The sequence below is a fragment of the Petromyzon marinus genome, chromosome 1 (genome assembly GCF_048934315.1).
Source record: "Petromyzon marinus isolate PM22_M1 ecotype Great Lakes invasive population chromosome 1, UKy_Petmar_22M1.pri1.0, whole genome shotgun sequence".
NCBI lineage: Eukaryota > Metazoa > Chordata > Hyperoartia > Petromyzontiformes > Petromyzontidae > Petromyzon > Petromyzon marinus.
Genome location: NC_133667.1, coordinates 8,967,345 through 9,111,523, shown reverse-complemented (window position 1 = coordinate 9,111,523; position 144,179 = coordinate 8,967,345). Strand labels below are relative to the sequence as shown.

At 47.3% G+C, this 144,179-nt stretch overlaps 6 protein-coding genes and 2 long non-coding RNA genes across 13 annotated transcripts in view; 5 read left to right on the top strand and 3 right to left on the bottom strand.

The window, feature by feature from the left end:
- The window catches only part of LOC116944327 (P2X purinoceptor 3-like), a 45,653-nt gene extending 3,446 nt beyond the window's left edge, over window positions 1-42,207 (bottom strand). The window contains exons 1-10 of the mRNA XM_032957920.2: window positions 41,364-42,207; window positions 37,958-38,111; window positions 36,333-36,404; window positions 14,812-14,887; window positions 10,535-10,631; window positions 9,521-9,601; window positions 9,035-9,176; window positions 6,887-7,023; window positions 3,237-3,330; window positions 592-657 (exon numbers count right to left, since the gene is read on the bottom strand). Coding sequence (XP_032813811.1) covers window positions 592-657; window positions 3,237-3,330; window positions 6,887-7,023; window positions 9,035-9,176; window positions 9,521-9,601; window positions 10,535-10,631; window positions 14,812-14,887; window positions 36,333-36,404; window positions 37,958-38,111; window positions 41,364-41,509 — 1,065 coding nt within the window. The 5' untranslated portion in view covers window positions 41,510-42,207. The remainder of the gene's footprint in view (window positions 1-591; window positions 658-3,236; window positions 3,331-6,886; window positions 7,024-9,034; window positions 9,177-9,520; window positions 9,602-10,534; window positions 10,632-14,811; window positions 14,888-36,332; window positions 36,405-37,957; window positions 38,112-41,363) is intronic.
- Window positions 42,208-53,015: 10,808 nt separating this feature from the next.
- Window positions 53,016-61,909, top strand: LOC116944196 (uncharacterized). 2 transcript variants are annotated; one of them, XM_076061126.1, is made up of 6 exons: window positions 53,016-53,327; window positions 54,427-54,525; window positions 55,360-56,070; window positions 56,482-56,544; window positions 57,885-57,947; window positions 59,232-61,909. In XM_076061126.1, the coding sequence occupies exons 3-6, from the start codon at window positions 55,386-55,388 to the stop codon at window positions 59,774-59,776; spliced, it is 1,356 nt and encodes a 451-aa protein (XP_075917241.1). In that variant the 5' UTR covers window positions 53,016-53,327; window positions 54,427-54,525; window positions 55,360-55,385; the 3' UTR covers window positions 59,777-61,909. The 2 variants fall into 2 exon arrangements, with proteins under 2 accessions (XP_075917241.1, XP_032813633.2); XM_032957742.2 differs by lacking the exon at window positions 54,427-54,525.
- A 3,320-nt stretch (window positions 61,910-65,229) lies between these two features.
- VPS29 (VPS29 retromer complex component) lies at window positions 65,230-70,413 on the top strand. Its single transcript, XM_032957626.2, has 5 exons — window positions 65,230-65,371; window positions 67,125-67,316; window positions 68,013-68,126; window positions 68,906-69,027; window positions 69,587-70,413. Exons 1-5 carry the CDS (start codon window positions 65,369-65,371, stop codon window positions 69,702-69,704), a joined length of 549 nt encoding a protein of 182 aa, XP_032813517.1. The 5' UTR covers window positions 65,230-65,368; the 3' UTR covers window positions 69,705-70,413.
- A 775-nt stretch (window positions 70,414-71,188) lies between these two features.
- On the top strand, window positions 71,189-89,213 carry LOC116944003 (calcium release-activated calcium channel protein 1-like). 2 transcript variants are annotated; one of them, XM_076061004.1, is made up of 5 exons: window positions 71,189-71,509; window positions 73,226-73,369; window positions 76,081-76,273; window positions 77,269-77,384; window positions 79,529-89,213. In XM_076061004.1, exons 1-5 carry the CDS (start codon window positions 71,336-71,338, stop codon window positions 79,949-79,951), a joined length of 1,050 nt encoding a protein of 349 aa, XP_075917119.1. In that variant the 5' UTR covers window positions 71,189-71,335; the 3' UTR covers window positions 79,952-89,213. The 2 variants fall into 2 exon arrangements, with proteins under 2 accessions (XP_075917119.1, XP_032813393.1); XM_032957502.2 differs by having other exon boundaries at window positions 71,190-71,509; window positions 76,156-76,273.
- Window positions 89,157-114,696, bottom strand: LOC116943719 (tectonic-3). Of its 3 annotated transcripts, XM_076060779.1 has the most exons (13): window positions 114,475-114,693; window positions 111,338-111,452; window positions 110,145-110,248; window positions 107,805-107,938; window positions 104,483-104,588; window positions 102,991-103,106; window positions 100,352-100,465; window positions 97,960-98,088; window positions 96,614-96,695; window positions 95,540-95,639; window positions 94,268-94,442; window positions 92,908-93,048; window positions 89,157-90,042 (listed from the first exon to the last, which is right to left on the bottom strand). In XM_076060779.1, exons 1-13 carry the CDS (start codon window positions 114,635-114,637, stop codon window positions 89,920-89,922), a joined length of 1,602 nt encoding a protein of 533 aa, XP_075916894.1. In that variant the 5' UTR covers window positions 114,638-114,693; the 3' UTR covers window positions 89,157-89,919. The 3 variants fall into 3 exon arrangements, with proteins under 3 accessions (XP_075916894.1, XP_075916890.1, XP_075916920.1); XM_076060775.1 differs by lacking the exon at window positions 89,157-90,042 and having other exon boundaries at window positions 90,518-93,048; window positions 114,475-114,696; XM_076060805.1 differs by lacking the exons at window positions 89,157-90,042; window positions 114,475-114,693 and adding an exon at window positions 114,193-114,447 and having other exon boundaries at window positions 90,518-93,048.
- Window positions 102,170-102,620, bottom strand: LOC142913936 (uncharacterized). Its single transcript, XR_012934993.1, has 2 exons — window positions 102,481-102,620; window positions 102,170-102,318 (listed from the first exon to the last, which is right to left on the bottom strand). It is a non-coding gene; the product is annotated as an uncharacterized LOC142913936 (long non-coding RNA).
- LOC142913856 (uncharacterized) lies at window positions 104,551-111,046 on the top strand. Its single transcript, XR_012934977.1, has 2 exons — window positions 104,551-104,669; window positions 110,728-111,046. It is a non-coding gene; the product is annotated as an uncharacterized LOC142913856 (long non-coding RNA).
- A 372-nt stretch (window positions 114,697-115,068) lies between the features above and the next one.
- LOC142913333 (GTPase Era, mitochondrial-like) lies at window positions 115,069-131,420 on the top strand. 2 transcript variants are annotated; one of them, XM_076060940.1, is made up of 11 exons: window positions 115,069-115,147; window positions 115,692-115,859; window positions 117,541-117,668; window positions 118,668-118,745; window positions 120,873-120,919; window positions 121,786-121,847; window positions 122,675-122,793; window positions 124,468-124,731; window positions 125,118-125,267; window positions 127,856-127,936; window positions 128,692-131,420. In XM_076060940.1, exons 1-11 carry the CDS (start codon window positions 115,072-115,074, stop codon window positions 128,812-128,814), a joined length of 1,296 nt encoding a protein of 431 aa, XP_075917055.1. In that variant the 5' UTR covers window positions 115,069-115,071; the 3' UTR covers window positions 128,815-131,420. The 2 variants fall into 2 exon arrangements, with proteins under 2 accessions (XP_075917055.1, XP_075916992.1); XM_076060877.1 differs by lacking the exon at window positions 115,069-115,147 and adding an exon at window positions 115,158-115,338.
- Window positions 131,421-144,179: the final 12,759 nt, after the last annotated feature.

Here is a 144,179-nt window from a genome sequence, read left to right as displayed (position 1 = left end):
CTGTGGGGTCACCTCAAATCTGTCGTTTACAAAACTCGACCAAGAACCCTGAATGGATTGAGACGAAACATAATTTATGAACATTAAAAGTTTACACCTGTAATCTTGAAAAAAAAATCCTACATTTATTTCAAAAGAGAATGCATACATAAATATTAATGGGAGTCAGTTTGAACATTTGTTATCAGAAATTTGAATCATCCGATGTGATTTATGAGAATAAATGGATTGATTACCGTAGTATAACGTAGTCGAGCATGTTCTATTGATTCAAAATAGATTTTTGGGTGAGGCTGCGTAAATACTAATAACAGAATATTGTATTGTATATGAGTATTGTGTTATTGTGCAGTGTAGTTCAGTATTGTGATTCATCGCATTGTATCATCGTGACCTGCTTTACATACCAGCGCATTGGATTTCCTTATTTTGACATTCCCTGTAAACGTAGTGGAGTGCGTTAAGAGGCAATGTAATGCGTCGCAATGTATTAAAGCGAATTCTATGTTGGCACAATACTCTGCAACTGCATTGTAATGCGTTGCGTGTCGTTGCAGTGCATCATAGTGCATTGTGGGCGGCCCTGCTTACTACTCCCACTGAAGTGAGAGCTGCCACGAGGTTGATGATGGTTGGGATGAGGTCAAACCTCCCGGCCTGCACACATGCACACACGCACGGTGCATAAACCATCAAGCTGCAACGTGTACAAAACATAGTTGGCACGTGTCGTGAATGGCACTGCAAGATCCGACCGTGTCCGCCCAGTGCGCGCTGAGCTGCATTGGCTCCCGGTCAGGGGCGGAGCCATGATTTTGACTTTGGGGGGGGCTCACTTCAATATTCTGAGATATCTCAGTGTGTTTATGTTTTCCAATGGGAGCCACAAATTTATACAACAAATTTTTATTGGATTTGAACGCGGAGTTTATTAATAGGTCGGAGCCGCTGATGTGGCTAATAAGTTCGATAAGTTCGAAAGGCTGCCGCTTAAGCAGCCTGCAGGGCAGCACACAAGGTGGCAGCCTGCAGGGCAGCACAAGGTGGCAGCCTGCAGGGCAGCGCACAAGGTGGCAGCCTGCAGGGCAGCACACAAGGTGGCAGCCTGCAGGGCAGCACGAGGTGGCAGCCTGCAGGGCAGCACAAGGTGCCAGCCTGCAGGGCAGCACACAAGGTGGCAGCCTACAGGGCAGCACGAGGTGGCAGCCTGCAGGGCAGCACAAGGTGGCAGCCTGCAGGGCGGCACACAAGGTGGCAGCCAGCAGCATTTTTCAGCAGCCGGATATCCGGTTATCCCCAGCCACCGCCCTGTGGCTCTGCCCCTGCTTCCGGTTGCCTAACGAACACATTACAAGGTCGCTCTCATGGCACGCAAAGTGCTTGCCACAAATGATCCACAATAGCTTGCTGATCTCGTCCAGGAGCATAAGCCATCGGCACGCAAACTCCGGCCATTCCCCGCTGTGGCTTTTGGCCAGCCATTGAAACAAAAGAGGGTCACCGCAACACGGGGGCTTTCAGATGGGCTTCTGCGGCCGTCTGGAATGCTCTTTTGCATTCTGATGTTAGGAAGCCACTGAAGCGATGCACTTTTACATCTAGATTGAAAGACTAATTTCCTTAGAACTGCTTTCTGTGTTTAGTTTGTTGTCCCCCCCCCACCTCACCTACGGATTATCACGGTTGGCTATGTACCGTGCGAAAGAAGTTCAACATACATGCATGCAGAACTCGCTATCCTTACCACCACCAATTACTACCTCAACAACCTGTAACATTTTATAATCATAATCATATAATACAATAATATTTGTTTAGCCTTTGTCAATGGACTGCTGGATCAAGACGTCTTCCTTCACCACGCTGCTCAGTGCAGGTTGAGGCTGGGGTGTGGGGGTGGAGGGCAGCCCTTTAGATATAAGTTGCCGTGGTCGGGGAGAGAACTGAGTGTCGCCGGCTTCACAATGCAGCACGGTGAACCACTGCAGCCGCAGCACATTGCGTGCAACAGTTGAACGTTTATGCAATCACAGGTGAGCAGACTGACCGTGCAACACGAGGACCGTGCGATAATCACGGGAGACTAAAACCCCGGAATACAATCCACGACCTAAGAGGTGCTGTGACATTGGTAATTATGAGCCGATGAGAGGCACCAAGATAGAGAGGGCTTTAAACCAGGACCTGTATTCATGGCCATTGTGGACTCCCTAACAAGAGAGACACCCCATCCGTTGGACCGAGTTCGGGACCTCAGAAATGCAGTTTCATGCTGTGACGTTGACATTATGAACCTCCTCAGAGAGTCCTCCAGCCCCAGTGCTTGGACAGTGGTTATAGTGCTCAAATAAATGGCGATTGTGATCTTCCCGAGAGATAACCCTGCCCTTAGAATCGACATCTAGACCTTACGGGTGCTTGCTTATTGCTCTGACATGGCATTTATTAACCTTCTGAAAATCCAGGGCTCAAACTCTGATCCTTTAAGGCGCTGGCTAAGAGCTGTGACGTGCTATTATGCGTTCTCTTAAAAGAGGGAGACACACTTCGACCCATGACTCAAATCCAGGTCCATGTAGTTTCTGGCTTAGAGTTCCGACAATATCATTAAAAGGCTTAATGTTTCTTACCCACGCAAACAAAAACAATCAATCTTTGAATCAATACAAAGTAATTATTGCCCCCTACTGTGAAAACTTAGCAGGACCTTGCTGAAATGGAGTCATTAGACTAAATTAAGCTTTCCTGGGTAAACAAGTGTAATAAAGCATAATAATTGTTTTGTCGGTGAGGTTAGGGTTTGAACCCCAGTGCAAGTGATGATGAGGTCAGGGTTTGAACCCAGGCAGTGTGAGCTCTGATGAGATCAGGGTTTGAACCCAGGCAGTATGAGCTCCGATGAGGTTAGGGTTTGAACCCAGGCAGTGTGAGCTCCGATGAGGTCAGGGTTTTAACCCAGGCAGTGTGAGTTGTGATGAGGTCAGGGTTTGAACCCAGGCAGTATGAGTTGTGATGAGGTCAGGGTTTGAACCCAGACAGTGTGAGCTCCGATGAGGTCAGAGTTTGAACCCAGGCAGTGTGAGTTGTGATGAGGTCAGGGTTTGAACCCAGGCAGTGTGAGTTGTGATGAGGTCAGGGTTTGAACCCAGGCAGTGTGAGCTCTGATGAGGTCAGGGTTTGACCCCAGGCAGTGTGAGTTGTGATGAGGTCAGGGTGTTGCGACGAAGTGGCCTTACCTGGCCAGACACGAGGATGTCGATACGCACTCCGTACGCCTTGATGAGCGTGCGGTGCTCCGTGCCGTTGGGGAAGACGTAGTGCTTAGCGAACCTGGCGCGGAACGAGAGAGGGCAGCCCAAGCGTGGTTGCATCCCAATGGGCTTTTTGCACACAGCGTTGGTGTACGGTGCTTTTTCTGGAAGATTTTTGCAGTTTTTATCCTGGATTTTTCTGTTTGCGCGTAGTCACTTTAAGATGTTTTTCTTGTTCACGTTTTTGTTTTTTGTTTGGTGCGGTTGCACCCGATTCAAGAGCCAAATGGCTCACAGGGCTCTACCAAATAAATGAAACTGAAACTGTGTGCGTGTTTGTGCGTATTATTAACAGACTATACGGGGGAACTTTCTCTTTGTTTGTGCCTGTTACGACTGTTGGGGAAAGTGCTGTTAGCGAGCACCAATGAAGGCCGGCACGGCACAAGTGGGGGTGGGTGGAGGCACCACGCCCGGCCGCCGTTGTCTCTCTGCTGGCGACATTTACACACCGCACCAGGTACTCAATTGCGGCTGAGTCGACCTAGGGGAGGCACAGCACTTGTTCCAACAATCGTTACTGGTGGTGGCCGTAAGCGGGAATCGAACTCGTGTCGTCGGGTTCGTATAGCGCAGCGCGCTGACCGCTACACTGCCGCTGACATCAAACACACAGACGCACGTGCATATGCGGCACGAGCATTTACAAGACAAAGATCCCCCGTATAGCCTCAACAGACTGTAGGGGCAAGTGCTGTTAGCGAGTAGGCCCGGCACGGCACACGAGGGGGTGGGTGGCCAGCACTACGTTGGTGTGGGGTGTAGCGGTGAGCACGCTGCGCTACGAACCCGGCGACCAGAGTTTGATTCCGGCTCACGGCCAACACCGGTGACGATTATGGGAACCAGTCCTGGGCCTCCCCTAGGTCGACTCAGCCTCAATTGAGCACCTGGCGCGGTGTGTAAACGTCGCCACCGGGAATACAAAGGCGGCCGGGCGTGGTGCTGGCTACCCACATCCTCGTGTGCCGTGTCGGACTTCATAGGTGCTCGCTAACAGCACTTGCCCCTACAGTCTGTTAAGGCTATAGAGGAGATCTTTGTCTTTGTTTGTGCCTGTTATGGGGAGACAAAGGCGGTTGGGCCTGATGCTGGCCATCCACCCCCTCGTGTGCCGTGCCGGCCTTCATCGGTGCGACTCGCTAACAGCACTTGCCGCAAAAGTCCGTTGAGGCTATACGGGGGGTCTTTGTTTTTGCGTGTGCCCGTTACGAGGAGCGACGCTCACAACAACGACGACGACGAGCAGAGTGCCCGGCGGCTAAAACGAAAGCGGGCGAGCACGGGGTGTTTGCATCTGCCCCAAGTCATCTCAGGTCAGTCAAAAATAGCACGTGGCGGCACCCGGCGTCCGTCCCGCCAACCCCTTGCCACGCGAGCCTTCGACCTCACCGGCCGCCGCGACCTCGACCGCCGCCGTGACCTCACCAGCCACCATGACCTCATCAGCCACCATGACCTCACCAGCCGCCGTGACCTCACCCGCCGCCGTGGCCTCACCAGCCGCCGTGACCTCGCCCGTTGCCGTGACCTCACCCACCGCCGTGACCTCCCCCGCCGCCGTGACCTCGCCCGCCGCCGTGACCTCACCCGCTACCGTGACCTCCCCCGTCGCCGTGACCTCACTCGCCACCGTGACCCCACCAGCCGCCGCGACCTCACCCGCCACGCCACTTGAAGGGCGGATGGGGGGCTTGTTTTGTTTGTGCCGCCCTTTCGCCGTTGCATGCGCGGGTGTCCGCGAACCGCGAGGATTCCGTGTCCCCGCAGGTGTTTGGCTGATGTTGGTGTTGGTGTGACGCCACGGTGTTGATGATGTTGGTGTTGGTGTGACGCCACGGTGTTGATGATGTTGGTACTGACGTGGGTGTTGGTGTGACGCCGCGGTGTTGATGATGTTGGTACTGATGCTGGTGTTGGTGTGACGCCACGGTGTTGATGATGTTGGTACTGACGTGGGTGTTGGTGTGACGCCACGGTGTTGATGATGTTGGTACTGATGCTGGTGTTGGTGTGACGCCACGGTGTTGATGATGTTGGTACTGGTGTTGGTGTTGGTGTGACGCCACGGTGTTGATGTTGTTGGTACTGGTGTTGGTGTTGGTGTGACGCCACGGTGTTGATGATGTTGGTACTGATGCTGGTGTTGGTGTGACGCCACGGTGTTGATGATGTTGGTACTGATGCTGGTGTTGGTGTGACGCCACGGTGTTGATGATGTTGGTGTTGGTGTGACGCCACGGTGTTGATGATTGTTGGTACTGATGTTGGTGTTGGTGTGACGCCACGGTGTTGGTGATGTTGGTACTGATGTTGGTGTTGGTGTGACGCCACGGTGTTGGTGATGTTGGTACTGATGTTGGTGTGACGCCACGGTGTTGGTGATGTTGGTACTGATGTTGGTGTTGGTGTGACGCCACGGTGTTGGTGATGTTGGTACTGATGTTGGTGTTGGTGTGACGCCACGGTGTTGATGATTGTTGGTACTGATGCTGGTGTTGGTGTGACGCCACGGTGTTGATGATGTTGGTACTGATGTTGGTGTTGGTGTGACGCCACGGTGTTGATGATGTTGGTACTGACGTGGGTGTTGGTGTGACGCCACGGTGTTGATGATGTTGGTACTGGTGCTGGTGTGACGCCACGGTGTTGATGATGTTGGTACTGACGTGGGTGTTGGTGTGACGCCACGGTGTTGATGATGTTGGTACTGCTGTTGGTGTTGGTGTCAGCGGCGTTCCCGTTGGCATCCCCGCGTTGGCTTTGTCGTTCACGTTGCAAGTTGACAAACCGCCACTGTGTTGATGATGTTGGTGTTGGTATTGGTGTTGATGTTGGTGTTGATGTTGGTGTTGATGTTGGTGTTGATGTTGGTACTGATGTTGGTGTTGATGTTGGTACTGATGTTGGTGTTGATGATGTTGGTGTTGATGTTGGTGTTGGTGTTGATGTTGGTGTTGTACTGATGTTGGTACTGATGTTGATGTTGGTACTGATGTTGATGTTGGTACTGATGTTGGTGTTGATGTTGGTACTGATGTTGGTGTTGATGTTGGTACTGATGTTGGTGTTGATGTTGGTGTTGGTGTTGATGTTGGTGTTGATGTTGATGTTGGTACTGATCTTGGTGTTGATGTTGGTGTTGATGTTGGTACTGATGTTGGTGTTGATATTGGTGTTGATGTTGGTACTGATGTTGGTGTTGATGTTGGTACTGATGTTGGTGTTGATGTTCGTGTTGATGTTGGTACTGATGTTGGTACTGATGTTGGTGTTGATGTTGGTGTTGATGTTGGTACTGATGTTGGTGTTGATGTTGGTACTGATGTTGGTGTTGATGTTGGTGTTGATGTTGGTACTGATGTTGGTGTTGATGTTGGTATGGATATTGGTGCTGATGTTGGTGTTGATGTTGGTGCTGATGTTGGTGTTGATGTTGGTGTTGATGTTGATGTTGGTGTTGATGTTGATGTTGGTGTTGATTTTGGTGTTGATGTTGGTGCTGATGTTGGTGTTGATGCTGATGTTGGTACTGATGTTGGTGTTGATGTTGGTTGTCGGGGGTTTGACCTCACCGGAAGTTGTACCCTGAGCCCACGGGGTTCTCCTTGGACACCGTGTCGAGGCGTCGGAACGAGTAGAGCGGCTCGCAGAGCGAGGTGTTGAAGTCGAGGTCGCACCTCCAATCGATGAGGACGCCCAGCACTCCACCCTGCACAACGGGGCACAAAGATCCCCCCGTGTAGTCGAAACAGAACGTTGGGGCAAGTGTTGTTGGAGAGCACCGGCACGGCACACGAGGAGGTGGGTGGCCAGCACCATGCACGGCCACCTTCGGTGCCGTCCATAAATGACGTCACGCGATTTTTGACCCCCCCCCCCAGTCAAACGGCGTCACATCAAATATGACGTCACAAAGCTCTGCCCCCCCCCCCCAGAAAAAATATATATATACTGTAAAACATGCTTCAAATCGCTTTAAACTATTGTCATTGTAGTGCGTATTTAATGTGGCACTGCACTCTGATGTTGTAGGAGAAAACATTTATTAAAAAGTCTATTTAGTTAAGCAGAACGTGTTGTCTATATTTATTTTAAGTTGCGCATTTTGATGTGACGTCACATTTCTCACCCCCCCCCCCACACACATCGTCACAAATGTCTGACCCCCCCCCCCCCCCCCAGGTGCGTGACGTCATTTATGGACGGCCACTTTGTCTTCCAGTGACGATGTTTACACATCACACCAGGTACTCATCTGAGGCTGAGTCGACCTAGTGGAGGCCCAGGACCCGGTTCAGATCATCGTCAATGGTGCTGGCCGTGAGCGGGAATCGAACTCGGGTTTCCGGGTTTGTACTGCAGTGCGCTAATAACCACTGCACGACCCCCTCACCCACACCACAGCACACAACCCACGTGTATGCCGTACGCATCAACACAGCAGTACAATCATTGGACCTCCTTTGCCAGTACCAAAATATAATAATAGGGTTTCCCCCCTTTTTTTGTCTTTGAGCTGTTACGCCTTTTGGCGTCCACTGGTCGAGCACCAATTGGGTCGAGGCTCAAAAGAAAGCCGTCTCTGGTGTGGACCAATCAGTTTCAAGGACAATGCAAATATTATCAGAGTGTGTTATTTGTTTGCATTTTGACTGCAGGTATTGTGGCTAATGCAGACATGATTCCTCGTAAAAAGGTTTCAGTTTTGTTGCCAGAAAAAAAGAGGGAAACCCTATTATTACAGCAGTACAACTCCCACCTCCATGCCGGTGTCAGACTGCAACACTGAGGTGAGCAGTGCCATGGGGGGGGGGAGCCTGAGGCCTGATGATAATCAGCTGTTACCCTCAAAGCACACCTCTTAAACTCTTGACAATCACACCGATGAAGGTCCATGCCACAAAGCGGAGTTACCATTGATACTGGACTCTCGTCCTCTCGCAAAGTAAACCTCAACGCTGCAGGAACCTCTTCGTTGTCTCCCGCCCCCCCCCCCCCCCAGCACCTCCAATTAGTTGGCTACGTACGGCGCGAAGGAAGTTCATTATACATACCCGCAACATCTTCCCGACATGGCCTTTTGCTGCCTGCCGAGACCCCTCACCCATGCCTTCGTCACTTTTCCCAACTCAGCAACGGCAACTTTCTCGCATGTTGTGTTCAGCCCTGGTGCTCTGGCTGCCATTGGTGGTGTGTTTGAAATTGGTGGTGTGTTTGAAATTGGTGGGGTGTTTGAAATTGGTGGTGTGTTTGAAATTTGTGGTGTGTTTGAAATTGGTGGGGTGTTTGAAATTGGTGGGGTGTTTGAAATTGCTGGTGTGTTTGAAATTGGTGGGGTGTTTGAAATTGGGGGTGTGTTTGAAATTGGTGGGGTGTTTGAAATTGGTGGGGTGTTTGAAATTGGTGGTGTGTTTGAAATTGGTGGGGTGTTTGAAATTGGTTGGGTGTTTGAAATTGGTGGGGTGTTTGAAATTGGTGGTGTGTTTGAAATTGGTGGGGTGTTTGAAATTGGTGGGGTGTTTGAAATTGGTGGTGTGTTTGAAATTGGTGGGGTGTTTGAAATTGGTGGTGTGTTTGAAATTGGTGGTGTGTTTGAAACTGGTGGGGTGTTTGAAATTTGTGGTGGTGTTTGGTTCTGGTGGTGCGGCTGCCACTGGTATTGTGTTTACTTCTGGCGGTGTCTCTGACACCTGCCCTCGTGATAAGGTGGGCTTCCTCACATTGATCCCGATGCTTTTGAAGTCTTGCCCAGCACTCCTTAGGATGTCGCGCAGGGAAAAGATGGGGCACAGGTTGTTGTGCTTTGGGTGATGGTGGCACGACTTTAGGAAATTCTTGTCCATGTTCTCCGGCAGGTTCCCCCTGTAAGCACATCCACACAATCAACCACACAGTCACCAATCACAGACACACTCAACCAAGCGACCACACAGACACACAGCCAACTGCACAGTCAAACATGCAACCACAAGCACCACCAATTGCACACTCAACCAACCACGTAACCACACACCAAATCAACTTCATGATCAGCCATAGCTTTTATAAGCACCCACACACCCACACATCTGCTCAAGAATCCACTCAGTGAACCACAAAAACCACGACAAAATTGACGTTGAAAAAAATCAACTTTGACAACAACACATTTTCAGTGTGTGTGTGTGAGGGGTCTTCCCTCCCTGCCTGATCGCTCGTTTGCTCACTTTGAGACGTTGAACTTGGGGAAGCGGATGTTGTTCTTGATGAGAATGGTGAAGTTTTCTGCCGAACGCAGCAGACGCTTCCTGTAAAGAATCCAAGAATGGCCACACAATGCATCAGTGAAATAACGCGTATGCATGTGTCTGGACAAAGTTTCATCCGTGAGGTCCTCCGGCAGGCAAGACTACATTGGGTGGGTCATTTAGTCTGCCAGATAGAGGGGGCTAAACGGGCGTGGCACGGGCTGGAGAGGAGATGGAGTGATGTGGTAGAAGAGGACGTGGAGCTGAGTGGACTTGCCAATGACTGGTACCAGTGGTATCAAGATCGGCCTCTGTGGAGGAGGCTCGTGAAGGACGCTACTGGGCAGTTGGAGGCAGTCGCCCTCCAACAACAACGGAGGGCGGAGGAGCGACGCTCACAACAACGAGCGGAGCGCCGAGCGACTAAAAAACAGCAAGTTGTCAGAATAGGGGGTACAGCTGGTGCATCTACCAATCATCTCAGTCAGCCGACCCATGGCACCTGGGCCTGTCCCGAGACCTATCAGCGGGCCTTTGACCCTTCACATGGCCTCAAAATGCACCTGGCCTGGCAAAAGCGCCATGACAAATAGCAGGTATTGGCTTTCATGGATAAAATGGATTTGCTATTATTATTGTGTGTATATATACGTATGGGTGTGTGGGGAGCAGTAGTGCACTGTGCGACGAACCCGACGAACCCGAGTTCGATTCCCACTGACGACCGATAACAGTAAGCGTATATTTGAACCAGTCTTGGGCGTCCGCCAAAGGTTGACTCAGCCTTAAAAAATATATATATTACCTGGTTCGGTGTGTAAACATTAGCATTGGGGAGACAAAGGCGGTCGGGCGAGGTGTTGGTCACACACCTTTGCCGGCCTTCATATGATGTACTCACTAACAGCACCTGCCCCAACAGTCTCCTAAAGGCTCGTCTTTGGTTTGCGCGTGCGTGCAAGCTGCGTGCGACAGTGAAGCTCTCAATGTCACCCCGTGTTCTTTCCCTCCACCTCCACCGGGCACCAGGCATTCACTTCGCATGTCGACACGTTCTTGTCAAATGGCACACAGCGCCCAGTCTTCTCTCCTGCGGTGGACCCAAAGTTAAGAGGTGAAGAGGAGGTGGCGATTAGGGCATCCAGACTTGATAGAACACAGAGAGGACAACTTTCTTTTTTGTTTAACCAGGTAAGGCCCACTGAGCTGTATAGCTCTTTTCCGGAAGCGAGCTGACCACAAGTGAGAGCTCAACAAAAGTGGCTTGTCGCCTGGGATTTGTGTATCGCAGCCTAATACTCGACATGCGTGTTTCTAAATGAGAAAAATCCACACGACCATGTCGGACAACGTGCAAACTCCAAATATACAGACGTCAGGGTCGGGATCGAACCCAGGAACCTCCTCCTGTTATACCACGTGAGGTAGTAAACATTTCGTCAGCATCGCGCCCAAAGGAGGTGCAGGAGAAGGAACGAGGAGGTGAAAAGCGAGGGTTTTTTTAAATTATTTTAAAAAAAGGAAATGAGATTTAAAGCTTTCGTGACTGCAGCGATTCATAGTTTTGGTTATTTCGGTAAAGTCACGTAGAAGGGAAACAATAAAATATATATTTTATTTTATTGTTTCCCTTCTAACGTAGATTGTTATTAAACAATAAAATATATATTCTATTTTATTGTTTCCCTTCTAACGTGACTTTACCGAAAGAACCAAGAATATGAAGGCAATGAGGTTCAGACAGTGAGGAGGGAAAAAGAGGATGCAAAGTTGTAAGACGGGCGAAGGGGTGAAGAAGAGAAGATAGTGGGCAGGTCAATATTTAAAAACCGACATAGGAGGATTCATCCACAACTCTGGCGTGTAGCCTCATGAAGCCTGTTGTAATTACCGGTGAAACGTTGTACTTCAATTGTTAAAGTTGTGGGGTTTTACTCTCCAACACACCGTGCGTGCGTGCGTGTGCTGAACTCGTAACGAAGCGGCATGTTTTGTTTACGTAACAAACCTTACTCATTGGCTGTGTCGGGTGGTAGCAGGTTTAACGACACATTTATATTTATGCGATTTAACTCCCCCCCCCCACCCCCCCAAAAAAAGACCTCTGATGGATAATATTGATCGCTATAACTGACGTGATAACACCACGAGAACAGGGCTGCAGGGATCCTTAGCTTGGCACCGGAGCCAGTACAACCACGCGTAGGTCCATTGATAGAAATGTATTCTTATGCTAATGAGATGTGCATCAAAGCGTGCGCGAATGATAAGCAAATAATTTTTTTTCCGTTTAGGATTAAATAAGAGAACAAAACGTTTCGATTTAAAGCTTTCGTGAGCGCAGGGATTCATATTCTTGGTTCTTTCGGTAAAGTCACGTGGAAGGGAAATAATAAAATAATACAAACAAAAAAATTACATTCTCACGGCGTTTCGATTGCAACACAAGCAATCATCATCAGGTGTGATGATGGCGATGACGTTAAGAGAAAAAAACGCCATTAAAAAAAATTATTGCTGTGGTTTTCACACCTGATGATGAATTGCTTTGCGTTTCACTCGAAACGTCGTGAGAATTTAATTGTTTTATTTTTATTATTTTATTATTTCCCTTCTACGTGACTTTACCGAAAGAACCAAGAATACAAAACGTGTGTAAGAAATAAAATTAAAAAGGATACAAACGAGACGTTTAAGAAAAAACGAGACAAAAAAGAGTACTAAATATTTTAGAGAATGTGCCACTTCTTAATCCTGGCAATGTCTTGAGTCGCCGAGGAGGGCCATTCACAAAAAAATGTCTCGTGGATATGCATCGTGAGCTTGTGAATTTGTAATAAGCAGTGGTGCAGCGATTAGCAGGCTAAGTAAGCTATGGACCCGGCTACCCGAATTCGATTCCCGCTCATGGCCAACACCAGTGACACTTAAATATCTTTAAAAATCCTGGGCCTCCCCTAAGTCGACTGCGCCTCAAATGAGTACCTGGTGCGGTGTGTAAACATCGCCACTGGGGAGACAAAGGCAGCCGGGCGTGGTGCTGGCTACCCAGTCCCTCGTGTGCCGTGCTGGTCTTCGTAGAAGTTTGGTTTAACACCGCAATAGATTCGGTTGGAAGTTTCATATGAAGTTAAAATATTCGCAACCGCACAGCCTACGACTGTTACATGAAGCCCGACCAGTTGTGAACGCTCGCACGAACCTCACTCTTGCTGTGAATGTTGTGCACAAATTCACAATTGTCCATTGGTTTTAGAAGTGTAGCGATGATGATGATGCGGTTGTGAATGTCAGCTGAATATCGAAATTCCAACCAAGTCTACCGCAATATTGCAAACAGCACGCACCTGTTCCAACACGCGTACACGTGGGCCACACGCATTGCACACACGTGCTTTGTGCATGGCTTCGCATACGTTGCGATGAAGTTGTAAGTAGAATGCACACTGGGCAAGGGACCATTGTATGTACCGATGTTGAACTTCTTTCGCACCGTACGTCGCCGACCGTGCTCGTCGGAGGTGCGATGATGCGAACGGTGTGATGGCGACGTGATGTGGTGATTGTGACGTGTTATGCCCTGAAGATGAATGTGATGACGTGATGTGACGATATGGTGATGATGATGGCATGATGATGTGGTATGGATTAGTGGTTTCAGACCCTTACTGGGATATGATCTCCTTAACATAGTACTGTTGACACACACACACACACACGCACGCGCCAAGACAAAGATTAGACGATTCAGCGAGCACCTATGACAGTTGGCACGGCGAAACGAGAGTATGGTGTGAAAAGCGGCAAGCGCGGCCGTCTTTGTCTCCCTAGTTGTGATGTTCACACACCGCAGCAGGCGCACTACCCATTGAAGGCTAAATCGCTCAAAGTGATCTAAGCGTGGCTTCTTCCACTCCAGCGCTTATTCCTTTGTCAAGGGGTACCTCTGCGGATGTGTATACTTTAACTTAGCTATTTCAATGAGCCGTTTCAATGCTAAATTATATGCTAATTCCTTTGTCAAGGCACTTGGCCTTTTTCTTCTCACACAGCTTAAAGGTCGTGATCTAAGCGTGGCTTCTTCCACTCCAGCGCTAATTCCTTTGTCAAGGGGTACCTCTGCGGATGTGTATACTTTAACTTAGCTATTTCAATGAGCCATTTCAGTGCTAAATTATATGCTAATTCCTTTGTCAAGGCGCGTGGTCTTTTTCTTCTCACACAGCTTAAAGGTCGTGATCTAAGCGTGGCTTCTTCCACTCCAGCGCTGTCCTCCAGACAGTCTCGTCCCTTCACCTGATGAAGGCCGCTTGTGTTGTGACCGAAACGTCGTGATTTTTTGTTATTTTATTTTCACCTACGTGACTTTACCCAATAGAACCAAAGAGTATGGGCCCAATGTTTGTTCAGAGAATGAATCAAACTTCGGGCGTACGGTTTGGTAGCGCCGTGCGCTGGACTACTGCACCACTACTCCGTCACCACCACTCCCAACTCGGCACACACGAAGACAAAGATCCAACGTTGCGCCAACATAGGCTGTTGGGTTCAAGTGCTGTTCAGCGAAGCTGCTGGCGCGATGCAACGAGGGGGTTGGTGTGGCCAGAACCACGCACGGCCGCCTTTGTCTCCCCATGGCGGTGATGTTTGCACAGCGCGCTAGGCACTCATTTAAGGTTGAGTCGACCTAGGGGAGGCACAGGACAGTTTCAAGTATGCCCCCCGCTGTTATTGGCCGCCAGCAGAAATCGAACTCGGGTCGCCGGGTTCGCAGTGCTGCGCGCTGACCATCACAGCGCCTGCCCCACGGCTATAGCGAACACATCAACACAGCAAGACAACTTGATTTGGGGCTTTCGTGACTGCAGGAATTACTCTTTGGTTTTTTTCGGTAAAGTCACGTAGAAATAATAAATAATAATTAAAAAAATACGTAATATTACGTAAATTAAAAAAATACATAATATTATGTATTTTTTTCTTACATAATATTATGTCATTTTTTTATTATTTCTTATTTCTACGTGACTTTACCGAAAAAACAAACAGCAAGACAACTCCCACCTCCGTGCCGGTGTTAGACCGCCAACTTTGAGGTGTGCTGTGAGCAGTGTCATGGGGGGTGGGGGGTAGGGGAGAGGTTCTGAGACCGAGGATTATCGGCTTGTTACTCTCATTGCGCACCTCCTAAACCACTGCACCACCGCTCCCCACCCCCTCCCACACACACACACACGCATTCATATCCTGCAACACACGGCCTCTCGCACCGCTATAGAGGTGATCGTTGTGCCTGGGAAGGCAGCTCGTGTCGTTTGTGCACTTCGCGAATTTGTTATCTCCGTCCTGTGAAAACAAACACACACACACGGATTTGGAGACATTAGGGGCCGTCCATGAATGACGTCATGCACGAAATGTGTTTTGAAATAAATTTGTGAGGTTTTTTTCACGATTACGGGTTTAATCTTTGAACGCTCATCAATTGCGTTTCGTCTCAATGCAGTCAATATTCCTTTTTTTCATTTTGAAACGTCATTTGAAAAGGAATAAGAAAAATTAGATATCAGTCATTTACAATAGACACACAATATTAACTTTAAGAATAACCAATTGTAATGTCTTAATGCCAGTGTTACAATAAATATAACCCTCTGTGTCCTGACTTTTAGGCCACCCGGTAGAGAGGTGGAATGGCAGACAACCAGGGGAGGGACCACAACCTAGGATGAGCACCGTGGAGATGACATTGTAGCAGACACTCTCTCCCCACCAAAATGTAAGCGTCCCAGTCCATGTATCACACGTCCGTCACGCCTCCAATGTCCTCTCTTATTCCCACGGTCCCCTCTCGCATTCCCTCCCCATCCCCTCATCCCTGTCACCTCATCTCCAGCCACCAATCACGTCATCGTCACGTGTCGGACCCTGTCACCTCATCTCCAGCCACCAATCACACATCGTCACATCTTGGACCCTGTCACCTCATCTCCAGCCACCAATCACGTGTTCGTCACGTGACGGACCCTGTCACCTCATCTCCAGCCACCAATCACGTCATAGTCACGTGTCGGACCCTGTCACCTCATCTCCAGCCACCAATCACGTGAGCGTCACGTGACGGACCCTGTGACCTCATCTCCAGCCACTAATCACGTCATCGTCACGTGTCGGACCCTGTCACCTCATCTACAGCCACCAATCACGTCATCGTCACGTGTCGGACCCTGTCACCTCATCTCCAGCCACCAATCACACATCGTCACATCTTGGACCCTGTCACCTCATCTCCAGCCACCAATCACGTGATCGTCACGTGACGGACCCTGTGACCTCATCTCCAGCCACCAATCACGTCATAGTCACGTGTCGGACCCTGTAACCTCATCTCCAGCCACCAATCACGTGAGCGTCACGTGACAGACCCTGTAACCTCATCTCCAGCCACCAATCACGTGATCGTCACGTGACGGACCCTGTCACGTCATCTACAGTCACCAATCACGTCATCGTCACGCGTCGGACCCTGTCACCTCATCTCCAGCCACCAATCACGTCATCGTCACGTGTCGGGGTTACTCCAGGTCAAGTAGGGGCAGGGATTGCAGGTGGTGGGGAATGTTGATGTTGTGGAGACCGTCATGGAGGACACTATTATAGGAGGATGACCATCTGCAGGTGTTGTAGGCTGCTGTGGGGGCCTTGTTGTATGTATGTTGATCTTATTTCGCAGCGTACGTAGCCAACCGTGCTACTTGGAGGTGCAGAGGAAGGACAACAAACTACGCAAAACTAGTTATCAAGAAATTAGTTTTCAATCTATGTTTAACAGTGCATAGCTCCGGTGCCTTCCGACTATCGGAAGGAAGAGCATTCCAGATGTCCGCGGAAGGGCATCTCAAAGCGCGCGACGCAGTGACCGTGACCGTCTTTGTTCGATGGCTCGCCAAAAGCCGCTGCGAGGATCACCAGAGTTTGCGTGATGACAGCAGAGGGCAATGCAACAAAATATCTATCTGATCGTTGTACTGTATCTTTATGCTGCACAGTCTATGCATTCACCGACATGCACTGACGTGGTGTAGTATGATCCCCCCCGCCCCGGCTACGACCTGCATGCACGACCTTGGGGAGGCCCTCATATGGCAGTGAATTGACGGAAAGGTTTTGCATGTTTTTGTACATGTGTTGTGGTGTAAGAGACGACGCTGACGCAGTTCTTCAATAAGGGCGGATGCCAGGTTTATTAGGGGCTTACGCCTAGGAACTGAAATAGGGCTTACGCCCAACAGTGGATAGCCAGTATGATTATCCCCAGGGGGGAAGGGTGCTGGGAGGTCACTAGCGCCCACCCAGGCTATTCGGGCTCTTCCCTCAGCACCGACCGAGGGATCAGCCAACTTGGTCGGCCGGGTGAAGTAGCCACCCTAGCCTGGTGCTAATTCCCCCCTTACCCTGGGTCCTCACTCTCTACCTCTCTCGTTCCCGGCCCCTGACGACGACCCCGCTCACGTCACGGGCCCCTGCTTATATATATATATCACAGGGAAACATGACCTCATCCATTATCTCCCCCAGGGTGACATCACATCATCAATTATTCCTCGACACATGTACGCGACGTGTAAACTACATGTATACTCAAATTTCGATTTAAAGCTTTCGTGACTGCAAGGATTCATCTTCTTGGTTCTTTCGGTAAAGTCACGTAGAATGAGAATAAAACAATAAAACAAAACAAGACAATAAAATTCTCACGACGTTTCGGCCACAACACAAGTAGCCTTCTTCAGGTGAAGGAACAGAACTGTCGGGACGACAGCGCTTCAATGAACGCTGCTCAGATTCGCAGCTAGCTTAAGCTAGCTTAAAAGACGCTGCGAATTTTAGCAGCGTTCATTGAAGCGCTGTCGTCCCGACAGTTCTGTTCCTTTACCTGAAGAAGGCTACTTGTGTTGTGGCCGAAACGTCGTGAGAATTGTATTGTCTTGCTTTGTTTTATTGTTTTATTCTCATTCTACGTGACTTTACCGAAAGAACCAAGAAGATACATGTATACTCGCCGACACGGAACGGCTGCAGAGGGGAGGGGAGGGACTTCAGGGACAAACGCAAGTGGGAATTAAGGATATGGAAACTGAAATAAATGGAGGAAGCCGTGATGAGACAGAAGCAGCAAGAAGGGAAGCCAAGAGACACGCAGAGTGAGAGGGTTGCTGAGGTTAATGTAATCTATATCCATTATCTCAACAGTGCTTCCGCAAAAGCACGTGTCGATGTGGACATTCGTCAATAACGCACACTTAGATGGATTCCCAGCAAGCACACTCACCACACAAATACAAATCTCCCCTGTGGAGCCTTTAACAGACTTTGGGGCAAATGCTCTTAGCGAGCACCAATTAACGCTGGGACCGCACACGAGGGGGTGGGAGGCCAGCACCACGCCAAGTTGCCTTTGCCTCCGCAATGCTGATGGTTACACACCGCACCAGGTACTCATTTATGACTAAGTCGACCTAAGGAAGGCCTAGGACCACTTCAGATTATTTACTGATGTTGGCCAGGAGTGGGAATTGAATTCGATTCGCTGGGCTCTTAGTGCAGTGCGCTAACCACTGCACGACTGCTCACCACCACATTCACATCCCAACATAAACACAAACCGCACGCGTGTACAAAACTACAGGAAAAACGCTCATTAAATACTACGAAGACAGCTAAAGTATAGCCTTAACTCACTTTTTGGGGCAAGTGTATTCGCGGGCACATTATGAAGGCCTCCACAGCACATGAGGGGGGTGAGTGGTCATCAGCACCACGACCGGCCGCATTTGTCTCCATAATGGTGATGTTTACACCACACCAGGTGCTCATTTGATACTGATTCGACCTGGCGGAGGCCCAGAACTGGCTCAGAAAATGGTCACCGGTGTTGGTCGTGAGCGGGAATAGAACTTGAGTTCCCAAGTTCACAGCCCAGCGCACTAACCGCTTATGCCACCGCTCCCACACAATAAGCACCCCCACACACGCAAAAGTGTTGCCCATAAGTCAGCAGGACACATCGGATTATTTCATTTATGTTAACACTGGCATTCAATGTTTTGACTGTTTGTTATTTAAGTTAATATTTCATCTATTATCATTGTTATTTAATTTTTCGTCACCTCAAATCCATCATTTACAAAACTCGACCAAGAACCCTTGAATGAATTGAGACAAACATAATTGATGAATGTTCAGAGATTACACCTGTAATAAATAAATAAATAAAAGCCCTACATTAATTTCAAAAGCGAATTCATGTTAATGGCAGTCAGTTTGAACATGTGTTAAAATACATTATTTAATCCATAATAGAGGTTTTTTTGGGGGGTTAGATCACGTAAATATAAATGTGTCGTTAAACCCGCCACCGACCGACACAGCCAATTAGTAATGTTTGTCACGTAAAAAAAAATCGTGCTAATTCGTTACTGGTACAGCACACCGGTGTGCTGGAGAGTAAACCCACAACATTGACAATTCGAGCACGACGTTTGTTCGCCAGTAATTCCAACTGGCATCATCAGGCGACAGCCAGATTTGTGGAGAAATCTTCCTGTTTCTTTCTAATTATTATTATACAACCTTTGTTAAAACAAACATAATACACCCAGGTGTCCTGACTTTTGGACCACGCTGTATATGAACGTCACTCACATACACAAACAGACAGACATGACCACGCAGACATTGAAGACCACGTTTGAAAACTACAAGAACACAAATGCATCACGACCCACGTGAACACACACAATACACACCAACTACACAAGAAACCCAACACAATAATATCATCCATAATATAAAATTTGTTTGGCGGTTAGGTCGCGTAAATATATAAATGTGTCGTTAAAACCCGCCACCACCCGACACAGCCAACTGGTAAGGTTTGTCACGTAAACAGAACGTGGCCAATTCGTCACTAGTACAGCACGCTGGTGGAGTGTAGTGTATAGTGTAGTGTATAGCAGTGTAGTGTGTAGTAGTGTAGTGTATTGTGTAGTGTGTAGTAGTGTAGTGTATAGTGTAGTGTGTGGTAGTGTAGTGTATTGTGTATAGTAGTGTAGTGTATGGTGTAGTGTATAGTGTAGTGTGTAGTAGTGTAGTGTAGTAGTGTAGTGTATAGTGTAGTATACTAGTACAGCACACCGGTGTGTTGGAGAGCCAAGCCACAACATTTACAATCTGAGTTTGACGTTTCGCCGGTAATTACCACTAGCTTCACCAGGCGACAGCCAGATTTGTGGAGAAGTCCACCTCTTTTGTTCCTTACATAGAGGCGTAGATGTGGTGACCACGCTTCTGCGCGCTTGCACAAAGTGGGGGAGGGGATTAATGAGTAAACGTACATTATTTATACATTATTATACATGTACATTATGCGAGCCCTTTGATCGTCCCATTCCTGTGCATTGTGTGTATTAAATAGCCGTACGAACGGTAATCCCTATTGAAGTATGGTGCCCTGTACAGGCATGCATTTAAATAATGCATTATTTGATGATTCGCTTCCACGCAGCACTAAGGCGGTAGCTATCCCAACACTTACATTTTTTTCTTTCAATTTCGATAGATTTTCTAATTAGTCTTGGCCAGCAGTAGCTAGTTTGGCACAGAACTTCAACATTATCAAAATCAATTGAGTGTCCTTGTTGGCACATGTGTTCTGCTACTGCTGACAGTTGTATTTGGGATTATTTAATATTTCTCTGAAGTTCTTTTAGTCTCGTGCTGATCACTCGTCCTGTTTGCCCAACATAACATTTACCACGTGCTGTTAATCCTGTACACACCTTCTGTTGATAGCTTTGATAATACATATTTTGTACTGGATATTAATATCTGTATTTTACGCACCGTGCCAAATCTAACTCGGATGTTTTGTTTTTCCAAACATCTGGCTAGTTTAAATTTCGATTTAAAGCTTTCGTGACTGCAAGGATTCATCTTCTTTGGTTCTTTCGGTAAAGTCACGTAGAATGAGAATAAAATAATAAATTGATAAAATAAAATAACACAATAATATTCTCACGACGTTTCGGCCACAACACAAGCGGCCTTCATCAGGTGAAGGGACGAGACTGTCTGGAGGACAACGCTGGAGTGAAAAAGCCACGCTCAGATCACGACCTTTAGGCGCTTTGTTTCTTCTCACACAGCTTAAAGGTCGTGATCTGAGCGTGGCTTTTTCACTCCAGCGCTGTCCTCCAGACAGTCTCGTCCCTTCACCTGATGAAGGCCGCTTGTGTTGTGGCCGAAACGTCGTGAGAATATTATTGTGTTATTTTATTTTATCAATGTATTATTTTATTCTCATTCTATGTGACTTTACCGAAAGAACCAAAGAAGATCTGGCTAGTTTATCAGTTACTCCCGCAATGTACGGTATTTTTAATCGTTTTAATTACTTGGGCAGTTTCAATGCTCGTGTTATTTGATTTGGTTTTGGCATTCGTGAAGTGTATCTTTGCCGTGGTCTAGCCACACGGCAAAGATACACTTAATTCAACGTGTTAAAGAAGCGCTGCAAATAAATGGTTACAATGATGCACAAATTAACGGGGCATTGAATATGCCCAGTGTTTAAATTTCGATTTAAAGCTTTCGTGACTGCAAGGATTCATCTTCTTGGTTCTTTCGTTAAAGTCACCACGTGGAATGAGAATAAAACAATAAATCAAAATAAGACAATAAAATTCTCACGACGTTTCGGCCACAACACAAGTAGCCTTATTCAGGTGAAGGAACAGAACTGTCGGGACGACAATGCTTCAATGAACGCTGCTCAGATTCGCAGCGTCTTTTAAGCTAGCTTAAGCTAGCTGCGAATCTTAGCAGCGTTCACTGAAGCGCTGTCGTCCCGACAGTTCTGTTCCTTCACCTGAAGAAGGCTACTTGTGTTGTGGCCGAAACGTCGTGAGAATTTTATCGTCTTATTTTGTTTGATTGTTTTATTCTCATTCTACGTGGTGACTTCACCGAAAGAACCAAAAAGATATACCCAGTGTGTTTCGTCGATATCACATACTGCAGGGTGGCTGGTCTATATACTGCATAGCCATGTATGTCTTATCTATACCACGTCTCGAGCCGAGAGCACACCACTCCGCTCGTATGAACCCTGCCATTCACTTTCAATTCAAAGTTGTTTGAGAGAAAAAAAAACAACGTCGCTGTTGCCCCCTCTAATAACAGCTGTGATTTCACATCGTTTCATATCTAGAAAGAAGGACGCTCGTAAACGCGACAGCACACAGCACCTCAAATCGAGAGATCTGCACACAAGCGGTGGTTTGGGTGGGAGAGCGGATTTGGAGCGGGGACAGAGTTGCTTGGTCAGAATTTGTAGGAGCTAGGTGTCGTTGTTGTTGCTGTTTATGATTATGTGGGTGCGTAACACAGACAGTCGTCAGGTCACACGCAAATTGCCTCTCCACCCTCCGTCCAATGGGCCACAGAGCTTGGGCCTGAACTCAACTGTTGCTGTGGTTTTCACACCTGATGATGATTGCTTGTGTTGCAATCGAAACGTCGTGATAATTTTATTGTTTTATATTTTTATTATTTTATTGTTTCCCTTCTACGTGGTGACTTTACCGAAAGAACCAAGCATATGAATATCAACTCACTCCGTTGCGGCTGTAAGCCGTCGGCAGGCGCGATATGCGTTACGTGTAATGATATTACCCGAGGCGGAGGAGGGGGGGGGGGCGGATGCTGGTAAATCCGGACCATTACATTTTTACCCAATGCTCAGTGATGTAATCAGATTATCATTGCTCAGTGTCTACCGGTTGCATAATCGCTTTATAGATTAAAAAAAAATCTTTTTTTTACAGTTTTTAAATAGATTCTCACGTATGTATAAACAATGTAAGCGGGAAAGGACTGGTTAACAGCGGCCTGCCTCGGTTAAAATTTGAGCACAGCAGCAGGCAAAGCCAGCCAACGTTCACAGAACACGATACAAGGCCGACGTGCATCATATATATCGCTCGTATTTGTTTTACTTAACAGCATTTCTAACTCATAGACACTTCATTGAAGTTTTCACAAAATTAACCGGGCATTGTCTCGCTGTCCACGAAGTGCCAGTAATAATATTCTTCAATTCGTATGCTTGAAGTAATCTGGCAGAGCAACAACTACAATTTCACGTTCACGTTGTCAAGCGGAGTCGTGTATCGCTGTGATGTCTTCTTCGTATTTGTGGGTCGGGCATTGAGTCGTGATGTGTTATATGGTCTGTGCTGGATGACCACAGTCGCGCAATGTAGAGCTTTTACATTTTTCATTTGTGCATCTGCCATGGTTTGCGCGAGTGCGCAAATAATAATCGTCACCATTGTGGCTCACATCATGACGTGACCCACCGACTCCTGTGAGTCTCACCCCCACTCCCCCCCTCCCCACACCTCAGTTCCCTGCGCTTCTGCGTCTGTCCTTATCTCTCACCAGCCGTGTGCGTCACTTACTCTCAGCTCCCTCTGCTCAAGCGCCACCGTTGATTTCCGGAGACCTCGCTTCCCCGTTAATGAGCCATAATTACTATCCCAGCCCATCATCATCATCATCCATCTCATACTCTCCTCCCTCTTACTCTCAGTAGGGACGGGGTGGGAAGGGGGCGAGGTGATGGGGGGGTCGGGGGATAACAAGTAGCAAAATCACATTGCTTCGGCTCATCGCAAAACACACGGGCAAATGTCCCTAATTCCCGTCAAGGCTGGTGCGTGCGGCACATATGAAGGGTTGTTATTGGGGCCAATTCCACACACAGGCGTATTTATACCCCCCCCCCGACTGCAGATGTGCATGCATCGCACAGTGTATTTATGCTCCTGTTATGGAGCATGAACCATCACGGGTACTTGGGTCATCCTCACAGCAGCGGCTCTTGGCGAGCCCTCGAACAAAGACGGTGGTCACAGCATTGTGCACTTTCAGATGCGCTTCTGCGGCCGTCTGAAATGCTCTTCCTTCCGATATTGTGAAGCCACTGGAGCTATGTACTCTTCAATCATCTAGATCAAGGCCGTAATTATCTTAATATATATTCAAATATGCTCAAAATGTCCCCCCCCCCACCCCCAAATATATTGCTATAAAAAATTGCTACGCTATGTAAATAAAAACAACAATTTGCTAAACCTTGGCCATATTATCTGGACTTTTCTTCATATAAATCAACGCATAGATGTATGTTTATATGATTGTGGTTATGGTTGTACTTTATAAATCCCGAATCTCTGTCATTACATACAATGAAACAAGAAATGGTCAAAATGTAAAAACAGAGCAATGTAATACAATACACTATTAGACATTATTGTAAAAAAAAGTCCATACTATGTGTTAGTGATTTTTAAAAAAAATATTTTAGGCAGGAAATGAGTTTTCAAATTTAGATATTTTTCTGGATTGGGACCCCCAGACCCCCTGGAAGATTTGGTCCCCCCCCCCAATGTTGACTCCATGGCTGCGGCCTTGATCTACATTGAACATTTATTTCTTGAGAACTGCTTTTTGTGCTTAGTTTGTTGTCCTTCCCCTGCACCTCCAATTAGTAGGGTTGGCTACTTAGAGAGCGAAAGAAGTTCAACATACATACATACGTACACACATTCATTTAAAGACCAGCTCATTTTAAGGCTGACTGGCGGAGGCCCAAGACACGGTTAGATGGAGATTTCAGGCTTCAGGTTTATTTTCTTGAAGCCAGGTAAGAATTCAAGAGACCAGGGATGAGTATCATTCACGAGAGTGACCGGGCTCAGTCAGAGATTGTCAGTTATGGTCCGCATCATCGCCAGACGTCAACCTTTGAGTTGATCAGGATTGTTGCTTCCAATGAGCGACACGCTACGAAACCAACACTCTCCTCACACAGACTCTCATGTGCAGCCTTTCACAGGCCTTTTTTATGGGGGGCAAGCACTGTTAGCTTGCATCTATTAAGATCGGCAACGCGCGCGAGAGGGCGGTGCGCAATCAAACATGCACTGACCATCCTCGTGTCCCGCCGAGGCCGAATTCTACACACAGTACCAAGCACTCCCTTAAGACTGAGTTGCTATAGGTGAGGCCAGGGACCAGTCCACTGATGTTGGCCGTGAACAGGAATCGAATTCGTGATGTTGCGAGGTTTCATAGCACAGTGCTGATGATTACTGCTCCCAAAATGCACCCGCACATACAGACTGCCCATGCATTTCTCTCTCTGCGATTGTTAAACTAATGAAGCCACAGTCCGAAACATCTCCCTGCTCACATGAGCACCGGAGAATTTGCTCATCTCCAATCACAGCACCGGCTCAACGGTTCACATGTATGTTGAACTTCTTTCACACCGTACCTAGCCAACCGTGCTAATTGGAGGTGCAGTGGCAATTCCACGTTTCTATGGTGGGGAACAAGTACCTCCATGAGACAACCAATGTTGTTTTCCAGCAAGGTGGGACTCATATTATTGACCCTGAAGATACGACGACGGGATGTGTAAACACTGGCTGGAAGTTGAACTCGCAACCTTCCACGAGCGAGTGAGCGCTCTTTATACCCATTGCACGGATGAAAGGGAACGATCAGGCTCGCTAAACCCAGTCCTTCATTCCCATTAGCAAAGGTATCGAGATGTGAATATTATGAGCGACCGCGGTATTTGCTATAAACGAGTGACAAGGAAGCGATTGAACGACTGCGAAAGAGCAGCGGTCGAGCATAAATGAACGCAGGAGTTGATCAATAATAAGCGTCTGGAGATCAATTTACTTAAGGAGTCATATGACGTCATGTGCCCAGGCTGTTCGATAGACATTACGCGATGTCTGCGTAGCATTCCCGCACATGTGCGATTCACACGCACGTTATATAATCTGCAAACACCACAAGACTGATTTAGCGCCATATTATCGTGAATCTCTGGGAGAAATATTGGACGGGTAAAATCATTAACTCCGCCAGAAATCTGTTTCTGCCCGTCCGAAGCCAGGATAAAGGTGGAGAGGGTTGGTGTCTGGTGGTAACCGGACGTAAAAAAAAACCCTAAAGCCATTACATGAAAAGTCCTGGCAAACAAAAGGCCCTCAGTACCCCTCGCAGCCCTTAAGTGGGCAGAGGGTGCAAAGAATCTCGAGACCCAATGGACTCTACTGCTGCAGCGAGTGCAGACACGGACGGTGATAGTATGTTGTCTGCAGCAACATGTCAAGATGGAGAAACGGAATGGAAGGAGTAGAAGGTTGTTGCGGAGGAAGATGAGATTGGCCACGTAGAATTAGAGGCCGACCGAAACTGAATTTCTGGTTTCGGACGGAACCGAAACCAGACCGAAAGTTAAATATTGACTTTCGGCCGAAACCGAAACCGAATTTCGGTCGGCCTCGACGTAGAATATTGGAAAAAAATTTACAAGAAAAAGGTCAGGAATTAGTGGACTGCTTGAGGAGGAGAAAGTTGACATCGCATGCATCCAGAAAACAAAGGGCAGCAGAGCGAAATCGATTGGCTGCGCTTTCAAATTGCGACACCATGGGACAATAGCAAGGAGAAATGGGATTGGAGTTGCGCTGAGTGAGGAGATGAAGACGAAGGTGGTGGACGTCAGAAGAGTGAATGACTGATGATAGTCAGTTTGGACATTGGGTTTGTAAATGTGGTGCGTGCGTAGGTCCCGCAGATGAGCTGCAGTGGGCAAGAGAAGGATTCATATTGAGAGAGCTTGGACCAGGAGCTTCAGAGCTTACCGGTGGATGAAGCAGTGGTGATGGGCACAGACTTAAATGGAAGAGTGGAAAGAAGTATGGTGAGGGAAAAAAAGTATTTGATCCCCTGCTGATTTTGTACGTTTGCCCACTGACAAAGAAATGATCAGTCTATAATTTTAATGGTAGGTTTATTTGAACCGTGAGAGACAGAATAACAAATAAAAAAAACCAGAAAAACGCATGTCAAAAATGTTATAAATTGATTTGCATTTTAATGAGGGAAATAAGTATTTGACCCCCTCTCAATCAGAAAGATTTCTGGCTCCCAGGTGTCTTTTATACAAGTAACGAGCTGAGATTAGGAGCACACTCTTAAAGGGAGTGCTCCTAATCTCAGCTTGTTACCTGTATAAAAGACACCTGTCTGCAGAAGCAATCAATCAATCAGATACCAAACTCTCCACCATGGCCAAGACCAAAGAGCTCTCCAAGGATGTCAGGGACAAGATTGTAAACCTACACAAGGCTGGAATGGGCTACAAGACCATTGCCAAGCAGCTTGGTGAGAAGGTGACAACAGTTGGTGCGATTCTTCGCAAATGGAAGACACACAAAAGAACTGTCAATCCCCCTCGGCCTGGGGCTCCATGCAAGATCTCACCTCTTGGAGTTGTAATGATCATGAGAACGGTGATGAATCAGCACAGAACTACACGGGAGGATCTTGTAAATGATCTCAAGGCAGCTGGGACCATAGTAACCAAGAAAACAATTGGTAACACACTACGCTGTGAAGGACTGAAATCCTGCAGCGCCCGCAAGGTCCCCCTGCTCAAGAAAGCAAATATACATGCCCGTCTGAAGTTTGCCAATGAACATCTGAATGATTCAGAGGACAACTGGGTGAAAGTGTTGTGGTCAGATGAGACCAAAATGGAGCTCTTTGGCATCAACTCAACTCGCCGTGTTTGGAGGAGGAGGAATGCTGCCTATGACCCCAAGAACACCATCCCCACCGTCAAACATGGAGGTGGAAACATTATGCTTTGGGGGTGTTTTTCTGCTAAGGGGACATGACAATTTCACCGCATCAAAGGGACGATGGACGGGGCCATGTACCGTCAAATCTTGGGTGAGAACCTCCTTCCTTCAGCCAGGGCATTGAAAATGAGTCGTGGATGGGTATTCCAGCATGACAATGACCCAAAACACACGGCCAAGGCAACAAAGGAGTGGCTCAAGAAGAAGCACATTAAGGTCCTGGAGTGGCCTAGCCAGTCTCCAGACCTTTATCCCATAGAAAATCTGTGGGGGGAGCTGAAGGTTCGAGTTGCGAAACGTCAGCCTCGAAACCTTAATGACTTGGAGAAGATCTGCAAAGAGGAGTGGGACAAAACCCCTCCTGAGATGTGTGCAAACCTGGTGGCCAACTACAAGAAACGTCTGACTTCTGTGATTGCTAACAAGGGTTTTGCCACCAAGTACTAAGTCATGTTTTGCAGAGGGGTCAAATACTTATTTCCCTCATTAAAATGCAAATCAATTCATAACATTTTTGACATGCGTTTTTCTGGATTTTGTTGTTATTCTGTGTCTCACTGTTCAAATAAACCTACCATTAAAATTGTAGCCTGATCATTTCTTTGTCAGTGGGCAAACGTACAAAATCAGCAGGGGATCAAATACTTTTTTCCCTCACTGTAAGGACGGATATGAAAGGAACCATGGTGGATGTGGATATGGCAGGAGGAATGGGGGAGGGGAGAGGACATTCTTCAAATGGCCCAGGCAAATGATCTTGCAGTGGTGATTACCTACTTCCAGAAACAGGAGGGACATTTGATGACCAATCGGAGTGGAAACGTGAAGAGCCAGATAGATTTCATCCTGGTGAAGAGGAAGCACCTGAACGGAGTGAAGAATTGCAAAGTGGAGAGTGTGACTGGCCAATATAGAATCCTGGTGGCAGACTGTATCGTGAAAGGAGTTAGGAAGAGGAAGGTGAGACAAAGGGTGAAGTGGTGGCGACTAAATAACGAGAAAGAAAACGTCTACAGGCAAGCTATGGATAACTTAAAAAGCATATAAGGCGTAGGGGGAGTGTGAATGAAATATGGGAATTGGCGAGTGGAATACTGAAAGCAGCAGGTAGAGCAGTGGGAGTGAGCAACGGAAGACAGATGCAACAGAAGGATGCATGGTGGTGGAGTGATGAAGTGCAAAAGGCAACAAGAGAGAAAAAGGCCAAGTTTAAAAAGTGGCAGAACACGAGAGAGAGAGAGAATGACCATCTGGATGAATACCTGGCAGTGAGAAGAGAGGCAATGCGAGTGGTAGCAGTGTACATAAACAACGGCAGCGTTTGCACAACTCTATCAGAAGCTTGACGGGAAAAAAGGCGAAAAGATGGTATACCGTTTGGCAAGAGCCAGAGAGAGAGAGAGAAAGATCGGGACATTGGCCGTTGCTGAATGTGGAAAACCCAAGATGTGAAATGATTGAGGCACATCCACGAATTGAAGTAGTTGCAGAGACTGTAACCATAGAAGAGGTGACGGAGGATCTCGCGAGCATGAAACAACAAAGGGCAGTGAGGCCAGATGGGATTCCAATTGATGTGTTTAAATTAAGGGAAGAGAAGATTGATGAAATATATATGGGGCTGCGTTCGAAACGTCGTGATCTATTTTTATTTTATTTTTTATTTTATTTCTACATACGTGACTTTACCGAAAGAGCCAATGAGTAATTCCTGCAGTCACGAAAGCTTCAATGCTAGATATATGGGGCTGTTTGCGAAAATTTGGGTGGAGAGGAAAATGACGGATGCGTGGAGAGAGAGAGAGTACATTGGTTCCCATCTTTAAAGGAAAAGGTGATGTACAAGAGTGTGGGAACTACAGAGGAATAGCATTGATAAGCCACACCATGAAACTCTGGGAAAGGATCATAGAAAGGCGACTGATGAAGCTGGTGGATCTTCTTTGGTTCTTTCGGTAAAGTCACGTAGAATGAGAATAAAATAATAAATTGATAAAATAAAATAACACAATAATATTCTCACGACGTTTCGGCCACAGCACTCCAGCGCTGTCCTCCAGTCTCGTCCCTTCACCTGATGAAGGCCGCTTGTGTTGTGGCCGAAACGTCGTGAGAATATTATTGTGTTATCTTATTATTTTATTCTCATTCTACGTGACTTTACCGAAAGAACCAAAGAAGATGAATCCTTGCAGTCACGAAAGCTTTAAATCGAAATTTAAGCTGGTGGATATTTGCGACAGTCATTGGCGGAACCAGGATTTTCAGGTGGGGGGCAACCCCTCCAGCAATGCAAAATGATAGAGGAGTTGTTAGTGAGTAAGGAGTTGTTAGTAAGTAATGACTTGTCCCTTGCTTTTTATTGGACGCGTGTGCGCGGATGGCGCAGCCATCGATCGAGGGTCGATTTCGAACCGCGTTGTGTGATCGGCATCGCGCTCGCTGAAGGTGAATGCCTTCAGGGAAGTCGTGGACTCTGTATACGCAACTGCGCACAATTCTGTGAGTCGCTTATAACCGCTTTGCCGTCACTTATTGCCAATTATAGACTCAGACTATTGTCCTATCATCTCGTAGAGTCCCTGGCACTAATAATACGCTACACAGTGGCAGTGGGGGTCGCAAAATGCCGATTTATTACTAATAAACCCCAATGATACGATCGAAATGAGGGATTTGAAAACAAACGAAATTAGGGATTTCGAAAACAAATAAATGTAGTTGTTTTCATTTTTTAGTTTTCTTAAAACAAAAAATGAAAACAACTAAATGTATGTTTTCATTTTTTCATATTATTTAATTTGTACCTACGTGACTTTACCGAAAGAACCAAAGAGTATGGATCCTTGCAGTCACGAAAACTTCAAATCTAGAATAGAAAAATGATGTGGGTCAGACGATGCAAGTGATGTAAGTGGAAGAAAAGAGATCAAGAGGAAGGCAGAAGAAGAGGTGGGGGGGGGGGGGGGGCGATGAGATGCGGTCGGACACGGTGGCCCGAGGAGCGGAAAGAGAGATGGTGCAGGACAGGGCAGCATTGAGAAGGTTGGCAAGGTAGCGGACCCCCTCCACCCCACGTGAGTGCGACAAATGCGTGGAAGAAGAAGAAGATTCACAGTGTAAATAATTTCCAGGTTTGAACTCAGCATCTGCATGGCTCCGAAAAGCAGCCATTCATTTGATTCTCCTGAAGCCATCCATCTGGTCGACACTGATGCTCGTATAGTCTTTTGACAAGAAACCATTTAAGGGAATCGATTTTTGAAACACGGGGTCAAAGATGATCAATTCCCATTCGTCCATCAGTTGTTTATGGGAAGCGTCGTGGTGGTGGTACACACACAGGAAGACAGTCGCGTTTATTTTATACGAGCTGTACTACCCCCGGCTTCGCCCGGGACTTGGATCCACCACGCCCGGCCGCCTTTGTCTCCCCAGTGGCGATGTTGACACACCACAGCAGTTACTCGTTTGAGGCTGAGTCGACCTAGGGGAGGCCCAGGAGCGGTTAAAATAATCGTCACCGGTGGTTGCCGTGAGCGGAAATCGAACTCGGGTCGGTGGGTTCGTAGCACGGCGCGCTAACCACTACACTACAATGCGTTACGCTTCCACACACACACAGACACACACAGACACACACACAGATAGACACAGACACACACACAGACACACAGACACATACACAGCGCGCTAACCACTACACTACAATGCGTTACGCTTCCACATGCGCGAGTCACGTAACAGATTTGACGTCACAGCTCACTTGCCGTGCAAAAATAAATGCATTATTGAGCTCCCCCCCGCTCCCCCCCCCAAAAAAGTATATATTTTTTTATAATTGTTGCATGGTGTACAGTCTGGAAAGTACCCACATGGCAAATTTCCAGTTTGTTGCATGTCGGGAAGTACGCTAAACATTTTGAACAGACACACACATTCCCAACTTTTCCTTTTACATATATGGAGATGAGACATGCACTGAACACTATTATCGGCTCGTAAAGGACGCAGTTGGAGGCAGTTGCCCTCCAGCAACAACGGAGGGCAGTGGAGTGATGCTCGCAACAAGCGGCTAAAACCACAGCAAATTGGCACAATCGAGAGTAGCTTCGGTTTGGCTGCATAGCGGTGGCCTAATTGGGCGCAGCACGGGCCGGAAAGGAGATGGGCTCCTGCAGTAGAGAAGGATGTGGAGCTGAGTGGACTTGCTGATGACTAGTACCGGCAATGACTGGTTCCAGTGGCCCCATAACACCTGACTCAGAACCGTGATCTCCTGTAAGCAAGCGAGCCTTCCACATTTCGCGCGATAGCCTCAAGGCACACCTCGCCTGGCACAAGTGCTGTGGTGATGTAACCGCCACTTAGTGGCGAATGGCCACTCAGGAGTTGTTACGTAAACATTGCGTAATTGTATAATAGCGAGCAAGCGCGCCAGCGTTTACGTTTAAGAGGCTATACCCATGGATTCAATCCCTGATTTTTACAGAACACCCTCCACTTGAGCCACTCCCTAGCCTCCCCACCGCGTGAGAACACCCCCCCCTCCCCCCCCCACGTCTTGTGATGATGCCTTTCCTAGCCTGCATTCTACTTATACCTGCATTGCAACATAGGCAAAGTCATGTACACAGCACGCGTGTGCAATGCGTGTGGGCATGCACGCCTGTTGGGGCAAGTGCGCACCGTTTGCAACATTGTGGTCAGCTGACATTCGCAACCGCATCATCATCATCTCTACACGTGTGAAGCTGAATGAATGTGAGTTCTGTGCACAACCTTCCGCAGCAAGAGTGAGGGTTGCTGTGCAAGCGTTCACAACTGGCCAGGTTTACATGTGTATGTATGTTGAACCTCTTTCGCACCGTACGTAGCCAACCGCGCTAATCGGAGGTGTGGGACACAGTTGTGGGTTGTGCAAATATTAACTGAATATCGAACTCCCAAACAACTTCTAACTGCGGTTTGAGACAAAACCTCGATGAAGACCGGCACGGCACACGAGGGGGTGGGTGGCCAGCACCACGCCCGGATGCCTTTGTCTCCCCAGTGGCGATGTTTACACAACGGCACCAGGTACTCATTTGAGGCTGAGTCGTCCTACTCGGGGGGAGGGTGGCCCAGGAACCGGTTCGAAAATTCACCACTGTTGGTCGTGAGCTGGAATCGAACTTGGCGTGCCTGGGATCAGAGTGCAGTGCGCCAACCACTGTGCCACCGCTCCCACCTCACTATTGTCAATCCACTGCTGGATGGGAGCCTCGATTCCCCCCCTCCCACGCCATGCGGGTCTTGGATGTCGTGCTAGGTCACCTGACCATCCTTAACTACGCTGCTCAGTGCGAGATAGTGAAGGTGGGCAGCATAGACATGAAAGTATAGTACAGTACAACGGATTTTTTTTGCTGCACTACCTCCTGCTGGCAATACAGCCCCGCAGCCCGCCAAACATCACTTGGTTTATTCATGGGGCTCACCCACCCAGGTCAAAACTCTGCTTACCTTATGAGATCTGATGGCATTGGGAGCATTCATAGAAATGCCTGCATATATATGTAGTGTGTCGGGAGCGGTAATGTAGCAGTTGGCGTGCCGCGCCATAAACTCGGCGACCTCAGGTTGTATTTCCGCATACGGCCAACACCAGTGACGATTATATTATCTGAACCGGTCCTGGGCTTCCCCTAGGTCGATTCAGCCTAAAATTAGTATCTGCTGTGGTGTGTAAACGATGCCATGTGGCAGACAAAGACCGACGAGGGTGGTGCAGGCCCCCCACCCCCTTGCGTGCCGTCCCCTTCACAGGTGTCCGCTCAAAGCACTTGCCCCAAAAGTATGTTGAGGCTGCGCTCAAACGAATTGTTAAGCTGGAGTGTAAAAACGAACCGGTTGCGTTCTCAGTGAAAATGTGGTAGGTTGGGGGGGGGGGGAAGGCCAACTTTGGGGGGCAAGAGGCCTACTTTGGGGGGCAAGAGGCCTACTTTGGGGGGCAAGAGGCCTACTTTGGGGGGCAAGAGGCCTGCTTGGGGGTGCAAGAGGCCTTTTTTTGTCCAGGTGCTCCACACGTGGCTCGAGCGCAGTGTGTGGTCCCCGGACCACCCCGGACCACCCAGTGACACGGGGACCGCCCTCCAGTTGGTCCGCAGGGCTGTCACGCAAATGTAGGTTGATCCGGAGAGAATGACAATTCTAGATTTAAAGCTTTCGTGACTGCAAGGATCCATACTCTTTGGTTCTATTCGGTAAAGTCACGTAGGTAAAAAATAAAACAGCAAAAATCACGACGTTTCGGCCACAACACAAGCGGCCTTCATCAGCTGAAGGGATCAGGCTGTCTCGAGGACAGCGCTGGAGTGGAACATAGCCACGCTCAGACCGCGACCTTTAAGCTGTGTGTCAAGGCACCTTGTTCCACTCCAGCGCTGTCCTCGAGACAGCCTGATCCCTTCACCTGATGAAGGCCCCTTGTGTTGTGGCCAAAACGTCGTGATTTTTGCTGTTTTATTTTTTACCTACGTGACTTTACCGAATAGAACAAAAGAGTATGAGAATGACAATGTTTATGCCTTTGGTTTCGGACGTGTGTTAATATTTGATTCATATTTAATTTAAAAATGAAGTTAGGTAAACTAGCCTCATTAAACTACCATAACGCTAAGATCTAAATGCCCCCCCCCCCACCTCTAAATAAGACCTGATAGCTGCGGTTAAAAAAAAAGTTTTATTCTTCCGGTTAATACCATTTTCTATGACTGGTATTTAGATAGGGATGTGAATGCGTCATGTCACCAGGGATGGGGGGCTGGGTGTTCCGCGGAAATGTTTATATCAGCTCGGTGGTCCGCGGGCCAAACAAGTTTGAGAAATACCTGCTGTAGAGGACACCAATCACCTCCAACTGAGTATGGCTGATGGCATCACGTTTGTCAGCACCAGGACATTGGCGGCCTATTATTCCCTGAGTAGGTGCTCTTACCCTACTCGATATAAAGGGAAGAGTCGGGCACTGATCGTTGGTGTGCTGACGAAAAATAGTGCCTGCTGTTGGTTAAACGTGTCGATCAGTCCCATTGCTGTTGGAGAGAGAGAGAGGGCGATCCGATGGAACTGTTGATAATAAACCTGCCCAACAATGGTCACCGGCTCCCTCGTGATCGCTACACACGCATCAAATGTTAGGAAACCACTGATCCTCGCAGCGGCTTTTGGCTAGCCATCGAAAAACGACGGTGACTGCGTCGCATGCTTTGAGATGCGCTTCCGTGGCCACCTGGAACGCTCTTCCTTCCGATATTAGGAAGCCACTGGAGCTATGCACTGTTAAATCTTGTTGAAAACTAATACTGGTAGGAACCTCCTGGTTACTACACCAGCCCACAGGGGATTATTGTGTCCGTCCGTCCGTCGTGCATCCAAAAATGAGAGGGGTAGGGCTGGGTGGAGAGGGGAGGATGGGGAGGGGCTGGGTGGGGAGGGTGGGGAGGGGCTGGGTGGGGATGGGAGGGTGGGGCTAGGTGGGGAGGGTGGGGAGGGGCTGGATGGGGAGGGTGGGGAGGGGCTGGATGGGGAGGGGAGGGTGGGGAGGGGCTGGGTGGGGAGGGGCTGGGTGGGGCTGGGAGGGGAGGGTGGGGCTGGGTGGGGGGTGGGAGGGGTGGGGCTGGATGGGGAGGGGCTGGTCACCCCGTGGTGCCCTTATAAAACTCAACGTTTCACCTACTCACGCCGGCTTGTGCCCGCCCTCACAGTCGGGCATATTGTGCTGAATGCACCACGTGCCGCCGTTGACCCTGGCCATTGACCGAGCAACCCAACGTTCCTACCAGCTCCCTCCGCAGGAGAATGTATTTTCTATGGAACTGCCTTTTTTGTTTCGTGTGTTGTCCTTCCCCTCTCGCCTCCGATTATCACGATTGGCTACGTACGGTGCAAAATAAGTTAAACATTCATACATACATGCAAATCACATGTGCGGTGAGTTACGAATGATCCAAAATGTAGTGCGACTTGTACACAAGTCATGCGCACATTATGTATGTTGATTATACAATCAGGGGCGGAGCCACAGGGAGGGGCTGGGGGGGGCGTGGCAAACTGGCTGTCTGGCCTTAATGTTGTCCATCAGCATTTATTTAATCAATAAAACTCTCAACCAATGTATTGATTGTGGGTTTCATTAGCTGAGTAAAGCTCGTGAAACGATTCACTATTTTAACAAAATGTTTTACATTTTACCAGGGACGGCCCGCTGGCCAATGTAGCTCTTTTTCAGAAGCGACCTGGCCACAAATGATAGCTCAACGAAAGTGGCTCATCACGTGGACATTCATTAGCAACCAAATGCTCGAACCGCAAGTTGATTAATTCTAGATTTGAAGCTTTCGTGACTGCAAGGATCCATACTCTTTGGTTCTATTCGGTAAAGTACCTTATGACAGCACGGTCCCTTCACCTGATGAAGGCCACTTGTGTTGTGGCCGAAACGTCGTGATTTTTTTTTTTACCTACGTGACTTTACCGAATAGAACCAAGGAGTACGCACGTTCATTCTAAATATGGAGGGGAAAAACCGGAGGACACGGGAGAAAAAGCCACCTGAAGACGGGGAAAAAGAGAGACGTGCAAACTCCAAACATACAGCAGCAGCAGGCGTCAGGGTCGGGATCGAATTCATGACCTCCTGCATACCAGGCGAGGTAGTTAACATCTCCTAGCCACCGTGATTATGATCAGAGAGAGAGAGACACGCAAACTCGAAATATACAGCAGGCGCCAGGGTCAGGATCAAAGTCGCTGTGGTGTCAGAATACTGCTCGGTTCACGATAGGATCCCCTGTTCAATGCGAATAGCAAGACTGTGTATAAGTAAAGCAAACTCGTGAAGCACTGCATAGCATTGCACGTATGCCTCAAACCCAGAAGCTGAGACAAAGGTAGTGGCTCTGTGGCCCAACCATACCATTTTGAACCCACCGTAAACGCCTCACAGTGCTCACCTCAGGACAGTTGCCCGGGGTCTGTTCGGGGGTCACGTGCACGTTTGTGATGATGGCAAAGCTGCTGGAGCCCTGGGGTGGGAGCGGCGGAGAGAGTGGGAGAGCAGGACGCAAAGGCAGCGTGTGGATGTGTATTATAATAATAATAATAAACAACAGTTATAACAGTCTGGATGGGTTCCCGATTGAAGAAGGGGGACCGCACAGACGAACAACTACAGAGGCATCTCCATCCTCAAGTGTGCCAGGACAAGTCTTGGGAAGGATTATTCAACATCGCCTTGCCAGGCACACTGAGGAGAGGATTGCAGAGCGCCAATGCGCAGATGGGGCTTCGGCCAGTCATCTCAGTCAGTCAACCCATGGAACCTGGGTCTGTCCCGGGACCTCCTGCGAGTGGGCGTTCGACACTTCATGTGGCCTTAAAGTGCACCTAGCCTGGTACAAGCGCCGTGGTAACGTTACTGACACTTAGCGGAGCAAGGCGGTTGTTGTTGCACGTGTGTGTGTGTGGGGAGCGGTGGTGTAGCGGTTAGTGCACTGCGCTATGAACCCGGCGACCCGAGTTCGATTCCCGCTCACGGCCAACACCGGTGACAATTATCTGAACCGGTCTTGGGCCTCCCCTAGGTCGACTCGCCCTCAAACGAGCATCCGGCACGGTGTGTAAACATCGCCTTCCTGGATTACACCTGAAGGGTAATCCTGGATTTCCTCACCGAGATTACCTCACCTGGGTGGGGGTTTACCCCAGGTGAGCGGGTTCATCCCAGTTCACTGAGGGGTACAGTGGCCTCTGGCAAGTGGAGATATACCAGATGGGATTAGCCTAAGAGAGTAATGTTACCCTGATTGAGTCCAGACATCCTATGTGTGCGAGATTACCCAGCGGGACTTAAGGTTACCCTGAGAGTGTGAGGTTACCCTGAGAGTGTGAGGTTACCCAGGGAGTGTGAGGTTACCCTGAGAGTGTGAGGTTACCCAGGGAGTGTGAGGTTACCCAGAGGGACGTGAGGTTACCCTGAGAGTGTGAGGTTACCCAGAGGGACGTGAGGTTACCCTGAGAGTGTGAGATTACCCAGGGAGTGTGAGGTTACCCATAGTGTGAGGTTACCCAGGGAGTGTGAGATTATCTACGGGGTGTGGAGTTATCCAGGGGGTGTGAGGTTAGGGGCCGTCCATAAATGACGATGTTTTACCCCCCCCTCCCTCGTCACACGGCGTCACAAAAAGTCAGAGCCCCCCTCAAATATGACGTCACAAAGCTCTCCCCCCCCCTCCCCCCAAAACCAAATTTCCATCTGTAAAATAAAACATGCTTCAAATCGTTTTAAACTATTGTCATTGTAGCGCGTATTTAATGTGGCGCTGCACTCTGATGTTGTAGGAGAAAACATTTATATAAAAAATCTATTTAATTAAGTAGAACGTGTTGTCTATATTTATTTAATGTTGCGCAATTTGATGTGACGTCACATTTCTCAACCCCCCCCCCCCTCGTCACACATCGTCACAAATGTCTGACCCCCACGCCCCCCCCCCCCCCAGGTGCGTGACGTCATTTATGGACGACCCCCTTACCCAATGGTGTGCATGAGGTTACCCGGGGAAAGTGTGTGGATTACCTGAGCGGGAGAAACGCACTCGGCCACATCCCACACGCGGCGCGCCTCCGTGCCCACGGAGCCGACCGCCGCCACCCCCTTCACCTTCGTGATGATGGAGACCTCGCTCACAGTGTCAGTCGCCTGGTAGGCCTTCTGGTACACGAACACGTACCTGCAGAAGCGGTAACGCAGCGTTGTGCTGTTCGATCGTTGCAGCTCGCTACTCTTACGGAGGGGACGTCCGGGCAACAAGCAGAAACGTTTGCCAAGCTGCAGCGTGTACAACAACAATAATACTTTGCCACGGGCCGTTTCAGTTTCATTTATTTTGGTATCGAGCACCGTGAGCCATTCGGCAAAAACACATGAACAAGAAAAAGCATCTTAAAGTGACCACGCGTGACGGGTCCCCGACTTTTCCCGTCCAGTGCTCGCCAAACTGGACACCGAACGAATAAACGACGGGGCCACGTGAATCGCACACAAAGTCCGAGCCACGAAATCAAACGCAGCACCTCGCTGATCTCGTCAATGAGCATAAACCACCATCACGCAAACTCCGTGCCATCGTCGCGGCGGCGGCTTTTGGCAAACCGCATCGCGCGGCGCTTTCAGATGCGCTTCTGCGGCCGTCTGGAACGCTCTCGCCTTCCGATATTAGTGATGCCGCTCGAGGTACGCAACTTTGAAATTCGAGGTTGAAAACTTTTTTTTGTCAGAAATGATTTTTTGTGTTGAGTTTGTCGTCCTTCCCCTGCACGTCCGATTAGCACGGTGGGCTACGCACGGTGGCCTGAACGAAGTTCAACATACATGCGGTGGCATCTTTCACGAGCCTCCGTTATATCAGAGGGATTTGTGGTCGCGTCCTACTGCGGAGGCAGTTTCCATCTCCTCAGCAAACCGTGACCACCACCCATCGCTGCAGCGCCGCACTGTTTTCCCAATCACCGAGCGAAGGCCGTGGTAAACCTCGTCATTGTCGGACGTGGGATGTGGTACACGGTGGGAGTGGGCCTCCTCCTTTCACCCTCAGTCCCTCTTTCCTCAGTAGAGCCCCCCCACCCCCTTCCTTCACCTCAGCCAGTCGCTTGGTCGTTCTTGTCATTTTAGGTACCGACACACAAACATCCACAAAGCAGAATACACACAGAAACACATTCCTACGTGTAAACACGTGGCTACACACACACAACACGTAATTGCATACAGCGTACACTGATACACTTTTGTAGAAAACGTGTGCGTGACATTAACAGGGGCTGGCGTTTAGAAGTTCATGCTTAGACAGACGACTGTAGAGAGAGAGAGATGTTTAATGAAAGGCAGAATGGTGTTGTTCCCAAAGTTGTTTAATAAAAACGTAAATTTGAATAACTACTCACTGACCATTATTTACTTATAACGAGACTATCATGAGTTTTTTGGTTCTATTCGGTAAAGTCACCTAGGTAAAAAATAAAACAACAAAAAATCACGACGTTTCAGCCACAACACAAGTGGCCTTCATCAGGTGAAGGGACCGGACTGTCCAGAGGACAGCGTTGGAGTGGACAGTCCGGTCCCTTCACCTGATGAAGGCCACTTGTGTTGTGGCCGAAACGTCGTGATTTTTTGTTGTTTAATTTTTTTACCTACGTGACTTTACCGAATAGAACCAAAGAGTATGGATCCTTGCAGTCACGAAAGCTTCAAATCTAGGACTATCGTGAGTGTCATCACCTTAACGCTACTTAATTAGTAAGCTGCCAAGGAAGAAAGGAAAACACAACTACAACATGCTGTACAGCACGTTATAGATTGGAATCAAGTGCTGTCAGCTCGTTACAAGTAAAGGCTGCCCCAGCACACGAGATCGTGGTGGGACCAGCACCACGCTCAGCCGCTTTAGTCTCCCAAGTGCTCAAGTGAATACACCACAGCAGGCGCTAATTTAAAATTGAATTGACTTATAGGGAGGGGGAACATGATTGGGTCAGAAACCATTTGCCGCTGATGTTAGCTGGACTAGGAATGAAACTAGTGCGCTAACCACTCTGGCACAACTCCCTACTACATTAAGGATACACAATACAACAACAGCAGCAGCAGCCTCTATTCACACAAAGTGTTGTGCCAGGCTCGGTACATTTTGAGGCTACATGGAGACAATAACGGATTTCTCGGGTGGCAGGAGGCCACAGAACAAACCCATAGCTGCCACTGCTATTCAGTGGCCTAAGAGCAAATGTTACGCTCCGGTTGACCGCTGTAAAGTGTTATCTTGCGTTTTTATTTAGTGTGCTGATCTTAAAGGTGCATTGGAATGTTTTGATACTCCGACCGATGCTCCTGCTGTTGTGGAGTGACTCATGCAGCCATCTATGGCTGCAGGGTTTGGTGGTACGTGTTGTTTATGTCATTTATTGTGAAATTTCGGTCAAAGTCCCCTATGATCACTGTTACATTGCTTTTATGGCTTTATTTTTGGTGATTTTGAAAACTTTTTTTGGTTTGGCCATGTTTGTTTGTTGTAGTTCGGAGTTAATCTGATGGCTTTAATCTAAGTTTTATTGTGGTTGTTGTTGTTGTTGTTTGACTTGCATCCCACTGGGATTTTTGCACACAGCGTTGGTGTACGGTGCTTTTTTCTGGAAGATTTTTGCTGTTTTTTCCTAAATTTTTCTGTTTGCGCAGTCACACACAGTCACTTTAATATGTTTTTCTTGTTCATGTTTTTAGTTTTTAGTTTTTTGCGGTTGCATCCGATTCAAGAGCCGAATGGCTCACAGGGCGAAACCAAAACAAATGAAACTGAAAAAAAAACCTGAAAACTGAAAACTGAAATATAAGTTATGAGCTTCCAGACCGAAGTGGCTGGCATATAAACCACCCCACCTGCACAATGTGCCACCTCATGTTTCATCTGGCCTGGCATTCAGCTCAATATTGTGTCACCCACCGTCTGCTGTTAAATGCGATGACTGTGGCCAGCTGCCCAGTGTGGAGCCTTCCATGAGGCAATTGTACAGAGGGAAATATTTTGACACCACTAGCACCACTCATTGGCAAAACTCACTCAGGTCCTCCTGTGCCACATCGCTCATCGCCTGTCGAGTAAGTATGTGTGGCGTGTTAATTTAGCCATTGCATCGAGCCAAACAGCAGCTGCTTGGGAATTGCGATGGCTGGGCATGCGGGCTACACGATCCAGCCAAAGCATTCTTTACCCGCGCACTCATAATGCTCAAATCTCTGAAGATCTTTTAAATACAGTGAAACTGCTCTTGCCCATACCCCCTGTTGAGCGTTAAGCATTGTGTGAGTTTGCTGTTGTGTGGTACACCTCCGATTATCACGGTGGGCTACGTATGGTGCGAAAGAAGTTCAGCACCCATGCGTGCATTACGCGCGTTGTTTGTGGTGGCAGTGTTGGTACACTCACCCTATGAAATAGGCCAGGATGAGCGTCTGTCCGATGCGATAGGCGACGCCGAGGCCTCTGCTCTTCACCACCACACTCTTCGGCGTCTCGTAGTCGAGAAATCCAGAGCAGCAGCCGCCCCCCTCAGAATCCTCGAAACCCCCCATCCCGCACCGGAGTCAGAAAACCTGGAGCTCGGAACTTGGGAGCGTGAACCCTCGGCGCGGGACCCTGAAATATGCCGGGCGCTGAAATCTGCGGCCAATCCCAATACGGGCCTTGAATTCCAGATGCAAGCCAAATACCAGAATGAATACAATTAAAAAGATTCAAGCAAAAAAAGATGCAAAAAATTGGAACTCAGAACCTCAATCCAGACCCTGACAGACCACCGCCCAGAACCTGGTTGTAACTTTACCCTTGCAACCGAGAAAATTTTTTCCGACAGTACAAGTGACAGCAGAACTCAAAATGAACCAGACCCCAGATCGTAATCCAGATCACGACCTGGAGCCCAGAACGCAGAAGCTAACCCGGTCTTCAGTACAACGAAGGCACTGAGCGTGATATGGGACGCAGCAACAGCCTCAGAACCAGAACTCAAGAAAAGCCTCAACAAACTGAGGCTGGAATTGAGCCGTCAATCGTTTCGGTGTGAGTGGTGCGGTGTGTGAATGTTAGCAGACGCTGTTCATTAATAAGAGCTCTTCCCTTGTTTACCCCCCTCCCCTCCCCATCCCTTGCCTCCCAAGTGGGCACCAGGAGATGGAGGCGCCAGGGATGTGCGGAGAGTGAAGTGGGCCAACTCTGCAGGGAGTATCTCAGACACACACAACAACTTGTATTACTTCCTCCCACCTGCTGACATCGCATCTAACACACACCGCAAACACACACCTACCACACACACCTACCACACACACCTACCACACACACCTACCACAAACACCTATCACACACACCTACCACACACACTGACCACACACACACCTACCACACACACTGACCACACACACACCTACCACACACAGCTACCACACACAGCTACCACACACACCTACCACACACACCTACCACACACACACCTACCACACACACACATACCTACCACACACATACACACACCTACCACACACACCTACCACACACACCTACCACACACACACACACACCTACCATACACACCTACCACACACAGCTACCACACACACACACACCTACCACACACACACAACCTACCACACACACCTACCACACACACCTACCACACACACACACCTACCACACACACCTACCACACACACTGACCACACACACCTACCACACACACCTACCACACACACCTACCACACACACACCTACCACACACACCTACCACACACACACCTACCACACACACCTACCACACACACACCTACCACACACACACCTACCACACACACCTACCACACACACACCTACCACACACACCTACCACACACACACCTACCACACACACCTACCACACACACCTACCACACACACCCCTACCACACACACACCTACCACACACACACCTACCACACACACCTACCACACACACCTACCACACACACTGACCACACACACACCTACCACACACACCTACCACACACACACCTACCACACACACCTACCACACACACCTACCACACACACCTACCACACACACACCTACCACACACACCTACCACACACACACCTACCACACACACCTACCACACACACCCCTACCACACACACACCTACCACACACACACCTACCACACACACCTACCACACACACCTACCACACACATACCTACCACACACATACCACACACACTGACCACACACACACCTACCACACACACCTACCACACACCTACCACACACATACCTACCACACACACACACCTACCACACACACACCTACCACACACACACCTACCACACACCCCTACAACACACACACCTACCACACACACCTACCACACACACACCTACCACACACACCTACCACACACACCTACCACACACACCTACCTACCACACACACACCTACCTACCACACACATACCTACCATACACACCCACCACACACACACCTACCACACACACCGACTACACACACACACCTACCACACACACCTACCACACACACCTACCACACACACACCTACCACACACATACCTACCACACACACACCTACCACACACACCTACCACACACACACCTACCACACACACACAAACCTACCACACACATACCTACCATACACACCCACCACACACACACCTACCACACCCACCGACCACACATACACCTACCACACACACACCTACCACACACACACTTATCACACACACTGACCACACACACACCCACCACACACACCGACCACACACACACCTACCACACACCTACCACACACACACCTACCACACACACCTACCACACACACACTTACCACACACACACACCTACCACACACACCTACCACACACATACCTACCACACACACCTACCACACACACACCTACCACACAAACCTACCACACACACCTACCACACACACCTACCACACACATACCTACCACACACACCTACCACACACACACCTACCACACACACCTACCACACACACCTACCACACATACCTACCACACACAAACCTACCACACACACACATACCTACCACACACACACCTACCACACAAACTTCACATTTGTCGCTGTCATAGAAACGTGGATATTTCTGTCCCGAAGTCAGTCAATAGTGGAGAAGTCAAACCGACACGGCATTATGTAATGTTCAAATGTGGGACCTTTTTTGCCATTTTCAAATTATGAAAAAATAAGAATAGGTTTTAAACTTTCTGGCAATAAAACAGTTGGTGTTAAGATGTTCAAACACCAAATAGAAGCATTTTGCAAGGAATCAAATCTCCATTAACAACAAACATACTCTGATAACACATTCCTGCGGAGGGAGCTGGTAGGAACGTTGGGTTGCTCGGTCAATGGCCAGGGTCAACGGCGGCACCACGTGGTGTATTCCGCCAATATGCCCGACTGTGAGGGCGGGCACAAGCCGGCGTGAGTAGGTTAAACGTTGAGTTTTATAAGGGCACCACGGGGTGACCAGCCCCACCCCTCCCACCGCCCACCCAGCCCCACCCTCCTCACCCAGCCCCACCCTCCCCACCCAGCCCCTCCCCACCCTCCCCTCCCCACCCAGCCCCTCCCCACCCTCCCCTCTCCACCCAGCCCCACCCCTACCATTTTTGGATGCACGATGGACGGACGGGCACAATAATCCCCTGTGGGCTGGTGTAACCAGGAGGTTTCTACACAGTAATATTTGCATTGTCTTTGAAACTGATTGGCCTACACCAGAGAGAGCCTTCTTTAGTGCCTAGTCTCACCAGTCTCCTGCGTGGGAGCAGGAAAGTGTTATTACTAAGCAAGTGCATCGATCAGGGTCGATCGTTAGTATTAATTATAAATCAAATGAGCAACAATCGAAATGGTTAGTTGTGCTTCATTTGGAGTTTTTTATCCGATCATTTATTTTGTGAGTTTAGATTTAGGAAGCTCAATGTTCTTAAGTTAAACATAACTTATGCCTATATTTTTGCATAGAGATCTGCGGAAAATGGATATCTTTGGATTATCCGCAATCTTTTTTTTATTATCCGAGGCCATCCTCCCCGTCATTTGCGCGGATAATCGAGAGTTAACTGTCGTTCACAATTGATAAAGCAACGCTTTATGCTGGATATGAGGGCAAAATTCAGATTCCAGCCGCGAATAAGTCGCCGGAATTCGCTGTTTTATTTTAGCCCCCGGCGGTGAGCACTATTCATCTGTTTATAATACAGAATAACGCGTTGTGTTTCGAATGGGTGGTTTCTAAATGGCTTCTTTTGGGTTAGGTTGTGTAAAAATGTGTCGTGGGTAAATAATCGGAGAACTTCTTGCGAGGCAACACGCTATTTATTAACACTCTATTTTACAAGGTCCCTAACGCAAAAGGGGTAGCGGCCCCTTCACCCGATACCTGGGGAGGTATGGCCTCTGGACTACACGGACCCTAACACTGGGAACCCCGTTAATTCCCCTTCCTCCGGCTGGGGGCCCTAGGGGAGGCTATGCTGACCCGACCGTGCCCGGGTCTTTCGGGTCCTGACCAATGGCCTCGCTTGGGGTCCAGCTTCAGCCCAGGTTTTCAGTCTTCGGCTCGGAGGTGACTGAGCCGGACCCTTGAGAGGTACGGCTTATATACTGCTTCGTGGCTTGCTCCGCCCTAGCCACGCCCCCCTTGCAGAACTTTCTGGAAGGTGACGTCATCCCCCGGTCCCCCCGCCCCCCCTCCCGGGGTCCGGGGATTGTGTCCCAGCATCCGCTTCCCAGGGATTGTCGTTGGCCCCCTGGGCCATGGTCGTTGACAGTGGCGTGATGGCGCTTCCGCCCCCTGTTGACGAGAAGGGGGAGCTACTCGCTAACAGGATGGGGAGTGCCGATTAATGCCTCTACAAATGTGTCGTCTACCCTCCGACAGGGCCAATCAATAATAAACTAGCTTGTTAGCCCGTCCTAGGACGGAAGCTGTAATATTAAAGATGTCAAATTAACGTTTTATTGCGTGATTGTTAATTTTACTAGGAAATGTAGCACGTAAATAAAATTTTCTTAACTTATTAAATGAAATTGAGGCCTTTGGAAGATTTCTCGGTATACGATATTTTGTGTGAATCTCTTATCACTGTTCAGAAGGTTTCCCTGCAGTTGGCTATCCTTGATGGACGCTTTGATCCGCTGAGGATGTTTAGCTCTAGACAGGGCCACGTGCAACTGGCCATGGGAAAATACGTTTGTTTTTTTAGGTAAATACCCCCATTTTCAAAAGTCTGACCCTGTGAATTGTTGATCGTCATCGCATACGCAGGAATTATCGGAATTTGTTGTCGTTTCAGTTCGAAAGAGCGACATCACTTGGAGCTTAGTCGATTCTAGGGAGGAAGACGATTTCGCCTCGGTTGCAAAGGCGAACAACAACAATCTCTGTAGCTGTATAATTTGAAAAAGAAAAAAAAACCCCGTAGCTTCACTTTAGCACTGTTTTCAAATCACCTGAAGCTGTTAACTGACACATTTATTTCGATTTAAAGCTTTCGTGACTGCAAGGATTAATCTTCCTTGGTTCTTTCGGTAAAGTCACGTAGAATGAGAAGAAAATAATAAATTGATAAAATAAAATAACACAAAATTCTCACGACGTTTCGGCCACAACACAAGCGGCCTCCATCAGGTGAAGGGACGAGACTGTTTGGAGGACAGCGCTGGAGCGAACACAGCCAAGCTCAGACCGCGACCTTTAAGCTGTGTGAGAAGAAACAGAGCGCCTTGACAAAGGAATTAGCATAGAATTTAGCATTGAAATAGCTGAGTAATTAGCTTGTGACTGGTCACAGAAATGGCTATGTTAAAGTCAAAGCATACACATCCACAGAGGCACCCCTTGACAAAGCGCTGTCCTCCAGACAGTCTCGTCCCTTCACCTGATGAAGGCCGCATGTGTTGTGGCCGAAACGTCGTGAGAATTTTATTGTTTTATTTTATTATTTTATTCTCATTCTACGTGACTTTACCGAAAGAACCAAAGAAGATGACTCATTTATCTTCACCGATGGACGCTTGATAGCGAAGAGTGAAGAAAGCAGAGTGCTGATAACGCCTGCAGTAACTCAGCAAATAACGAAGACCAAAGAAGCATTAGAGTTACAAATAAATTGATGAGAATGTATTTCGTCTTGTCTAAACGTAATGGCAGGGAATAGTGAAAATAAAAAATGTCATCAAACGCTTCACTGCATTTCACTGTAGCACTGTATTAGTGGCAGTGAATGTTGCGCAAAAGGAAGTTCCATAGTTCATAGTTCAATTTATTTGGTATAGCCCTGTGAGCCATTCGGCTCTTGAATCGGGTGCAACCGCAACAAACAAAATACAAAAACATGAACAAGAAAAACATCTTAAAGTGATTATGTGACTGTGCAAACAGAAAATCCAGGAAAAAAAACATCAAAATATTCCTGAAATAGCACCGTACACCAACGCTGTGTGCAAAAAATCCCAGTGGGATGCAAGTCAAACAACAACAACAACCACAAGACAACTAAGATTAAGGACATCTGTCTAACTCCGTACTACAATAAACAAAAACATGGCCAAACCAAAAAAAGTTTTCGAAATCACCAAAATAAAAGCCATAAATACAATGTAACAGTGATCATAGGGACTGTGACCGAATTTTTAACAATAAACTACATACATAAATTATAACACCAAACCCGAGAGCCATATTTTAGGCCACTGAATAGCAGTGGCAGCGAGGGCTGTACAACTCCTCGAGAGCAGTTTTGAGTGAAGATCTCATAGGTAGTGATTCAAGTTGCAGTTTATTGGCAATAGCATTCCAGACCCTGGGGGCATCAATAGCAAAGGCCCTTCCTCCGGTTTTTGTACGGCAATAAGGAATGTGAAGCTGGTAAATGAGCGAAGACCTGAGGCCAAATTGTTCTTTGAAACAGAGGAGATCCAGTAGGTAGTCTGCGGATTTTTTTGTAAGTACATCGTGAATAAATAAGATCTGGTGCACAAGCCGTCGAACATTAAGAGATGTTAAGTTTGACCCAATGTAGAGATCACAGTGGTGAGTCCTATATGGGCAGTTCAATGCAAATCTTAAGGCCGAGTGATAGATGGAATCAAGCTTCTTCAGTACAGTACTTGGGGCTAATTTATACACGATGTCACAGTAGTCAAGTAGAGGCAGTATGGTAGCTTTTATCAATTCCAACGGAACATTGGGGGGAAGCAGTGCTTGTGTTGATACAGAAAACCTATTTTTATTTTTGTCTTTTTACCAATATAATCAATGTGATCTTCAAAATTCAGTTTTGAATCCAGAATGACCCCAAGATACTTATAGATCTTGACTTGCTCTATTTGATAATTATTCAAGGAATGTAATTGGAGAAAAATAACTTCCTGCTTTAGTCCCGGTGAGAAGCATAGCACCTTGGTTTTGGAGGTATTCAGGACTAGTTTAAGAGAAACTAGCTGACGTTGTAGTTTGTTGAAATCACCCTGGAGCTTAGCAATCACGTCATCCGGAGAGCGGCCAGCAGTAATCAGTATCGTGTCATTTGCAAAAATATTTACCCTGGAATGATCCAGGTCAGTGCCCAAGTCATTGACATAAAGAGAGAACAAGAGGGGGCCGAGGGTGGAACCCTGTGGAACCCCTTTTGTTATCTTAACACTGTTTGACCTCCAACCATCTGTGAATACAGCATTTGACCGCAGCACTGCATTCATAGCAGTGGTTGTTGCACGCAACTACGTCATCAAACACATGACGTAATGTCACAGGAACGCTGTATTTGTTACGGACGTTCAATTACTTGCAATTAACTTACTTATCTTCCGCTTTCTACTCGCCGGGGCTGAAAACAATTGGAATTCGATACAGTGTCTGCAAAGTAGCAGAGAAATGTTCATTGTAGCATAATTTGGAAGCGTAATGTCGACTTTGCCTTTCGCTTGAACGTGCCGAAGAAATAAATGAAGGCGGCAAACGCACGGCGATGCGGCGTAGAATTATTTATCGCCTTCACTTTCTATAAAGATTCGTAAAATCGAAAGCGAATTTGGGTTAAAAAAATGTTTTTTATCATAGCTGCTCTACCTTCTACGTTAGTCAAAATATCCAGGCACAAATTAATAATTATGAGGGGGGGGGGCATGTGGAGTGACGTCACGCGCGGGACACACACACACAGCCGTTATTGGCTCGTTATATTAGTTGCTGCGTTGATTTCCTTATCAGCTTTACTTTTCATAAAGGAAGGTCCAAATGAAAGCTTATTTGCGTAAACAAATTTTCGTTTCCGCTCCAACTTCTTCATGCGGAGTGGCGTCACCCGTTCATGATTATTAATGACGGGAGAAGGGGGGGGGGGTCCATGTGGAGGACCCCCACCTTGTTCATGAATATTAATGAGGGGGGGGGGCTGGTCGACGTGGAGTGACGTCACGCACGTGACACACATACATTCTCGGCTCGTTATATTCGTAAATGTCACGTGAATCAAACCTGCCAAATGTATGACTGCTTCGGCAGCACAGAGTAATCTCACAAACATTTACATGGGTTCGACGTTTCACCAGAGATTGCATCAAGCATCAACAGGTTGTTTCGAAACATGCAGCTCCGATCCCGACAGTGGTGGAAATGGGCCAGAACGCCGTGGTGAGATTGACAATTTTAACTCGATTGCGTTCCGGAAGGAATCACGATTTCTTATTTTTTTATTTGAATCGCAGATAGACCCTTATAACTAACAGAGAGACCCACAGATACGCACAGAGACCCACAGACACACAGAGACCCACAGATACGCACAGAGACCCACAGAGACGCATAGATACCCAGAGACCCGCAGGCGCTTACAGAGCCCCATAGAGTAGCACAGAGACCCACAGATACGCACAGAGACCCACAGACACCCACAGAGACGCATAGATACCCACAGATACGCACAGAGACCCACAGACACACAGAGACCCACCGACACCCACAAACATGCATAGATACCCACAAAAACACAGAGACCCGCAGGCGCCTACAGAGCCCCATAGAGGAGCACAGAGACCCACAGACACGCACAGAGACCCACAGTCACACAGAGACCCACAGAGACGCATAGATACCCACAGACGTGCACAGAGACCCACCGACGTGCACAGAGACCCACCGACACCCACAAACATGCATAGATACCCACAGAAACACAGAGACCCGCAGGCGCCTACAAAGCCCCATAGAGGAGCACAGAGACCCACAGACACGCACAAAGACCAACAGGAAATTTGGTCCCATTTGCAGCCCTGGATCTCGAGTGAAATCCATTTAAATGTTGCGAGATGACTCTGGCACGGACTGGTAGTGTGCTTCTGAAGCACATTTGGCACGTTTAATTCACGTAACACTTTTTATTAATTGTCTCCCTCGGATGGAATGGGGGCTTACGACACACATTTTAATTACACAACGACCTAACCCAGCAGAAACCAATTGTGAATCATATTCTTGGTTCTTTCGGTAAAGTCACCATGTAGAAGGGAAACAACAAAATAATAAAAATGTAAAACAATAAAATTATCACGACGTTTCAACTGCAACACAAGCAATCATCATCAGGTGTGAAAACCACAGCGAGAAAATGTTCTTGCTGTGGTTTTGATTGCACGAGAGAAATTCAACACTGCCACACACGAGATAAATTCAACACTGCCACACGCGAGAGAAATTCAACACTGCCACACACGAGAGAAATTCAACACTTCCACACGCGAGAGAAATTCAACACAGCCACATGCGAGATAAATTCAACACTGCCACACACGAGATAAATTCAACACTGCCACACGCGAGAGAAATTCAACACTGCCACACGCGAGAGAAAATCAACACTGTCACACACGAATAAATTCAACACTGCCACACACGAGAGAAATTCAACACTGCCACACGAGAGAAATTCAACACTGACACACGCGAGAGAAATTAAACACTGCCGCACGCGAGAGAAATTCAACACTGCCACACGCGAGATAAATTCAACACTGCCACACACGAGAGAAATTCAACACTGCCACACACGAGAGAAATTCAACACTGCCACACGAGAGAAATTCAACACTGACACACGCGAGAGAAATTCAACTCTGCCACACGCGAGAGAAATTCAACACTGCCACACGCGAGAGAAATTCGACACTGCCACACACGAGAGAAATTCAACACTGCCACACGCGAGAGAAATTCAACACTGCCACACGCGAGAGAAATTCAACACTGCCACACGCGAGAGAAATTCAACACTGCCACACGCGAGAGAAATTCAACACTGCCACACGCGAGAGAAATTCAACACTGCCACACGCGAGAGAAATTCAACACTGCCACACGCGAGAGAAATTCAACACTGCCACACGCGAGAGAAATTCAACACTGCCACACGCGAGAGAAATTCAACACTGCCACACGCGAGAGAAATTCAACACTGCCATCTCCTGACCAAATCGCAGCCGCACGCATACAACGCCTCGCAAGCCTCAGCTGGTCCATAAATCCCAGGATTAGCCAAAGCTACCCACCAATTCAATTACGCTTGGGAGTTCAAATCCTGGTTAGATTTGAACTTCTAACCTCAGCCCATCATCCCTTCGGTAGCGAGATGTTATGTTCCCTCGCCTGGTATACAGAAGGTCGCGGGTTCTATCCCGACCCTGACGATGCCTGCTGCTGTATATTTGGAGTCTGCAATGTCTCTCTCTCTCATCATCATCACTGTGGCTAGGAGATGTTAACTACCTCGCCTGGTATACAGGAGGGCGTGAGATCGATCCCGACCCTGACGATGCCTGCTGCTGTATATTTGGAGTCTGCAATGTCTCTCTCTCATCATCATCATTGTGGCTAGGAGATGTTAACTACCTCGCCTGGTATACAGGAGGGCGTGAGATCGATACCGACCCTGACGATGCCTGCTGTATAGTTGGAGTCTGCAATGTCTCTCTCTCTCTCCCCGTGAATTTTTGTCCGGGTCCTCCACATTTAGAATCAAACATCACGCCGTTTTAGAGTAATTTGGCCCCTATAAATGACATACTTGTCGACCCATACGGTTTACCCGTTTTTCTGTACGTGTACATGGAAATTGAGTTTTCAGGTCCATACAGGCATACAGCCGTTTCAAAACGGGCAAAAACAATATTTTTTTGTGACCGTCCATAAATGACGTCACGCACCTAGGGTGGGGGTCAGACATTTGTGACGATATGTGATGATGGGGGGGGGGGGTTGAGAAATGTGACGTCACATAAAAATGCGCAACTTTCAACAAATATAGACAGCACGTTTCTACTTAATTAAATATACTTTTTAAAATAAATATTTTCTCCTACAACATCAGAGTGCAGCGCCACGTTAAATACGCGCTACAAAGACGATAGTTTAAAGCGATTCGAAGCGCGTTTTATTTATTTTTGGGGTCGGTGGGTGGGGTGGGGTTGGGGGCAGAGCTTTGTGACGTCATATTTGAGGGGGTGGGGGGGGGTCAAAAACCGTCCAAAATCGCGTGACGTCATTTATGGACGGGCCCCCCTTCACGTGCGGACGAATGGCGGGAACACAGACTGGCGGCTGCGGTGGACCCGGAGCAGCGACTGCAGCCGGACACGCGCGAATCTCCACCGCGACGAAATCTGACGCCAACTTCGGGAGCCCCTCCACGCCCCTCCCCCCTCCCCGCCCCCTCCCCCGACGCCCCTCCCCCCTCCACGCCCCTCCCCCCTTCACGCCCCTCCCCCCCTCCACGCCCCTCTCCCCTCCCCTCCCCCTCCACGCCCCTCCCCCCTCCACGCCTCCCCTCCCCCCTCCACGCCTCCACTCCCCCCTCCCCCCTCCACGCCCCTCCCCCCTCCACGCCCCTCCACCCTCCACGCCCCTCCCCCCTTCCCGCCCCCCCTCCCGATTCCGAATCGGCCGCGCGAGACTTCCGCTTTGCTCCCTCCAACTCTCCCCCCCCCCTACTTGAGGCCAAGTCTTTTCCGCCCCTCCCCCCCCCACCCGCTCTTTGTTGTTTTTTTAAAACAAAAAACATTTTTGCCGTTCCCTCTCGGTTTTTTCCGTAATTTTTCAGCGTTGTTTTCGTAAACTTTACTTTTTATTTTATTTTTTTTCTATTTTTTTATTTTCTTTTTTCAACTCTCTTATTTTACTCTGTTGTTGCTGTTGTTGTTAATCTCTCCCCCCCTCCTCTCACTCTCGTCCTCCTCTTCTTCCACAGCTGCTGACTCTGAACATCCCAAACGAGCGGACGGTTGTGGATCGAGCGCCAAAAAAATAAGAGGTGCGTGCACTGCACAAAGCTCATCGGCTGCACGTGGCTGGCTTTGTGTCTGTGTGTGTGTGGGATTCCCGCTCACGGCCTAACGCACAGCGACGATTGGAGAGACAAAGGCGGCCGGGCGTGGTGCTTGCCCATCACTACCCCCACCCCTGTGTGTGTGTCGTCCCTTCATAGGAGCTATTCGCGAACATAACTTACTCCGGACCCATCTTGTTCAGGCTCTACGTGGGGGGGGGATCTCTCTCTCTCTTGTGTATTTTATTACATTTTTAAAAGACGCCGGGAAAGTGACCCAATAAGTTTCTGGCCCCCAGAGAGATTTCCGACCCTGACCGCCTGCTGCCATTTGTTGTTGTTTTTTTGTTTGTTTGTCTTCCACGCGCGCCTCCTTTGAGCACGTGTTTGGCTTACGTACGGCGCGAAAGAAGTTCAACGTTACACGTTGTACGTCGACCCCCCCCCCCCCCCCGACGATGCCTGGTGCTGCTGCTGCTGTATGAAGTCTTATGGGGGGGGGGGGGGGGTCTGTTTAAAGCTACGAGTCTCTGACTCTCTCTAAAGGTCTGTGTGTGTGAGAGTCTGCGCGTGGAGTTGGCGACGTCTTATCATCCGCCGTGGAGGGTTTTGCTTGCGAGTCCTCCAGGGTTTAGAAGCGGCTTCGAGTAATTTGACTCGCAATGAATGTCCACGGGCTGCTGTTAATTTTTCCACGTTACGATAAGGGGACGTCCATAAATGACGTCACGCGATTTTTGACCCCCCCTCCTCCTTCGTCACACGACGTCACAAAAAGTCAGACCCCCCCCCCTCAAATATGACGTCACAAAGCTCTGCCCCCCCCCCTCCCCAAAAAATATAAAACATTCTTCAAATCGCTTTAAACTATTGTCATTGTAGTGCGCGTTTAACGTGGCGCTGCACTCTGATGTTGTAGGAGAAAATATTTATTAATAAGTCTATTTAATTAAGTAGAGGGTATTCTTGGTTCTTTCGATAAAGTCACGTAGAACACACCTGATGATGATTGCTTGTGTTGCAGTCGAAACGTCGTGAGAATTTTGTTTTATATTTTTATTATTTTATTGTTTCCCCTTCTTAGGCGGTGGTGACTTTACCGAAAGAACCAAGAATATGAATCCCTGCAGTCACGAAAGCTTTGAATCAAAATTTAAGTAGAACGTGTTGTCTATATTTAAAGGTGCGCATTTTGATGTGACGTCACATTTCTCAAACCCCGCCCCCCCTCGTCACACCTCGTCACAAATGTCTGACCCCCACCCTAGGTGCGTGACGTCATTTAGAAACAATATAATTGTTATAACACTAATTTGATTCATTTTCATTATTAACTACTTTATTAAAATTTCCTAAGGTCAACCTTTTATTTATCCCATAAAGGAGCATTTTGCTTCTCCATGAGAGAATGGAGAAGCATACATTTTGTAAAAAAAAAATATTGTTATTAAACGTTTTGATTTTAATGATTCTACCAGGGCTTTTCATTATGTGGAATGAATATGTGATTGTTATAATTGTACTCTCCATTTTGCTTCGTTTCTACTACAAAGTTTCAAATATTTTTGATAGTTATAATCGGTTTTAATATTTTATAAGTATAAGATAATTTCAATATAATATTCTAAACATCTGCAAGTTTTAGTTAGACGTTGAATATATGATCAGAGTATTTTTTTGTTTGCATTCTGACCACAAGTATTGTGGTTAATGCAGTGACATGATTCCTTGTAAAAGGTTTCAGTTTGGTGTTTTAACGTCTCAACATCTGTTTTGTTGCCAGACAAAAGGGGAAAACCTCTACTCACTTTCTTAGCTCAATCGAACACCTTGGACAGCTAGCTACAACACACTACCATTCGAGTAACTGTCTCTCGCCCTCTATTGTATATCACATGAATGTGCATTCCGCAGGAACATCAACTTAACACGTGGCTAAAATTTTTAAAAAATGACCACCACCCTCATCGCGTAAAATTAAGCTCTTAAATCTTTTTAACAAAAATGTTCCGTTCAGTTTCCCGTAGGAACCGTGAAAAAGCAATGTCTTGTGCGGTGGCAACTGGCCCAACCCCAGTCATCGCCTCCATTACCCTGGAGCCCACTGGGGACTTCCCGGCATGGCTGGAGACGCAGGGCGTGAACGCAGAGGTGGCCCGGGCCATGGACTCCGAGCTGGGCATCCGGGACTACGGGGTCCTGCGCGCCTGCGTCGGGGACGGCCTCGTGCGGGCCGAGCTGCTGGCCGCGGCGCGCGACCGCCTGCCCTTCGGCTTCTACGCCGTGCTGCGGCGGTTCGTGGCGGAGCTGTACTGGCTGGACGAGTCGGGGGCACCCTCGCGGCTGCTGCAGGCCGAGGCTGGCGGTGGCGTTTGTGGTGCTAGTGGAAATAGCGGCGGTGGCAGTAGTCGGCGTCGTGGTGTTGACGATGAACTGAAGGACATATTCGCGAAGATGGTCAACGGCTTGAGTCGCGAACTGTCGCTCACGATGCAGAGGCTGCACCAGGTGGATGGTGGTGCCACTGGTGATGCTGGTAATGCTGGTGCCGAGGCAGGAGGCGATGTTGGTGGTGGTGTTGGACAAGGTGGAGATGGTGGACGTACAAGTGGAATATTGTGGGAGGCTGGGTCTTCACAGAGTTCGCCAACGCGGGACAGCGAGTACGCGAACAGCACAGCTGTGAGTGACATGCCTGGCGAGAACTTGTTGGCAGTCTCGTTCCACGGTGAGTTAAGTTAGTTGGTCCACTTTCCTTTGCAAGGCAGAGTTAAGGTTAGTCAGTCTTCTTTCGTATAGGCTGCTGCTGCACCGGTAGATGTGTGTTTTCTTTTTTGTTTCAATATTATTCCAGTTACACTATCTGAGATGATTGAATCCATTAGGATATATTTTTTGAGCCGTGCTTCAGTCTGTTTGGCACATTTTTCACAACTTGGCACTGCTGAGATCCCTTTAAGTGACCGTTTATTTGACACTATGGTAGGGCACTTTCCCACCACACCCTGCAAGAGAGATGTTAATCATATGATTTTTCAGAGCTGGAAGTTAGCCAAATTAAATGTAAATTCCCACATTTTAACTTTACATAAAATTATGTTTTCTGTATTTATGTGTGTGTGTGTTTGTGTCACGACAGATCCACCCGTTATAATACAAGATGAACACTCAATCAAGCTGGAACATGTAGATGTAAGACAAGGTAAGGTAACTGCAGCTAATACAAGTCCATGCGATGGCATTGTTTTGGGCTACAGTCGTAGTCTGCCAGCATTGCTGTGGCCAGAGCATTTGACTTGCTGCCGCGAGTTTGCGAGTTCATATCCTAGTTGTGGTCAATTCATCCTGATTGTAATCATGCCTGTGGGGTCGAAAAAATGGATACCGCGAAGAGATGCGCTTCACTGTTTGAGCGTGGAGAGATTTTTGTAATCGGGCCGATGTTACTGGGCCATGATGACAGTTGGTGCATATAAGATAATATCACGCCAATCGTTTTTGCCTCCCAATTCAATCTCGTATTATCTACCATGGGAGTGGAGAGCCGATGGCCCATCTGAACATTCTGACCTACTTTATTTCACCACGATCGCATGAGGCCTACCACTTTTACATGGCCTACAAATATATTTATCCATCATTGCGAAGATCTGCACACAGTCCCATCGATGAGCTACTCCGGAAGGCAAGGCTCCATTGGCTGCATCATGTAGCCCGCTTACCCAGCCACCGCATGCCCAAACAACTTTTTTTTGGCCGGATAAAGTGGGATAAATGGGGACGGCACAGGCTAGAAAAGAGATGGGCTGATAAGTTGCAAGAGAATATGGAGCTGAGTGGCCTTGCTAATGTCTGGTACCAGCGGTGTCAAAATCGGCCTCTGTGGAGGGCACAGGAGTGACGCTAATGACAATGAGTGGAGCGCCGGGCAGCTAAAATGGAGCAAGTTGGCACAGTGGGGAGCACAGGTGATGCATCAGCTAGTCATCTCAGTCAGTCAACCCATGACACCTGGATCTGTCCTGTGACCTGCCAGCAAACCTTCGACACGTCACGTGGCCTTAAAGTGCACATAGCCTGGCACAAGCGCCGTGGTGATGTACTTGTCTGAATGTGGTGTACTTGTCTGGATGTGGTGGTGGTGGCCACGCCATCTTCTCGAGCGCTGTTCCTGCTTGCCCAAAAGTAATTTGAGGGGTCTCTGTGCATCTGCTTGTGTGTGGAGTCGTGATACAGAGGTTTGCACACACCACTCCAATGCCGGTGGCCTGGGTTCAATTCCCGACAATGTGCATCAGTGGTGTGTGGTATTTAAATGTATTCTGGGCCTTCCTTGGTCATTTCAAACTTATACGAGTACCTGGTGCAGTGTTTGCCCATCACTACTGGGGAGGTAAAGGTGGCCTGGAATAGTGTGAAACCACACTTCGATCATGCGCTTTAATGACCTGAATAGGAGCTTGCTAATAGAACTTACTCCGACAATTTATAAGGCTGAAGAGGTGATCTTAGTATTTATGTGTGTGTTTGTGTCTACTGCAGATACACTCATTCCAATGCGAGATGAACCCTCAATTAAGCTGGAACCTGTAGATGTCAATCAAGGTAAGATAACTGCAGCTAACACTTGAGTCCATGCAGCGGCATTGTTTCGGGCTAAAGTCGTAGTCTGACGGCATTGCCGTGGCCAGAGCATATGACTTGCTGCCGGGAGTTTGCGAGTTCATATCCTAGTTGTGGTCAAATAATCCTGTTGTAATTATGCCTGTGGGGTCGATAAAATGAGATGTGTTTCACGCCGTTTGAGCATGGAGAGATTTTTGTAACAGGGCCGATCTTACTGGGCAGTGATGACAGTTGGTGCATATAAGATCATATCAACCCAATTGTCTTTGCCTCTCAATTCAATCTCATTATCTACAATGGGGGTGGGAAATCTATGGCCCACGTGCAACATCCTGACCCCCTACTTCATTTCACCACGATCACACGAGGCCTACCACTGTGACATGGCCTCCAAATGATATTTACCCTTAAAACTTTCGTGACTGCAGGAATTCATAGCCTTTGGTTCTTATGGTAATGTCACTACTACCATCACTTACATTAACATTATCTGCCCCGCCGATGCTGCTACACCTGAGCTACGCCCATGTTAAACCTTTACCTGGAAGCCCTTTAATTGGTGGAAACCCACCACCAATGCCGTCGTTGCCCATCACTTACATTAACATTAGCTGCCCCGCCCATGCTGCTGACACTTGGGCTACGCTCATTTTAAACCTTTATAAACAGTTTGCCTTTAGAGGCTAACCACCCTTTCCCGATGACGACCGCTTGTGTTGCGATCGAAACGTCGTGGTTTTTTTTAATTCACTTTATTACTATTTTTCTATCTACGTGACTTTACTGAAAGAACCATAGACCAAGAATATGATATTTACCCATTATTGCAAAGATCTTGGCCGCACTAATCGGGTACTAGAGGGGAATATTTATGAGCTGGCAACAGCAACGCTTGTTTTTTTATTTTAGCACACTCGCTTACGTCTGTTACAGCAAGGGTCTCTTCATACTCTGTTATTTCTCGTTTTGTAATTGAACGGTAACACATTTGTTAATGTGTGGCCAACCATTACATATCTGAAAGTCCTATTCAGCCCTCGGCAAGAAATGTGTTCTTCACCCTGGTCTATCACACAAATTGTAAATAATCGTAAATATTTGATTGAGAATCGTAAATTATTGATTCTCACGTGACATTTTGGTGCATGTATCTTGAACAAGATTGATATAATCGACGAGTAAATTAAATGCAGCATGCCTACGCACCACTACTCATCCCCTTTCTTATTCCCCCCCCACCCTCCCCCCCATCTTTCTCCACAGGTCCCTCCAACTGTTTGCCCGTCTTGGAGGCCGTGGACTGCCCCGATTTCTTCACCATCACTGCCACCGCCTCCTCCAACCACAGCAGCCTCAGGAAGCGGAAAACAAAGATGTTGGTGGGTGGCGCCAATGACCTCAGTGGCGGGGCGACAGCCAGCGACGCGCAAGGCAGTGGCACTGGCGGTGCCACTACGACCCGACGCTGTGGGAAAGCCCGTCCTCACAAGTGCCCATTGTGCCTGCGGCACTTCACATCGGTCCACTTGCTAATGGAGCACCTGCTGTCGCAGCACCATTGGCAGCGGCAAAAGCAGCAGCGGCAAAAGCGGCAGGGGCAGCGGCAGGGGCAGCGGCAGGGGCTTCAGCGGCACCACTGCACGGTGTGCGGTCGCACATTCCAGTCGTTGTTGGTAGCCACGCAGCACATGATGAAGCACCAGTGCGGCGAGAAGCTCTACCGCTGCTGCGCTTGCGGGCGTGGCTATCGGCAGATGGCAGGGCTGCGCTACCACAATGGTCGCTGCCCTGGGGTGGCGAAAACGTAACTGACGTATTGGCTGGGGAAAGTGGGTGTTGGGGTAGATGGGGATGGGCGAAGAGAGAGGAATGTTGGAGGGAAGAGAGGAAAGGGAGAGCAGAGATGTGTGGGAGAGGAGAGGAAGGTGTCTGTGTGGTGAGTTCTACGGAGAACGCACACTTTATTCTGGAGGCACCACGTTTATTATGCGGCCCCAACAGGGCTACTACTTTTACGTTGCAACGGGTTAACTCGACCCCAACCGGGTCACTTCGTAACCGGGTCAGGATGGTTACTTCTTTCTGACCCACGGAGCCTGAAAGAACAATCTAAGACCGAAGGAGCAAAGAGACGTCGCACGGTGAGTTAACTCCTAGAGACGGCCTCAATCGCTCCACCCCCATCCCTCTTACCCTGTCGAGTAGGGGGCGTAGCCTCGCTCTGCCTCCGGCCACGCCCCCTTTTCGATCTCTCCCGAAGGAACCAGAACCAGCGTCACGTGTCCCTCAAGGCCCCCTTTTCGGGCCCCCTTGCTACCCCATGCCGTTCACGTGCCCTGTCTCTCCCTTCAACGGGACCATGCCCTCTAGGGCCCGCTTCCCTGCCATACTTCCGCCGGTGCCAGAGAGGTACGAGACATATGCAGTTACCTGCTCGTGAAGCTAGATGGCGTACACGCCATAGAGACTCTATTTACATCTCTACATCTGGATAGGGGAGGGAGGAGGAAAGATGTGGGGAGAGGGGATGGGGTTTTATAGAGAGGACCAGGGGCTATGGTGAGATGGGAGGGAGCTGTGCATGTGTGTACGCCTTTGTGTGTGTGCTTATTTAGAGAGCGACGACCCGAGTTCGATTCCCACTGACAAATATCTGACACAGTCCTGGGCCTCCCCTAGACCGACTCGGCCTTAAGTGAGTACTGCTTAAAGTGTGTAACTATAACCAATGGGGAGACAAATGCAGCCAGGCATTGTGCTAGTCTTATCACCTTCTTGTGTGCCATGTTGACCTTCATAGGTGCTTGCCAACAGCACTTTCCCCAACAGCCTGCGTAGGTTGTACGGGGATCTCGGAAGTCGCTCACTACAAAGTATTTGGTCACAGGCACTTGTGTGGAAATGAACGCTTAACGTGCCGAGTGATGTTATCCGGTAGGGTGAGGGGGCGTGAGGTCAGCACGCAAGAACCTGGCACAACCTGGCTCAACGCTGTGGGGATGTGGGTGACGTCATCGCCCACGCACGAGCATTTGCCCATGCACCAGGAATCCAGCCAGGCAGCCATGCATCTAGCCAGCGACACTTTTTGTTCAAATATAATTTGATAAAGAATACAATTCACCAAGTCTGAAACTTAGACTGAAATAAAAATTAAATTAAAGATATGTTCCTGACCAAACCTTTCTCTATTTTTTTAAGTTGGAGTTGAGAAGTTTAAGAATCATTGCAGTACATACCTGAAGACATCCTGGTTGAACATTTGGTAATTAAATGGTGGGCAAGGGTCTTGAGGACACCACATGGGCCCTGGGTTCTCACACCTGAGCTTCCTGTGACTTACATAAAAAATCCATTGTGATAATTTTTTGTTCATCACTTCTTTTGGCAATTTTCTCGCTTCGAGAATTAAAAATATTGACTGTCACGTGGGGAATATTTTTCTCTGTACATGAAACCGATGGGGAAGTGCTGCCCCCTGACGTGGATAAGAGGTCACTTCAAGAGATTTTTTTGGAGTAAATACAGGCGGTTACCGCTTTTACGACAATGCATTCCTGGAAACCCGTTGTAAATCGGATCCTATTTTGAAAACGAATTTCTTAACTTTTTGTGTTTAGCACCAGTACAGTAGTTAAAAATGGGACACCTTAGCTCTGCACATTGCAAAGCCAGCAGTATGCGTACTATGGTTTAACTGAAGTCTGCTTTCAACTGCCCTAGGTTGACACACTCCCTTTAAGAGTGTGCTCCTAATCTCAGCTCGTTACCTGTATAAAAGACACCTGGGGGCCAGAAATCTTTCTCATTGAGAGGGGGTCAAATACTTATTTCCCTAATTAAAATGCAAATTAATTTATAACATTTTTGACATGCGTTTTTCTGGATTTTTTGTTGTTATTCTGTCTCTCACTGCTCAAATAAACCTACCATTAAAATTATAGACTGATCCTTTCTTTGTCAGTGGGCAAAAGTACAAAATCAGCGGGGGATCAGATACTTTTTTTCCCTCACTGTACGTGATGACAAAAATACCGGTCGATATTTTATTCAGACAGTACTAAAGGACGACATACCTAATCTAATGTATCTCCTTCAAAGTAGTCCGATCGAACGCAGTCATTCCAGTGGTCCTGCCATTTGTCTTATTGGTTCTATCGGTAAAGTCACGAAGAATGGGGATAAAATAATAAAAATAAAAATTGTCACGACGTTTCGGAGGCAACACAAGCTTCCATCTTCAGGTGGGACAGGATGGTTTTCAGGTCCCCAGTTGCATATTGGATGACAGTTTGGCACGTCCTAAAATAGCTTTCCTTTTAGGGTGCGTTTCAATGTAGGGAACAGGAAAAAGTAATTTGGTGTCAAATCTGGTGTCCCGGTACTTTCTGATCAACACTCGTACGTAAGTATTTCCCCATAGGTGCAATGTTATGCTTTCACAGTAGAAACATCAATAGCCGATGTGTTTTCCTTTTTATCAGCCATATTCAATAGGCTTCAATAGGGAGAAATACACAAACACTTGATAATAATAATAAAAGCTCCAGCCATGATATAAACGTCATAAATGTGGATCTTGTAAAGCGGACCTTCGAAAGTTGGAGACAGCCTGTACTGTAGTTATGCAATGTCCTCTTCCACGTACCTTTCCCTAACGTGGAGTGGTGCGTTGGTCAGAAGATTTGTTCATGGATGCTTCATTTCATGACTGCTGATCGCACAGCCGCAATACAAATTGGGGAAACAGATAAACATCGGCAAAACAAGACGAAGTGTCTCAGAAGGTTCATGTCAGTGCACTTAACACCTGAGAGTGGTGCATCAGGGATGTTATCAGTGGTGCCATTGCACAGCAATGGATACCTTCTGAGAGAGAGTCCTGGTCGGCAATGAAACTCAGACTATATTCTTGGTTCTTTCGGTAAAGTCGCGTAGAAGGGAAACAATAAAATATGAAAAATATATTTTTATTGTGACTTTATATAAAAAAATGAAATATATTTTTTAATATAAAATATATTTTTATTATTTATTTTATTGTTTCCCTTCTACGTGACTTTATATAAAAAAATTAAATATTTTTTTTATTATTTTATTGTTTCCCTTCTACGTGACTTTATATAAAAATATTAAATATATTTTTAAATATAAAAATATATATTTCTTATTATTTTATTGTTTCCCTTCTACGTGACTTTACCGAAAGAACCAAGAATATGAATCCCTGCAGTCACGAAAGCTTTAAAACTAAATTGAGACTCAGACTCTTAAGGAGTGCCGGTTCAGCGGCTTGACGAGGCTAGTATATGAGCCCTCGAAAAGAGACGCAACACCCCTTTCAGAAAGTCGTGGCCGTTTTGAACCTCGAATTGGATCGTACAGCACCCGTCCTCGCAGCCGTCTTCGATAACCTGGGGCCTGCTTGTTGGACACTCATCTGTGCACGGTGGAGCTGTGTTAAGTTGCGGAAGCAGAGGGCAATGCTGCAACCTTGTGCCACACGATGCTCCCACGTCAATGGTCTCCATATTCACCCATCCACTGACGTAGCTACATGTTGTCTTTCCACAGGGTGTGAGGAGGCCCTCATCCAGCAGTGTATTGACAAAGTGCCAATATAAGACATGAGCCTTATAACCTGACATGGCCATTGTGAACCACTGTAAGCCACGCTCATTGGAGACGTACATTATGTTCAGCTTGTTGACACAGTGAGGCCTCTGCATCTCATGGCGCTTTTTGAGGGAGGGTCCTGCCAAGTTTTCGCAGCAGGGAGCGATGATTGCTGTGTAGATCCTAGTTGAGTAATTTGCGGGTATTTTTTTTCATTATTTTGACCCTGACATGGCCATTGTGAACCTCAATTAGCCGCGCCCACCCATTTAAGAAAGAGCTGTGGCCAGCTGCATACAGCTAGTGAATTAATGGGAATGTCCCATTCACTAGTTTACATTACAAACTATGGGAAAATATCATTCCGTATTTCTGCGATATTACACCATTTTATATATATAAAAGGGAAATGTGTGATTATGCGTGTCTGTTCAAAATGTTTAGCGTACTTCCAGACATGCAACAAACTTGAAATTTGCCATGTGGGTACTTTCCAGACTGTACACTATGCAAACATTATAAAATACACTTTTGTTTTGGGGGGGGGGGGGCGGAGCTCAATAATGCATTTATTTTTTGCACGGCAAGTGAGCTGTGACGTCACATCTGTCATGTGACCCGTGTGCGGAAGCGTCATGCAGCGTGCCTGCTGATGTCACCCCCCCCACCAACCCTCCGCGAGTGAAGTGCCATACAAATGTGTTGCTGGTCTAAGGCGTTCTTCACGCTGCATTGCTTTATTATTTGAGTCGTTTACTGCCGTACGTACCCTGAAAGTTGTGTGTGTCTGCAGCAAGCGCGTGTATGTGTACTATGGAATTGGCACGCGTGTGTGTGTGGGTGGAGCGGTAGTGTAGTGGTTAGCGCTACGCTGCGCTACGAATCCGGCGACCCAAGTTCCATTCCCGCTCACGGCCACCACCGGTGACGATTATTTGAACCGGTCCTGGGCCTCCCCTAGGTCGACTCGGCCCCAAACGAGTGTGATGTGTGAACATCGCCACTGGGGAGACAAAGGCGGCCGGGCGTGGTGAATCCAAGTCCCGGGCGAAGCCGAGTAGTACAGCTAGTACCTAATAAATGAAACTGAAAGAACCAAGAATATGAATCACTGCAGTCACGAAAGCTTTAAATCAGAATGTGTTTTTATTCTCGTAAACTGCACGACCATTGACACTGCCCCCCCCACTCTCTCCGGGCAGGCCCCGCCCACCCTAAACAAGCCCCGCCCAACCCGGGTCCGAAACTGTCCACCCACCCCGTGCAAAGCTATTCGACACCTAGCCACGCCCATCCCGGACAAGCCCCCGCCCTACTCCGGTCCCAGCCCCGCCCACTTAGTGCAAATATATTCAACGCTGACCACGCCCGTCCTCGACAGGCCCCGCCCATCCAAACCCCGCCCACCTCGTGCGAATCTATTCGACGCTGACCACGCCCGTCCCAGATAAGCCCCCGCCCTCCCCCGTGCCGGTCCCGCCCACTTCATGCAAATCTTTTCGACACTGACCACGCCCATCCCGGACAGGCTCCGCCCAATCCCAACCCCGCGCCACCTTGTACAAATCTTTTCGACGCTGACCACGCCCGTCTCGGCTAAAGCCCCCCCCCCCGTGCCGGCCCCGCCCACTGCGTGCAAATCTATTCGACGCTGACCACGCCCATCCCTCAAAGGCTCCGCCCCACCCCCGTGCCGGCCCCGCCCTAGAGCCGTCTTCGCCCAATCGCCCGCGTCGTTGCTGCCGCTGAGCTGTCTCCTGCCCGCTCCTTCTTCCGCTGTCGCGATGGTAGGATTTTTGGGGGGGCTCTGGGGGTTTTGAGGGGGGCCACAGGGGACCCATGGGGCTCTCAGGAGTGCGGGGTGTTTGTTGGGTTGGCGGGCGGGCGGGCGGTGGCAGGGGGTGAGGTTTCGCTGGACGGGCCCTGTTTGGGGTAGAGGGAGGCGCAGCGTTAGGGGGGGGCTATGGGATGATGGGGTTAAGGGTCTCGTGATTGTGATGATGGTGGTGGTTCGTGATTGTGGTGATGACTCAAAAACTCGTGATTGCCGACACATCCCCTCGCGTCTGGAAGTGATGATTTTGATGGTGGTGATGAAAGAAATGATAGTGGAAGTGATGTTTATGATGATGATGATGACGTTGGTGGTGATGTTAAGGTTGGTGACCGATGACATTCTTGATGACGATGATGGAGGTGATGGTGGTTGGTGTTGATGAAAGTGGTGACGGTATTTTATGGTGATGGCGATGATGTTGTCGACGGTACTGATGATGTGCGTTGGGTCACGAGTTGAGCATGTGACCAGTGTGTGTGGGGAGCGGTGGCGGAGTGGTTAGCGCACTGCGCTAAGAAGCCGGGTCACCCCAGTTCAATTGCTGCTCACGGTTAACACCAGTGAGGATTTATGTGAACCGATCTTGGGAGCTCTGGAGAATTGCACACACGGTGGCTAGGAGATGTTAACTCCCTCGCCTGGTATACAGGAGGTCTTGGGTTCGATCCCGACCCTGACGCCTGCTGCTGTATATTTGGAGTTTGCATGTCTCTCTCTCTCATCATCATCAGGGTGGCTAGGAGATGTTAACTACCTCGCCTGGTATGCAGGAGGTCATGGGTTCGATCCCGACCCTGACGCCTGGTGTATATTTGGAGTTTGCACGTTCTCCCCGTGGTGGTCGCGTGGATTTTTCTCCGGGTCCTCCGGTTTTGCCCTCCACATTTAGAATCAACGTCACGCGTTTTAGATCAATTTGGTTGCTATACATTTCCACGTGATAAGCCACTTCGTTGAGCCATCATTTGTGGCAAGGTCGCTTCTTAACAAGAGCTATTTTTAGCTCAGTGGGCCTAACCTGGTAAAATAAAAAAAATTGTACAAATTTGACGAGCATTACCCTCGTATGCCAGAGTGGGTTGGAGATTGCTGCATTCCACTGTGTGGACGAGAGTTTACTTTTGTGATGGTGTTGATCATCCCGCTTCCGAGTCGTTCTATCTTTTGACACGAGTGAGCGAAGAGTGTGTGGCACATTACGAGTTGAAATTATCATTACTCCATTGGAACCTCCTTTGCCAGTAGCAAAATATGATCATTGGTTTTTTTTACCCTTTTATCTGGCAACAAAACTGACACCTTTTTTTTTAACAAGGAGTCATGTTTGCATTGACCACAATACCTGCGGTCGGAATGCAAACAAAAAACATAACTGATAATGTATTGGCACTGTCCTTGAAATTGATTGGTCCACACCCGAGACAGCTTTCCTTAGAGCCTAGTCTCACATGATGTTGGACCATCTTTTGCCAGATAAAAGGGTAAAAAACAATTATCATTACCACTTGACGTTTTCTCGAGAGGCCCCGCCGCTTCCACAGGCCGTTCTCTTGCAAAGGGTTGCACTGACCCCGCTAGAGATACCGGATGGATAACTCATCTCTTGATGTGACAATGAAAGCGTCATTGGGAATAAAACTATGGGGGTGGGGGGTGGCAGGGGAGGAAGATTAAAATTAAAATGACGTTGTCGACGTTGACAGTTGGTGTTGGTGCTCGGAGATCTTCACATCCCACACCGCAGCTCGGCTCTGCCGACCAAGTTCAAGAAGCTGCTGGTCCCGGGCAAAATCCAGCACATCCTGTGCACGGGGAACCTGTGCAGCAAGGAGTCGCTCGACTACCTGAAGACTCTCGCTGCTGATGTGCACGTGGTGCGGGGAGACCTCGACCAGGTGACGGATGGGCTAGCAGACAATGGCAACACACTGGGGCACACGAGAAATGTGTCCCACAATTCACACGTGTGGATTGAGAGTCGGGTGCTTGAGGGCACAAGTACATGGACTGGGGTGTATGAGAACATGGAGGGACACAAAGGCCAGAGTAGCTGAGGATATTGGGGCACTGGAAAAACAGGGGCACAGTGACATTGGGGCACAGAAACACTGGCACACAGAGGCACAGAGATAAGAGCATTGAGGACACGGAAACAAGAAGACATTGGTAGTGTCCTTGCATGTCTCTCTTATGCCGCTTATCTTCCCATTTGTGCCTATATCTGTCCCTGTGTTTGTCTTTGTGTGTTCCCTGTGTATATTACCTTGTGTCCTGGTGCATGTCTCATTGTCTCTGCATGTCTCCTTGTGTACCCTTGCTTCCTTCTGTTTCCACATATCTTTCGTGTAACTCTGTGGATCTCTTGTGTCCCCATGTTTCTCCACGTGTCTGTGCGTACCCCCATGTGGCCCCGCTTGTCCATGCATCTACATTCATGTCGAAAGAAAAATAAATTACGTGACTTTACTGAAAGAGTCAAAGAGTAATTCCTGCAGTCACGAAAGCTCCAAATCAAGTTTTAATTTCATGTCCCCGTATATCTGCTTAGTGTCCACATTTTTTTGTGTGTCCCCGTGCATTTTCCCGTGTAGGTGGGGTCGTGGCCAGAGCAGAAGGTGGTGACGGTTGGGCAGTTCCGCATCGGCCTCTCTCACGGACACCAGCTTGTGCCATGGGGAGACGCAGCAGCACTGGCCCTGCTACAGGTGCCTGCAAATGCACACAGACAAAGATTCCCTATATAGCCTCAACGGGCTGTTGGGACAAGTGCTGTTAACGAGCACCTATGAAGACAGGCATGGCACACGAGGGGGTGGGTGACCAGCACGATATCCGGCCGCATTTGTCTCCTCAGTGGCAATGTTTACACATCGCACCAGGGACTCATTTGAGGCTCAGTCGAGCTGGGGCAGGCCTACGACTGGTTCAGATAATCGTCACTGGTATTTGCCGTGAGCAGGAATCTAACTCGGGTTGCTGGGTTTGTAGTGCAGCGTTCTACCCGTTGCACACGCACCCTCAAAGACATACATGTAAGTGCATACTAACATACACTTGCACATACTGCACGTACATGCATGTACACAGATGTATACATGCATGTAGACAGATGTATAGACATACACGTGGGGAGCAATAGCATAGTGGTTAGTGTGACCTTAGAATCCCGCTCATGGCCAACACCAGGGATGATTATCTGAACCAGTCCCGGGCCTCTACAAGATCAACTTAGCCTCAAATGAGGCTGAGTCGATCCTGCTGGGTATGGTGCTAGGTATAGTGCTGGTAACCCCCCACCTCCTTGTGTGCTGTGCCGGCCTTCATAGGTGCTCACTAATGAGACTTGCCCCAAAAGTCATTCGAGGCTATACAAGGGGGTCTTTGTCTCTCTGTATGGGTCTGTGTGTGTTTTCCTGTGTGTATTTGTGTGTCTGTGTGTGGCCACGTGTGTGTGTCTCTGTGCCTGTGCGTGGGTTGGCAACAGAGGGAGCTGGCTGCTGACATCATCATCACGGGACACACGCACCGTTTCGAGGCGTTTGAGAGCGAGGGGAGGTTCTACATCAACCCCGGCTCCGCCACGGGAGCGTACAGCCCGCTGGACAGGTGTGCCATAATTGGGGGCACACGGTGGGCAACATGGGGGGGGAGAAATGGGGGAATGCGAGACATAAGTGACGTGGAGACATGGGAGTCGGACGTGGAGAAACATGGAGAGACATGGGGACACATGGGGAATCATGAGATTTCGGTGACGGGGTACATATGGGAAGACATGGGAGAAACATGGAGAAAAGGGGAGACATTGGTGATGGTGGACATACATGTATGTTGAACTTCTTTCGCACCGTACGTAGCCAACCAGGCTAATATATGGGGACAAGAGACAGGCCATGTAGTTATATTATGAGATACGGAGGAGATGCAGGATTACCCTGCTAAGGGCTGCCACATCTAGGCCGAGCCTATTACAAAGTGGCCATGGGAACGCGGTATCCGTGTTTCCCCTGGTGAAGTGCGTCTGGCAGTCGCGTATATCGCCCTGAATTTCCGTGCGTCTCTGTTTGTCCTTGCTAACGGACGGGCTTGTCTGTGTGCATCTCACTCTCTGTCCCCGGTAATGTGTGATTTTAACGGTCGCGTGTTCATCTCCACGTCTCCGCAGTAATGTGGTGCCATCGTTCGTGCTCATGGACATTCAGGCGTCCACCGTGGTCACGTATGTTTATCAGCTGTTGGGAGATGACGTCAAAGTGGAGAGAATCGAGTACAAGAAGGCATGACGTGGCCTCCCCACTTCCAGCACTACCGCCTCCTGCACCACCACTTCTGCAACTAATTCACTGCTACTAACTCACTGCTACTCGTTGACCACAACACAAATGCTACTACTCGTACTGACACAGCACTACTACCACCACCACCACCAGTACCAACGCAACGCAACAACGACTAATGGATACAATTAGGGGCACAAGAACAACCAGTACAACTGCACATAAAATACATCCACTGCTACTCGCATCATACAACTAGTACTACTACTGCCACTCGTTTAATACGTTAGAGCCATGAATACTATTACTACGTGCGTGATACGAGTAGTTCTATTAATATTAACAGCAGGATGAGAAGCAGCATCACCAACACTACTGACAACTGCGTCTTTACCACCGTTATTTACATCACCAGCACCATCAACTAAATTACCATCACCACCATCCACTGCACCACTACCTTCAACTATATGTCGCCATTACAAATACCACCACTACCACAAACTTTGTCACAAACGCCGCCACTAAACCGCTACGCAATCGTAAACATCACCACCTCCCACAAACGCGACCATCGCAAATACATCACTTTCAGCAGGCAGCTGTAACATCTGCACAGATGGATTTTGGCGAGTGATGCATCTGTTTAATGTCGCCTTTACACATTCCGACGTGACAATTTAAATTAAAGTGCCACATTTCATCTACACGCCAACTCTGGTTTGAGTGTCTGTTTTTCTTAATGCCTCCTAAGTGTGTGAATTTAAACCCTGGACCTGGTCTCTCACATGGGGTTCATAATGGCCATGTAAGTACACCGACTCAGAACCTAGTTAGATCCCCCTAGGTTCAATCCACGGGGCAGGCTGTGAGGTGGCATAGTAGCGTGGTTGGTGTGGGTTCTGGTGGGAAGGAATGAAATGAAATTCAACTTTTAAAACTTTTTTTTATTTTACGAGGTAAGGTCCACTGAGCTATATAGCTCATTTTCACGCACCACCTGGCCACACATGATGGCTCAACGCAGTGGGTTTGTGTGGAAACTTATAGCAACCTGATACGCTAAAAACGCACGTTTATCAATGTGGAGGGCCAAACCTGACGACCCGCAGAAAAATCCACGCAACCACGGGGAGAGAGAGCGAGAGAGACTCACACACACCACAAACTTCCAAACGTACAGAAGGCATCGTCAGGGCCGAGATCGAACCCACGACCTCCTGCGTACCAGGCGGACTTCCTTCGCACCGTACGTAGCCAGCCGTGCTAATCGACTGGGAAAAAAAAACAACAGCGTGAATGATCCTCGGCTTCACATGCGCGTCCCATCGTTCAGCGCCCCGCAAATAAGGTCCTTTCAACGTGACTTTACCGAAAGAGCTAAGAATATGAATGACTGCAGTCACGAAAGCTTTAAATCGAAATTTAAGGTCCGCCTACACGAGCGGTTCGAACCACGCGAATGACGTCATCGCCTCGGTGTTACAACAAGTGACGTCACCGCCCCCCGGTGACGTTACGGCCGGGCATGGCCGCCCGAGGTGGGAGGTTCGTCCTCCCTCTCCTCTCGTCCTCCTCGCCGCCGCCGCCGTCCTCCTCGTCGCCCCTGCCTTGAAGCCCGCCCGCCCGCCGCGGCGATGGAGACGGTGGAGGAGGCGGCGACGGCGCTGTCCCGCGCGGGGCCCGAGGCTCCGTGGCTGCGTCGCGGTGAGGCGAACCTCGCCGCCCTGTCGTGGCGCCGTCTCTACCTGAGCCGCGCCAAGCTCAAGGCCTCGTCACGCACCTCGGCGCTTCTCTCCGGCTTCGCTATGGTGAGACACGGGCGCCGGGGTGGGCGCGGGCAGAGAGAGAGGTAGATAGAGAGAGAGGGGACGAGGCTGCGTGCGTGTTGCTTGCTGGTGGCTGGGGAGCGGTGGTGTCGGTGGTTAGCGCGCTACGCTCCGACCCCTGCTCCTCTACCCCCCCTCCTCCTCCGCCTTGGTTCGTGTTCCCCTCTTGACGAGTGTCTGAACCGGTCCTGGGCATCCCCTAGGTCGACTCGGCCTCAAATGAGTACCTGGTGCGGTGTGTAGTAAACATCGCCATTGGGGGAGACAAAGGCGGCCGGGCCGTGGTGCTGACCACCCACCCACCTTTCATAGGCGCTGCCCGCTAAGAGCACTTTGACCCAGCGGAGTGTGTGTATATATATACACATTCTTGGTTCTTTCTTTCGGTAAAGTCACGTTGAAGGGGAAACAATAAAATAATAAAAAAATATAAAAAACAATAAAATATCTCACGACGTTTTCGACTGCAGCACAAGCAGTCGTCGTCATCAGGTGTGAAAGCCAAAGGGCAAGAACATTTGAAAAATCCAGCGGAGTGTGTTCAAGGCTAAACGGGCGATGTTTTAGTGGTGACTGGGTCAAGTAGCCCAGCATGCCCAGCCACCGTATGCATGCCCGAGCAGCTTCTGTTTGGCCGGATAGAGAGAGTCGGGGAGGGCCTGGAGAAGAGATGGACTTAGTGCGTGCGGTACGGGAGGATGGGGAGCCGAGTGGACTTGCCGAAGATTGGTATTAAGATCGGCCTCTCTGGAGTGAGGAGGCTCGTGAAAGGGACTCTGCCGAGCAATCCGGAAGGCAGTCGTCCTCCAGCGATAGCGGGAGGGCAGAGGAGCGACGCTCACAACAACGAGCCGAGCGCTGGACGGATAAAAAAAGCCGCAGCACGTTGCCAGTCGTCTCAGTCAACCCACGGCACCGGGATCCGTCCTGTGACCTGTCAGCGACTCTTTCACGTGGCTTTGAAGTGCACATAGCCTGGCACAAGCGCCGTGGTGGTGTCACTGGCACTCCGTGGCGAACGGCGGTTGTTGTTGTACTTGTCTGGATGTGGTGGTGGTGACCACGCCATCTCATCATGAAACCCATGACACCTGGATCTGACCTGTGACCTGTCAGCGAGCCTTCCGACACTTCACGTGTCCTGAAGGTGCACTTAGCCTGGCACAAGCGCCCCCGTTGACATCACCGCCACTTGGTAGCGAACCGCGCGCGTTGCAGTTAATAATGCCGATGGCGCGGGGAGATTGACGTGGCTCCGTGCGACACACCTTACCCATATTTTAACGCCTGTAGCTGTGGGGTTGTTATGCGTCGTGGTACTACTACTGTACATTGTAGTCGTATAGTATTACACTGACTCGTGCGATACCACATGCTTGTGGTGTTAAATGGGTTGCATTGTTGTGCTCGTTCTACTTTTGGATGCGTCTGCCTAGAGGCGGATCTGGATACTTCCCGAGGGGGGGGCGGTTCTGAAATTCCCAAGCTTTTTAAAATAGAGTCCTACGTTAATAATAAACATATTAAATGTAATTTCTCTGGTAAATATCAATGAAATACCAGTATTGGGTGAGGGGGGGGTGGTGGTCTCAACGTCGATCCACCACTGTGTACGCTGTGGCGTGAGTTTCCACCCTTAAGTTGCACTTTTAATGAGTTCCACTGTTGGACGTGTGTTTGTGTGTGTGCTGAGCCCAGGTGGCGATGGTGGAGGCGCAGCTGGATGCGCGCTATACTTACCCACCCGCGCTCCTCGTTTCTTTCTCCGTGTGCACCACCGTGCTGGTCGCCGTGCACCTCTTCGCGCTCATGGTCAGCACCTGCATTCTGCCCAATGTGGAGGTGAGTTCTTCGTCCATAACCCCCCCTTTTTTTGCCAACCGGCGACGTACGCCTGTACATCGTCGTCCATGTGTACGTCATTGGAACGGAACCGGAAGAAAAAAATAAAGTAACTTTATGGAAACCGAGGGCTCCTACAAGGCCCGAGCAGAAGGGTGTGTGGCACATTTCGGCGCCAGCTTTCATTGAGTGCGATCGTGTTGCTACGGCTCTCTGCAGTGAGGACAATGTTTAAAAAGAAAAAAGTGCTATGCTTCTCTAAATAAAATGAACGCTTAACCACTTGCGCGTTCCGAGATGCAGCGGCGAACAGGACCCAACCTGCAACCCGCAGATGTTTCGGAACGGGAAAGGGTTAATAGGAATTATATTCCTTGCCGAATTTTTTTTCTCTAAATTTCAGGTGTATTGTGTGACCATTGATGGCGCCTCCTCTTGCTCAACTGTACATTAGAACAGCAGCTCACTGTTGCTCAACTTATTGGTGTTTTTTGGAAAGCAGTTAAGTGCATTGAAGAATGAAAGCTGCAATATGGTGATATTGTACGAATTCTGGCAACTTTGATCAACTTAAGTATCAAAAGCAGTGTTAATTTAATGAACCCTTTACGCTCTATTTCATAAAAACATTCCTTTGACCTCCTGGCCCCTGTTCTGCCGCTCCGTGGCGCACATTAGGCCAGAAAAACATCCATGGCCTCAACCGTTAGCGACTGTTTTGTTTGTGTTTTGGTTATTAGGCGGTGTTAATATGGTCGGTGCATTGGGTGGCGCACTGTGCTATGAACCCTGTGACCTGAGCCGGATTGCTGACTACGGCTAACATCAGTGGCGAGTGATATCTGGGACAGTCCTAGGCACCCCCACCTTCAGCCTGCACCGACCAGCATGGTGAAGTTTGGCTAAACAACTACCATGACTTCATTAGACCTCCTTTGCCAGTATCAAAATGTAATAATAAGGTTTGTCCCCTTTTTTCTGGCAACAAAACTGAAACCTTTTTTTTACAAGGATTCATGTCTGCATTAACCACAATACCTGCAGTCAAAATGCAAACAAAAAACATACTATGATAATATATGCATTGTCCTTGAAACTGATTGGTCCACACCAAGGGACGGCTTTCTTTTGAGTCTCGACCCAATTGGTGCTCGACCAGATGACGCCTTTTAATAAATGATGCCTTTTAATTAAAAAAATCTATCTTTTTAAACAATCTTTTTTATAATAATATCTTATGTTTCGGTTTGGGTCTAATTGGCGTCATCTGGTCGAGCACCAATTGGGTCGAGGCTCAAAAGGAAGCCGTCCCTTGGTGTGGACCAATCAGTTTCAAGGACAATGCATATATTATCATAGTATGTTTTTTGTTTGCATTTTGACTGCAGGTATTGTGGTTAATGCAGACATGAATCCTTGTAAAAAAAGGTTTCGGTTTTGTTGCCAGAAAAAAGGGGAAAACCCTATTATTAACTACCATGACTGCTTCATCCAGAGTCAGATTCACAGAATCCTGTAAAAACCCTGCGGTGTGATATTGTGGTTTGTGTTGTATTGTATGCTAAATTAACAGGCCTATTTTCGCTGTTTCTGTACGTTAACATGAATTGTGTGTTTTAGTCCAGATGCTGCTGGAAAACGTACATTTGTTCAAACAAAAACACGAGATCAGCGTCGACCTCCTGGGTCTCATCAGCAGTGAGGCTTGGTCGATAAATAATGCTGAGTTGTTGTAGATGTTATTGGCAGGAGCATTCTATCTTTATGACAGGGCCTCATGGAGAGACAGAGGGAAAATCTGTTGATATTATCATCTGTAGCGTTCCACTCCACCCATAATGAGTTTTAAAAAAATATATGGCGTGCATATGTGTGTTGTGCGTGTGTTGACTTCCCAGGAGTAATGCGTGCGTTGTGTGTTCTGTTTTGTGTGAATATTGTGCGTATGTGTGTTGTATATGTTGGCTGTGTAATGTGTGTGCATTTTAATTGCGTTATATGTTGTGTATGTTGTATGTATGGAGTATGTGTTTTGTGTGTATACCGTGTATGTTATGTGTATATTCTATGTATATGTCTCGTGTGTGTTGCGTATGTGTGTTGTGTTCTTAGGCGGTGAGTAATGTGTGTGGTATCCATACTGTTTGCGCTTAATGTGTGTTTTTTGTGTTCTGTTTGTGTGTGTATCGTATGTCTAGTATTGTGCGTGTGTGTGCTGTGCATGTGTGTATTCTGTGTGTTGTATGAATCTGCTGTCTGTTGTATGTGTATTTTACATACTTTCTTTTAACTCACTGTTGTTGTCGTATTCTCAAATCTTGTAACTCAGTTTTAACCCACTTCCCAATATGGTATCGACTGCAAACTTAGTATACTTATGTCATACTGATGACATTACTATATTCTATCATAAAAAAAATCTATCTTTTTAAACAATCTTTTTTTATATCTTATGTTTCGGCTTGGGTCTAATTGTCCATGCTCAACTGACGTTGGCTGTAATTGGCCACGGCCCGGCCCCTTACGTTATGGAAAGCTTCGGGGCCCACTTCCTGGACTCGTGGAGTTTTGCCATTACTAGTACATTTCATAAAAGCGTGTTTAAAAAAAAGTTTTTTTAATGTTACTTATTTTATGTGTATGCTGTATGTCTGGTATTGTCTATGTATGTATGTATGTGCGTGATGTGCATGTGTGTATTGTATGTATAGTCTGTCTATGTTGTATGTGTATTGTGCATGTGTTGTACGTGTGTGTGTATGTGTATGTATTTGTTGTGTTCCCAGGCGGTGAGCAATGTTCACAACCTAAATGCAGTCGCAGAGTCACCCCATGAGCGTCTGCAGAAATACATCGAGCTGGCGTGGGGCTTCTCCACAGTGCTGGGCACTCTGCTCTTCCTGGGTAACACAGCCATGCATTACCTGCACCCGCACAGCTGTTCCTGGGTAACACAAAATGACAAAGATCCTCCATATAGCCTTAATAGTGATGTTAGCAAGCACCTATTAAGGCCGGCATAGCACACGAGTTCGCTTTTGCCTCCCCTAGTGGCAATGTCTATACACCACACCAGGTGCTTATTTAAGGCTGATTTAACCTAGGGGATGCCCAGGACCAGTTCAGATATTCATCACCGATCTTGGCCGTGAGTGGGAATGGAACTCGGATCACCAGATTCATTGGTCAGTGAGCTAACCACTTCACTACCGATCCCCACGCACTCACACTGCTGTTTGGTGAACACAGCCATACACTCGCACACACACCATTCTCTCCTGGGTAACACAGCCACACACATACACTTTCCTTCTGATTAACATTCAAAGACGAATACAAACATCCCCCTTATAGCCTTAACAGATTGCTGGGGCAAGTGCTGTTAGCGGGCACATATGAAGGTTGGCACGGTGTACACCAGGGTGTCGGTGGCCCCCACTACCCAGGCCGCCTTTGTCTCCGCAGTGGTGATGATTATCCGAACCGGTCCTGGGCCTCCCCTAGGTCGACTCAGCCTCAAATGAGTACCTGGTGCGGTGTATAAACATCGTGACTGGGGAGGCGAAGCCTGTCGGGTGTGGTGCTGGCCACCCCCACCCTCGAATCCTGTGCCGGCCTACATAGGTACTCTCTAACAGCACTTTCCCCAAAATTCTGTTAAGGCTGTACAGGGAATCTTTTTCTTTGTTGTGTGAAGAAACAGCACTGGAGAGACATTAAGGTGGCTAGCTCTGGTGTTGGCCACACCAACCTTATCGCCCGTATGTGCCATGCTTGCTCGTTGACGGAACTTGCCCTGACAACCTGTGTTAGGCTCAACGGGATAATGATTTGTCTTTGATTACACGCTTCACGTGGTATCGATGATGATCGCAGTGGGTTGTTTTCTTGTTGTTTAGCGGAGGTGGTGTTGCTGTGCTGGGTCAAGTTCCTCCCCGTGGGGTCTACATTATCGGGGCCGAGGGGAGGAGGGGCTGGGGAGAGTGTTGGGCAAGGAGACCTGAACCAAACTGAGGTAATGACGCGGGATCGTACGACGTCGTAGGCATCTCACGATCCATTCCTCCCCCAGTGCTTTCATGAATTGTGACTATGCAGCCATCATTCGGTTTTGTATTTTCATCAGCTTAAATGTAACATTATATTTGCCTGGGGACGGGGGGGAGAACACTGGGGGGCCATTGTCGGCGCGCTGTGCTGTGAGGTTCACGATTATTGCCGAGTTTTTTTTTTTTTCCCGGCCACGGCTCACAACAGTGGCATGTTGCATCTGAAGCGGTCCTTCACCAACCCACACACATGCGTGGTGAAGTACGGTCATACAACCCCCATGACTGACGCGTCATCAGGAGTCAGCCTTCAGCCACTCCATGAATTGACATTTTTCTAATAATTAATTATTATGAATAAAAGATTGAAAATGTTTACGCCATTAAATGTTCATATCTTGCAAATAAGCAACTCAAATTGGTTCTTGGGCCTTACAATACATCACATAATGCATAATTTGTGAGTTACAATTGTTGGTTTTCTGGGATCATGCCGATGTGTTATCTAGCTGGGCGGTGAATGCTGAGCATGCCTGTAATCCAATACTGTGGAGGCGAGGGTTAGTGGATCACACAAATGTTGGGATACTCCTTTTCCCATGGTTGTCAAGGTGTCATACCCTGACTCACCAGGAGAAGGCGGTACAACAAGTGATCCTTATACAAAATGGCCGAGGCAATTAAGTATTTTATTTCTGGGACACTATTTTTTTCCAGGGGTGTTACTTCACTCTGCGACTGGGGTACCAATCAATCCGAAATCAGTACCACACTCTGCGATGTCGAAACGCAGCGAGGACGATAATGCGCTGAAACCCTGAACGCTCGTATGCACCGTAGTGCATCGTGTACAGCTTGTCGAGATGAGTCGATTGCCACATCGCGCGACCATCAACAGAATAAAAATGACTGCATCACGGACATTATGCAAGAGCCGGGGTACTATGGACTAATCTCCATTTGTTCCATATGGTGTGGAATGCTGTGGGTTTTCTCCGGGTGCTCTGGCCTCCTCACACATGTAAATACTAATTAATTAGCCAAAAACACCTTTATATGTAGAGGATCGCAGAACTTTAGGGGGGGGTGGAATTTGGCACCGGCTGACCACGTGGCTGCCTTTCCTACTTGTATGTGGTTCATCGCACCTCTGAATTGTTCTCTGTCTTCGAGAGCAAGCGAATACTGTGCGTGACAACTTGAAATTCTTAAGTTTAATAATTGCACTGTTTGACAATTTTTTTTTTAATTATTCATGACGCCATCTTTTGAAGGTTCATCTCTGTCCCCCCCCCCCCCCCCCCCATCAAGTTTAATGCTTCCATTGTGATGTTCTGTGTTGGTTGCCACCGTGACCCTGTGTCCTGTAACCTTGTGATCCTGTACCTCATGTATTAATGCCACCACGTCGCTGTGTTGCTGTGACCCTGTGTCCCCATGCCAAGTAAAATTACTTGCTTTCTATTACCCCAACTTTATCCAGATTGTGCCATCTATATCAAGTCATGAGAAAACATTTCCATTGAAATCTCACACAGCAGTGAATCCCTTCGTGTTTAGAGACCCACCCACGGAACCGGACAGCGCAGCGGCAACCTCTTAAGATCCCTCTAGTCCGCACAATAGGGGGACAGTACGTTCACAATCGCTTTGCTGTTCAGAGTAATGTTCATTGCCCGACAGTCTAACTAATGTCTTTAGTTCTCAGCGCCATACGTTAGCCACACGAAGTGGAGAAGCAAATCTAACACGGTGGTGTTTTTTTTTTCTTATTCACGGTTGACTGGGCTGAAACCATCAACTTATTACACTCTCGAACCTGGATTATTGACAGTAGAGTTTAGGGAATGTGTGAGTAAATTTCGAATTTGTCAAATTTGGACCATGATGCGTGGCCCACGTGGCCTACTCTTTTTCTCATAACGTCATAGGATTTTAATGTCCGCTGCGAAGCGGATGGCGTGTATTCATGAATAATACACACACGGTATTAACCAGGGCGGCCACTGGGCTAAAATCGCAAACCTGTGCAACAAGCGGAAAGTGCGCCGCCGCTTGGCCCCGTCACCGATGTCCCCCGTGTGTTCCCCTCAATCCCCGTGCATTGCAGATGGCACCACCCCCGTCCCTGCCCGTGGGCCTCCAGGCGGCGTGGGCGTCCACGGCGGTGATGGTGCCAGTGCTGGTGCTGTTCGTGTGCTTCACCGTGCACTTCTACCACTCGCTCGTCAAGCACAAGACGGCGCGGCACAGCCACCAGCTCGACGAGCTCTCCCTGTTGCGCGTGCAGCTCGACCCGCCCGGCAACGCCGTCAACGCAACGCAGCACCACCACGGCGGTGGCGCGGCCCCGCAGCAGCACCACGGACAGCGTGACCGCGTGCAGGCGCACGACAATGGCCACCATAACCACGGGCAGCAGCAGCAGCTCAGCTACGGGCGCGGCACCAACCACGGGCAGCACGACGACGGCCTTGACGGCGACCGTCACGGGCACCGCTACATGCACGGCGATGGGCACGGGCAGGCGTGATGGCGAACTCGCTCGTGCGCACAGCCACGGCCATGAGCACAGCAGCAGCAGCAGCATTAGCGGCATCAGCAGCAGCCGTGGGTTTTAGCAGACTGACCGGCGGCGGTGGCGGCTGTCTTGGACCGAACGGCGGCCGTATGGGTTGGGGACGACATCGCCGGTTGGTGCCAATTAAGTGTTTTTTTACCTCCATCAAAAACATGACGTCTGTTGTCACTGTAAAGTCATGAGAGCGGTAATGAGGATTGCATACATTTCGAGGTGCGGGAGCAGAGGTTTTTTGAGAGTTTCTGTAAAGGATTTGAAGAAGGAGGAGAGATGTTTTAAACATTTACGTGTGTTGCATCCACTTACATTAATCTTGAGTGCAGTTTTCTGGGTTTGGCGTCAGGAATTGAATTCAACTCCTGAAAGTTGCCCGCCCACAGCAGCAGCTTGAGGTAGAAACTTGAGAAGAGAATCGTTCAACACGCAGCCCATCTCCCAAACACTGCAACTTTTGGGAGAGCGCTGAGCTGTTTCTTCCAGACACGTGTAGCTTGGTTTGATGGGAGCTTACTGTGGGTTTTGCGGAGCCTCGGAGGTTGGGAAGAAGGAGTCCCCCACACACGTGTGAGTGGTTGGCTGATGATGTGGGCCCTCATGTTAAAGAGGGTGGGCAGGCAGTACGACCCCCCCCCCCCATCTTGAGACAGGGTAAAGTGATGGGCAAGGGGATGATCTCCCCAGCAAAAACTGCCAGTTATATTGCAGGCTGCCTTTTTTATGTGACATCATCACTGCTGTTTGGACCACACAGGACAGGTTCTGCAGAAAGGGATGGATTCCCTGGTGGGTCTGCCCTTAAAATAGTTAGGGGGGAACCACGCCTGTTGTAAACGAGGTAATGGGGCGCATCTCTCTTGGTGTACCAAGAAAGGTCCTGGTTTAAATTATTGCAACATCTTGCTCCATATGCCAAGGAGAAGCTTGCAGAAGCCACTTTATGAATACAGTCAGGGGTGGTGGTCTGGCACAATGTTATTTGTCCACCACAGCAGACGTATCTCCAAGTACGACTGGGCCTACACCTCTGCTTTATGAACCTCTGAGCTGCAAGCGAAAGATTTGTTACTCGAAGTCCACCGCTCTTAGCACAGACCGTGGTGGCATCGCCACCACTGGGTGTGGTGCATGGCAAGTGGTGTTTTGTCGGCTTTGTTTCCGTCTGCTCGTGTGTGTGTGTTTGTGTCAACAAGCTTGGCACGTGTGTTGTGATATCGCCATCTTTTAGTGGTGAATATTTTTGTACTGTGTCTGATGGTACGCGTATATGCGGTTTCTCCCTCGTCGGTTACATAGCCTCATGACCTTTCCGTTTCATCTTCAATGTCACAATGGAAAATAGCGTTCGGGGTATATAGGATGGTGGGTGTGCAGCTAGGTAGGTACATAGGTAGATCAGTCTGTGGATAGGGTGGTGATTGGTGAGGTGGGTAAATATTTAGTTTGGTACATATGTAGATGGCTGGTTCGGTGAGAAGGTAGGATGACACCTATTTGTTTAACCACGTGAGAGAACTCGAGAGACCGGGATAGTCTCATTTGCAATAGTTGACCCTTGGTCACTAAAATGGCAAAAGCAAATAAAATAAAGTAGAGCAATGATGCGAATAGAAATTGGAGCAAAAACAACTGCATTACATGAGACGTTGAACATTTTGCACAGCCAAATCAATGTTAAATAATAAATTCCCTGCAGCTTGAGCTGATTCTGGCAGCTTGTATTGAGACTGGTCGTTAGAATAATGACATTTAAGCAACAGAAACATTGGTAATGTGACGTAGTGTGACTTTTGTATTAATATGTACACATGAAAACATGAAGTCGAGTGCAATTGCAAGTGAAGTTATATAGAAATGACAGCTCGGCATCAAATTGTGATGTACATGGGAGAGTAACCAGGGACTTTTTTTTAAACGATGGGCTTCTAGGTGTTGGAGTTAGGAGGCAGAGGGGTAGTACAGTGAGGGGAAAAAAGTATTTGATCTCCTGCTGATTTTGTACGCTTGCCCACTGACAAAGAAATGATCAGTCTATAATTTTAATGGTAGGTTAATTTGAACAGTCAGAGACAGAATAACAACAAAAAAATCCAGAAAAATGTATGTCAAAAATGTTATAAATTGATTTGCATTTTAATGAGGGAAATAAGTATTTGACCCCCTCAATCAGAAAGATTTCTGGCTCCCAGGTGTATTTTATACAGGTAACAAGCTGAGATTAGGAGCACTCCCTTTAAGAGTGTGCTCCTAATCTCAGCTCGTTACCTGTATAAAGACACCTGTCCACAGAAGCAATCAATCAGATTCCAAACTCTCCACCATGGCCAAGACCAAAGAGCTCTCCAAGGATGTCAGGGACAAGATTGTAGACCCACACAAGGCTGGAATGGGCTACAAGACCATTGCCAAGCAGCTTGGTTAGAAGGTGACAACAGTTGGTGCAATTATTCGCAAATGGAAGAAACACAAAATAACTGTCAATCTCCCTCGGCCTGGGGCTCCATGCAAGATCTCACCTCGTGGAGTTGCAATGATCATGAGAACGGTGAGGAATTAGCCCAGAACTACACGGGAGGATCTTGTCAATGATCTCAAAGCTGCTGGGACCATAGTCACCAAGAAAACAATTGGTAACACACTACGCCGTGAAGGACTAAAATCATGCAGCGTCCGCAAGGTCCCCCTGCTCAAGAAAGCACATATACATGCCCGTCTGAAGTTTGCCAATGAACATCTGAATGATTCAGAGGACAACTGGGTGAAAGTGTTGTGGTCAGATGAGACCAAAATGGAGCTCTTTGGCATCAACTCAACTCGCCGTGTTTGGAGGAGGAGGAATGCTGCCATATGACCCCAAGAGCACCATCCCCACCGTCAAACATGGAGGTGGAAACATTATGCTTTGGGGGTGTTTTTCTGCTAAGGGGACATGACAACTTCACCGCATCAAAGGGACGATGGATGGGGCCATGTACCGTCAAATCTTGGGTGAGAACCTCCTTCCCTCATCCAGGGCATTGAAAATGGGTCGTAGATGGGTCTTCCAGCATGACAATGACCCAAAACACACGGCCAAGGCAACAAAGGAGTGGCTCAAGAAGAAGCACATTGAGGTCCTGGAGTGGCCTAGCCAGTCTCCAGACCTTAATCCGATAGAAAATCTGTGGAGGGAGCTGAAGGTTCGAGTTGCCAAACGTCAGCCTCGAAACCTTAATGACTTGGAGAAGATCTGCAAAGAGGAGTGGGACAAAATCCCTCCTGAGATATGTGCAAACCTGGTGGCCAACTACAAGAAACGTCTGACCTCTGTGATTGCCAACAAGGGTTTTTGCCACCAAGTACTAAGTCATGTTTTGCAGAGGGGTCAAATACTTATTTCCCTCATTAAAATGCAAATCAATTTATAACATTTTTGACATTCATTTTTCTGGATTGTTTTGTTATTCTTTCTCTCACTGTTCAAATAAACCTACCATTAAAATTATAGACTGATAATTTATTTGTCAGTGGGCAAACGTACAAAATCAGCAGGGGATCAAATACTTTTTTCCCTCACTGTAGGTATCCTTATAAAATGACTGGCTGTCCAAGTCTCGTATCTTTCAATGTGTTTAAAATTGCCAAGTAAAGCCACGGAGTTGGCACCTGTGACGTTTCAGGTTTATGTTTGATGCTTCCGTGATACACGTAACAAGATTTCTCAAGTGTAGCAGTATTTCTGACTTTCAGCTAAGGTCACTTTGACAGCTGCATTAGGCCCCGGAGAGACGCTTCGGGTCCAGGGCTTGAATTTAAGACCTCAGTGTTGCTGGCTTAGTGCCTTGTCACAAGCATCATCCACTCGGAGAGCTCGCCAGTCATCTCGTGCGCTTTTTTCCACATTTAATCCGTCTCATTGCTTGAACACTGCAAAACGACTCTAGCTCAAACATGTGCACCGATCTGTGCCCTTGTATTCAGAGCAGGTGAAGTCAAGAGTTCATAACAGGCAATGACGGTTGGTGCCAATAAATCCTGCCATCGCTTCTGCCAGATCCTTAAGCTGTTCCAGAGTCAAGCCACCCGACCTTCATAGTTTGCAGCAGCACGTCACTATTTGGATCCATGTGCGCAGACTTTCTGATAGTATAGGTCGGTGATCTTCACTAATTTTCAGAGGGGGGGGGGGAGGGGGGCAGGCCGCCGTACCGCCTGCAAGGAGCTGTTTTCACATTTGATATTGTCGGGGGTTGCACGTAAAGGGCCCACACTAAAGGCCACCAGGGGCTGCCAGTGACCTCTGGTGGCCTCGCATTGAACACTGGGAAAGATAAATGTGCACATGACACATTTACTTTTGTTTTGATGAATCTTTAATCGCAGTTGCAAAGGATTATAAGTAACTAATTTTACCTCCTTAGAGTGTACTACACGAACATGTATACACGGTACAAATGGTTTTATTTAAAGCTTTTTTTTGTACGTATGTATTTTAAAAATGTATTTATGTTAATGTGTGTTTTGTATTGCGGGAAAACCTTGGAACGATTTTTGCGTTTCGGTCACTTAATGACATTGTTAAGTGCCGTCTCCAAATGTCTTGATCGTCTGTCTTTCCATCTCTGGATCACTGTAACAGTAGGGCTATTGCCTGAAACGTTTGCCTGTTATATATTCTGCCGTATGTCAGCTGGCATACAGTAGAGCAGCGCGTCTCCCGAGTTCTCAATCGAACATTGTGAACATTGTGTTAGATTTGCGAATTATGTTGCGCGTCATAAATTGTGGTTATTATTTTTGTTATTCTTTATGGCCAGCCTAAGATGTGCGGCCACAGAGTCACCTCGGTATGGAGTCTTTTTTTTACATGTGCAGCCTTTTTGTGAATTAACTGCTTTAACTAGGGCCCCTCCCCGGGGAACATTACACATGGGAGCATAAAATTAGAGTAGAACAATGACTTTTTACTGCCACTTCTAGCCCGGGTGTATCCCTGCAGCTGCCTGCAACGCATTTTGTGCATATCTGCTCGACTTCCGAGATCCGAAGAGATCGAGTACATTCTGGGTGATTTGGTCGTCGGGTTTTTGAAACTTGTAAAATTAATAATAGGGTTTTTTTCCCCTTTTTTTCTGGCAACAAAACTGAAACCTTTTTACAAGGAATCGTGTGTGCATTAACCACAATACTTGTGGTCAAAATGCAAACAAAAAACACGTTCTGATAACATATGCATTGTCCTTTAAACTGACTGGTCCACACCAGAGACGGCTTTCTTTCGTCTCAATTGGGCAAAGGAGGTCTAATGATGTAGATGCTTACCCCGAGCCCTCATTACTTTGATAGTGCATTGTCTTTGAGCTGTACGCCTTTTGGCGTCATCTGGTCTAACACCAAATGAGACGAAAGAAAGCCATCTCTGGTGTGGACCAGTCAGTTTCAAGGACAATGCATATGTTATCAGAGCGTGTTTTTTGTTTGCATTTTGACCACAAGTATTGTGGTCAATGCACACATGATTCCTTGTAAAAAGGTTTCAGTTTTGTTGCAAACTCGTGTTATGAACATTGAATTGAGCGTGCAAGAATCGAGTTTTCGATTAATATATTTTGCAAGCAATGGGTTAACATCGCCCGTGCAAGCCCATTAGTTGATACTTCATTTACCACTAGTGGTTACTACGTGCACTACAATTCCGAGAAAATCGAGTCTTGAATCTCAACCCCAAGTTGCGACAGCTCATCGAATTGTCGGGGGAAGGAGTAAATAATTGCATCCTCCATAATTGCACCCGGTCTAAAAGAGCACCACTGCCACCAATCGGAGTATGTTTTGGGGCCCAGGGAACAAGGTCTTGGTGACGTTAATGGGCATGGAATGATCATTTATGGGCAGATAGGGTTTCAGTTTTCATTTATTTCATTTATTTGGTATAGCCCTGTGAGCCGTTCGGCTCTTGAATCGGGTTCAACCTCAACAAACAAAAAACAAGGGTTGAGGTTATGGATAGGTCTGGGGTTAGGGATAGGATTTAGTTAGAGCTGCTGGTTGGCACAGCAACTATTTTAACCTTATGGTGGTACCCCGGGGTAGCATAGTTCCCCGGCTCTCGCATAATGTCCGTGACACAGTCATTTTTAGTCTGTTGATGGTCGGCGATGCGGCAGTCGACTCATCTTGACGAGCTGTACACGATGCACCACTACGGTGCATACGAGCGTTGAGGGGTTTCAGCGAAATCGTCCTCATTGCGTTTCGACATCGCGGAGTGTGGCACTGATTTCGGATTGATTGGTACCCCAGTCGCGGAGTTAAGTAACACCCCTGGAAAAAAAAAAGTGTCCCAGAAATAAAATATTGTATTGCCTCGGCCGTTTTGTATTATTTGGTACCCCGAGGTACCACCATAAGGATAATTTATCAGAACAGCAGAATTTCTCACTTTCCCATGCGCTGACCGAGTGCTGCTCTGCAATCATGGAAGCATTTTCAGTTGCGGTACAGCACGATTTGAGGTCGCAGGTTATTTTTTATTCCTGATCAGCCATCCCTGTAATTTCCATTCAAAAACCAGTGTGTCTCCTTGTTCTAACGGGCAGCACTCACGGTCCCTGAGTGTCGGTGGTGAAAATTCCGCATTCCTATGGCGTTTACGGAGTACAACGGTACACTGCTGTTAATGTGGATGTTTAACCCAGTGATAATAACTCGCTGAAGGAAACTGGCCATTGTGAGTTAACAACGTCTTCACAACTAATTCCTGAATTACAACACTTTCTGTAACTGATGAGTAACTTAGTTCATCAGGTACAGCAAAGTGTATGGAGGCTGGAAACAAATAAGAGGAATAATACGTACAAAATGTGAAATGTATACATCAAAGGTGCGATTGCGACGATTAATGACCTTGCGTCTAATATGACATCACCATGTTTTACATGCAAAATATGGCCACATTTTAAATCTTGGTGGTCTCCTTCCTTAAATTTTCGAATTTTTGTTTTGTCTAAGCAAGTGACAACTCAAAAAAGACCGACAGGGTCTCATTTGTAAGAGGAGTGACCTGGGGCATTTGTCTGCTGCCATCGGGGAGTTAATGATTGCTGCGTATAATACCAATTGATTATTTTGCAGGTAATTTTAGAGAATTGACAAACTTTGGCCCTGCTGCTGGCACACAGTGGTCTACTCTATAACAAAATATATAAACGATTTTATTTTACCTATTGAGCTAAATATTGCCCTTTACAGAAGCGGCCTGGCTATGAAATGATAGCTCAACGAAGTGGCTTATATGGAAATTTATGCTCTAAACACACGTTGATTCTAAATGTGGAGGGAAAAAAAAACGGGAGAACCCGGAGAAAAATCCACGCGACCAAGGGGAGAACATGCAAACTACAAATGTACAGGAGTTGGGGTTGGGATTTAACCCACGACTTCCTGTATACCAGGCGTGGTAGCTAACACCACGGTGCCAATATTCTCTTGCGGACAGGGGATTTTTAATACCCACTCTAAAGCTGATGGTGCATATTGCTATTACCGTTATTACACTTGCAGCAATAACCAGGGCAGCTGTATTTGAACCGTGAATGTTTGGAGAAAGTGGCGAACGCGCTACTGCTCAACCACGTCACCACCCCTTGCACTGACGGTACAAGTGCTTTTTTTTGTTTTTGATCTTCTCCCACACCTCCGATTAGTATGGTTGGCTACGACGAGTACAAAAGACCTACATACATGGTGATGTTATTTCACGTGCACGGCCTGCTGGGAGGACTACGTTCTAAAAAGTTAAAACTTCCCACAACCAAGACTCTCGCCTTGAAAATGTTTATACACCAAGAAAAGCCTCACTTATGAGTCCCAGCACTCATTTGCAGGAGGGTTCTCTGAAAGATGTTTGGCCACTTCTCTCTGATTAATTTTTTTACGTGGGTGGAAACCGGAGTACCCCGAGAAACCCACACATTCCCGTGAGCATGACTCCAAAATCCATACAAATAGATAAGTGAGCAGCTCTTGCCTTCCTATATGCCACCTCATAGCCATGTGGGTGAATTTCTTGCATGATATCTTGATGATCTGCATCAAGATATCATGCAGAGAACCGAAGCGCAGGACCGCACTGTATAGCTGGCGGCAAATTGTGCCATACTCCCGCTAGGAATTTTAGGAGCCTCGGCAACAAAGTTATTTTATTGAAATGGGAAAGGGTTAATCGCAAATGGTGCAAATCAGTTTATAATAATGCTCCTGCAGTTTTCATTTTGAAATACCGGAAGATGTGAGCATCACACCATTGAATGTTAAAATTATGATGATGAACATGTAACCTCCAAATTTAAGTCTTTCGATGAGGGGCACTTGTGTAATAGTGTTATTCTACATGAACTCAGTCTGTAGAGAAATGCAATGGTGTTCATAATTTAATCAGGCGAGAGACATTGAGATTCAATATCTCTATGTATAATGGGGTTATACTTTTACAATCCTCAATTTGGTACATATGCTTTATCTGTATGGCAGGGCCTAGTCTACCCTGAATAACATAAAATCACTGGTGACTTCCTCAAATCAGATCGTGGGAATTCACGTTAATATGAAGGGGCCCAGTGCGCTGAGTACTCTGATGGCAATACGTTGCAGGATTTCACATCGTTACACAGTGCGAGTATATATAGTTTCGTTAGCTCGTGCGCTTGGCATACAATCAGGAATTCCAAATTCTCTTTGGGGGCAAACTCAGCCCATCATGCCTCTGTCAATAAAATAGGCACCACAGCTGTGGAAAGTCAATAGTTGTCTGATGAAGACTGGTCCCCTGCTACTAGAAAGCAGCACCAAATCAGCCTGACACATTCCATTGTATCTTGTAGCCTCTATTAAGCTCTAACTGGACTACGACCCTTTCCTAAAGGACTCCACCACTATAATGTATGTGCAGTCAATAATACAGTTGGCTGAATAGGTGTCTCACCATAGGGTTGGCGGTGACTGTGCCCAGGCACTGAACCAACTCTGCGATCGTGGGTTTCAGTTGTGGGGCTGTCTTGAAATAAGTTCAAGATGTCAATGTGCTTACTCCCAGTGTCTCAAGTTCTGGGTTTAAGCACAGGTGCTGGGAGTCGTGTATTCACGACACTTGAAAAAAAGCGTTACACGTTGAAGACTGAGCTTTTTGTTGCGTAAAAATAATGTTTAATTGTGACAATATATGGCTTGTGTGATGTGACAGTTGTGCATAGTCTATGGTGTCATCACATATAGTTGTCATAAAAATCACAGGCAATTGAGCATTCAGACAAAAGCATATAAACATGCGTGTGCACATATGGGGACATGGGTACACATGCATGTGCTCATATCTACATGCACATGTGTGTACACACAAACACACCAAACTCGTGGGGCAAGTGCTGTTAGCAAGCACCTATTCAGATTGGCACGGCATACTAATGGGGGGGTATTTCCAGAACCCCAGTGATGATGTTTACAACATACCAGCTCCTGGTCGGGCTAAGTCGACCTAGGGGAGGTCCTGGACTGGTTCTGATGTCACTCACCACTGATGTTAGAACTCAGATTAACTGATGAAATTCTGCATCATTACATGCCAACTGTGTGTACACGCACACACACACTTGGACCCCCATTTACCCAGTAGGAACAAGTGCTGTTAGCGAGAACCTATTAAGGGTCGGCACGGTGCACAATGAGTTGGTGTGACCAGCACTACACTGAGTCGCATTTGTCTCTGTAATGCTGATGTTTGCACACAGCACCAGGTATTCAATTTAGGTTGGGTCTAGAGGCCCAGAATCAGTTAAGATAATGACCACTGATGTTAGCCGTGGCTGGTAAACAAACGCAGACCGCCGAGTATTTAGCAAAGTGCACTAACCATGACACCACCACTCTCCACACACGTGCGCGCACGTTCAAGTGCGTCCCTGCATGAATGGCAGGAAGAAGTCGTCTGTCGGCGGTGTGGCAGGCCGAGATGGGGTCACGTCGATGAAGCTCAGCGACAGCATCAGCCGCACGCTCCGTGTGATATTACACTGGGGAACAAGGGGCGAGACAGGGAGCGGAGTTACATGTAGAACTGAGGTGGTACATCTCCCCGTGTTACATGTCCCATCTGTAGCCCCAAAAAAACTATTATTGATGTCCCATATCACTGCGTTACATGTCAGGGATATGGTGAGATAGTGACAACATGACTAACGTTGAATTATCCCACGATATAGTTTCAGTCCTGTCAAAAGGTCTTCACTTTGCTGTTGCCCCACGTACAATCCCTGTCAATGAGATCATCGCTGAAGTGGAATCAGCAGTTAGACATCTCCCCAATAAATTTTGATTTAAAGCTTTCGTGACTGCGGGGATTCATATTGTTGGTTCTTCCAGTAAAGTCACGTAGAAGGGAAATAATAAAAATAGAATTTTTATATATTTTATTGTTCTATATTTTTATTATTTTATTGTTTCCCTTCTACGTGACTTTACCGAAAGAACCAAGAATATTCCTCCCCCATAATCAAGCAGAGATGGCTCGATACGAGGTTGACAAAATTATTGAGTACAGCAAATTGCCAAAAACAAATATTAACTTCAGTGAAGCAAAAGCCTTAAGAGAATTGAGAGCAAATAAAGATATCCAAATTCTTGCTGCTGATAAGGGCCAATCGATTTGTTGTGATGCGCAGTGAAGACTATGATAATAAAATCAAAGATATACTCGATGAGGGTACCGACCTTAAAATTAAACGTGACCCAACCAGCACCTTGGAACGTAAAACAACGGCAATCATTGCCAAGTCATCAATTCCCAAGGAAGAGCAATACCTGATCAAACCAAGGGCATCAAAACCACCAAGACTTTATGGGCTACCAAAAAATTCACAAACTTGATTTCCCATTAAGACAATACGTAATGGAACAAATACAGCCTTACATCGGACATCTCGTAAATATAATGAAATATATTAACCTTAACCCTAATGATATTCTCATAAGTTATGATGTGACCTCTGTTCATGAGGGTTCCGGTCAACGAGTTAATTAAATTACTCGACACTCTGGTAACCAACAAAGGTGTAGCCAAAGATATCCCAAGACGAGCTGAACACTGTCTAAAGAACACCTACTTGTGGCAAGGTGACTTCTTTAAACAAAAGGAAGGAGCAGCAATGGGCTCTTCTTTGTCTCCTGTGATAGCGAATTTGTACATGGCAGATTTTGAAACAAAAGCAATAGCTTCAAGCATACTAAAACCATCTGCTTGGTTTAGATATGTGGATGACACATTGGAGGTCTGACCACACAGCAAAGATACACTGCACGCATTTCTGAATCATCTCAACTCGCAAAACCCATCCATCCAGTTCACCATGGAAGTGGAAGCTGACAGAACTCTACCATTTCTGGATATTCTGCTTGGACGGGGTCGAAATGGTAAAACAACACAGTGTTTACCGAAAGAAGACGCATACTGATGCCTATCTGAATGCAGTCACACCATCACCCCGCACAGAAATCTGCTCTTATCAAGACGCTCATTCATCAAGCTAAGAAAGTGTCAGATGGTGACAGTGTGAGAAGTGAAATTCAACATGTTAAAGAAGCGCTGCAAATTAATGGTTACAATGATGCATAAATCAACAGGGCATTGAATACCAAAACCAAATCAAATAATAGCATTGAAACTGCCCAAGTAATTAAAACGATCAAAATTGCGAGAGTAACTGATAAGCTAGCCAGATATTTGGAAATACAAAACATCCGAGTCTTGTATTCCCGAAGCTATCAATAGAAGGTGTGTACACGTGGTAAATGTTATGTTGGGCAAACAGGACGAATGATCAGCACGAGACTAAAGAACATCAGAGAAATATTAAATAATCCCAAATACAAATGTCAGCAGTAGCAGAACACGCGTGCCAACAAGGACACTCAATTGATTTTGATAATGTTGAAGTGTTGTGCAAAACTAGCTACTACTGGCCAAGACTAATTAGATAATCTATCGAAATTAAAAGAAATAAAAATAACTTTAACCGTTCGGATAGCTACGGCCTTAGTGCTGCGTGGAAGCAAATAATCAAATAATACATTATTTAAATGGATGCCTACAAAGGGCAGTGTACTTGAATAGGAATTGTCGTTGGTAGGGCTATGTTAATAAACAATAGACAGGAAGGACAAGTTCAAAGGGCTCGCATAATGCGCGTGTATAATGTACGTTGCCTCAGTAATCCCCCCCCCCCACATTGTGCAAGAGCGCAGAAGCGTGGTCACCACATCTACGCCTCTATGTAAGGAACGAAACAGTAAGACTTCTCCACAAATCTGGCTGTTGCCTGATGAAGCTTATTGTAATTGCTGGCGAAACGTCGTACTCAGATTGTAAATGTTGCTTTTCTCTCCAACACACCGGCGTGCTCTACTAGTGACGAACTGGCCACGTTCTGTTTACGTGACAACTCTTACCAGTTGGCTGTGTCGGGTGGTGGCGGTTTTTAACGACACATTTATATATTTACGCGATCTAACCCAAAAACCTCTATTATGGAAGACCCAGGCATATTGGGACATTATGTAGAGAGAGAGACATGTACACGAGTACACAGGGTTATGTGCAGATACAGGGACCCATCCTGTACTGCACATACTCAGAGAGTCTGCCTGTATGAGTGTGTGCCCCCGTGTGAGTGAAAATGTTGCCACACCTGCATGGGTAAGCGTGTGCGAGTCAGCTTGCCTGTATGAGTGTGTGCGAGTGCAAGTGAGTGAGCAGGCCTACATGTGTGTGTTTGCCCTTGTGAGTGAGCATGCCTGTATGAGAGTGAGTGATTTGAGTGTGTGTGCGCCCATGTGAGTGGGCACGTTATAAAGTGAACGAGTGAGCGTGTGAGTGAGCGTACTGTGCTTGGTGGTCCTGGAATGATCCGTGCCCCGACCACGCGCCTCTGTGGGTTCTCCAGGGACCCGTGCAGCGACCATAGCACTTGGAGTTTTGCGGACAATATCAGCGTACAATTGCGATTGTCACATTGCAACCTCTCCTGTAGTGACACGCAACAACACATGCTAGTCAGTGCACGTACGTTCCCGTACCCCCGCACGCTACGACACACTCAAACCACGCCATGAATCACGCAGAGTACATGTGCAGGCCTTCTGTCAGTCCACTGCTGGTTAAGGGCCTGGCCACAGTGAACAAGTTGTTTGACCGTACTTCACCATGCAGTCTTTCAGGTTGGTGAAGGCGTGGAGAGAAGAGCATGGTACAGTACAACATTTAGCGGTGCTGCCCACAATTTAGCCCTGCAGAAACCTGTAACAAACTTAATAAATTTTGATTTAAAGCTTTCGTGACTGCAGTGATTCATATTCTTGGTTCTTTCGGTAAAGTCACGAAAGAACCAAGAAACTTAATAAAGTTTTTTTGGGATAGATCGCATAAATATAAATGTGTCGTTAACCCACAACTACCCAACAGCCAATTAGTAAGGTTTGCGACGTAAACAAAATGTGCCAATTAGTACTTCAGCACACCGGTGTGTTGAGAGTAAACCCACAACATTTATAATTTGAGTATGACGTTCCACTGGCGATTACAGCCAGCTTTATCAGGCGATTTTCCAATGGGAAAACGATCGCTTAACGAGCAATTTGCTCAACACGCCTCGCTCATTAAGCGAGAAGCGCCTGTAATTTCCTCTTGTTTTACGTCGTTGGTGGTTTTCACACCTCCAGTGGCTACAGGAGTTATGTGAACCGATTGCAGTGCAATGCACGGAATGAATCGCACCTCCGATTAGCACGCCTGGCTACATATGGTGCGAAAGAAGTTCAACACACATGAATCAAACATTCTTACACGTGTAATGCGATGCACGTGTTGTCAACAACAATCCCTGTCAAGCAATGACTCAATGAATTTTCACGTGTCTTGTAGCAATCCTTTAGTTTCCATGTGTTTGCATGACTATATATTGGAGCTGTGTTTTATTGGTTAGTGCAGTGCCAGCATCACAGTGAACAGGGTTCAACTCCCAAATATATACATCATTAGTGGCATAAAAACAACGTCCCGTAGCCTCCCCTAGGTCAACTCGGCCTGCATTGCAGTGTTCCAACATCAGCAATGGAGAGACAAAGGTCACTGGACATGATGCTAGCCCACACAACAGCCAGCCTTAATAGTTGCTCGCGAACAACAATTGCTCCAACAGTCTCCATAGGTAAAAAGGGGGAACATTGTTTAGTGTCTGAGCTTACCAAATTATCCAAAATTTTGGCCAATCCCACGATGGGTACAGAGGGTGCCTCCCTTTTCAGATCCATCGCGTCTCCCCACTCTGTCAGGTTCTCCGGATAACTTTGGTTTCCAGTACCGAGCCATGCGTTCAACACACGGCGCTGTATTTCCATGCAGTTCGTTATATTGTCCAGCCTGCGCACAATGGCACATCAGCAACACACACGACCATATCAGCATTATATACGTAGAAGAGACACCCTACACCAGGGCATGAACCCACACATAAGAGACACTGGTGCAGTATACCTGCATGGGCATTATGAACCCCCAAGTGACAAGGGATTAAAATCAAGATCTTAGTGGTGGTGATGATTCAACGCTTTGGAAGCAACATGAGGGTTTGAACCCAAGTGTTCAGTGGTGATGGCTGTGCCCTGACCAGGCCACTATGAACCTCCTGAAAGAGATATGCTTATGATCAAATCACGGCAACACACCAAACCTCTTCAGATATTGGAAGTGAAGCGGCATTGACTCTGGACAGTGCTTGCAAGAGTGACCACTATACAGTAGTCAGGTTATTAGAGGCTGCGGGATTATGTGGTCAACAGCGGAGGGAAGTGCAGCCCAATACATTGTTGTACTGTGATTTTATTATCCAATAACTAAGCTCAATGTTTACACCGACCCATACTGACGAGTGAGGTGAAGTATAGTCAAATAACTCTTCACATACGCAAAAAGAGCTGTACACATGTACATGAAAGAGAGATACTCAGACCAAGGGGCTGGATCTGACCTCTGCCATTGTTGATTTCCGGTTGCCGAACGAATACATTATAAGGTCGCACTGAATACACACAAAGTGCTTGCCACAAATGAACCACAAAACCTTGCTAATCTCGTCAAAGAAGCATAGACCATCACAGGAACTCCGTTCATCTTCACAGCGGCTTTTGGCTAGCCATCGAACAAAGACGGTCACTACGTTGTGCTTTCAGATGCGTTTCTGTGGCCGTCTGGAATGCTCTTCCGATATTAGGAAGCCATTGGAGCTGTGCACTTTAAAATCGAGATAAACAACTCATTTCTTTAAAACTACTTTTGGTGTTTAGTTTGTTGTCCCTTCCCCCGCACGTCCGATTAGCATGGTTGGCTACGTATGGTGCGAAATGGAGAGTTACACAGTCCCAGGGCTTGAATTTAGGCACACAGAATTAGGTATTCTTGACTTGGTTACTATTAACCCGATGTGTCATTCCCTGGGGGCTGTGGGGTGAGGGACAAACTTGAGGTTGCATCCAGCTAAGGTTTGCACTCCAAAGAGAGCCGGCCGGCGCAGAAGACCACAGTCTGTTTCAGCCGGGAGTTGAACTTGAATTCGCGTAGTGAGGGGGTGGTCAAGGAAGCAGGGAATCGACACGTACACGAGAGGTAATGCACGTGTAGGAAGGAATGTCTTCAATTTATCAATATACTGCTTGTTGAAGGCCTCCCCGTAAGCCATTGCCACCTCTCGCCATCTTGAGAGGTAATAATCCACCTCGCACATGCTGCACACGAGCCAATTTCATCGCTACCAGGATGTGTTTACACAGGATTTATCAGAGTGGATGTTTGAGGATCGTGCCTAAGCAATTAACCTCTGAAACCTCTGGATGTGTGCCGATATTTGCACCGCCAAAGTCACGATCTTTTACAATTTTATGTTACATATATGTGGGCCAAATTATACGAAAGTGTGCTAGGCATGCAATGGTTGCATTGGCTAAAAGGTTGAAAAATTAAGGTACATTTATTTTAGCTAATTTTCTACACTCGCGATCGAAAAGTCACGCGTGAGAATCCACTAGCTTTAGTTTGTAAATGTTGACGCGCCGAAAAATCTGAATTTTTACAAACCTGGAACTCGTCCCTTACGTGTACGTATGCCTTCCCATTTGTATGTATGTACAATCCCTCGCCGCCAATCGCAGACTCGCCAACCGTGGAATTTACGTATACACGGACTTCTTTTTTTTTTGGCATACCAATTGACCAAACACGGCCTGGAAATTTTGAGTTTCCACAGTTAAGCCTGGGTCCGCAACCCGCATTTACTAATTTCGCCTAGGGAGCACTTAAGACGAGCAACGACCATGCACGTCAGATTGCTACAAGCTGCTGTGTGGCTATGCGAACAGTGCAGCAAAATCCATTGTGGTTCTGTACTTTCTATGGTCCCACTGACCACTGTGGCAAATTATGGTCAACTCTCCCCCATGACACGCAAGGAGTGGGGGAAGGCCCCCATCTAACAGTGGCTTCACAGAAGGGGCTATACACGTATGTGTGTGTGTAAGTGAGTGTCGGTGAAGGATATGAAGTGTTGGTGATGCCAAGCAGTGGATGATCCCAAAGGTATCCTGGGTTCCCACTCCGCTTGGTAGGTATATTAGTCTCATTCTGCGCCCAGACACATACACAGGCGCACACACACACACACGCGTGCAGACTCCAATGCATGCACAACTATTTACACACATTTATGCTTTTATACAAGCACCAATGGTTTCAAAGATCATTGTGGACAACACGCACCATTGCATTTAACTGCTCTCTACAAACACACGTGCATATTTTGAGATCACATGAAGTGTCGAATGCTTGCTGGCAAGAAGTCACGAGACATCTAGGTTTTATGGGTCAACTGAGATGACTGGTAGATGCACCCTCTGTACTCCTCACTGTGCCAAGTTGTGTGCTCAGTCAGCACACACCACACACATACACTTCGTAAACAACTAGAGTCTCAACAGGCAACCTTTCCTCAAAATGTTACCCTAAAATTATAATCACCGTGGGAAAGACTGCCACTAACGTATAGGTCTTCAAGCCGCAGTCACACATACAAGTCATGTAACCGTTGGCAGCATCACATGCAGGCACAAAGGGGCCGTCCATAAATGACGTCATGCGATTTTGGACGATTTTGGCCCCCCCCCCCCAGTCACACGGCGTCACAAAAAGTCAGACCCCCCCCCCCCTCAAATATGACGTCACAAAGCTCTGCCCCCCCCCAAAAAAATATATAAAACATGCTTCAAATCGCTTTAAACTATTGTCATTGTAGTGCGTATTTAATGTGGCGCTGCACACTGATGTTGTAGGAGAAAACATTTATTAAAAAGTCTATTTAATTAAGCAGAACGTGTTGTCTATATTTATTTAAAGTTGCGCATTTTGATGTGACGTCACATTTCTCAAACCCGCCCCCCCCCCCTCGTCACACATCGTCACAAATGTCTGACCCCCCCCCTAGGTGCGTGACGTCATTTATGAACGGCCCCAAAGGACAACAACAGCTGCCATATGCCCCTAAGTGGCGGTGACGTAGCACAATGCTTGTCAGGCTAGGTGCACTTTGAGGCCATGTGAAGTGTCGAAGGCTTGCTAAAAGGTCACGGCGTGCCATGGGTTGACTGAGATTACTGACAAGAAATACAAGAAGATCGGCCGTAGCACTTTAAAAGACTTGAGGGGCAAGCGCTGTTAGTGAGCACCCATTAAGGCCGGCACGGCACATGAGAAGGTGCTGTAGCCAGCACCATTCCCGGCTGCTTTTGTCCCCCCGGTAGTGTTGTTTACACATCCGCACCAGGTGCACGTATGAGGCTGAGTCGACCTACAACAAAGACACGCGCGCACAGTACCTGCACATCATACGTACCGAAACGAAGGAGACGGTGAACGTCTGAAGGAGGTAGGAGTTGGTGAGTGTCAAGTTCTCCTGGTCTATTATTGCCTTCACGTGATCAATGTAGCCTGAGGTAGCATTATACTGCACGATGAACTGAGCCTGATCGCAGCAAAAACACAGTACACAGCACACTTGTACACACTACACCTGTACAAGCTACACCATTCATGCACATCTATACACAGCTAACAATTCATGGCACATCTGAGCACACTACAGGACACACTTGCTCGCCATATCTCACTCGCACACACCACACAGACAATACTCATACACACCGTGGCTGTACATAACACACATGTACAAGCAACACGTGACACCAGAACAACAGCTATGCTGCACCTATAAGAAACGTGTTTGTCCACACAATACATACATGTGCAAAACCAACGTCCAATATACACCCGAATCACAAATACCACATCTGCATACAATACACCACTCCTAAACACACTGCACACCACATTACACCTGCATGCATGCATATTATTACATGTGTCCCTGCATTGTTGCAAGTGCGTAACATTTATTGAATCATCCCTGGGATGAAATAACATTGCACTCTTAATGCATACATTAGCGATTGTGCAAGCACACATTTTGTGCGGAATGTGTGCATTCATGCATGAACGTTGTACGCGAATGTGTGGGTGAACATGTATAGGCATTTATTTGTTACGTCTATGTGCATGTATGTGCATATGTGTATCAGAGCCATTCCCTTTTCACTTTGGGGTGCGACAGGGATGTCCTCTGGCACCTACATTATTTGACATCTTTTTCAACCACGTACTTCGAGGAGCCATGCTGTACTGGAGGATTTTCCATCTGGTACACATGTAGTGGCATAGTGCTGGCTGCTGGCGAAAAATGGGAACTGCGGTGTAGAGCAGTACTGACGTCAGCAGGCTATGATAGACACGAGAGGGGGATATCTAGGGGAAGGGTCACAGAGGGGGGCCCATAGGGAGGCCCATCGGGAAGCCTCGGGAACCCCGTTAGTAGGTTCCAGACAGGGGGCGTGGCCGGGGCGGAGCGAGGTCATGCTGAGAGTGTCAGAGGGGCCCCTGTTAGGGAACTCGGGGCTGTTGCTGGAGTGGGATCCCTGTCGTGCTGTTCAAGATCGTCGCCATCATCGATGTCGTCTTTACTCGATATTGCGCTGCTAGATAGTTGTTGGCTGTCTCGGTTCAGCGCTGTGTTAGACGGTTAGTGTTTTGTATAGGCTAACAACCCACGTAGAGTTGTGTATAGGCGAGCGACTTTAGAGTGTGAATTATACACACCCATGTCGGGTGTGTATAATCCGATGGTGCTCGTTAAATGAAAGTGCCTCCAAGTCTTATCGTCTCCGAGTTATTCACTACACTTCTATATAATGAGAAGCAGATCAATGCTTGGGTGTGGTCGAGGCATGGCTCCCTATTGTCCAACCATGTTATTATGTTGATGATCTCGCGATTACTGCTCACTCTGCAGAGGAGTTGGAGGCACTGCTGGAGCGTGCTACTAAAAGATGGGGCATTAGCCTCCAAAACTAAGCACCTGCCTGGGTATTTTGTATCATTCAACACTCCACCCCCTCAACTCCCCATTGGTGGGGTAGTTGTGGAGAGTGGAGAGGTTTCCATATCTGGGCAGTACGCTTATGACCAGCTTTTGTTTGACAGCAGAGGTCTCACTCTGAATCAGTCGAGCGGCAATATATTTTAATCGGCTGCGTAACACTGTGTATCACTCCACTTGAAGCTTCGGATCTTCTCGGCCACAGACATGCCCTCCCTTCTCTAAGCTTGCGAAACGTGGACCCCCCCTTAAGGAACATCTTTGCCGGTTAGAAAAATTCTGGCTAGCCTGCCAACAATCCAGCCTGGGTTTAACCAGGGGTGGGGGGGGGGGCTAAACGGGCGCAGCACGGGCTAGAGAAGAGATAGAATAATGTGGTTTGAGAGGATATGGAGCTGATTTGACTTGCCAATAACTGGTACCAGCGGTGTCCAGATCGGCCTCTGTAGAGGAGGCTCGTGAAGGATGCTACTTGGCAGTTGGAGGCAGACGCCCTTCAGCAATAACAGAGGGCAGAGGAGCGACGCTCACAACAATGAGCAGAGCGCCGGGCGGCTAAAACACATCAAGTTGACACAGTAGGGGGCACAGGTGGTACATTGGCCAGTCATCTCAGTCAGTCAACCCATGGCACCTGGGTCTGTCTCGTGACCTGCCAGCGGGCGATCAACACTTCACGTGGCCTTAAAGTGAAAATAGCTTGGCACAAGCGCCATGGTGATGTCACCGCCACTTTGTGGCGAATTGCAGTTTTTGTTATTGGTAGCGTGCATGCATACGTACGTATGTTTTATACCTTTATCAATGCATTTTCACAGTGGCTCGAGTTCCAAATAATATTTTTGGGTGTATCTTGCAGCACGACGCTGACCAAATCACCATCTTGATATGAAGTAATTTCATTCAGAACCTGGGAGCAGAATTAATACAAGAAGCACAAGGCTCATCAAATGCATCAGTGTTCACTTGGCTCAGAACCCACAATTGACATGTGTTGGCTCAAATGTCCAACATGACCATTATGAATCTCATGACACTAATGAAACCTTTCCCATTCCAATGACATATGGGTATGTATGTGTATATCATCAAATTACTTTATTGGCGAATCTTTAGGTCAGAAGACGTATCGAGGCCCCCACAAGGCCATGCGGGAGGGTGTGTGGCAAAGTTTGGCGCCAGCCATCATAGAGTGTGGTCGTGTCGCTACAGTTCTCTGCTGCGAGTACAATGTATTTAAAAACAATGGCGCTATGCCTCTCTAAATAGAATTAACACAAACCACTTGCACGTTCCGAGATTCAGCAGTGAACGGGACCACACCCTGCGACTTGCAGACGTCTCGGAACGGGAAAGGGGTCAAGAGACATCCAGTCCTGGAGATTGAACCACGTATTTCCTAAATTCTGGCGCCGTGACCTGACATAGACATGATTAATTCCCTACGGAAGACAGATAGCTCTGTTCCACTCTACAACTGACCCATGCTGAGCCAGCTCAGCGTAGCTCAGAAGGCTCCCATGTTGTTTTTTTCAAATGCAGAACACAAGCTGGGCACTGACATCACACACATCGATAACAATTGTTAACTCTGCCCCTGGCTCTGCTTGGCCTAAAGTCAGATTCAGATGTCTTGACAGCACCACGCAGATGTCAGAATTAGAATATTGATTTATGCTGGAGGAATCTGATGAGCTATAAAGCTCTTTTTCACAGGTGTCCAGTCGGGGCAGGTCAGAACTCAACAATCTGATGCGGCTCAGATATGCCAATGGAAAAGCAGTAATAGAGAGACACCTAAGCACTTGTGCTGTGTTTGCATGACTACTCGGAATCGGGCCAAGCCAGCCTTGTTTGGTTCCAGTTTTGGGGCGAACACCCTAGAGTGCATGTCCCTGTCCCAACAATGCTTGCATGGTCCACGAGGCCTTGTGGGCTCAGCCCCTACCACTCGACCCTCAAGAAACTCCCTATCCCTACTCTCCATAGCTGTGAGGTGGAGGTGAGGACGTAATCTTTAAGTTTGTTTTTAAACAAAGTTCTAACAAACATTAAGTTCAAGTTTATATGTATATGATTTTATTCAGGTGAAAATTAAAGAGACCAGCAGTCTGATTTGCAGGGTCAACAAACTTCAAGCAAGCTTGGGTCATGCTGTGTATTTTAACAGTTTAATTTTTTTAAGTTTTCTGTTGTAAATTTTTGTAAGTTGAACTACAGGGCATCACGGAGTATGCATCCCGTTTAAGTGGTGACTCTGTGACCAGTAACATAGTTATCAAGTGTGCAGGTGGTGGAAATGCGCCATGGCTCACAGGCGGGAGGGGCCCGGGGACCGGGGTACGAGCAGGGGTTAATTTTTACAGAGGGCCGGCCCAATGACAATCATTCTCTGCCACTGCTTCTCATATCTCTACTGGTTCTGACGTCAAACAAGGTAATATAGTCTTGCCCCAGAGATCACTTGTATCACAGAACTCGAGAATGTACTCCTGTTGCGCCGCCGTGGCGAGATGTTAACTCCCTCGCCTGGTATGCAGGAGATCGTGGGTTCGATTTAGACCCTGACATCTGTATATTTTTAATTTGCATGTTCTCCCCGTGGCCGCGTGCATTTTTCTCCAGGTCCTCCAAGTTTTTTCCCTCCACATTTAGAAATATATGCTGAGAGTATATGGCTGCTATTAATTAACACGTGATAAGCCATTTCGTTGAGCTATCATTTGTGATAGCCAGGTTGCTTCTGAAAAACAGCTATTATAGCTTCGTGGGACTTACCTAGGAAAATATATTTTTTTAAATAAAAAAATTGCGTCAAAAATGTTGTTTCTCCCCCAATACTGAGTTGCTTATCTTAAGGCATTTTCCTATGTGATGGGGTTTTCTCATAATTTGCAGAACATTTGGACTTGAAATATAGTTTGCCATCATGGATTGGCTTGCCAATTTTCAGGCTAAAGCTCAAATTGTCCACATAGAAAACCTCGCCAAACGTGTTGCAATAAAAACATTTTGGAGGAAGCAGGAAAGTTTTATTTAACTTGCAGGATAAAATGTCAGCAACGCAATATTGACCTCATACTCGCAAGTATTTCTGGCCAAGTGTTATTCGGACGTACTTCTGGGAAAGGCCTGCCAAACTCACATGGTAACTCAGGCAACTCAGAAAACAATGGAAACACTTATTTTAACAAATCGAGTTGTCCTTCAACTTGAGTTCAAACCAGATCAAATACACTTGAGTCAATGAGAAATGGCTGTCCATGGAAACCAGATAATGGTGTCGGGTCAGCCTGGGTAGGTTACATTGGGAACACGGGCTCATTGGCCCAGGCTGTTGGACAAACCGAGCCAGCACACTTCCCAGGAGTCATAAAAATATGGCACCAGAGAGAGAACCAGCCCCAGTGCTTGAAACCTTTAAACGAAACTAACCTTGAGGAATTTGATGGTGGTGTAGATTTTCACGTCAAGGAAAGAGTTTTCTGTGCATGCCTTTTCGAGGTTACTAATCAAACGCAGGCATGATACTGAACTGTCCATTCGAAACCCTGCACGCAAACCAACAAACAGACGCGAAGACATATAGTGCAATCCGACACTTCTACATTCATTGTCGTGATTATAGGACATTTTTCAAATCAAGAGTCTAATTTTTACTGACCCATTGGTATTATATGCCTTGCTTGTGTTGTCTCATTCATTCAGTTTCAAGGTATTTTAGCATTTCATTTGCATTGTGGATAATGATCACGTTCTACGCAAGATTCAATGTATGCAATGTGGATATGAATATGAATATCAATTTCAATTAATAAATCGTTCTATGGCTAGCTGGAAGAGTTCCCATGAAGAATGGAACACGCACACAGATGCATTATATACAGTGAAGCGTATCCATTACCAGACTGTGGTGCTTTTAATGATGTTGTTTATTCTGGTAGTGTTGCCAATATTGATTGTGATGATGATGGCAGAGATGATCATGTTGATTATTGTGGTGGTGGTGTTGATGACAATGTTGATTCTGATAGTTGATTGTAAAATTGCTCTAAAAGTTGACAGTGGTGTTGATGATAATAGTGACACATTTTTCCGGTAATGTTGCTTATTGTGGTGGTGGTCGTATTAACAATCACATTGAAATTGAGATAGATGTAGTGATATTCGTGATGTTGGCCATGATGTTTAATTGTGATGTTGGTAATAGTGTTGGTAATAATGAAGATGGTGATGATGTTGATGGCAATGTTGATGATTATGTTAATTATATTGACGATATTAGTTCTGATGATGATGTTGATTGTAGTAATGTTGTTAATGTAATGTTATTCATCTCCAATTAGCATGGTTGGCTCCATACGGTGTGAAAGAAGTTCAAGTTGGAAATTCAACATAATAGTACTGGTAATGACGCAGTTGATGGTGATGAGGATGTTAATATACAAGCGGTCCCTGCATTTACGAAACAATGCGTTCCTGCAAACCTCGTCATAAATCAAATCTTCTTTCCCATAGACAGTAGAACCTTCACTTGCCGATGTGTTTTTCCTTTTATCAGCTATATTTAACAATATTTCAATAGGTAGAAATACACATAAACAGTTGAGAATAACAAAAAGCTCCACACCAAGTCACATCGCAAAGCAGACTGACTGTTCATATGCGTTCGGAGTCATGTTGGAAGTTGCGTTGTAAATCAAGTTTCTGCGTCGTAAATCGATCCATGGTGGCATTTTATAAACATCATAAATGTGGATCGTGGTCAGTCGAATAAAACCGTAGACCACCTGTATGTTGAAGACATAATTTGTGGGGATGTCAATTGCCATCGTGTTGTTGATGATAGTGGTGGTAATGATGATGCATATGATTATGATGATTATGGTGATGAAGTCAATGCTGTTGATGGTGTTGGTGTCCTCACCCACAGGGCCACCACCCCCACAGATTCCGGTTGGAGAGACGGGGACAGGGACAGAGAAACGAGTTTGTACATTCAACTCGGACACAACCTCAATAGGGTCACCCACCTGGATGACACAAAAACAACAAAGAAAGTCAGCAACAGAGACACAGAGACCAGCCACCACCCAACACAGCCAATTAACAAGGTTTGTCACGTAAACAAAATATGCCAATTCGTTACTAGTACAGCACACCGGTGTGTTGGAGAGTAAACCCACAACATTTACAATTTGTAGTACAACGTTTTGCCAGTAATTATAACTATCATAATCAGGCAACGGCGATATTTGTGGAGAAATCCTCCTGTTTCGTTCTTAAATAGAGGGATAAATGTGATGTCGTCACTTGTGAACCAATCAGGTGCGGGGGGGGGGGGGGGGGGATGAATGCATATACATTACAATGGATATCAATTACTGGTTGGGTTAATAATCTGGTAATCAACATACATTATGCATGCACATTAAGCATGAATATTGTGCTTGTACATCCTGCCGTTTTTTGCGTGCACGGAAATGAAAGCTATCAATAGAAGGTGTGTACCGGATTAATCGCTCTTGTGGCATGCTGTGCTACGAACCCGGCTAACCGGGTTCGATTCCCGCTCATGGTCGACACTAGCGACGATTATCTAAACCGGTCCTGGGTCTCTCCTAGGTCGACTCAGCCTTAAACGAGTACCTGGTGCTGTGTGTAAACATCGCCACTGGGAAGACAAAGGCGGTCAGGCATGGTGTTGGCCACCCACCCCCTCGTGTGCCGTTTTGGGCGTCATACAGTGAGGGGAAAAAAACGTATTTGATCCCCTGCTGATTTTGTACGTTTGCCCACTGACAAAGAAATGATCAGTCTATAATTTTAATGGTAGGTTTATTTGAAGTGAGAGACAGAATAACAACAATAAAATCCAGAAAAACGCATGTCAAAAATTTTATCAATTGATTTGCATTTTAATGAGGGAAATAAGTATTTGACCCCCTCTCAATCAGAAAGATTTCTGGCTCCCAGGTGTCTTTTATACAGGTAACGAGCTGAGATTAGGAGCACACTCTTAAAGGGAGTGCTCCTAATCTCAGCTTGTTACCTGTATAAAAGACACCTGTCCACATAAGCAATCAATCAATCAGATTTCAAACTTTCCACCATGGCCAAGACCAAAGAGCTCTCCAAGGATGTCAGGGACAAGATTGTAGACCTACACAAGGCTGGAATGGGCTACAAGACCATTTCCAAGCAGCTTGGTGAGAAGGTAACAACAGTTGGTGCGATTATTCGCAAATGGAAGAAACACAAAATAACTATCTCCCTCGGCCTGGGGCTCCATGCAAGATCTCACCTCGTGGAGTTGCAATGATCATGAGAACAGTGAGGAATCAGCCCAGAACTACACAGGAGGATCTTGTCAATGATCTCAAGGCAGCTGGGACCATAGTCACCAAGAAAACAATTGGTAACACACTACGCCGTGAAGGACTGAAATCCTGCAGCGCCCGCGAGGTCCCCCTGCTCAAGAAAGCACATATAATGCCCGTCTGAAGTTTGCCAATGAACATCTGAATGATTCAGAGGACAACTGGGTGAAAGTGCTGTGGTCAGATCTTGGGTGAGAACCTCCTTCCCTCATCCAGGTCATTGAAAATGGGTCGTGGATGGGTCTTCCAGCATGACAATGACCCAAAACACACGGCCAAGGCAACAAAGGAGTGGCTCAAGAAGAAGCACATTGAGGTCCTGGAGTGGCCTAGCCAGTCTCCAGACCTTAATCCCATAGAAAATCTGTGGAGGGAGGTGAAGGTTCGAGTTGACAAACGTCAGCCTTGAAACCTTAATGACTTGGAGAAGATCTGCAAAGAGGAGTGGGACAAAATCCCTCTTGAGATGTGTGCAAACCTGGTGGCCAACTACAAGAAATGTCTGACCTCTGTGATTGCCAACAAGGGTTTTGCCACCAAGTACTAAGGCATGTTTTGCAGAGGGGTCAAATACTTATTTCCCTCACTGTAGATGGTCGCTAACAGAACTTGTACTCTGCTGTCAAGCGGCATTATATTTTAATTAGCTGCATAACACTGTATGGAAGCTACCTGGTCTATTACTCAATACGAAGCTCCGGATCTTCTCAGCCACAGTTATGCCCTCCCTTCTCTATGCTTGTGAAATGTGGAGACCTTTAAATGAACATTTGTGCTTGTTTGAACCATTCAGGCTGGCCTGCCTATGTTCCATTCTGGATTTAACCAGATTTGATTGTGTGAGGAGCTCACAGATCCATGAAAGATTTGGCCACAATCCCATCAGTGAGCCCCAGCAGATGAAGCTGTGTTGGGTGGGTAATGTACCATAGCCTGCATGCCCCGCCACCGCATGCCTGGCTAAACGACCGCATCAGAGGATAGAGAAGAGATGGACTGATGTAAAAAAAAAAAGATGTGGAGCTGATTGGACTTGCAGATAACTGGTACTGGTGGTGTCAAGATTGGCCTCTGTGGAAGAGGCTCATATGGAGGACGCTACCGGGCAGATGGAGGCAGTCACCCTCCAATAACATTTGAGGGCAGAGGAGCGATGCTCACAACAATGAGCAAAACGTCTGGTGGCTATAACGCAACAAGGAGGCACAGTGAGGAGCGCAGATGGTGCATCTGGCAGTCGTCTCACTCGGTCAAGTGGTAACACCTGGGTTTGTCCCATGACCTCCTGCCAGAGAACCTTCGACACTTTACTTGGCCTCAAGGTGCACCTAGCTTAGCACAAGCGCTTTGGTGATGTCACCGTCACTTAGTGAAAAATGGCGGTTATTATACCCTATGTGTGTACTGACCCCGAATGTGTATATATTTGTCTACTGACCCTGGGGGGTAGCAGTGGTTAGCACGCTGCGCCATGAACCCGGCGACCCAAGTTAGATTCCTGTTAACAGCCAACATCGGTGACGATTATCTGAACTGGTCCTGGGCCTTCTCTCGGTCGACTGAGCCTCAAATGAATAACTAGTGCAATGTGTTAATATCGCCACGATGGAGACAAAGGCGACTAGGCGTGGTCCTGGCAACCCACCCCTGGTGTGGCGTGCTGGCTTTCATAGGTGCTAACAGCACTTGCCCTAACAGTCTGTTAAGACCAAATGGGGGATCTTTATCTTAATACTCTAGGTGTGTGCACTGACCCTGTATGTGTATACACTCTAGGTGCGAGTGCTCTAGGTGTATTTGTTTTTGTACTTTGCGTTTGCACTGACCCTGTATGTGCATATATGTTGTATATACTGTATTTGCACTGACCCTGTATGGTCTTCTTGCTCTAGCTTCTGTTGTCTTCTCCACCAATGTGAACGCCATTCCCACTCCGCTCTGCAAGACTTCTTTGTTGAATTCCGTGATGTTCCGCATAATCAGGTAGAAGTTTCGACACAAAACTGGAACCAAAAAAACGTGCGTGCACATGCGAGAGTGAAAACCTTGCGAGAGTGAAAACCGTGCTCAATTGATTAAGCCTGAAATACACGGAACATTGAGTTTCCATTGACGTTATGCATGTGTATCATAGCGCAGGCCGCTGCACAGGAAAACCTTGCCCAACGTGGCTTTAACGAACACGTATCTAGGCTCTACACGGTTTACCTAATGAGGTCTGTTTTACGGAACACGGGGGTCATGTTTCGGCTATATGCGGTTTCATGCTGCTAAGATTCTCATCTCCGCATAAAAAAAAAGTGGCGTTAATAATTCTACATCTGTTGGAAGGTGGGAATTAATCGACCATGTATATGCGCAACACAACACGCACAATGGTACAACGCAAATGTTCCCACATTGCCGCATGCGACTGTCCATTTGCTGAGGATGTTAGTCATACGGACGCCTAGATGGCGAATCATTAACATTCAAGTGACAGTGTTAGGGGCAAGCGTCAGGCGTGAGTGCCACGGTGAGGTGAAATAAAAAATAAATAGGAGTCCGCATTACACACAAGAGTTGTAGCGCGACTCAGCACCCTTTTGTACAATAACAAGGATGGAAATCACGTAGAATTATTTAAACAAAGAGGGAGGGGGTGATCATTTCGAACCCAATGCAACCCTATTTTTCCCATCAGGACTATTATTCGTCCAACACAATTTTGTATGTATGAATGTAGAACTTCTTTCGCACCGTACATAACCAACCATGCTAATCGGAGGTGTGGGGGAAGGACAGGAAACAAAGCATAACATGCACGTAAAAAAATACATATCACGTGTACAAGAAAGATGTATTGTTGTAAGAAACTTTAATCAGCTTACCTGAATGAGCAAGCCATATTTAAGCCTTTGAAGAAAATCACGAAATAACTAAGCCATTACAGTGAGTATTCTTTGGGTCTTTCGGAAGAGTCACGTAGACAGGTTCAAAGAAAATAACAAAATAACAAATAATTACGAAGTTTCGATCGCAACACAAGCGCTCGTCATCAGAAAAAAGGTTTGAAATGGGCGTAGCCCAAATGTCAGCAGCCAATGACAATGTAAGTGGTGGGCAGCGACTGTGTCGGTGGTGCGTTTTCCACCAAAGGGCTGCCGGGTAAAAATTTGCATGTTAATGTAAGATCGCCGAGCATCCTCCACGGCGAGCGTACCAAGGTGGCAATGTTAATATTGCGATCGAAACGTCGTAGTTATTTGTTATTTTCTTTGAACCTATCTGTGTGACTTTACCGAAAGACCCAAAGAATATTAATTCCTGCAGTCATGAAAGCGTTAAGTCGAGAATTACAGTGAGGTTAATATTAGTGATGTTAAGAGTTCTGGGGGGTTGTGTATGATGCAAGTTGTTGCTAGCTGCTAGACCACCATGCACTAGCTGCATCTGCATCGGCGCGTACATAGGCGACGCTCGCTGCAGCTGGCAGGGCAAATGGCTCGTGCGATCGTGTGCTCGGAGTGCTCAGTGCTCCCTGTGTTTAAAATGCTGATGTTTATTTATCTTGCAGTAAATACTTTTGATAAATACAGTAATTATGTTTACTCAGGACGCAACTCTGCGTGCATTTTCCTATTTGTTTTGCTTCTCAATAACGTGTTTATCATATTTCGATTTAAAGCTTTCGTGACTGCAAGGATTCATCTTCTTTGGCTCTTTCGGTAAAGTCACGTAGTGCCAGGACCACTACGTGACTTTACCGAAAGAACCAAAGAAGGTGTTTATCATATATATTAAAGACACGTGACCGGCACACTTCACCTTTCCCTGCTCTCCCATTGGTTAAGATTCTCAGGAAAAGGTAGTCATTTCATGCAGCTGCACAAACGTATACACGAAGGGAGGGGGGTTGGGAATTGTGCTTTGATGCATGCAATGTGTGCAAGATAATTAAACGCGGTTTGATATACTGAGATGTGATGCATGCATTACAGCGCAGGGAGATTTGAGGATTATACAAGACAGTTTTGGAAAAAGGGCAAGCGTTTCACTGCATATGCGGCACATCAAAAGAGCAGACACGATACTCTGCTGTGTATTTGGGCCGAACCATCACAGGACCGGAGACATGGCGATGGCTTGGAGAAACCATCCTGTAAATCAGTGCCGATGATGACAACGATGATGGGGTGCTGTTGGCGGAGGACTTGGCGAGTAACTCACAGTCGTTCTGGGTGATGCAGGCCAGGCTGGGACGGCTGTAGTCGAGGCTGTAGGGGGTGTTGTGTTTGAAGAATGTGGAGTTCGGCACACACACACGCGCCCATCTGCACACGGACATGCATAAACTACCATTATCACACACCCGGGCCGGTACGCAATCTGAGTATGTTGTGTGCTTCGCGTATTCTGTTATTATGAGTTCTAATGCCCTGTGGTACTCATATTTTTAGGTACTTTCATTTTGTGTATACTTAAACGCCCTCTTCGTCAATCCACTGCTGGAAGAGGGTCTCCCCACACTGTGCAGTTCATGGGGGTTATTTGGCAATAACTCAGTATGCTGTTCAGTATAAGTTGGCAAATGCGGGGACTCAAACACAGGAGCATAGAACACTACAACAATTGATTTTGTGCACCACACCCTACTCATAACTCATGGACAACTGAAACCCAGTTTGAAACCCAGGTTGAAACCCACGATCTCGGTGATAACAAATTGGTGTTCTAACACCTGAGCCACCCAATCACCTTACCATCCGGTAATGTTCGTCATCTTGTCTTCCATTGTGTCTGCTTATGTCAGGTTTGCCGCTGCTCAACTCCTGACCCGCACCCGTAAACGAGAGCACGTCATTCCAAACCCCCCGATCACCTCACTGGCTCCCAATCCGATCTACCTCTCCCCTCTAATCTCAATCTACTCCTCTGCACGGACTCTCCGCTGAAGCTCCCAGTCAGCTGGAGGTTGCTCGTCCTCCTCTGCTGCCACCATAGTCTGGAAATCCCATCTGCCCAGTCATCCATACTATTTACTCCCTGCCCCTGTTCCAGTCCAGGTTCAAGTCGTTTCGTATTTCTTCTATAACTGCCTCTCTCTGTAAAATAAATAAACATAACCATTATTTCCGAATAGCGTCTTGAGATGCAGTCACCTTTACACGCTACGTAAATCCACATTGTATTTGTACACGAGTCGTTGGATCTCTATGTAATAAGTCTATAGATCTCTACGTAAACCTGTGGCTCTAAATATAATTGCATAGGTCTCCGCCCCTATAAAGTAAACATGCTCACTGTTTCTCTACAGCACCTTCAGATGCAATCACATTTAGACGTTCTGTAAATCCACGTTGTTTTGTATTGTGTGGTGTGCTTTTTGTCGTGCCCATCTCGTGTCGTGCTGTTTGTGTCACCGGTCCTGTGGACTTGATGTGAACACTTTGCGTTCAAAGGCTGTGCAGTCGTTGTCACAGCCGCAGCCGACATCACAGCCATCCTGACTCAAGTCGCAGATGCAGGGAACCATGTCTGCTCATGTACACGCAAACACACACACGTTAGGATTGCTGTGATACATTTTTTGCTTGCAATATGAAATTAATTTTCACGATATGATGATTCCACTGCGTTTGTTTTCACAGCTGTGCTGTATAGCTCTCCGATGTGTTTTTGGGTTGCACCGGGCATACAACCCAAAAACACATGGAACGATACGCTTATTGCGATATCCAATTTCCACAACTTTGTAATTCACAATTTAATTGTATAGTTTTGCACGTTGCTGTATTTACAGATTACTAATACGTTCAACTGCAGCTCACAAAATATAACTGTTGGAGAAAGTGCTGTTATCGATAACCAATTAAGGCTGGCACAAGTGCCTGTGAGAATTGTATGGACGACACTGTGCCTGGCCGACTTTGTCTTCCCAGTGCTGTTGTTTGACGCATCACACCATGTATTAATTTAAACTGAGTTGAACAAGTGGACGCCCGGGACTGGTTCTAATACCATTCGCCACCGATGTTAGCATGGGAATAGAACTCGTGTCTCCGGGTTTTTAGCACAGTGTGCTCACCAGTACGACCCCCCCCCCCCACCACTTACCATGCACATATATACAGACAGACCTCGCTTAGCATGACCCTGTAGAACGCTGATTCGTTATAGCACTTTGTCCATGGGAAGTTTTTATAAAAAGATTAAGAAATCTACAAAGTTGCTTATGAGTGAGAACACGCAGCAGCTCTGAGCGAGAAAATGTACCCACCCACTCTCAGACAACCAGGCCCCAGCCCCAGCGATTCTATTATGACGATTCGTGGTCACGATTACATTTAACAAAAAAAATAGATTTCTTTAACCAGGCGAGAACTCACGAGACCAGGATAGGATCTCAGGCTACATTTAAAATAAACCTCGTCACATAAATTTAGACTGAGGGCATCAAGAAGATCACGGAGTTCCTGGAGCTCTTTTCTAATAGTGACTCACATGGGGAACGTCAGAGCTCCAACCTCATCTCCCACCGTTGCCTTGTAGTACATTAGAATGTAGTTGTGGGCACAGTACATAATACTTACTGATATTATCATAATCTATTTTTTATTTATTTATGAAATGTTTACCGCCTGTGTGATTTGTGTCATTACCAATACCCAAATGAAGCCCTCATATATTGCTCACAGGAAAAACATTACTCCGTTAGGAACGCATCCCCATATATACAATGGTATCATGACCCCTTTTACCACTAATTTGAATGTGCTCACTTTTCCAGGGGCGCTAAGCGAGGTCTGCCTGTATATCAGGACTCCAGAAATCCCAGGTGATGTGGGGGAAAGTGTCGCACAGCGTGTTATCCGTGGTCCACCAGGATATTACACGAAAAAAATCTGCACTGAAAATCATGGTTTGTAGGATTTTTAACAATGTAACTCGAATAATCTGTGAAGAATAATTCACACGTAACTCATCAATCCATGAGAAAAAATAGCTTTTGGAAGCCCAAAAGGAGCAAATATGCCACAGGGGGTCTGTATTTTTGATTTAAAGCTTTCGTGACTGCAGTAATTCATATTCTTAGCTCTTTCGGTAAAGTCACGTTAAAGGGAAACAATAAAATAATAAAATATACATAAAACAATAAAAATTCTCACGACGTTTCGACCATAACAAACGGTCGTCATCAGGTCTGTAGTCAATGATTTTTGTTACTTAAAATCCTGTATGACTCAACATATCATGTAGGCCAGTCTATGCAATGTAAACCAAATATATATTACCATTTGGAAATAAATTGAGACATCATGAGGGGATTTCTTTTTTTACATTGAAGCATGGTAGGGGTCGGCAACCTTTCAAAGAAGAGACGTTTGTTTTTATCTTTGACCAAAATAGTTCTATAGCCGCAACACACGCAGAGCTACTTGTCCACAGCAGATGACAAAACACATTCTGACTTAAATAAACAAAATAGGTGATGGAACAAACTGCGTCTCTTCAGTATTTCCCCCTTTAGTTATTCTTTAACAGCACAGTTTGACTGTACATTTTGTTGTCACCAAGCCATTACATGGTTTAAGATTTAGGCTTAAAAAAACGGCGGCCCGCAAAACAGGGCAGCCAAATAGCCGCATGCGGCTCCGGTGCAGCGGGTGTCGATACCTGATCTAGGAGCAATTATTTCCAGCAAGGGTTAGGCTCAAACATAGTTAAATAAAGAGGCGAACGAGGGCAGGTTGGAATGCTTTTGTAGAGTAGAATTGAATACGACAAATACCAACATTCTAAAAAAAAAATTGATCAACAAAAATCAGTGCATATCGCCTTCTGTATGGCATTGTTCTGTGATAAGGACAACGAATACAAGTTTCTGTATTTACAGATTGCTGAAACGTTCATAAGGCTGGAATCCTTACAAACATGCCGTCACCGCCCAGCGCAGGCTGATTGTTGCCACACGCATAGCTGCAGAAACCCTTACCTTCTTACAGACCTATTCAGACCTTATTGGTCAGCCCGTGTCCTTACACATCTCAACCTCACTCTTTGGTTCTTTCGGTAAAGTCACGTAGGTGTAAAGAGAAAACACGACGTTTCGGGCGCACACACAAGCGTCCATCGTCATCATCGTCAGTGTGTGCGTTGCGCCCGAAACGTCGTGATTTATTTCATTTCTAACTACGTTACTTTTACCGAAAAGAACCAAAGAGTGTGGATTCCTGCGGTCGCGAAAGCTTCAAATCAACATTGATCGCAACCTTACCTCAAAGAACTGTCCCATCGCAAGGGAGAAAAACGCAGACACACAGCCAAAAAAAAAGTTGCCCGTCTTGAAACGGCTGTACGCCGTATGGACCTGACCACTCTTAATTCCCTGGACAAGGACACGGCTAAACCCCCACGGGTTGACAGGCATGCACAAGGTCCCGTTGAATAGATCACGATCGATGATCGCAGTCGGACGGTGCTGTTGAATTGTAGCGGTCGCCATGGCGACGCGCGACGCCTCTCCGCAAACCACCCCGCTCAGCGCGCCTCGCCTCACCCCTGATGACCGTGGCCTGGCTTCCCGCAACCTCCGTGGTCGTCGGCGTGGCTTGGGTCGTGGGGGTCGAGGGCGTCGTGGTGGACTGCGCGAGACCGCCGCGCCGGCAGAGAGACAACAGAGACAGCAGAGACAGCAGCAGCAGCGGCGCGGAGGCAGCCATGACTGATCGTGCGGTGGCACGTGACCACGGAGCCGGATCTCAACATCCGGGTAACTGTGGGTCTATGTTGTAAGTCGATGTGACCCGAATCTCAACATCCGGGTAACTGGGGGTCTGTGTGTAAGTCTATGTCACCTGCATCTCAACATCCGGGTAACTGGGGGTCTGTGTGTAAGTCGATGTGACCAGAATCTCAACATCCGGGTAACTGGGGGTCTGTGTGTACGTCTATGGCACCTCCATCTCAACATCCGGGTAACTGGGGGTCTGTGTGTAAGTCGATGTGACCCGAATCTCAACATCCGGGTAACTGGGGGTCTGTGTGTAAGTCGATGTGACCAGAATCTCAAAATCCGGGTAACTGGGGGTCTGTGTGTAAGTCTACGGCACCCGAATCTCAACATCCGGGTAACTGGGGGTCTGTGTGTAAGTCTATGTCACCTGCATCTCAACATCCGGGTAACTGGGGCTCTGTGTGTAAGTCTACGGGACCCGGATCTCAACATCCGGGTAACTTGGAGGAGGCTCGGTGTCAGTCGACGGCTTCCCGGATCTCATTGCCGGTTGCGCGGGAACCGGTTCCGCGATGGCCGCCCCGATGGCTCGTGTCGCGTGTGCCCGCTTCGTGTCCCCGCGTCTCGCGTCCCACCGCTTCGTGTCCCAGCTTCTTCTCGCCGCGGGCCGCCTCGCCGCGACACCACGTGCGTGTCACAGTGCGCGTACAGTGCGTGTGCAGCGTATTGTTTTGCACGAGCGCGCAGTCCCGCGTGTGTGCACGTGTCTGTACAGTGCGCGTCAGAGTGGGGGAGCGGTCGTGCAGCTGCGCCGCAAACCCGGCCAACAACCAGCGACGATTATGTGAACCTGCACTGGGGCTCGCCTTGGTCGACTCGGCCTCAAATACGTACCTGGTGCCATGTTTTAAAACATCATGACCGGGCAGAGAGGCGGTCGAGCGTGGTGTTAACCACTCGCTAACAGCACTAGCCCCGACAGTCCATGACAATCTTTTTAGCTGTTGTGCGCGCGCGTGTGTGCGTGTGTGTGCCGTCAGGGTGTGCCTGCTATGCTGTGCGGGCCGGAGCCAGCCGGGATGAGGAGGACAAGGTGAAGCTCTCTGTACTCGGCAGCGCCTTCCACGTGCCAGCACAGGGCAGCAGCCCTCTGGCAAATCCGCTGAGCATCAGCGCTTTACCAGGTCCACACGTGCGCGTTATACACGGTGCATGCAGAATACGCAACACACCCACAGTGGACATATAGCGCACATAAAGTATATCCTGAGCAAACATGCAGTTTACAAATACAGCACATTGTAGTTACTGTACGTAGGGTATATATGCTCATCATACTGTGTATGCTGGGACAGGACGTAATTTGATGCATGATTCGGCAGCCTTGCCGGCATTCCTCCGTGAATGTTAATTTTTGGTGGGGTTGTAAGCCACGAACGCCATTCCTCAACTGTTGACGGGAAGCCTAGCCCACGATAGCCTGGGATTCGAGGCTTTCTACACCTAATCACTATGTTCCCACATCCCCCTCAATGACTTAATTCAGAAGAATCACTCCTAGTTATTGCCGTTTTCCTGCCCTGTGTAGATTAATGTCAAGTTCAGGTTCATTTTTGTTAACCAGTTGACTTCTCAAGAGATTAGGATGAACTCATTTGCAAGTGACCTGGGTCTCCAAATTGACAAAAGCAAAAAAAGTACAGCCATAAAGTCAAAAGAAATCGGAGTACAAATTACGTCCAATGAGAAATATAAAATATTGCACGAACATATATTAATGTTATATCATTAATTCCTGGTAAGGCAAGTCAGCGCGGGCAGATTATTCTTTGACTCATCATAGTACAATTGCAATTCAGTGAAAGAAACTTAAAAAAGATGTAGGGTGATTTGTACTGTACTACTATGTAAACATATACGGATATGTCAAATGCAATTGCAAATGAAGTTATCCTAAAAATCGGCAGCTTAGCATACCCCTCTTTAACTTAGTAGATGTGAGCGTGCCATGAGGGTAACCAGATGACTAAAGTCATTCTTTCCCCCCCCCCATGGCATCGCTCACATCCGTCTTCTACCACAAGCAAGTGAGTGTGGTTGATGCACCCAACTTCTTCGGGTCTTTTCGGCCACAGTTTTTGCCCTCTCATCTCGACGTTTGCATGAACCCCTTTACAGCAGCTCCAGCTTGGAACATTCAGGCTAGCCTGTCAACAATCCATCTTGGTTTTACTTTGCTGGATGGTGTGAATAGCTCACGGATCCTAGATATATCTGGACATGGTCCTATCCGTGAGCTCCTCTGGCTGGAGAGGCTCCATTGAGTGTGGTTTTGTTGCCCTCAAACCCAGCAACTGCATGCGCAAGCAGTTTCAGTTTGGCCAGATAGAGCGGGCTGAATAGGCACGGCACGGTCTACAGCAGAGATAGCCTGATGTAGTACAGGAGAATTTGAGCTGATTGTATTTGCCGTATGACTGGCTCTATCGATATCAAGATAAGCCTCTGTGGAGGATGCTCGTGAAAGACGCTACTGAGCAGTTGGAGACAACAATGGAGGCTGGAGGAGTAACGTTTATAGCAACGATCGGAGTGCCGGGTGTCAAAAACGAAGCAAGTTGGCACAGTGGGAATCACAGGTGGTGCATCTGCCAGCCATCTTTGTCAGGTCCGTTAACCCATGACACCTGGGTCTGGTCCCATGACCTTTCAGCAAGCCTTGGACACGTCGGTGGCCTAAAGTGCACCTAGCATGGCACAAGCATTGTGTGACATCTTCACTTAATGGCACATGAAGAATGTTATCAGCTGTGGTGTGTTTATATGTGTCGTATATATTGTTTGTGTCTAAATGTATGCTGTATGCTGTGTATGCGCACGTGATTGTAGATGCTCACGCAGCTCAGTTGGCGCTGACCCCGGATCAGCCAAGCTGCCCTCGTCTTCTCCGCGTCGCCATCATAGGCGCCCCCAATGCTGGCAAATCCACACTCGCCAACCAAATCCTGGGCAGGAAGGTACACATATGTGTGGGTACCTGCTACCTATGTGTGCATCTCCATATATATATAAAAGGCAAAGTTGTGATTATGTGTGTCTGTTCAAAATGTTTAGCGTACTTCCCGACATGCAGCAAACTTGAAATTTGCCATGTGGGTACTTTCCAGACTGTACACCATGCAAAAATTATAAAAAATACACTTTTTTGGGGGGGGGGGGCCCACAATGCTTATAATTTTTGCACGGCAAGTGAGCTGTGACGTCAAATCTGTCACGTGACCCATGTATGTGGAAGCGCAACGCATTGTAGTGTAGTGGTTAGCGCGCTGCGCTACGAACCCGGCGACCCGAGTTCGATTCCCGCTCACGGCCAACACCAGTGACGATCATCTGAACCGGTCCTGGGCCCCTCTTCCCTTAGGTCGACTCAGCCTCAAATTAGTTTCTAATGCAGTGTGTAAACACTACCACTAGGAGACAAATCCGGCTGGGCATGGCGCTAGTCACCCACCCACTCTTGTGCCATGACAGCCTTCATAGGTGCTCACTAACAGCACTTGCCCCAAGCGTCTATTAAAGGCTATATGGGGGATATTTGTCTTGGGGAGTGGTAGTGTAGTGGTGCGCGCACTGCACTGCGAACCCGGCGACCCAAGTTTCATTCCCCATTCCCGCTCATGACCAATAACCGTGGCGAATATCACCACTGGGGAGACGAAGGCGACTGGGCATGGTGTTCGCCACTCATCCCGTGGGTCGTGCCGACCTTCATAAGTGATTGCTAACAACACTTTCCCCAACAGCCTGTTAAAGGCTATACAGGGAGGTTTTGTCTTTGGGGAGCATTTATGATGTGGTTCGTGCACTGCGGTGTAGCCAGGAATGAAATTTGTGTCGCTGGGTTAATTGCGTAGAGCATGAATGACTACCACTGTTTTATTATTTGAGTGTGTACGCCGACATTAATGCGTGTGTATTTGCGCACGTGTGTATTTTGTGTGTGGGCGAATGTGTAGGTGTTTGGCGTGTCCAGAAAAGTTCACACGACTCGCTGTACGTCTGCTGGAGTCCTCACGGAAGATGATGCTCAGATCGTAAGAGCCAATCATTCATGCATGCTCATATACACTCAGAACACTAATTCATATACACAATCTCATATGCGCACACATGCAAATACAAAGATCCCCCGTATAGCCTCAATGGACTGTTGGGGCAAGTGCTGTTAGCGAACACCTATGAAGGCCTGCACGGTACATGAGGGTATGGGTAGCCAGCACCATGCCTGGCCGCATTTGTCTCCCGAGTGACGATGTTTACACACCGCACCAGGTACTCATTTGAGGCTGAGTCGACGGAGGGGAGGTGCAGGACCGGTTTAAGATAATCACCGATTTTGGCCGTGAGCGGGATTTGAACTCAGTTGGCCGGGTTCGTAGTGCAGCATGCTTGCCGCTATGCTGTTGCTACGCTCCAAATTGGGACATTACCCACGTACACACACTCATCGTGTCAGCAGACTCGTATAAACAGACTCGTGCATTTATACTCATAAACGCACACTCTTACATGACCTCTCATTCGTGCACACACTGGTATAAACACGAGTATCACGTGTCACGATCACTCACCTGGCATTGCTTGGAACAGATTAAGACTATTCACAGAATGGTGGGACTTGGAACTGCGGATTGCCCCGTATTTTTTTGGGAGAATTGTCAAACCGTGCAATCGAGTGGAGATACCTTAAATGACCACTAGACTCCCATTCATACGAATTAATACTGGAATCTCCATATACATTTATGGGATTCTTCTGACAGCTTAGGAATTGGCCATATAATACAGTACATATGTTTGCACACATCATCAATATACACGTACTAAAACATATGCATGCAAACCCTTTCACCCGTGTTCGATTCCCGCTCACGATCAATAACAGAGGCTAATATTTGAAAGGGTCCTGGGCCTCACCTAGGTCGACTCAGCCTTAAATTAGTACCTGAGTTTTTGGGTAATGTATGATTTTATTTATAGAAAAAACTGGGTTGTAAAATGCAATATTACCTTATCAGAATATTTATCTTGGATAAATCCTATGAGCTATAAAGCTCTTTATTCACAGATGTATAGTGGGGTTGGGTCAGAAAGCTAAAAGCACAAACAATACAAAAAACCCTCAGAGTCCAAAGTATAGCAAATAAACCTTAAAAGCAAAAACCATTCCAGTCACAAGTAATTTTGATTAAACTATTATGTATTTTATGCTAACTCAGAGCCTTACAGTTTAATAGCAATTTAACCTTGAACTACTGTAGAAATATTTGATAAAATTGTATGAAATCGTACAAAAGATTATTTTTTCATAAACATATTAACCATAGCTCAGCAATTAAACATTACCAAAGGACCCGCTCAATGGACCCCAACGGTCACATGACCACTCCTTCATCCGCACACGCTTCAGTTTATTTATATAATGCAAATATATATTTTAATTTCTTCTGTTCACTTTCCCAATCCAACAGTAAACATACTTTCAGGGGACAATGAGCTCCTTATTTACAGAGCTCATTGTTGGGATGCTCCAGGGTTGGCTGAACACTTATTAAAATAAATACGTGAGGGGTGTGGGTAAAATGAGGGGGGGGGGGGTACGTGAAGTGGTTAACATGTTGGGGGGGGGGGGTAGGACCTACACATGGTTGCTTGTGGTGGGGGGGGGGGTTACTATGTGTGCGTTCTGCTGACACTGGTCCCCGAGGGTCTTAAGACGTGAGGTGAACTATCTTGTGAATATAACCCTTCCCCATTCCCGTGACGTACATTTACGTCATCGGTTTTTCTCCCGATTCTGTTCAATAATACATGACATGAATGTACGTTATCGGAACGAAAACTAAAATAAAATCAATTTATATTAGTACGTCTTCATGTCGGAAAATGTACTCGGGCTCCCGCTTGCGTGTTCTGAGATTCAACGGGACCTACCCTGTAACTTGAAGACTTCTTGGAGCGGGAAAGGGTTAAGCCGTGCAGCAAACTGATCTGAACAGGTCATTACACTGTTTAATAAATATCTTACGTGATAGATCTATTTTAACGCATAAAACGCCCAGTACGCTGCTTATTTGGGGTCCTGCGTACGGACATGTACTCCACTACTCACGAAGGCCGTATATCTCAATGTGTTGCCGTCTTGTGTTCTGTGTATTAAGGTGCTCTTGGACACGCCTGGTCTGACAAGTCCCTCTCGTTCCAAACGGTAAAGCACAGTACACAACACGCACACAATGTATGACAGCACGTGCAATACTGTACGTCCAACACACATTGCAAAGCACAGCGCGTGTGGGGAGCGTTGACACTGGTTAGTGGACTGCGCTACGAACCCAGCGACCTTTGTTTGATTCCTGCTTACGGCCAACACCAGTGAATCTATCTGAACCGGTCTTGGGCCTCCCCTAGGTCGACTCGTATTAACTTGAAGCTCTGGTGCGGTGTGTAAACATCGCCACTTGGGAGACAAAGGCAGTCAGGCGTGGTGCTGGCCACCCACTCCCTCGTGTGCCGTGCCGGCCTTCATATGTGCTTGCTAACAGCACTTGCCTCAACAATCTGGTAAAGGCTACATGGATGGTCTTTGTATGTGTGTATATATGTACAATACGTATGTACATATGTACAATACGTATGTACACATGCAATAACGTAAATGTCATTTATCATGAAAAGTATCAATGTATTTTTTTTCATGAATGTGTTTGGCCATTTTCTACATTGATGTTTTGCATGCATACAAAACATCAATGCATACGTGTTTGTGTATGTGGGGAGCAGTGGAGCAGTGGTTCGTGCACTGTGCTACGAACCCAGCTACTTTAGTCCGAATCTCGGCTATCGCTAACATTAGTAGCAAGTGACATCATCGAAGCGGCTGTGCTTTCTCGGCCTTAAATGGGCAAGTACCTGGTGTAGCATTTGAACATCATCCCTGGGAAAACGAAGGCCCCACCACCCCGTCGTGTGCCATCGAGGCCTTGCTGTTGTGCTAACGAACAACACTTGTCCCAACAGTCTATTAAAGGCTTCACTGAGAATCCTTAACGTTTCGTCCTTATCTTTTTGCAGACATGGCCTGGCTCCATCTTTCACCAAGGATCCTCAAGCATCGCTTGAGCAAGCGGATGTGGGTACGGACCAATGTGTATGCGCCACCGTGCACTCGCCGCGGTGTCCGTGTGCCAGCGCTAGGTTATGTATTTGATTGGAGAAGGGGTCTTCATTGGATAAAATTAACCTGCTACAGATTTAATGAGGGTTCAGTATCAGCTGAGACGAATCTTCTTTAATGAATGAGGCAATCGCTCGGTTTCACATGGTTGCTGCTGTGGCTGTGAGTTGGCCACATCGTGAATAGAAGAAGTCACCGTGGCTGGTCTTGGTGCTCACTAACAGCATTTGCCTCGGCAGTCTGTATGGCCATACAGCGGGGGCTATACAGGGGGTGTTTGACTTTGTGTGTGTGTGTGGGGATGGGAGGGGAGATTGACATAGTGGTTCGTGGTCTATATCGAACCCACAGAGCTGAGTTTAATTTCTGTCCGAGCACAACAAAAGTGGTAAATTATATCTAAACATATATTTGGCTTTTGCTACTTAGACTCAGTTTAACACATAGGCTTTCGCAATCAATATAGGTTTTTGAGTTAGGTCGCTGTAAGTATAAATGTGTTGTAACCCTCCACCACCTGACACAACCGGTAAGGTTTGTCACGTAAACAAAACATATCAATTAGTAACGACTTCAGCCCACCGGTGTGTTGGAGAGTAAATCCACAACATTTCATTTCATGACAAACACTGGTAATACTTACTCAGCCTGAAATTAGCAGCTAGCACACCGTGGTGTGTGTAAACAGCACTGTAGAGATAAAGGCAGCCAGGTGTGGTATTTGACCACACCACTTGTTCCAACAGTCTTAAGGCTACACGGGGACATGTGTTTGTGTTCTCTTAGTGTTGGTGTGCGTGGACGTGTCGGACCCATGGTTGAAAACGCGATGTCAACTCGACGCCCAGACCCTAAACTGCCTCCGCAAAAACCCAGAGCTTCCCAGCCTTCTGGTGCTGAACAAGGTGAGTGTGTGCAAGAAAACGGAGACACGGCACTCGTTTGTGACCAGGCCACACGTAGCTGTGAACACGCCACGCCACGTCACGCGATTATACCACCAACACGCTACACGCGTACGTTAACCCTTTCCCATTCCGAGACATCTGCAATTTGAATGGGTGGGGTCCGGTTCACCGCTGAATCTCGGAACGCGCGAGCGGTTCAGCATTAATTTTATTTGGAGAGCCCTAGCGCGACTCTTTTTAAAAGAGATTGTACTCACCGCAGAGAACTGTAGCGACACGTCCGCACTCTATAATAACTTGCGCAAAACTGCCATACGCCCCTCTGCATGGCCTCGGAAGAAAAACTGATTGTGACGTACACGTACGTACACATACGTCATTGGAACCGTAAAATGTTAATATCACCATTCGACCGTTATTCCTCATTACTGAGCTAATTCAAAGTTGAGATGCCGTGCCTGGCTTGACAAGTGCTCGCAAAACAGCACTTGCCCCAGTAGTCTGTTAATAGCTATAAGGGAAACTCTTTCTACCACCAACAAACCGAGCCACTGTTGATGGCATCGTAGTTGACACGCTGGTGGCGTGATCCAAGTTACCTGGGTTTGATACCTGGTCATGGAATATATCGGTGGAAAGTGGTATCTCCTGGGGATCTCCCAGAGTGGCTCAGCCATCGGTGTGAGTGAATACCCGTGCTCGGTAGATGAGGTGGCCAGCTGTGATATCGGCAACACCTCCCCTCCTGCACCTTGCACGCAATGATTTCCCACCATTAAATGAGTGCTTTGCAACGTATTTCAGAATTTGACGGAAATGGTTGTTTTATAACTGTGTGTGTGTGTGTTACAAGACAGCGGTCCCCAACCTTTTTGGCACCAGGGACCGGTTTTGTGGAAGACAATTTATTCACGGACCGGGGGAGGGGGGGGGGTTCATCATTGGGTCTTTCCCCCTTGTCAAAGAAGCTCTCCAGCGACATTTGTTTTTTACTCATTGTGGCTACTAGGGGTTAGAGCTTGTGGGCTTATCAACACCACGTGACTGAGACAAGTGCGCATTACGGGAAAGAGGCGCGGACGTAAGTGGTAGATAAAATAATGGGCGGGCCACGCGCGGACTCACCGCTCACTTGCTGCTGTGCGGCCTGGTTCCTAACAGGCCACGGACGGGTACCGGTCCACGGCCCGGGGGTTGGGGACCCCTCTTATAAGTGATTTAGATTGTGAAATTGGAATGATTTATGGCTGGCTGAAGTTGAGTGACCTGCAGTAAAAATAACAAATTCAGTTCCAACAGGCAATTTGCCATAAGCACCTGTTGAATCGCATGAGGAGGCTGGTTGTAATCACTAGCGAAACGTCATACTCAAATTGTAAATGTTGTGGGTTTACTCTCCTGCTGAAGTAGTGGACTACTTGGCACTTTTTGTTACGTGACAAACCTTACTTATTGGCTGTCGGGTGGTGGTGAGGTAAGGACATATTTACGCGATCTAACCCAAAACAAATCCCCTGTGTTATGGATAATATTGGTTGCGAAACGCTACGCGTTCAACTGAAATTCAGTTACAAAGTTATAGAACACACGTCGATATTGCAATAAACATTGTATCATGAAAATTGCTATTGTATGATGAAAAAACATCGTCTCGACAACGCCGTTGTGTAGGTGGACATCCTCAAGGGTAAGAGCGATCTGCTGGAGATCACGGAGGCGCTGAGCTATGACGTCACCGCTGCCCTCGCCAGGGATAAACGTGTGGCTGCGGAAGAGGCGGGGTCTGAACCGGATGGGGCGGGGCCTCTGCATGAAGGGGCGGAGCCTCCCAAGGAAGTGACGAGGCCTCGGCGCCATGGCAGGGCGCCTCGGTCATTCTTCCACGATGTGTTCATGGTGTCGGCGCTCAATGGCGACGAAGTTGAAACACTGAGGGTGAGCACGCGCGTGCATATGTGTGTGAGAACGGGGCCGAATAGGTGCTCGATGTCGCAACGTTTTGCTCCATGTGCTTGGGCATGGAGCGAAACATCGGACATCGTGACGAACAAATGGGAAAACACATCGGAGAACGTTAGCAAGTTTGTGTTATCTGTACCTTTCCTGGGCCTCCCCTAGGCCGACTCGGCCTCAAATGAGTGCCTGGCGCGGTGTGTAAAACTTCGCCACTGGGGAGACAAAGGCAGTCGGGCGTGGTGGCGGCCACCCACCCCCTCGCCTGCCTTGCTGGCCTCCATAGGCGCTCGCTTAACAGCACTTGCCCCAAGAGTCTGTCATGGGCTATATGGGGGACCTTTGTCTTTGTGTGTGCGCATGAATAGGGCTATCTGCTGTCGCGGGCCCGCGCGTCGCCATGGCGGTTCCACAGCTCCGTGCTCACCGATCAGACGCCCATGCAGCTGAGCCTCGATGCCGTGCGAGCGCGGCTGCTCGAGGTGCTCCCACAGGAGGTGCCCTACCTCATCAAGCAGGTTAAGTACACACAACACATACACACAAAGGTCCCCCGCATAGCCTCAACAGACTGTAGGGGGAAGTGTGCTGAAGGCTGGCACGGCATTTGAGGGGGTGAGTGTGCCAGCACCACACGATAGCCTTTGTATCTCTAACGGCGATGCTTTACACATCGCACCAGTTACTCGAGTGTGACTGAGTCGACCTCGGAAGGCCCAGGACCGGTTCAGATAATCGTCACTGGTGTTGGTGGCCGTGAGCGGGAATCGAACTCGGATTGTTGGGTTCATAGCACAGCACGCTAATCGCTGCACGACTCTCCACATATGCATAATCAGAATCTTTATTTATCCTGGAGGAAACCGATGAGCTATTAAGCTCCTTTTCATGAATGTCAAGTAATGACAAGTCAGAAGGTTACAACAACAAGCAATACAAAAACACGATAGGAGTGCAAAGGATAGGAAAGGTAAGTAAATCACAAAAAACTAAACTTATTTTTTATTTTACCAGGTAAAGCCCACTGAGCCACACTCATTGTTTTTTTTTTTGGTAAAGTTACGTATGTAGAAATACATTTAAAATAAATTGCGACGTTTCAAACGCAACACAAGCGCTCATCCTCGGGTGAAAATGGCGTTAACCACACAGAGAGACATCACACACAGAGAGACATCACACACAGATGGACATCACACACAGAGAGAGACATCGCACACAGAGAGACATCGTACACAGAGGGACATCACACACAGAGGGACATCACACACAGAGGGACATCACACATAGAGAAACATCACACAGAGGGACATCGCACACAGAGAGACATCGCACACAGAGAGACATCGCACAAAGAGAGACATCGCACACAGAGGGACATCACACACAGAGAGACATCACACACAGAGGGACATCACACACAGAGGGACATCACACACAGAGGGACATCACACACAGAGGGACATCACACACAGAGAGACATCGCACACAGAGAGACATCGCACACAGAGGGACATCGCACACAGAGGGACATCACACAGAGGGACATCACACACAGAGGGACATCGCACACAGAGAGACATCGCACACAGAGGGACATCGCACACAGAGAGACATCGCACACAGAGAGACATCGCACACAGAGGGACATCGCACACAGTGGGACATCACACACAGAGGGACATCACACAGAGGGACATCACACACAGAGGGACATCACACAGAGGGACATCACACACAGAGAGACATCGCACACAGAGGGACATCGCACACAGAGGGACATCGCACACAGAGGGACATCACACACAGAGACATCACACACAGAGGGACATCGCACACAGAGGGACATCGCACACAGAGGGACATCGCACACAGAGGGACATCGCACACAGAGGGACATCGCACACAGAGGGACATCACACACAGAGGGACATCGCACACAGAGGGACATCGCACACAGAGGGACATCGCACACAGAGGGACATCGCACACAGAGGGACATCGCACACAGAGGGACATCGCACACAGAGGGACATCACACACAGAGAGACATCACACACAGAGGGACATCGCACACAGCATACAGAGAACGGCAAACTGCACGGAGGCAAATACATCAAGAAGATGGGAGACGCGAACTCGGCAAACCTTAGAAACATAATGTGATGCAATCCCAGTCGGCCAACAACACAGTTAGACACTAAACCTGGTTGACCACGCATTTCAAAAGGCTGCTAAATCTTTTGTTCTCATCCTCTGGGCTGAACACACCAATGTAAACAGAGGACAAGGACTCGTGAACAGACACGAGGTACAAGGTAGCAGAGATACATACAGAGAAGACACGCAGGGGAAGGTGTTTAGGGCAGTACAGAGGGACACAACGAGCAACACCACACCAAGAGGCATTCACACATGGAGAAGCACAACACAGAACGACGCCCGGAGGGGTAACGTACAGGGACTTCTATAGGTCGTAGAGGTGGGGGAAGGGAAGGGTAACCGTGCATGGACATGCACATACCAATGCAGGCAATAAATCGGGGGAAACACATGGGAAATCGACAGCGTAGAAAGCACATGGGAAACAAACTAAAACGGAGACACCAACCACGGTAAACGAAAGCGAAACAAAATTACAACAAGTAGAGATACATACACAGAGAAGACAACACGGGGAAATATGTTTTGGACATAATTGTGAGGACAACCTCCCCGTAGAGGTGGATTAATCTAGGATTGAAGCTTTCGTGACTGCAGGAATTACTATGCTCATTGGTTCTTTTGGTAAGGTCACGTATGTAAAAATAAAATGAAATTAAAATAAATTACGACGTTTCGAACGCATCACAAGCGGTCGTCCTTATTTTTCAGAAGCAACCTGGCCACATACGATAGCTCAACGACGTAGATTATCAGGTGGAAAGTTAAAGCAGCCAAATAATCTGCAAATATATATACACACACACGCAGATATACACAGCACCTTGGAGTGCTTGGATGCGAGCCCTGGTTCTGGGTTTTGTCTCGCACAGGTGATTCACAGTGGCCACATCGGGCCACTGAGAAGCTGACCCCACTAACGCTGTAACGTTTGTTCACACAGAGCGTGTTGCACTGGGAGGAGGGGCCAAGTGGGGAGCTGCATATCATCCAGCAGCTGACCGTCACCAAGAACTCGCACATGGTTGGCACCATCGCCGACATCACGGACATCGCCACATCACTGATATCAACACCATCACCAGCAACACAGACTTCACCAGAAATTACTGGCATCACCGATACCACCAATATCACTGACATCATCAGCATCATTGACATCACCACCTTCACTAATGCTAACACCATCACCAGCATCACAGACGTCGCTGACATCAACACCATCACCAGCATCGTCACGAACAGTGGCACCATCGGCGATGGCACCAGCATCACCGACGTCACCAGCGTAAACATCACCGGCCTCACCGACGGCATCACCATGCCATCGCCAGCATTTATCCCCACGTCGTCACCGACACGACCCACGTTAGTGCACCGTGTGTCGTATGGCGACTGTCTTAAGGCTATCATTGTGTCATCGTTATAGCACGTTCAATATTGTCGTGCTGGGCCATCGAAATATTTAAGTAATGGTTCCCACGTGTGCCGCTGAACGGGAGGTGATGGGCAGGGCTTTATGACATCATTGGCATCATCATCGTCAGCCAGATCACAGTGCTGGTGGTGTTTTGGTCACCGCTGTTGTGATGGATTGTTTCTTGGGTCCTGTCGAGTACGTTATCCTATAATTGTTATCGTCGCTGTCGTGAATGCCTTAATGTGTGTTACGTGATTATTGGCCTTGTTGATGCTGTAAAAGATGCCGTGTTGCGCGTGGTATTGTATGATTGTTGTTGTCGTTGCTGCAGCGTATGATTGTTGTTGTCGTTGCTGCAGCGGATGCTGCTGGGGCGTGGAGGATCGTGCGTGGCGGCTGTGTCACGCTTGGCTCAGTGGGATCTGAGTTCCGTCTTCATGCGCGACGTGCGGCTCAACCTCTCCGTCAAGCTCATCTCGTGACTACTACCGCCAGCAGCAGCCTCGTGGCTACTCAAGACTACACCTGCGCCATCCATGTTACTACCGAACAGCTGCATCGTGACGCGTTGTGACCTCCCGTGACTACCGACAGCAGCCTTTCGCGGCCACAGCCCCATGCCTGCATGACTACCAGCTTCGCCCCTGTGACTCATCATGCCTGCTTGTCGCTGGCCAACGCCAGCAGTGACCAACCACCATCGCAATGTGCAAGCCACTTTTTCATGAGCGTCCTATATTGAGATGTTTGACCAATTATATTTCAAGGAACCCCTTGACCACTGTGGTCATCATCGTCATCATCACCATCATCTCTGTGACCACCAACACCGTACGCCAGTGGTGGCCAATACACCAAGCACTGTGATCGATTTTGGTGGATCTCAACAGGCTGCGTGATCCACCAGAAAGCTGTCACCAAAAATTACCAATAGATTATAGACGCAAAGTACTAGCGCCATTTATTGGTAAAAGTTATCCTTTCATTCAACGGAGAAATTCTTAGGGATTTTGAATGTGATCAGCCATAATGAAATTGTCTTATGCTTATGTAAGTGTCTGTTCTGATTTGTCCTGAGATCCTCAAAAAAACTTTTGTGATCCACCTGGGGACGCAGGGTAAAACACACCGGCAGCACGTGTGGGGGACGCGACGGCACACCATGCAATTTCCATGAGAGGGGAGTTGCAAAGCGCAGTGTTGTATTGTTGCCGCTGTATAAGATAATGCAGAGCGGCAAGAAGAAGCGAATCCCACTTCACCTCGTCACCCACGTGACCGCCAGTAAATCAGCCCAGCGACTCTCAGCACCGCCCTCGCAGCTACCCGTGACTACCCGCGACTATCAATGACCACTAACACCCTAACCCCGTTAACATCCCTGACTACGGGGGAAGGTTTTCACCCACCCTCTCCCTAAGCCGGTCTGTGAATTGTCACAATTCACGCTTGCGATTCAATTGAAGGATCAAATGTTTGTCGTGTTTTTACCATCTTGTTTGTGCAAGTTCCTCGCTCGCCATGTGTTTCTCGTATAGTTTTGTTCGCTGAAAAAACCTAAATGTAACGGCATGCAATCTGCGTACGCCGTGAATTGTCAGTTCTCTACACAATCATTCGATGCGTAGCGTATTATTGCGGGTGCAACAATTGACTTTATTCGATCAGTCGTCACATCGTTACGTGGCCAATGACTGCCCTTGACAGCTGTGATTAGCAATACCAGTCCGCGTGACTGCCTGTGACAACCAACACCTGTCTTGTCTGTACCAACTCCGCTGTACTAGATTTGAAGCTTTCGTGACTGTCAAGGATCCATATTCGTTGGTTCTATTCGGTAAAGTCACGTAGGTAAAAAAATGAAAACAAAAAATCACGACGTTTCGGCCACAACACAAGTGGCCTTTATCAGGTGAAGGGGCCGGGACTGTTCCAGAGTACAGAGTTTGGTCCCTTCACCTGATGAAGGCCACTTGTGTTGTGGCCGAAACGTCGTGATTTTTTTTAACTACGTGACTTTACCGAATAGAAATCCGCTTTAATTTACTCTGAATACCCGTGACCATCACTGCAGACGTGCGTTTGATTGTTTTAAGTAATATACAATGTTAATTTTTACACTTGAGTAAAATGTATTTCCACAGGGGTGAGGATAGATGATTTATGTTTATCATATGCGAATGATATGCTCCTGTTACATTTAGGTAGTTTTCGTAAATTACTGTGCAATCTATAATGCTAACTTATGATATGCGCGTTAACTAGCCTTACATTTTAACTGCAATGTTACTTTGAACTAACTGTACAAAAACGTGGTCTTACAATAAAAAAATACATCTAAAAGAAGTTAAAAACCAAAAACATGGAAATGTTGTCATTGGGAATATAAAAAAAAATTATTCCCGCAAACTGCATACCGTAGTTTAAACTGCATACGGTAAAGTCATCGCTTCGCGTGCGTTCACACAGCACGTAGTCGCTGTCAAGCAGTTCTTCAATCGGGGAAACACTTTTCGCACAAAGCGGAACGCACACTTTATGTTTCCAAGCGGTCAACGACGAACTACTTTGGACGCGCGGCTGAGCGTTATGATCGAGTACGCGGAATGATACAGCGATGCAGCGGTGTCCATTGTTCATCGTAAAACTTTTTATTGTTACATGATGGGGAAATTGTTTTCGCTTAATGATTTTTTTTTTCCCGCTAAACGAGGCACTTTTCAGAACGCATCTTCCGCGTTAACCGAGGACTTGCTGTACTCGGGTTTAGTGGCATACATCACTGCCCTCCGTTGTCAACCAACATAGCCCCAGAACACCCAATACCAACTTATGTGCATGGTGGTGGCCCATCTCGAGCACTATCTAGGCTTAACCCTTCTTCGCTTTTGAGATCTGACCATATTGGGGTACTTTCTGTGTGATTTGGTCAAAGACGCAAGCCCTTTCGACTGTACTGTAAATAGCCATGCTGCCCACATAACTGCTGCATGATTAAGGCTCGTGACTGCCTATGCTAAATGTCTCAATTCCACGTTCCTGTGGTGGGGCCTTGTCCATCTTACAATACATAAACAGTACAACAGTCCGCGTTGACTAGTGTGCTTCGATCATTGTTAAATGCACGTTCCTGTTACGTGCCGCAGTCTGTCCATTCAACAGAATTGCAACAACCAGTACTGCTTTTCCTGTGCTAAGCATGATTACAGTTCCTAAAAGTCTGAATTTAACACAAACGTAACCACGAACAACTGCCCTGTACCGAACATGCTTTTGACGTTCTTGCACGAGGCCATGATGCTGCGATTCCACCGGCGTCGTGAGACGGGAAGAATCGATTCGGAACACTGTCGGAAATCCAAAACCATCTTTGTAAACGAGCCCATGGAAGAAGATGACTTAACTTCAAAGGGACACGGTTTTTTTTAGCTTTCCCATTTGTTGTTTTTAATTCTGGCAACTGGAACATAGCACAATTAAGTGCGACACCCAAATGTTAAAACGTAATGTGTTTGTGCCTCGGAGCGACCTGCCAGTCACACCTGTGCGTATGTGTATGGTGAACTTCTACCGCACCGTACGTAGCCAACCGTGCTAATCGGAGGTGCGGGAAAGCCGAGCTCGTGTGTGAGAAATGCTATATTGTGGTAAATTGAAGATGAGCTTGACGTGAGGTTTGTTGCCGAGTTGCCCGTGTAATGTTATTGAGATTAATGGTGCGATTGTCGCAAGCTCGAGCAAGACGAAAGAGAGGTCCCCTCCCATTCCCCACGTTAATTGTCAATGCAGGAGGCATGAGATCATGCTTTACAGAGGCGAGACCAGGAGTCGGGTATAACTGGTCTTGACTGATCCCCCCCGAGGCATACCTTTTTTGGTGAATGACAAATGTGAAGTCATTATTGGATCATACACGGCCAAGCGATGCATACACCACGGAAAAAGAAAAGTTTGGACCACACCCGGCGGAGGAGTATTTTTTAATTGTCCAACCTTGAAAATCCACCTCTTTAAATTGGCCTTATCATCCCAGTTAGTTCTGTATGATGCGCATGTATTAGATAATGAAAGCCGGCAAGAAGAGCCGAATCCCACTTCACCTCGTCGCGCACGTGACCGCCAGTAATCAGCCCAGTGGCTTGCAGCACCTTCCTCGCAGCAGGCAAAGATGATCCCGTGACCACCCGTGACTACCCGTGACCATTAACACCAGCCACAATGACATCCGTGACTACGGGGGAATCTTATACAGTGAGGGGAAAAAAAGTATTTGATCCCCTGCTGATTTCGTACGTTTGCCCACTGACAAAGAAACGATCAGTCTATAATTTTAATGGTAGGTTTATTTGAACAGTGAGAGACAATAACAACAACAAAAATCCAGAAAAACGCATGTCAAAAATGTTATAAATGGATTTGCATTTTAATGAGGGAAATAAGTATTTGACCCCCTCTGCAAAACATGACTTAGTACTTGGTGGCAAAACCCTTGTTGGCAATCACAGAGGTCAGACTTTTCTTGTAGTTGGCCACCAGGTTTGCACACATCTTAGGAGGGATTTTGTCCCACTTTTCTTTGCAGATCTTCTCCAAGTCATTAAGGTTTTGAGGCTGACGTTTGGCAACTCGAACCTTCAGCTCCCTCCACATTTTCTATGGGATTAAGGTCTGGAGACTAGCTAGGCCACTCCAGGACCTTAATGTGCTTCTTCTTGAGCCACTCCTTTGTTGCCTTGGCCGTGTGTTTTGGGTCATTGTCATACTGGAATACCCATCCACGACCCATTTTCAATGCCCTGGCTGAGGGAAGGAGGTTCTCACCCAAGATTTGACGGTACATGGCCTCGTCCATCGTCCCTTTGATGCGGTGAAGTTGTCCTGTCCCCTTAGAAGAAAAACACCGCCAAAGCATAATGTTTCCACCTCCATGTTTGACGGTGGGGATGGTGTTCTTGGGGTCATAGGCAGCATTCCTCCTTCAAACACGGCGAGTTGAGTTAATGCCAAAGAGCTCCATTTTGGTCTCATCTGACCACAACACTGTCACCCAGATGTCCTCTGAATCATTCAGATGTTCATTGGCAAACTTCAGACGGGCATGTATATGTGCTTTCTTGAGCAGGGGGACCTTGCGAGCGCTGCAGGATTTCAGTCCTTCACGGCGTAGTGTGTTACCAATTGTTTTCTTGGTGACTATGGTCCCAGCTGCCTTGAGATCATTGTCAAGATCCTCCCGTGTAGTTCTGGGCTGATTCCTCACCGTTCTCATGATCGTTGCAACTCCACGAGGTGAGGTCTTGCATGGAGCCCCAGACCGAGGGAGATTGACAGTTCGTTTGTGTTTCTTCCATTTTCGAATAATCGCACCAACTGTTGTCACCTTCTCACCAAGCTGCTTGGCAATGGTCTTTTAGCCCATTCCAGCTTTGTGTAGGTCTACAATCTTGTCCCTGACATCCTTGGGGAGCTCTTTGGTCTTGGTCATGGTGGAGAGTTTGGAATATGATTGATTGATTGCTTCTGTGGACAGGTGCCTTTTATACAGGTAACAAGCTGAGATTAGGAGCACTCCCTTTAAGACTGTGCTCCTAATCTCAGCTCGTTACCTGTATAAAAGACACCTGGGAGCCAGAAATCTTTCTGATTGCGAGGGCGTCAAATACTTATTTCCCTCATTAAAATGCAAATCAATTTATAACATTTTTGACGTGCGTTTTTCTGGATTTTGTTGTTGTTATTCTGTCTCTCACTGTTCAAATGAACCTACCATTAAAATTATTGACTGATAATTTTTTTGTCAGTGGGCAAACGTACAAAATCAGCAGGGGATCAAATACTTTTTTCCCTCACTGTAGCTACCTAGGAGGAAATCTTCTGATGAGTGCCCTTGGAGAGCCTCGCATTAATTGGAGACCACCTCCGCAACATCTCTTCTCGAAGACGGCAGAATCTTCTGCCCCAAAAAAAATCGAGACTGCGCTTCGAAGAAGGGTTTTCTCAAAGAGAGCACGACCAGGTGATGGCGTCTTGAGCAGCAGCAGCAGCATCAACGTTTGAATAGAGCCGGCTAACTCCTTTACGCTTGAAATGCTTGGGAGCTACCTGCAGCTAACCCTGAGCGCACTGCCTTCGCCTCTCCCTACAGATGCCTGGAGAAGACTCTGAAGTGCGCAAAGCCTCAACCCTCGCCTCGAGATCCCCCCCCCCCCCTGGAATATTGGAGAGCTCCGCCTCATCGTGGTCTGCAAGCAATTCGGCACTGGAATCCCACGTGCTTCACCGCATCACTGGAATCCCGAGAGTTTAATCTTGTCATTGTTACGTGTTCTTGATAGCACAATTGATGATCTGGCCACTGAGTTCAATGACGTACAGTTTTCTAAACAGCGTTGTGTTTTGGTTTGGCAGAACTATTGCAAGTTTATATTTTGATTGAAAGCTTTCGTGACTGCAGGGATTCATATTCTTGGTTATTTCGGTAAAGTCACCACCACGTAGAAGGGAAGCAATAAAATAATAAAAATATAAAACAATAAAATTCTCACGACGTTTCGACTGCAACACGAGCAATCATCATCAGGTGTGAAAACCACAACAAGAAACTAAAAAATAACCCGCCACTTTTTTCAAATTTTCTTGCTGTGGTTTTTACACCTGATGATGATTGCTTGTGTTGCAGTCTAAACGTCGTGAGAATTGTATTGTTTTATATTTTTATTATTTTATTGTTTCCCTTCTACGTGGTGGTGACTTTACCGAAAGACCCAAGAATATTGCAAGTTTGCTGTCCCCCCCCCCGCACCTCTGATTAGCACGGTTGGCTACGTACATTTACATGTTTCGTGGTCAAAAGACAATATACTAATCTGGTCTCCTTGAGTGCGATTGGTGACCAACTCATTTGTGTGCGCGGGTGGTCTCTTAGTGGTGTTTTTTTTACCATCGGTCGAGACGTCGGTTCTTTTGGGGTTTTTTTTCTAGCGAATGGCAAGCACAGGAATACCCAGATTCACGTCTCCCGCTTGTACGTCGCTTTTGCAAATACGTCGTCACTTTATGAGCACCGCGACCCGGTTCGCGTCGCCTCAACTGCCACACTTAACGGTCCCGGCAACAGCAGCAGCAGCAGCGTCAGCATCAGCATCATCCGTCTTTGATCTTATCCGTCGCCTCAGCCTTCGCCTTCCACCTAACTCCGTACATCGCTTTGATTTTACTTCGCTTCGATGTCCGTCGCACCATTCATAAATGACGTCACGCGATTTTGGAAAATTTTTGACCCCCCCCTTTCGTCACACGGCGTCACAAAAAGTCAGACCCCCCCTCAAATATGACGTCACAAAGCTCTGCCCCCCCCCCAAAAAAATATATATCAAACATGATTCAAATCGCTTTAAACTATTGTCACTGTAGTGCGTGTTTAATGTGGCGCTGCACTCTGATGTTGTAGGAGTAAAACATTTATTAAAAAGTCTATTTAATTAAGTAGAACGTGTTGTCTATATTTATTGAAAGTTGCGCATTTTCATGTGACGTCACATTTCTCAACCCCCCCCCCCCCCCCATCGTCACAAATGTCTGACCACCCCCCCCCCCCTAGGCGCGTGACGTCATTTATGGACGGCCCCTTACCCGTATTCTTGTACAGGGAAATAGTTTTTTTCAGGTCCATATGGCGTGAAGCCGTTTCAATGATTTCAATGTTTTTGTCTATTTTTTTTGTGTTTCTCCCTTGTGAAGGGACTTTGTAGGATGAACGTTGAGATTTATCAGGGGCACGGGGTGACCAATAAGGTCTGAGTTGGTCTGTAATACGCTAGGGCACTGATAAGGGGTTGACAGGTTGCAGGTAGAGTAGCCAAAATCAAGGTCGAGAACCACTGCTTCAGACCGCGCCAGCGAGCTGTTGATAAATGAGAGCGATTCGGAGAATGCGGGTTGGAGTTGGTTGGTGCATTGTCACACACTCCGTCATGGCGGGGGGGGGGGTGTGTAAGTTTGTGAGCCACGGTATGTATAGCTTGGGGGAAATGAGTGCGACGAACACTGTCCAGCCCGCCGGTGCGCCGGTGTCGTGGAACGATGCCGTTGTTTGCGATGTGCTCCGCTCTTTGTTTCTGGTGGCCGCAGTCACTACTCCACTGTGGGCGTGGGGGAGACGTCATTTTTTTACTACGCGCTTTTATTTAACTCACTCTGTCTGTTGTCATTGGTTCTCTCGGTAAAGTCGCGTAGAAGGGAAATAAAAAAATAATACAACTTTTTTTTTTACAACGTAATAAAATTCTCCCGACGTTTCGGGCACCTCACCTGTGGACGGCTGCTTGCGTTATTAAAATGAAACAAAAATGTTTTTTTTTCTAGATTTGAAGCTTTCGTGACTGCAAGGATCCGTACTCTTTGGTTCTATTCGGTAAAGTCACGTAAAAAAAACAACAAAAAAATAAAAATGTTTTTTTTGTTGTAGTTGTTTTCATTTTTGTTTTCTTTTATTTGTACCTACGTGACTTTACCGAAAGAACCACAAAATATAAAAATGAAGATGATGGAAACTTAAAATTGACCAGGAGGGAAGGGGGGTTTGAGCCGAGGACCTGCAGTTGCACTTGTGACCAGTCTATTTCCTTAATAACAACAATGTTGGCGTTGCGGCTATATTCGAAATAAAAAAAATACATTCCTACGCAGAAAAATGTCAGGCAGACTGGTCTGATGGCATTTCTGTATTTCATGAAAACCTTTAAAGACTCTCGTGTGTGTTTTCCCCCCATGCCTGTATCTCTCACTGTGCTGTCGCGATCTGTCATCTCAAGGAAGACAAAGATCACCCGTATAGTCTGAACAGAATGTTGGGGCAAGTGCTGTTAGCGAGCACCTATGAAGGCCGGCACGGCACACGAGGGGGTGGGTGGGTGGCCAGCACCACGTCCGGCGGCTTCTGTCTCCCTAGTGGCGATGTTTACTACACACCGCACCGGGTACTCATTTGAAGCTGAATCGACCTAGGGGAGGCCCATGATCGGTTTAGATAATCGTCACAGGTGTTGGCCTTGAGTGTGAATTTAACTTGGGTCGCTGGGTTCGTAGCGCAGCGCACTCACCGACCATACGCACACCACGTACTGCACTGACCAGCGTGGTGAAGTATGGTCAAGCAATTCCCATGACCGACACGGCACGAGAAGGCCTTCATTTACTGATTCATAGATTGACAACTTCAACTAATAGTTGAACACATGACGAGTGATATATTTCCTTCACGTGTTATATGCAATTAGAAAACAAATGCGTTTTACTTTGTCTCAATACTCTTCTTTCAGGAGGGTTCTGCTACATACAGAGGGATGTTTGGCCAATAATAATAATGATTTAAACTTGTAACGCGTCGTGGGGCCTTGTGAACTCACTCTGGTAGAGAGAGAGATCGACTAAGAGGCGAGAGGAACCACATACAAGCAGGACGGTAGCCTGGCAGTTAAGCCGGCGCGCCAACAACTTGCCCAAGCTCTGCCGTCCTCTATATACTGCGGTGTTATCAGCCAATTAATTAAAATTTTAACATGTGGGAGGAGGAAGCCGGAACTCTCAGAGGAAACCCACGTGTGCGAGGGGCGAGGGGGAAACACTCGATCCCGTACAGACAAAACAGATGGGCCATCTGTATATGAAGGTGTTATTTGCCAATTATTGAGCGTTTACACGTGGGAATGAGCCGGAGCTCCCGTAGTGCGAGGGGGAAACGCTATATCCCGTGTTTAGTCTGTTGTCCTTCTCCCGCACCTCTGATTAGCACGGTTGGCTACGTACGGTGCGATTGAAGTTCAACATACAGCAGGTGGAGTCCACATTTTGATGTACTGCCTTTTTGCAAGCGAGGGTTTATGGCTCCTAGACTTACACTGGAGGAGAGTTTTTGCAACATTCATGCAATCCACCAACCCTCGCTGCCTCTGCAGGATGCAACAAACTTAACATTTTGAAAGTAAGGTTTATTTAAAACATTAATAAATATGCGTCGCTAATGAGAGGTTTGGGTGCTTGTCAGAATATGAGTGTGTATTTATTCCGTAGGAATCCGATGAGCTATAAAGATGTTTTCACAGACGTCCAGTAGCTTGTGGGAAGGAAACACGTTTATTTATTTATTTTTCAATTATTAGGTATAGCCCTGTGAGCCATGCGGCTCTTAAGTCGGGTGCAACCGCAACAAACTAAATATGAATCTACATTGCAGAAAACTATTACACCACAACCAGACCAAAATAAAGCTACAAAAACAATGTAACAACAGTAATCATAGGAAACGGGGGGGGGGGGGGTGGAGGGCGGAGATCGAACTTGGGAGGGAAAAAAAACCCCACCAGGAGAAGGGGGGGGGGTGACACTTAAAGTTCCGGAGCAAAGAGAAATTCAAGAATCCATCACGTCTCTTGGCCACCTGGACCTCAGCCAGCCTCACCCACCGAACCCAACAAGCACCCCGCTGCCAAGTATACGAACCAGGTTGTACCTCTGCTGGCAATTGCCAATTCGGAGGAGGTTGTATTTACATTTACCTCCCCCCGGGGAGATGCTATCTACGAGGGAGATGATATTACGTCGATGCATCGACTCCACCGTCATCCATCACTGACAATGCACCAACCAACTCCAACCCGCATTCTCCGAATCGCTCACATTTATCAACAGCTCGCTGGCGCGGTCTGAAGCAGTGGTTCTCGACCTTGATTTTGGCTACTCTACCTGCAACCTGTCAACCCCTTATCAGTGCCCTAGCGTATTACAGACCAATTCAGACCATATTGGTCACCCCGTGCCCCTGATAAATGTCAAAGTTCATCCTACAAAGTCCCATCACAAGGGAGAAACACAAAAAAAATAGACAAAAACATTGAAATCATTGAAACGGCTTCACGCCATATGGACCTGAAAAAACTATTTCCCTGTACAAGAATACGGGTAAGGGGCCGTCCATAAATGACGTCACGCGCCTAGGGGGGGGGGGGTCAGACATTTGTGACGATGTGTGACGAGGGGGGGAGGGGGGTGGTTGAGAAATGTGACGTCACATCAAAATGCGCAACTTTGAATAAATATAGACAACACGTTCTACTTTATTAAATAGACTTTTTAAAATAAATGTTTTCTCCTACAACATCAGAGTGCAGCGCCACATTAAATACGCACTACAATCACAATAGTTTAAAGCTATTTGAAAGCAAGTTTTATATATTTTTTTGGGGGGGAGGCAGAGCTTTGTCACGTCATATTTGAGGGGGGGTGGGGGTCTGACTTTTTGTGACGCCGTGTGAAATCGCGTGACGTCATTTATGGACGGCCCCTAAACCGTATGGGTTGACAGGTATGAATGATATTCATATTCTTGGTTCTTTCGGTAAAGTCACGTTGAAGGGAAAAAAAGTAATAAAATATTATTTTATTATTTTGTTGTTTCCCTTCAACGTGACTTTACCGAAAGAACCAAGAACATGAATCACTGCAGTCACGGAAGCTTTAAATCAAAAGGTATGAATGATTGAAAAAATAAATGAGCCAGGAGAAATGTCCCCCAACAAATTCCACGCCTTGGTGTGTGTGTGTGCGCGCGTGTGCACACACACACACAACAAGGCGTTCTCTATTGTGCGTGCAAATGACATTGAGACGCCTAAGGGACATTATTTCCGCATATCCATCCTTAAGCAAATTTGCCGCCGAGATAGCAGGAGGGGAACGGGGGTGGAAGGGGGCGTTCGATTTTGGTGGTCACGAAGGAGGAACGAGGAAACTGCGTCGTTCCTCAAAGCGGTGCGACAGAGCCAACTCGCTCGCTGTCTGCAAGGTTCACGCGCGCGTGGTGGTGGTGGCGGTGAACTATTGGGGTTGTTCGATAGGCTAGACGACAGAGTGAGGGAGGGATCGATTTGATCGCAAGGGGTTACAGAGGTGGGAAACAGACGCTCGGAGATAGCGCAGCGATTGAGAAGAATAAATACCATGCGCACGGTTGGCCACGTACGGTGCGAAAGAAGTTCAACGGGCACACTGGCGTAGTACAGAGAGACACGGGGGGTAATAATAGAGAGAGAGATAGAGCGACGCAGATAGGAGGGCACCTTTTGTTGTCGACTCAAACTTAATAAGAAAACAGAGAGAAAAAAACACGAAATGATGAACTTAGCAAAGTGCCGACTACACCGAGCATCTTCTTGTTTCCTCTGATCGTTAAAAAAAGAGAGACAGAGAGAGAGACAGAGATCCGCGGGGAGAGACGGGAAACGGGGGTAGTTGGGGGTCTGAACGAAGCGGCAAAGTGAGCCAGAAAGAGGCAATTGTAAAGCAAGAGACAGAAGAACATCAAGGAACAGACACAGGGAGAGCCACAGAGAGAGAGAGCGAGAGAGAGGGGACAGGATAGATAGAGAGAGAGACACACGGAAAGCGAGAGAGAAAAATAAAAACAAAAATTTAAAAGATAGAAAAGCGACAGAGAGAGAGACAGGATTGGAGAGAGACGTAGGGCACACGGTTCCGAGCAAGCGAGACTTGCAGAGAGACACAGGAGCAGAAGAACCCAGAGAGACAGAGAGCGAGAGAGAGAGACACGGTCCGGTCGGAAGCAATGGAAGGAACTGTCCCGTGCGATTACTGCCTTGGAGGATCTACAGCTGCCGTGAAAACTTGCCTCACCTGCTTGACGTCGTTTTGCGAGGAGCACCTGAGACCACACAAGGTAGGGGAGGACATGCGAAGTAACTCAACTTGAGGATGAGTCGACCTCGACGAGGATCGGTGTTGGGGCGTGAGCGGGAATCGCTGCACCACCGCTCCCCACTCACGGATAGACGCACACACACAATCACCACCTTTGGTTCGTCGTCATCATCATCGGTAAGTCAAGTATTTATTCAGTATTTCTACTACTATTCATTGTCTAGGAATGCGTTTTTACACATATATAGTGGTTTTTCACGCGACTATTTCAATTGTTTTATTTGTAGTTTATTTGGCATCGATTCAAGTTCTGATTTCAATTGCGATGAAGCTAGTCGTAAATGACTGGCGAAACGTCGTACTCAGATTGTAAATGTTTGTGGATTTGCTCTCCAACACACCGGTGTGCTGTACTGGTGACGAATTGACACGTTTTTATTTTACGTGACAAAGCTTACTGTGTCGGGTGGTGGCGGGCTTAACGACACATTTACATATTTACACGATCCAACCCCCCAGAAAAACCCTGTGTTGTGGATTCAATTGCGATGTTGTCTATTTCGATTTAAAGCTTTCGTGACTGCAAGGATTCATCTTCTTTGGTTATTTCGGTAAAGTCACGTAGAATGAGAATAAAATAATAAAATAAAACAATAAAATTCTCACGACGTTTCGGCCACAACACGAGGCCACTTGTGTTGTGGCCGAAACGTCGTGAGAATTTTATTGTTTTATTACATTATTTTATTCTCATTCTCCGTGACTTCACCGAAAGAACCAAAGAAGATATTGTCTATTCTTACTCTTTGGTTCTTTTGTTTAATTTTTCGACCTATGTGACTTTACCGAAATAAACCAAACAATTGAAATAGTCGCGTGAAAAAACCCGATATACATGTTTAAAAAAAACATTCCTAGACAATACAACAAAAATATATATCTGTTTCCTTTTATTTTTCGACCTACGTGACTTTACCGAAATAAACCAAAGAGTATGGATTCCTGCAGTCACGAAAGCCTCGAATCAAGATTGTCTATTCTTGTTTGCCGGGCGACCTGACCCCATGATTTATAGACAACTTAAGTAGGCTCTACGGCCACAGTCCGGGCAAATACGCAGTGGACCGGTCTGCGTCAGCAAATTGCAAATGTAATCAAAGGGATGAAAAGAAATGTTTAAATTAAGTATAGTATCAGGGGCCGTCCGTAAATGACGTCACGCAACTTGGGGGTGGGGGGGGGGGTCAGACATTTGTGACGAAGTGTGACGAGGTGGGGGGGGGGGGGGTTGAGAAATGTGACGTCACATCAAAATGCGCAACTTTTAATAAATATAGACAACACGTTCTACTTAATTAAATAGACTTTTTAATAAATATTTTTCTCCTACGACATCAGAGTGCGGCGGCACATTAAATACGCACTACAATGACAATAGTTTAAAAAGATTTGAAGCATGGTTTATAAAAAATTGGGGGGGGGGGGGGGCCAGAGCTTTGTGACGTCATAATTGAGGGGGGTGTCTGACTTTTTGTGACGCCGTGTGACGAAGGGGTGTGGGGGGGGGGTCAAAAATCGTCCAAAATCGCGTGACGTCATTTATGGACGACCCCTTACTTCTAATATGTCCGCCTCATTGCTTATTAAAGCTCTCAGTTTCCATTAAGTCCCAAATAGTCTTCCTCACCAGCCCCGTGTATTTGTTTTGGACCCATGAGAGATCGCACTCCATTTTGGGCCACTGTGTGTGTGTGTCTGTTTCACAAATGCCTGGGCTATTTATCGCGTTTTTAGCTTTTGGGGCACCTTCCAAGAACGTATTAACAACCCCCGTGATATTCAAGGATCCCTTGCATCGTCATCATCATCATCACCAGCAGCAGCAGCGCCGTCATACATTCCGTCGATGCACCAAATTCCACCAGCATCCATCAGTGACAATGCATCAACCAACTCTCCCCGCATTCTCCAAATCGCTCTCTTTTATCAACAAGCAGTTTTCAGTTTTTTCAGTTTATATTTATTTTGGTATAGCCCTGTGAGCCATTCGGCTCTTGAATCGGGTGCAACCGCAACAAACAAAAAACACAAAAACAGGAACAAGAACAACATCTTAAAGTGACTATGCGTTGACTGTGCAAACAGAAAATCCATGAAAAAAACCAGCCAAATATTCCTGAAAAAAGCACCGTACACCAACGCTGTGTGCAAAAAATCCCAGTGGGATGCAAGTCAAACAACAACAACAACCACAAGAAAACTTAGATTAAGGCCGTCAGTCTAACTCCGTACTACAACAAAACTTACACGTCCAAACCAAAAAAACTTTTCGAAATTAGCAAAAAATGAAGCCATAATTGCAACGTAACAATGATCACAGGGACTGTGACCGAATTATTTACAATAACTACATAAATCACATGTAACACCAAATCCTAGAGCCATAGCTGCCTGCATGAATTAAAGCACGCCGCCGTAGTCTAAAGCAGTGGTTCTCGACCTTGATTTTGGCTACTCTACCGCAACCTGTCAACCCCGAATCAGTGCCCTACCGTATTACAGACCAACTCAGACCTTATTGGTCACCCCGTGCCCCTGATAAATCTCAACGTTCATCCCACAAAGTCCCTTCACAAGGGAGAAACACAAAAAACTAGACAAAAACATTGAAATAATTGAAAGGGCTTCATACCATATGGACCTGAAAAAAACTATTTCCCTGTACAATAATACGGGTAAGGGGCCGTCCAACAATGACGTCACGCGCATAGGGGGGGGGGGTGGGGGGGTCAGACATTTGTGACGATGTGTGACGAGGGGGGGAGGGGGGGGTGTTTGAGAAATGTGACGTCACATTAAAATACGCAACTTTAAATAAATATAGACAACACGTTCTACTTAATTAAATAGACTTTTTTTTAAAATAAATGTTTTCTCCTACAACATCAGAGTGCAGCGCCACATTTAATACGCACTACAATCACAATAGTTTAAAGCGATTTGAAAGCATGTTTTATATATATATATATTTGGGGGGGGGGGGCAGAGCTTTGTGACGTCATATTTGAGGGGGGGGTCTGACTTTTTGTGACGCCGTGTGTAATCGCGTGACGTCATTTATGGACGGGCCCTA

Coding starts and splice junctions, on each gene's coding strand:
- LOC116943719 (XM_076060775.1), bottom strand. CDS start 114,637: ATGGCTGCCTCCGCGCCGCTGCTGCTGCTGTCTCTGCTGTCTCTGTTG. Junction 96,696..97,959: donor TCACCGTCTCCTTCGTTTCG/GTACGTATGATG, acceptor GTCTGGGCGCAG/AATGAGACTAATATACCTAC. Junction 93,049..94,267: donor CCAAAATTTTGGATAATTTG/GTAAGCTCAGAC, acceptor GTGTCACTACAG/GAGAGGTTGCAATGTGACAA.
- VPS29 (XM_032957626.2), top strand. Junction 67,317..68,012: donor TGCGGGGAGACCTCGACCAG/GTGACGGATGGG, acceptor TTTCCCGTGTAG/GTGGGGTCGTGGCCAGAGCA. Junction 68,127..68,905: donor CAGCACTGGCCCTGCTACAG/GTGCCTGCAAAT, acceptor GGTTGGCAACAG/AGGGAGCTGGCTGCTGACAT.
- LOC116944003 (XM_076061004.1), top strand. CDS start 71,336: ATGGAGACGGTGGAGGAGGCGGCGACGGCGCTGTCCCGCGCGGGGCCC. Junction 71,510..73,225: donor TTCTCTCCGGCTTCGCTATG/GTGAGACACGGG, acceptor TGCTGAGCCCAG/GTGGCGATGGTGGAGGCGCA. Junction 77,385..79,528: donor GAGACCTGAACCAAACTGAG/GTAATGACGCGG, acceptor CGTGCATTGCAG/ATGGCACCACCCCCGTCCCT.
- LOC142913333 (XM_076060877.1), top strand. CDS start 115,224: ATGGCCGCCCCGATGGCTCGTGTCGCGTGTGCCCGCTTCGTGTCCCCG. Junction 118,746..120,872: donor CGGAAGATGATGCTCAGATC/GTAAGAGCCAAT, acceptor CTGTGTATTAAG/GTGCTCTTGGACACGCCTGG. Junction 122,794..124,467: donor GCCTTCTGGTGCTGAACAAG/GTGAGTGTGTGC, acceptor GCCGTTGTGTAG/GTGGACATCCTCAAGGGTAA.
- LOC116944196 (XM_032957742.2), top strand. CDS start 55,386: ATGTCTTGTGCGGTGGCAACTGGCCCAACCCCAGTCATCGCCTCCATT. Junction 56,545..57,884: donor ACATGTAGATGTAAGACAAG/GTAAGGTAACTG, acceptor TGTCTACTGCAG/ATACACTCATTCCAATGCGA. Junction 57,948..59,231: donor ACCTGTAGATGTCAATCAAG/GTAAGATAACTG, acceptor CTTTCTCCACAG/GTCCCTCCAACTGTTTGCCC.